General features: G+C 40.4%; 1 protein-coding gene across 1 annotated transcript; it reads left to right on the forward strand.

Moving 5' to 3' along the window:
• Positions 1–136,174: 136,174 nt before the first annotated feature.
• On the forward strand, positions 136,175–137,303 carry LOC124777027. The gene is made up of 2 exons (XM_047252287.1): positions 136,175–136,383; positions 136,847–137,303. Exons 1-2 carry the CDS (start codon positions 136,175–136,177, stop codon positions 137,301–137,303), a joined length of 666 nt encoding a protein of 221 aa, XP_047108243.1.
• Positions 137,304–144,179: the final 6,876 nt, after the last annotated feature.

A 144,179-nucleotide genomic window follows, 5' to 3' on the forward strand; every position in this document is an offset into this window, starting at 1 on the left:
GACCGCAGAGACCAGAGTGACACCTAAGTTGCTTTGCTCAACGCTCTCGCTAGAGTCGAGAACGGTGGGGTGAGCGTTGAGCGGGGCGAGTTCCGAGGGTGGGAGGAGCGGTGAACGGCCACCACTCACCCGCTCGCTCGGAGACAAATCGTCCGTTCTCTTGCGAGTAGGTTGTTGCAAGTAGTTCTTATGTTCTCCGCTAGGAGGGTCTCTGTCCTGTTGCTCGCATCAACTGCCCAGAGGGCAGGACGTGCAACTGAAACGATCGCTGACGGAGTGCGACGCTAAGTTAAGGTGCGCCAGACACTGCACGCGGCAGAGGAAGCACAGAGACGGCACGGCATGTGTGAAACACAAAATCCAATGGGGCACTGCACAATGCAGGCAGCCAAGGCAGAAGCAGGGTAGAGGCCGGCGCTGGCTGTGTTGTGTGGCGTGCAGTGTGCTCTGACCAGCAGAGACCCCACTGGTCTGCTCCCTCTCTCTCTCTCTCTCTCTCTCTCTCTCTCTCTCTCTCTCTCTCTCTCTCTCTCTCTCTCTCTCTCTCTGCTGTGGGAAACGTTTGGAGCTACCGTTCTTTTTTTCTGAATCACTGATTGTTCACTCCTTTGAAAGATTCAACTCTATGAATTAGTTCAGGAGCGGATCGCCCATCTCTAGTTACAGGGTGAGTGATGTGCAATATATGGTATATGGGCCTAGCCCTCTTAGCCTCTCCTCACCTGCCGTCTTCTCCCCCCCCCCCCCCCCCCCCCCCCCCCCCCCGCCCCCTTCATGTGGGCCCACCGATTTCGCTGAGTGAAAGACCACACTGGGGGCTCGGGGAGGTTACCAGCACCCCCCCCCCCCCCCCCCCCCCCTTGCATTATACCCTTTCTAGTTGGGGGCAGTCGAACAGAAAAGAGGGGAATTGGCCCTCTCGCCAACCCTGTTACCCCAGCGCCTATCCAGCCAACCCTCCCTGCTAAGGGTCCTGTATAAGGTGCAGCACACGAATGCCCTAAATGCGCCCACACCTTCACCACCAAGTCTGGCTTGTGAGTCCACCACTGCTGACAACACCAGGTGGCAACCAACACCGTCATCAACATGGACTGCAAACTCGTGAGGTGGATGTAGGAGGAGGCCCTCTCACTTGCTCTTCCAATGGAGGGACTGCTGGTTCTTCTTTGCCAACCAGGAGCTCCTCCATGTTTTTCCGACAGGACACTCGACACCATCAAGGGACAGAGAAGCAAGCCTGTACACCACCAGTGTGTGCAGGAGTTTCTGGCCATCCCACAGGAGAGGGACAAGGAGGGACCAGTGTCCAGCCCGGGGCCGGCGAGGTCGTTGCCGCCTGAGGCTGAGGGGACAGCACGACACCACTGGGGACACCACTGCCAGATGCCAGTGTTAATGCGGCCATCTGGGAGCACCTCGCAGGGCTTCGTGCATCCGCACAGCGCTTCTCGGCTCTGGACTGCATCATCAGTTTGGGGCCGGGGACACAGTCCGCCACCATCTTGGGCATGCTCCCGGATGACCTCACCACTATCTGCTCCAAGGAGAGGGAGCTTCACAGGTCCACACCACGCCTGCAACCTAAGTGGCAGCAACTGCCTCAGTGCCGGTGGAAGCAGCGCCGGTGGGAGTTCACACATACCCAGGAGGCCTTCCAGCTGTCCCGCACACATTATGTGTGGGGTCTCCTGGATGGCACCCTGCTGCAGGTGCCACCTGACATCCCCGGTCTGCACAACTTCTGGGCCGACCTCATTCAACAGCAGACGCCATCCACCACTGGAGCCATCAGTGACCGCCTGCTGTTGCTCTCACAGCCTGTAGACTTTGACTGCCTGTAGAGGCCGGTCACAGCAGAAGAAGTCGCCACTTCCCTGCCACCCAGGCACTCTGTGCTGGGCCCGGATGGCCTAACTCCTGCCAAGCTGCACCGCCTGCCATGCAATGTGGTGGTGAAGATCATGAACCTCCTCCTCCTTACGCGAGCACCTCCTCCTCACCTCCTCCACGTTCGGACCACCTTACTGACCAAAACGGCTGCACCAGCACCACCACTGACTTTTGTCCCCTCACCATCTACTTGGTGCTTGTGAGGACCTTCCATAAGGTTCTGGCCTCGTGCCTGATGTGTCTGTGTGCTGTGGGCGAAGGTCAGCAGACCTTCATCCCTTGCGATGTTGGAAAATATGTTCATCTTGGGCCAGGCTCTCGTTGACGAAGTTTGCTCCTGCCGTTCTGTCTTGACTGCGTCTCTCAACATGTCTAAGGCGTTCTACTCACTAGACCATGTTGCCCTATGCACCCTGCTAAAAGTGCATAGCCTCACGAGTGAATTTGCTGACTGTGAAAAGTTGCTCCTGGGGCAGCACGACGGTGATAATGGGTGGTGGCAGCGGCATGAGTGTGGTCGTGCAATTGTCAAGGGGACTCTCTCTTTCCCCTCCTTTTCAACATGGCAATCAATATAATTGTCAACACCTTGCCTTCCCACATAGAAGCCTGAATTTTAGGTCTCAGAGTCAATGCTGCAGCCTTCAGTAATGATGTCCTACTGTTCGCACCGACGAAGAGAGGCCTGCAGTCCCTCATCAATACAGCCACGGCAGCCATAGCACATCAACGTGCGAAAGTGTTTCACCCACACCTTAGTGGCCACCGGCCGCAAGAAGAAGGTGAAGGTGAATGACTCCATCGCCTTCACAGCCGGCAATGCCACCATGCCGGTCCTACATGTGGGTGAGACCTTCCGCTACCTGGGGCTGCAGTTCTCCTATTCTGGTCAATGCTTGTTTAATCCTTGCCGCCACCTGCAGGAGCAGTTGGACATCATCACTCAGGCTCCGCGGTGCAAGCAGCCATCAGGAGATGGTTCCGCCACCCGTCGGACACTCCCTTGGGCTAATTCCACTCTCCTGTAGCCCATGGGGGCCTTGGCATTCCATCAGCCCGATGGATGGGCCCTACCCTACAGCAGGCCCGACTCCTGATGCTGCAGAAGATGGTGCCAGCTGCGGATGATGTGGGCCTGCATGAGGTGCAGAGCGAGGTAGGGGGCTTGAGTGGCACTTTACGTGGGAACGTAATCTGCCTATAATGTCGGAGCAGGTCGGTGACATGTGAGTGGCCCGCCTACACGTCGCCTTCGACGATGTGGCCATCTCCGAGTCTGCCGCTGTCACAGGGAAGCACCAGAGGGTCGCTGGCACCAGTAGTCTCCTCTCTCGGCGTGACATCGTCAATGCCATCTTTGCCTGCATCAATGCCTTGCCCTCCAAGGCGCAGCGCAGTCGCCGGTGCATGGTCGACAACCAATGCCGCGTGGGCTGCAGAGCCATCAAGATCGCCAACCATGTAATTCAAGCTTGCGGACAAATGCACCAGTCCCACATGAAACTTCATGATGCCGTTGTGAAGTACCTTGAGCATGACTCGTGCAAAGGGGATTTGACGTCTTGATGGAGACCCACCTTCAAACACTGGAAGGTCTCCGCAAGCCTGACATCATTGCAGTCTAAGACGGCCAGGCCCACATAGTCGACACCCAGATAGTTAGCGACCACCTCCAGCTTGACTGGAGCCACCAGCCGAAGGCAGCGAAGTACAACACGCCGTCCATCAGGCGTGCCATCCTTGACCTGCGTCCCGGCGTCCAGAGTGTCACCTATTCATCGGCCACCTTGAATTGGAGGGGAACGTGGTCCCCACAGTCCGCGAGCGACCTCCTGAAGCTGAGCTTCAAGGTGCAGGAGTTCTCCATCACCTCGTCCAAGGTGCTGATGAAGTAGTGCACATCACTCAGAATTTTTGGGCGTATGATGGCACAGCGCCCAATGCCCAGGGCTGGCATTGGGTAGAGTGCTGCCTTCTCTCTCCCTGACTCCTGGGGTCTGTCACAGGAGCAATAACGTCTTTGTTCCACTTTCCTGTTCTTCTCGTATTTTGCAAATTTGTTATGTTTATGTTTATCTGTCTTTGTTATGTAATATATACATCTGAGGCATGTTGCCCAATGTAAGATCCCACTGTGGTGGGAGTAATGGTAAGGTACTATACACCTATGTACCAATTTCATTTCATGTATGTATTATTCCTCTGCAATAAAGAGGGCTTAAACACGGCTTACGTGTAGACTAACTCCCTGCCCACTACAACACAGACTGCTAAGTGCATGCACGAATCTGGCAGCTTGGATGCGCCAGAAAAAATTTTCCACGTGGCATCTGGCTACTTGTTGCTACTGCTGATACATCTACAGGTGCCCAAATGTGTCTGACAAAATTGCTCTCATCGAGCCACGGATTTGCCGAGCAAGACCGTACACGTTCAAACAGTGTTAGTTGGTTTAACCTCACCTTAAAGCAGATGCTGCTGATGTTCATGAGTATTTTGACTGTAGTGAGAATGGCTACAAACGCAGAAAAAGCAGTTCTGGCATTGCCTTTGGTTCTATGTTCAAAGAAGAAGAAAACATGTCTCTGGCATAGGCAATGGCTTAAAATGAGCAATTTACTCATGAAAGTCTAACCAATGGATATATTACTCTCAGAACCAGACGATTGCATCAACTTTTTAAAATGGACAGTGAAACTTTCTAAAACTTGTTATGGACCTCCTAAAAGGGCAAACTTGTCTGTCAAATTCGCTCTTATCTAGCCACAGATGTGTCAAAACAAGCCTGGACACGTACCAAGAATGCTTATCAATTCAAACTCACTTTTGAGGCCAACACTTTTCATGTATGCTATATTCCAGACTGTTAAATGATTCCTCAGTAGCCAGGAAACGTAATGTTACAACCAGCCTGCAACATAACAGCGCATTTACCGGTATTTTATTCGTGATCTAGACTGGTGTGATCACAACAATGGCTCTGGGCGCTATGGAACTTAACATCTGAAGTCATCAGTCCCCTAGAACTTAGAACTACTTAAACCTAAGTAACCTAAGGAGATGACACACATCCATGCCCAAGGCAGGATTCGAACCTGCGACCGTAGCGGTCGCGCGGTTCCAGACTGAAGCGGTATGATACTGGCTGGCGGTATGATCACAACACGTACAAACATAAGATTTAATTCTTACTTTCAAGAATGTGAGAGAGCCTCCCTCATGACAGTGTCACACTTGCTAATTCCATCTTCCATCATTGACAGTAGCTTCTCGAACCTGGCCATGTCCATCCTCACAAAGCTCCGAAATTCATGTGGATCTTCGAGTCTCAGTTCTTTGTCCCTTTGTTTCAGCCAGGGTCGAACTCAACAACGTCTGGCGGTTTGTTTTCGTCATTGTGCTCTAATCCAAAGATTTAATGTCACTGCCAGAGCAATAGTTCCACAAACAATTGTGTCCTCCATGTGCAAAATGTTGTATGAATATGTATACCTCTGAAATCGAGTGTAGTAATATAAAACTAAGTCTTGAGTCAAATAATTTGAATGAATGATGTTCCAATATGTCACATGGTCCCCCCTCATGTTCCACGCGGTAGAACGAATGACTTTACAAGAGATCAGAAGTTCTGTCTGTGTTTCACGCGTTATCACTGTCTACTGCACATGTGCGCCAGGCATATCCCGCGTGGATGGTGTAATAGCTCTATGTGAACCAGCCTGTAGTTACAGATATACACACTTGGGGCACTGGCGCATAGGTGTACAATTTACGCGCATCATGTAATAGGGGATTAAAGCGGATGGCTCCCGTGATCCAGTCCTCCCAATGGTGGACCCAACTTTGAATATAGAACACGTTTTTGGACATGATTGGTCCACCTGCGAGCCCTATCCCAGATGCGACGTGTGGTGGATCCGCCTCTGAACATCGGCCTGAATCTCTGAACATCGGTCTGAAAATACAGTGCGCGGCAGAACCACACTCGAACGCTAACTCGGATGAGGTATATTACAGATCTGCATCCGAACATCGCTCCATACATTGTCTATGATGGATACACCTTCAAACCCTATCCCGGGCGTGGCATATTGTGGATCTGCATGCCACCATAGCTCCGGATATAATGCGCGGTGGCATATTGTGGATCCGCATGCCACCATAGCTCCGGATATAATGCGCGGCGGATCGACACTCGAATGCTAACTCGGTTCTACTGCGGGTCCTGGGAGCCATCTGCGACACATACATATACACAGACATACAGAAAACAGAGCAAACGCTCTGCAAATGTGGAGGCGACTGGATGCAATCGACTACAGTGCTATACTATGCCTTCTGATCAGAAAAATAGCGCTTTTGTGCTAGGTGTTGGCAGCTGCGCTACATTTACAAGCAATTTAAGAGCATGGAACGAGAGATTATGTCATGATCGCATGGGTAGAACGGACATAAAATCGATATAATTGCGAAAAATGATGGGAGAGTACATATAAATTGAGGGAATATACACCAAAATGTGGGAAAATTGAGGAAGTACTTGCATGTCTTCTAGTTGGCGCAGAACAATTTGTACATGGGAACAAGTATGCGAAGCTAGAGGAATCCGAGAAAACGTCGACATGGAAGCGACGGGAACTGGGGAAACTGTAACTTATTTTCCCTCAAGGCAGCATTCCACTGTATGTCTATTGAGATAACAGTGATATATGCGAGTTGGCTACCATATTTGATACTTTTCAGGAAGACAGAGAACCATCTGCCTCTAAACTTACATGCATCTGCGTTAAAGGATAACAGAGAGTGGACGGGGTGATCGATTGAGATGGTAACAAGGTACGATTTAATGTCAGACTGATGGTGCACTATGAAGAGGGAGATGTTGTTGCAGGTCATTTGACCATTTTTTCCGCTGTTCTGTCAGGATGCATCAGTTGCTAGACATAGCCTGTGTCTGATTATACCTTGACATAGCCTGCATTTGATTCGTATACAACCATGTGTTCTGTATGTGATTTAGAGCACTGTCTACTTGAAATAGTTAACATCAAACCTCTCGGTCATCAGAGTACTTTCATCTCATATGTGATGAAACCTGGCCATCCAGTTTCGACCCATTCCTCTAAACGAACGAAGATTTATATTTATGCGATGTACTCGACCCCCCCCCCCCCCACCTTCACATCTTGGGTGCGAAATCGAGACTTCAGCTTCATAACTAAGATGATTATAAGTTAGCGAAAAGTGTTTGTGAGATACTGCAATCCCGTGTATACATCTGCTTGACAGATATGCTGTTTACAGAGTTAGTGGTGGCATGACTTGTAATTTCACGTCGGACACTGCTGCTATGCGTTTATCTGTATCCATGTAAGGGGTATTCTCTGTTACTAACGATCATTTCATATAGGACCGATGAGGGCATAGTATAATTTCTGAACCGTGATCGGATGTGAATAGTGGACGCAATGCATCTCTAGAAAACTATATTGTGTGCGTATCACACAGAGCCAATGTTTTAAGGAAGTAATTTTTTCATTTTACAGTTTGTTACCATCGTTTATCATAGAGAAATATGCAAGAAGGATGTATGTCATGCGCTGGAAATATATTTCTTACATTGGAATATTAACAGCGCTGCATTTCACACAAATGTTAAGTCGGAAACCCAAGCAATCTAACATTATAGTCTGTTTTAAGTGTAGAACCGTGTAGCCTTAGGAGTGCGTGTCCTAATGTTCTCTCTTACCAATACCCTCCTGGTCGTGATCCCAGATACTAGAACAATACTTTAAAATTGATAGCTTAATTGATTTACATAAAATGCTTAGAACTCCATCCATCTGCAGCTCCATCATCAGGGTGTATACGTGAACAAGGAAAAAAGTCCCAGTTTTTTCTCGGATTTCCTGGTTAAAAATACTCTTTCCCCAGGTGAAAATACACTTTTTCCATGTTAAGTGACAGTATACTTTTCCTAGGAACTGTAAAACGTATCAGTCCTCAGATTAGTTTTTGTTTTATACATAGTGGAAGAATTTCCCAGCACCTCAGAAAACAAAACTCAGGGGAAAAAAATATCTTTGATGTGCAGCAACGCGTATGCTGTATATTTTTGTATTACAAAAGTATAATTCCACCAAACACCTCATTTTACTTTTCGAAGCATTGTAATCGAGATTGTGATGTGCTTTTGTAAGCCAGTCATAGCTCATGTCACGTGATCTTGCCAGCCGATGACGGCGGATATTCAGAGCATAGGACACGTGATGTAGTCAACCAATTGCAATATCATTGTTCAGTAGCGCGAACACACAAATAGGGAAAGTTAATGGTTTAAATTAATTTACGTAGTGTTGTTACACAAAAAGCAAAGCTTTCACATATAATATTGGTCTCGAAGATTAATAAGCTGCAAGAGAACTAAGCTTTTACATATAATGTTGATCTTTTTTGCGTGTATTACATTTTAAGATACATTACACAAATGTGCCAGTAAAATTTTTAATAACGATATAAATGTCTGATTTTCTGGGGTCGAAATTCTTCTACACGGTCGTCCTCAAAGAAGTGATTTTTAAATTAGAGTCAACTGCTCTGTAATTTAAGAAATTCATCGTACATTCTCGCACATAGTTCATCTTGCGTAAAGGGAAATTTGCTTTGAATAACGCTTTTCAAACAACTATTTGCAATATTTTACCACGACCTGTTACAAACAGGTTCGTTTCATCAGTTGCTATAGAGCGCCAGGTAACAGGAGTCACTGCGCTTGTGCAGCTACGATGACGCAAGTCCGTATGTTCCTATGCATAAAAGATCTTACATTAAGTCACAAAAAAAACACATCAGACGCTACTCCAACAGCATCGGAATTTTGTGAACCATACTAAAATGCATAATTCGGCTTAAAGGGTACATTCGTATGTCCAGATTCGGATGTAAATTTTCTTGGAGTACCAGTACTGTATTATTTCATGTTTGGTTCTTTGTTATGGCATAATCCCATACGCGCTAGGCAATGAAAACGTGCACTTGAAATGCAGCAAACAGTTGAAACTAGCAAATAGTGGGGAATTAAACACTTCGTTTCAAATAAATTGACTGCCTCAGGGGAAAAGATTAATAAAAACCAAATTTCTTTAGCAGACCTACAAAAATAATTTCATTGTTCTGCAAGGCGATTAATGCTTGACTGTCAGAGAGATGGAAATAAAATAAAATCTGAAACTAATAACATATTTCAGCCTTCCGTAATTATGTGAATATATTTTAATTCACTTGATAGCTCCCGGCCACAGCAATCGGTTTTGTATTCATTTGACGTGAGAAATAAGTGGGATTCTTAGCCACATATGTAATAGCTCTCTGAAGCAGGGTATTTTCCCAGACAGACTGAAGTATGCCATTGTTAAACCACTGCATAAAAAAGGGGATACGTCTGATTTCAACAACTACCGCCCAATCTTTCTTCTGACTGCCTTATCCAAAATTCTTGAAAAAGTAATGTATTGTAGAGTAGCTTCACACCTTTGTAAAAATAAAGTTTTAACAAAATGTCAGTTTGGTTTCCAGAAGGGTTTTTCAACGAAAAATGCTATATATACTTTCACTAATGAAATATTAAATGCTCTGAGTAACCAGAAGTCACCCGTTGGGATTTTTTTTGATCTATCAAAGGCTTTTGATTGTGTAAATCATGGAATACTAGATAAGATCACGTACTGTGGTATGAATGGGACAGTGCTCAATGGTTTAAATCATATCTAACTGGAAGAGTGCAGAAAGTTGAAATAAACAGTTCACATAATATGCAAAAAACTGGTGATTCCTCAAACTGGGGAACAATCAAGAATGGGGTGCCGCAAGGTTCGGTCTTGGGTCCTCTGCTGTTCTTAATATATATTAATGATTGCCATCCTATATTCACAAAAATGCAAAACTGGTACTTTTTCCTGATGATACATGTATAGCTATTACACCCGACAGACAAGAATTAACTGGTGAAATTGTAAACGATGTTTTTCAGAAAATCACTAAGTGGTTTTCTGCAAATTGGCTCTCATTAAACTTTGACAAAACACAGTATATACAGTTCCACACAGTAAATGAAATGACTCCATTAATAAATAAAGACTTCAATCAGAAATAGGTAGCTAAGGTAGAATATTCAAAATTTCTAGGTGTATGCATTGATGAGGGGTTGAACTGGAAAAAACACACTGAGGATCTGCTGAAACGTTCGAGTTCAGCTACTTATGCTATTAGGGTCATTGCAAATTTTGGCGATATACATCTGAGTAAATTAGCTTACCACGCCTATTTTCATTCTCTGCTTTCGTATGGCATCATATTCTGGGGTAACTCATCATCAAGTAAAAGAGTGTTCATTGCACAAAAGCGTGTAATCAGAATAATTGCTGGAGCTCATCCAAGATCATCCTGCAGACACTTATTTAAAGAGCTAGAAATCTTCACTGTAGCCTCACACTATATATATATTCACTTATGAAATTTGTTATTAACAATCCGAACGAATTCAAAAGTAATAGCACTGTACATAGCTACAACACTAGGAGAAAGGATGATCTTCACTACTCAAGGTTAAATCTAACTTTGGTTCAGAAAGGGGTAAATTATGCTGCCACAAAAGTCTTTGGTCACTTACCTAATAGCATCGAAAGTCTGACAGATGGCCACATAGCATTTAAAAGGAAATTAAAAGAATTTCTTAATGACAACTCCTTCTACTCATTAGATGAATTTTTGGATATAGTAAGTGGGTAATTTCCCAACCCCCACAAAAAAATTATATATATTGAGTGTCATCTAATATTTTGTCTAATGTAATATCTTGTATAGACACCTTTTATTAACCTGACACGTTCCACATCATCATGAAGTGTCGTATTCATGATCTATGGAACAAGTACTAATCTAATCTAATCTAGCAATAAACGAAGAGGAAACAGCGAAATCATTAAACGTAAACAAGGGGCATGTGGAGACTACCCCACCACAATGCGGACTGCTCTTCGCCATCAGACCCACCCCAACGATATTTTCGAACCGGGGCAGCATTAGGTCTAGTTATATAAAAAAATCGCCTTTTCAAAAATATGTTCATTTTGTAGTGCATATCTTTCTGAAGAGTCTGGTACATAAAACATACATGTTCGAGGAAATTCAAGACATGTTACTTGGTCTTAAGCGTGCCAAAGTGCAGTGCCGCGCCTCTTCACACAGTATTCTTCTAACGCACGTCACTGTATTTCACTCTGTGGAATTCAAGCGTGCAATATTTTTTAATGGATGCCATCAAATTATGTTCAGGACAGTGAAAATTAACATGTCCTGTGGTTATTCTCCTGCTCCCAGTCGATCGGTTTGACATCCTGCCCCTCTTAAAAAAAAAAAAAACTCGCAATTACTGGATGGAATTATTTGTAAGTACTCTTCTGAAAATTTGCACTCTTTATTACCTGTTAGCTAATAACTTGTGTTTTCTGCGACATACAATTAAATATATGATACATAAAACGAGTAAACAAAAGAAACAAGCAAGTAGTATACATTCCTTCAATCCTTAATTCCTAGCATTTTTTCTCTCTAATCTTGCTACAGCTTTACATGGCGTGCTTTTCTTTCTGGGAAAGAATCTATTACCTCATCAAAGTTCGTCAAACGTTTTGCTGCATGAAGAAAACGAAATGTCGTTGTCTAATACTGAAAAAGCTGTTAACACAAATAGTACCCAGGCCTGGTGTGGTTCCTCGATCTGATTACATGTAATTTGTCACGGTCTGCTAGATAAAACGAAATAGGCCTGTCTAATACTGTAGCATTCGTAACACACACCAAATAAACGAGATTGTTTTGGTACAAATGGTCATTTGGCAACGTAATTCACTAAGTACGAATATCAAATGCCTATTAGGCCTACCAGAAGCAAAAAGCTTTATATTAGAAAATAGTTTCACATTTCATTCATACGTTCCAGATTCTCTAGCATGAAATCGATACGTAGTAGTACGAAATTTTTATGTAAATTTGGAATCGTCATATTCTTCTATAATTTGTGTGGTGGTCTCGTTTCCCTCATTCTAACAATCAATGTTGTCATCACTAATTCTGTAACTGTTCCTGTCAGTGTGAAAACTTTTTTTTTTAGTAACTTCACTAACCCTGTCTCAAAGACAGTTTTAGTTAACCCGCGACTATTCTCCAGTTACGCGTTATTACGTGTTCGTACAACGCGTTTTCCGCGCTACTCCCACAATAGAACTTAGGCGGCAGTTGGTCGGCAACTGTACAATTGGTCCTTAGTAGTGTAGCGGTCTGGCCAAAAATTTTCTGTCGTTCTCTTGGATACATCAAGAAGATGTGCGTCATCTTTCTTACCTGCTATTCCTGTTAGTCGTTCATTTCCATTCTGGTAGTCCGAATCTATGGATTTCGCTAGTAATTATAACAACATTTATCATTCGCAAACCCAGACAACCACATACACAAACAGCGATTGGCATTCACCCGTTCGGCTTTACCCCTCTCACCTCGTGTAGCCCTGTCACTTTTTCTCTGCAAGATAGTTTATTTATAGATGCGTCAGGGATTCCCCTGGCAGGGACGACACGTACACTATTCACGCATTCAAAAATCAACTTATGATTCATTCGGAAATCAACTTAGAATACGTTCAAAAACCAACAGGGACGCGTTTCAAAATCATATGAATAATCGATAAGCCAACGTGCACTGGGAGCTAGGCCGTTTTTTCCTCAAGATATGAACTTTGTGTCCCACCCTCCCCCAGAAATTGCTGCCCTGGGCAGATACCCCGGTTTTCTCTCGCCCCCTAGATCAGGGCCTGTTGCGCATGCGTGAATCTGGAAGCTTGCGTGCGCCAGTAAAATTTTTCTGGGTAGTATCTGGCTGCTTGCTACTACTGCTTATACAGCTAACAGCCACACTTCTGTAGGCTGAAGCGGGAGAAGGTACTACTCATACGCGACTCAACTGTGCATGCGCATGAGCCCGCTCGCAACTGCTCAAACGAATCTAATGTAAACAATGGTGATGTCATGTTCATTCGAGGCAATTTGTTGTTCTGAAGCGTTGAACAGTCTTCCTAAGGCCTCTGACACATTTTGCTGTTGTCAGACAGCTTGTATTAGCACTGTGTTTTGTTTTGTATATGGTGCATTTCCTTTGCAACTTAAGTTTTATTTTCGTTTGTTTTTTTCTCTCGTTCATGTTTTATTGCTGCAGTATTATTGTGCCGTAGCGGGATACAGTAATATCCTTTGTTAGAGTATTTGTTTTTACCAGTCAAGATTACGAAAATTTAGCTGAAATTAAAACAATGAAAAGTTCCCGGAATTCTAAAAAATTCCTGGGTTTTTTACGGTTTTCTTCCGGATGAAAAAATTCCCGGGTTTATCTCAGATCTCCCGGTTGACCCAGGTTGTATACACCCTGATCATGCATAAAAGTCACCCATTTCTTGTTCTTCTCAACAGTCTGCTATCTGTTACTATACACTGGTAAGGAGTGGTAACCTCCTCGACATGAGTACATCTGGAGAAATCTTGTGAATTTGGATGGACGAGGACTCGGCAGGCTCCATTCATTCACGAGACACGGAGTGTAGTGGTCTACTTCTGGTCGGCTACAGATTAAATCAGTAATGGTCTACAGGGCAGGTTGGTCAAGACGGTGCAAGGGGGTTTTTCAGTCTCTTAACTTTATCCTAAGACTGCAAGAATGCTCTGTGACTCCCATCCGCATAGACATAGATCATAAATTAAGCACTATGCTCGAGGTGCTCTCTACCAGTTTCCTTATGTTGTAATTGTCTTTTATTTAAAATCATCCAGTTTGAGAGGTGTGTTATGGTAGCCAGAGTAACAAAATGATTTACACTGTGCGATGTCTAGTTTTCTGAGAGAAGCAATGGATCAGAACGTGTTAATGTTAGTTTAAAACCTGACACAGACCTCAAAGTCGTGGCGGAGAAAACAAAATGTATGGCAGTGTACAAAGCGTGTTACAGCATAAAAAAAATGTTTCAAGCCATAACACAGGGTCACAGGGAGCATCTCTTGCTTATTACAGTATAGTTTGTGGGATACTGTTATCCCCCTACAGTACAGGCGATGTAACTTTACACTGGTCTGTGCAATGGATTATTACCTGTATATTTAATAGGATCATCACTTGTGCCCGATGCCTACAAGCGACAGTATTTGTTTTCGATATATGGGAGGAGAGAGATGCAGTAAAAATCTTATGGAGTTCTATATCAGATGAAGTTAGTAGAGCTTTTGTAGTTTGTAATTTTTCTGTGTTGGATGGTACAGAATAATGATGATAGCATGTAGGGGTGACAGACGTGAATGGGCCCTGAGTGACGCAGATATGCTTCGGACTGCAGTATCTGTATGTAGTAGCAAAATCCTCATCCTTCTCCCAGTTCCCGTACTGTCTCTTATACTATCTAGTGCTCCAGGAGCAGGCTTCGTTTGGTGCTGACCTTACATGTTGTACACTGTTGGTGGAGCTACGACAACTTGTTCACATTTCCACTGAATGGTCAAAACATGGTCCTGTCGCACTTACTCAGGTCACTCTGTTTCTACACAGGTTGCATAAGGTGGTGGATATAGCTCTCTCCAACTTCTGCTCAGTTCCAAGTTCAATTGGAATGATCACATGCGTAAAGCTGCAGAAATGGCAGCAGTTGCAAGAGGCATAGGGACTATCTGAAATTTTACTGTAGCAGATAGGTTCAGAGTGGCAGAAATATGATTCACTAGTGGCTGTAATCGTTAAAGGACTTCTCCATGGATACAACGCAGGTATGTGATTGAATGGAAAGACTTGATTCCAAATCATAGACATCATTTCTACCAGACAGCGTAGCACTAGAGATCTGAAAAGCTAGTATACATTTCTTACTACCTCAATCAGCACACCATCTACTGTTTGTGATCATTCTCAATCAACTATCATCTACAACCCTGTTGATACATCACCGAACCTCTGACGTGGCATCGAGACAGAATGCGTTACGAATACTGGAGAAATATCTAGCGGCGGCGTGAGGGAGTTGTAAATACCGGCTCCATACCACGTTCCTTAGTTGAATCAGTTTCTAAATTCGGTAATTTTATCACGAGCTTGCACCATCAGGGACATCTAACAGCAATGTTGGTCTGATAATATACACTCCAGGGATCACCGTCTATATTCAGTGTCGCGGTATTTGTCTGGAAAAATCACTTCATTTGGAGGTAATACCATACCTCGATTTATAAAGAAGGTATAGCTTTTAACATGGATACTTGCATGCACCCGTAAAACCAAGACCAATTATGATAGTAATATGGTCGTTGTGATCGTGTTTTTCTTAACATGAGGCGGTTTGTAAGATGATTACAGCTCTCTTTCTACGACACAGTGGTACTAATCCCAAGGAAAACGTATGAGACATGTCCTCCCATCGCTGATTTTCTCTCAGTATTATTTCATCATGCTTATAAAGGGCGTGTGTGTGTGTGTGTGTGTGTGTGTGTGTGTGTGTTCTGACATGTCCAGTAGTAAGGAATGTGTGGATATGACGTGGAATACTGTGACAGCAAAGGAAAGAGTATGTCAAGTCATAAGAATGGTACAGATATTTCTATTTCCAGAGCCACAGCCACCAGCAGGGTATATTTCCGATATTTAGTTCATTGTCAAATGTCGTCTAATTGGGACCACGATTGTAATATTTAACTGTAAGTACAGTGATAAAATACACTACTGGCCATCAAAATTGCTACACCACGAAGATGACGTGCTACAGACGCGAAATTTAACCGTCAGGAAGGAGATGCTGTGATATGCAAATGATTAGCTTTTCAGAGCATTTACACAAGGTTGGCGCCGGTGGCGACACCTACAACATGGTGACATGAGGAAAGTTTTCAACCGATTTCTCATACACAAACAGCAGTTGACCGGCGTTGCCTGGTGAAACTTTGTTGTGATGCCTCGTGTAAGGAGGAGAAAGGTGTACCATAACATTTCCGACTTTGATAAAGGTCAGATTGTAGCCTATCGCGATTGCAGTTTATCGTATCGCGACATTGCTGTTCGCGTTGGTCGAGATCCAATGACTGTTAGCAGAATACGGAATCGTTGGGTTTAGGAGGGTAATAGGGAACGCCGTGCTGGATCCCAACAGCTTCGTATCACTAGCAGTCGAGATGACAGGCATCTTATCCGCATGGCTGTAACGGATTGTGCAGCCACATCTCGATCAGTGAGTCAACAGATGGGGACGTTTGCAAGGCAACAATCATCTGCACGACCAGTTCGACGACATTTGCAGCAGCATGGACTATCAGCTCGGAGACCATGACTGCGGTTACCCTTCACGCTGCATCACACACAGGAGCACCTACGATGGTGTACTCAACAACGAACCTGGCTACACGAATGGGAAAACGTCATTTTTTTGGATGAATCCAGGTTTACAGCATCATGATGGTCGCATTCTTGTTTGGTGACATCACGGTGAACGCACATTAGAAGCGTGTATTCATCATCGCCGTACTGGCGTATCACCCGGCTTGATGGTATGGGGTGCCATTGGTTACGCATCTCAGTCACCTCTTGTTCGCTTTGATGGCACTTTGAACTGTGGACGTTACATTTCAGATGCGTTACGACCAGTGGCTCTGCCCTTCATTCGATTCATGCGAAACCCTACATTTCAGCGGGATAATGCACGACTGCATGTTGCAGGTCCTGTATGGGCCTTACTGGATACATAAAATGTTCGACTGCTGCCCTGGCCAGCACATTCTCTAGATCTCTCACTAACTGAAAATGTCTGGTCAATGGTGGCCGAGCAACTGGCTCGTCACAATACGCCAGTCACTACTCTTGATGAACTGTGGTATCGTGTTGAAGCTGCATGGGCAGCTGTACCTGTACATGCCATCCAAGCTCTGTTTGACTCAATGCCCAGGTGTATCAAGGCCGTTATTACGGCCAGAGATGGTTGTTCTGGGTACTGATTTCTCAGGACCTATGCACTCAATTTTCGTGTAAATGTAATCACATGTAAGTTCTAGTATACTATATTAGTCCAATCAATACCCGTTTATCATCTGCATTTCTTTTTGGTGTAGCTATTTTAATGGCCAGTAGTGTATATATGTGACTGGTTTCCCAGGATAATACTGTGTGTGCTTTGCATGCAGCACCGCTGACCTGTGGTGGGAATGATTCATGTCTCCGGCTAATGGTAGGAGCTGCCGAATGGAGAGGCATGTTGGGATGCAGGAATGTAGCTGACTTAACCGTGTTGTCCTCTAGATAGCCAAATAGCAAACTAATACTTAGTATGTGTTGGACAGCTTTCATGATCAAGTAGAAATTTGAGAAAATTCAATATGGGCATGTGTTTGCGCTGGACCATTATTTCCTCCCTTATAAATTGTCCGATTGACTGCTTCTTCACATCTCCCGTTTTTATTTAGTTGAGAGAACATCAATTGTGGTGTGCACATCTAGCAGGTGGAAGACATGTTTGCTTATTCTCTAGACATGAGAAACACCTTAGTTGACTTTGTAAATTATAAGAATGATTTGGAATATCACTTACATCAGTATTCGTGCGTGGAAATATCAGTTTCCTCTATTTTTTTTCGAGTTCTCAAATAAAGGTCTTTGCAGGCGGGGTACATTTCTAGTTACTGAGTGGTTTATAGCATGCTCCACCTCGCTATTCGCAGGCAGGGTAAGCTTCTAGTTAGTCAGTGGTTTACAGCACGTTCCACCATGCTAAAGTTTCAGGTTTCTAGAGAAATAATTTCGTCTGTATCTTCGGAATTATACTGTGCGAACGATACTACTGCTGTGCAAGCGATGTTGCTGTGTGCTTGATATCGATAAGTATTGCGTACATGGTATAACATTCTGACAAACCATGTGAAATTACATGTGTTCTTGTAATCCAAGAGTTTGGAGAGTGGTGTAGAAAGCAAGCAAGCAAGGAGGTCAGGGCCAGAAATGGTGACACCTTTGTGCCGAGGGGAACCGACCCAGCCTTTGTACAACAAACAGTCTTTGCAGTATATGTATGAGTGTCAAGCGAAAATGGCATGGTATTCTGGCAGACCATGTGACATTACATATGTTATCCCAGAGTCTGGAGATGGGTATGGAAAGCAAGCAAGCAAGCAGCTCGGGGCCAAAACAGTAACGCCTTTGTGCCAAGGGGAGTCGTCTCTAACTTTGAACAACAATTCTGAGAGTGACTTCGGTCTGCTGAGGGTGATCTGGTCACACGTCGGGAGTGGAAGATTGCCCAATCTTGCGAGTGCAGTGAGGAGTACACCTTGATATATGTAGGTATATGATATATGTAGGTATGTGCTTATGCTGTCTATCTTCATGGTGTATGTACAAGTGTCTGGCAGTCGATAGCTACATGCATGGTGCAAAAGTGGCGCTTTTGTATGGTGCAGGATATGATTTATATGTTGACTACATCGAACGCTACGTGGTGATATATGTCGGGTTGGAGATCAGTTTCCCACTCTAATATTCAAGATTCAACCCACAGTGACAGAGCGGTGTAACTGAGTGAGGGTCTTTCCGAATTTGACTATCTGTAGGCAAGTTTGCAGGGTTTAACTGTCAGTGCAATATCGTGATCTCTACAAAATAGTTATGCCGCTGAAAGTCTCCTCACATTCATTCACAAGATGTCCTTTGTGCCGGATCATAGGAGCCTCTACATAGTGGTAGGAACGTTTGTGATTCGGAAATGTTTGTTGAAAGCAGGACTTAATGATTACCAGGATGGGTAACATGTGATGGATGGGGTGCTACATTAGGAACATCAGGAGGAATGCATTTGGCGTTATTCTGAGCTACTTTTGTAAACAGGTTCTGTTAAGACAAGAATTTCCATGTGGACAAGCTGAGACATCATGAAAGCACTTACAAAAGCACCCGTTAACTATTTCGGCAACACTTTACAATTTCCGAGAGGTCAACTTGGCTCTTATTTACATAGCCATGTAACATCCATATAACACTGAGAACCTTTTATATGCGAATCCAATGGTGAGTCACTACGCTGACATTTCACTGGACAGGTAAACATCTGTGCACAGCTAGACGCAGCTTGCATCTCCTGTTAGGATCGCTAGCAACAATGCAGCCTGTGCTATTCTGGGAAGCATTAGAACAGATTTCTGTAGTGCGACCTGTGACATCAGTATCGACAGGTAGTGAGGTATCGCGCCAGCAACGGTAAACGCGTGTGCGGCCCAGATGTGTCTCACATATGGGACTAGCGTGAGCACACTGGCCGGGTTGCGTGCCTTGGAGGTCTGTAGGGGGCAGTTCGCTGATATGTCGTGGTTGATGATAGTTCGAGAGTGTTTTTTACGTGCAATGAGGTTTAAGTGTTGTGAGCATGTTTGCATAGCATTACACATGCATTATCATTTGACAATTTATGAGTTGTTTTCGTGTCTGTTGCATTATTTAGTGAACAGGTGTGCAGGAAGCGCAATACATGATTTCAGCAGTTGACAATTAGCAAGTGTGTTTGCAGAGCCTTTTACATGCATTATTTTGACTATTTATGAGATGACTGCATCTCTTCACATCAGTGTAATGTATTATTTTGGTGATTTACGAGTAGTTTGCAGGTCTGTAGACTATTTACTGCGACGTCAAGCATGATAGGGTGAGAGTTTAGTATCAGTGTAATAAATAAACTACATGAAATCTGTCCCTAAATAAATTGCATGCATTATTTTGAAAGTTTATAATTAGTGAGCGTGCCTGCACATCAGTGAACTGCATTATTTTGGTGATTTACGAGTATGCTGTGTACTTCGTTATATTGGTAATTTACAATTAGCAAGCATATTTGCAGAGCATTATACATGCATTATTTTGACAATTTGCGATTTCTTTTGCGTGTCTGTACATCAGTGTACTGCATTATTTCGGTGATTTACGAGGAGTTTGCACATCTGTAAGCTGTTTATTGTGACCCCAAGATGTCAGAGCGAGTGTTTTGTAATTGTGTAATAAATAAACTACGTGAAACCTGTCACTAAATGAATGGTGACAAAATAAATAAAGTACACTCCCTCCTCTTTCCAGTAGCCCAGTAGAAGCTGAGTCCTTTTCCGACATTCGCCCCCCCCCCCCCTCCCCAACTGCAATGGGACAATAGCACCCTCTGGTGGCAGTACTGAGTAACAGGTCATTGGATGGAGCTACTGTCTCAAATAAACACTGCATGCAAAATAAAGACTTACACCCATCCTATCCAGAACAGGCTGAGTCCTTTTCCCGCCAATTCCTAGGAAGAGGTGGAGTCGGGTGACTTAGGTTAGTGGAGGAAGCCCAAGGACCTATTTTCCCACCATTTTCTTAGGTTGGTGGAGGTAGCTATGGTGTGTTGCATTGTCCTACTGGAACTTGATCTTCCGGCCATTTTCTGGAGAAGGGCAGGGAGGGAGAGAGGGGAGGGGGTTAGGTTAGTGGAGGTAGCCCAATTGACCCATCTTCCGCCAAAATTTGAACTTCCCCCTTGATGTCATTGCGACGTTGTCATATGTATCGCCGCCATCTTGAATAAATTTGGAAACAGTGCTGGGTGGGTTGACATATTTGTTGCCCTGCTACATGTGATACCCCCTTCTGCGCATGCGCGAGTTATCACTACCTAGTGTGCATTCGCAGATTGACAGCAGTTTGGAACTGCTCTCTATTCTGGCGCGCAGAGAACGTGTCTACTAATTTTCTAGCTTCACCCATTCCATTCTACTGCTAGATGGCTGTCGCGCTACACCAGTACCGTTTGTGGCAGATCGTCATCTAATACCCGCTTAAGAGTCGCGAAACTCACTGCTGTAAAAGTTGTTACCTTTTTACATCTGGAGCTCCCTAGCGCTTCAAGTGGCGAGAAAGGAGAATGTCAGATGCATCGTAAGTACGTTTGTTTTGCACCCCTTTCCTATGTGATTTACGAAATATTTGAATTACTTATTTGACTCCAACAGTGAGTGTAATATCAGAAGACAGAGATGGTTCTAAAAATGATTCTAAAATAACGCCATTACGTCTAAAATTCATGAATCCAGTGACTAGCTACAACACATTCATGAGGAAACAATTGTGAAATTGGATAGAACTGTTGCTTACCACGTTGATATCAGATGAATATAAACACACAGATCCACACGTAAGAAGAACAGACAAGTACCTCTATGTGCAAAAGGGATCAACGCCACATTTGTCGTTCCATACGATTACTCTGTTTTAGTCATTGTCACCTGTTACCACAAGTACGACCTTCATCTTTATATTATTCTAAGTGGGGCAACCAACTGCCAAATAGTGGGCGTTTGTTAAATTTGCCATTAGAGACATTTCATCCAATGACATATTCACTAGTTTATCAGTAATGGAGAAATACTGCACCTTTTGCTTTAAATCATGGAATATATTGTCACTTATCCCACATTTTATTTATATGCCTTCCACATACCTCTGTTATGTACGCACTGATGAAAGGATGAAATATCTTGACAAAACCTGTATGCCTGAGTGCTGTGATATAATAAATTTAGAGCAAACAGCTTATTTTCGTCTTTTCATCTTTGCTGTCTGTACTTAAAATGACAGCCACTTTTGTTGCCCTGTAATAGCTTTGCACGGAGTCCAACGATCTGCACATACTGACACTTCACACGCTATTACAATAAACGAATAACTGCACTGAATCTAACCAATCTGTCGTCGAAGCTGGTCCGTGTTGGCGATTCAGATTAATCTATCACTGATATAGCTTTAGCGGATTTACGTACCGTATAGGCCCGCAAGGCACGGGCCTAGGGGCGGTGCCTTAAGGGGGGCGGCAGTTTTTGCTCTGTACTCCATTTCAACCTTTTACGTTTTAAAATAACTGCGTTTACAAACGACACAAAAATTTAATATTATTAAACAAATTTCTAGTTTCAACAAGCCTTGAGAACGAAATTCGGCAATACAAGCTTGGAAATATACATAGTTTACATGGTGAATGAATGGATATTTAACATTGGGTTTCTGTCTGGTATCATCTCCATGACTGTCCAAAATATTTTGAAGTAAGCTGTCAGGACGACGATCTACAATACAATGTTTCAAACTACTATTGCGAGAATGTTGTCTGCTTCTACTTAACCCTACCATATTTCCCCCGTGAAAATACCGGGACCCCTGAAAAGTTGTGATAAACTAATCGGCAGTTTCTTAAATACTGTAACATGTGTAGACCTCAGTATGTAAAACCTAAATTTCTTGTAGAAATTATGGGAAGTATCATGTCAACCCTCCATTACTGTAATTAATGTGGAAGCTCTATGGTCTTCAATATCTGAGCTTTGATTTAATGACACCCGTTTAACAAAACACGTTGATACTGGGAATGTTATACATTTTTAAACACGTTTATAAGAAAAGAAAATAAGACGACTATCTAATAATGTGTGAAATACACTTCACAATAGTTTAAAAATTTTATTATTTATTTACTTATTTACTTTTTTTGGCGGAAAAAGAAGAAGACACCAACTTTTGTTTGTCTCACTTATTGTGCAGCAGTCTGCATGATATCAAAGTTCCCACTCTGTGCAAATAGTACGTGGCATTGCAAATTTTATATTAAACTTCTTAACTCACCTTTTTTTCTTCGAGGAAAGGTTATTTTTATTTTATATTGTAACAAAAGGTGCATTTGCATGTAGACATAATAGCAGTGTTCACACAAATGACGACACACCACATCAACTGCCGACAAGACTTCGTAAGTTCGATGAGATTTCGTGATTGCAGCCGGATCATGCTGACTTCTTGCCACGATATTTCGGCAGGCAACCATCCAGCCATCGTCACTGTGACGGAAATTCACCTGAAGATGACTGAATGGTTGCCAGCCGAAATATCGTGGCAAGAAGTCAACATGATCCGTCTGTAATCCCGAAATCTCATCAAACATTTAATACGCCGCGAAAACTTCAAGAATCACAAGACTACTTAAACTCTGTAATCTGTCTTCTCTGCGCACAGAATCCGCTAAAATGTTATAAGAATAAGTAGAATAAGAGTCTATCCAGCACACCTCAATGCAAGAAATTGCAAAAATTATTCGCTTTATAAGTTCACTGACAACAGAGAAACAGGCGACAATGAAATTAAATTATTCTGCATTGTCATTCTTTCATCACACAGTTACCGGGTAATCCGAGTTGGTCAGTTCATTGCTCCATGTTTAAATTAAAAAGCTTTGTGCTCATGTGCGGTGTAGTACGATTGGAACTGGATAGTCTTTCTTTCTTTCTTTTTACAATTTTCTTTCTTTCTTTTGACTGTTGGTTGACAATTTTGTTAAGTGCCTTAACATGATTAACAGTGAAAACAGTAAACGTGCAAAATTAAGTAGGGAGGCATTTCGGAAATTATCGAAGGAAAGGCGAGAACGAGACGCCAATGTTCTAAAAACACTTCGCAGAGTAGATAAATTTTTCGCAAAAAATGTGGCTGCTTCTACTTCGAGTTAAAGTAGTACGGATAATATTTCTGACAATGCAGCTGTCGTAAAAGGCGTAAATACAGTGGAAACAAAAGTTAAAAACGAAGAAAAGCAAATTGTTCCTGATTTCGAGTTTCTCGAAAAACCGTCAAGTCAGACACTACATAAAGAAATAACCTCGTTAGTGATGATCTTGCACAATGGCGTGTCAATGAATCAACAATCGACATTCTCTTACAATGTGGCATTAATCAAAATTGTAAAGGTGATTTTTCTAATTCAAAAAGATCAATAGGCGATAAAACCAGTTATTTGAACAAAAATGTATTTACCGTAAACTTTTAAATGGTGAATCAACTTTGCGTGATTTTCTAGTATACTCCTGTAACACCGGTGCTGTTTTTTGTGCACCATATAAATTGTTCGGAGGTAAGGCCGCGATTGCTACTAATGGTATTGCAGGTTGGAAAATTATATCTAAAATTCTGAGTTATCACTCTTGACAAGAAAAAGGTCACTTGGAACAATAGATAACAATTTCGAGTCATATGTTGAGACGGAAAAAATGTACTGGCGCAGTGTGTTGAAAAGGGTGTTTGCAGTAGTGAAGAAGCCAACAAGTCGTGGATTTACCATACGTGGACATTTTGAAAGATTCCATTCATTACATAATGGTCAATTTATGATGTCTCTCGAACTTATAGCCGAGTTTGATCCTTTTCTCGCAGAGCACACTGAATGATATGGAAATCGAGGGCAGGGATATACAAGTTATCTTTCTTCAACAATCTGTGATGAAATAATAGAGCTTCTTTCGGAACGAATAAAAGGAATTATCATGTTGTTGTTGTTGTTGTTGTTGTTGTTGTTGTGGTCTTCAGTCCTGAGGCTGGTTTGAAGCAGCTCTCCATGCTACTCTATCCTGTGCAAGCTTCTTCATCTCCCAGTACCTACAGCAACCTACATCCTTCTGAATCTGCTTAGTGTATTCATCTCTTGGTCTCCCTCTATGATTTTTACCCTCCACGCTGCCCTCCAGTACTAAATTGATGATCCCTTAATGCCTCAGAACATGTCCTACCAACCGATCCCTTCTTCTAGTCTAGTTGTGCCACAAACTCCTCTCTAGTTCTATTCAATACCTCCTCATTAGTTATGTGATCTACCCATCTAATCTTCAGCATTCTTCTGTGGCGCCACATTTCGAAAGCTTCTATTCTCTTCTTGTCTAAACTATTTATCGTCCATGTTTCTTCCATACATGACTACACTCCATACAAGTAGTTTCAGAAAAGCTACATTTTATATCCTCTCAACTTCAACCATCATCAGTTATTTCCTCCCCAAATAGCAAAATTCTACTACTTGTAGTGTCTCATTTCCTAATCTAATTCCCTCAGCATCACCCGACTTAATTCGACTACATTCCATTATCCTCGTTTTGCTTTTGTTGATGTTCATTTTATATCCTCCTGTCCATTCCGTTCAACTGCTCTTCCAAGTCCTCTGCTGTTTCTGACAGAATTACAATGTCATCAGCGAACTTCAAAGTTATTATTTCTTCTCCGTGGATTGTAATACCTACTCCGAATTATCATAAGTGAAATAAAATAGGCCAAATATTTCTCTATAATAGTAGATTCTACTGTGGACACTTCATATATTGATCAATTATCTTTCATATTAAAATATGTGAACGAGAATGGTGAACCTATTGAACGTTTCCTTCTGTTTTTACCAAACCCGGGACACAAGTCCGAAAACTTAGCTGAGGCCGTGCTAAAAGTCCTGTCTACAAATTCCATTGATATTACTGAGTGTAGAGACCAGTCATATGACAAAGCAATATGTCAGGAACCTACACTGGTTTGCAGGCACTCATTACAGAACGAAATCCGTAAGCACATTCTTTGTATTTAGTCGGCACTAGTGTTCAAGCTGCTGTCAGGTAGCGAGTTCGGTTCTCAATATAGTGCAAAAGCTTTTATCAAAAACACGTTGGTCAGCAAGAGACGAAGCGTGTGTAAGTCTATATGAAAACTGGGAGTGCGTTTTCAATGACCTCACACCTATTGCCAATAATACGTTCGAGTTCGAAATGAGGCTTCAGCTTTATTGAATCACCTCAGCAGACTAGAAACAGTATACATGATAAGAATTTGGAAGGACATACTCCTGAGATTTAAAAGTGTAAATTTGAAATTGCAAAGTGTAAATATTCATACTAAAATAGTGCATGAATTATATGAATCACTTGTAGGATTTACTGCATCTATTCGCGGCATGTTCGACTATTATAAAAGTAAATCCAGGGAGATTATGACTGTTATAGTCTATGAATGCACGTATAAAAGATCACGAAAACGCAAACTTTATTATGACGAAGAAGCAGACTCTGAAGAAGTGTTTCTACCTGGAAGGGAAAAATATAGTGTCGAAACATTTCTCCCAGTACTCGACAACATGTACGCCAAAGCAGTGAGGAGAAAGGAAATCTATAGTACACTGTTGGACTCTCCTTCACAGCTTTCAGTGATCTTAAGAGCAGTTCACCTCACGATATTGCTGAACGTGTAGCAAAATTCCAAGCGTCATATGACACAGATTTAGAGCATTCCTTCCCAGTGAATGTGTACATTTCCCGGATCTTTTGAAATCATCTGAGATTAGTGATATATCAGTCGAAATGAGCAAATTTTTATGAAAAATGAGGTTACAGTCCGTGTTTCCGAATGTTGATATTGCTCTTAGAATATTTCTATGTATGGCACTTAGAAATTGTTCAGCATAGCGCTCGTTTTCGGCTCTTAAAAGACTGAACTCGTACCTACGTTCTACATTATCTGAGGAGGGATTGAACGTCTTGTCCATTCTTCACATCGAAGCCGACCTCAACTGATAACCGTCTGAACTATGAAGATATGATCAATGAGTTTTCTGTCACCAAAGCCAGACGCAAACTTCACTGACTGGTTAGTTTGTTTATTTATTCATATTAGTGTTAAAATTTAAGATTATAATGTGATTTTTATTACAACTTCGGGCACATACATTGGATTTACAAACTACGTATTACCTGTTTATTTGACAATTGCCAATGGCAGAACGCGGAACTAACCTTGTTTACGTGCAGACATCAGCGAAGGCGCCCGACGATACTAAACAATACCCGAATGACCCAAGCCGCTCGGCGCTGTACAATCAAGTCATACTGATACTGTGGTATATTACAACTGATGCGTATTCTTGGCGTCTGCTGAAATGTATAGCTATCGCGGAAATATACGTTATTGGAGTGTACGCTCACATGAAAATGTGTTAATAAATAATGTAGTTCGGTTCTATCAATAACTACGTAAAAGCTTTACTAATACCGTTAGAAAGAGCTATCGTGAGAACAGTAGCTGCAGTACAAAACTGTTCATCCCTTACATAGATTAAAGGTATTGTGTGAGCTTGTTATGCAGCACCTAGCTATACGGGACCTAATGCTTTACACGTTAACTATTACATTATAAATCAAATTCAATTTTTCCACACTAGTTTGTAAAATTATGTAATCTCTTATTTCGTTTCTTACACCATCCTATAGATTCACGTATTAATACCGAATGTGGTTTTTTTACACTATCAAGTTATTATATCGTAAAACGACAGTTTAATTTTAATTTTGAACGCATCTCTGTATAAGTACGCATTAATTTCTAATGTATGACACGCTGGCTTAAATTTTTAGATCGTAAGACAACTTTTTTATTTTCATTCTCAACGGTTTCATGTAAATGAACATATTAAATGTGAATGTGTAACAAAAATCCGTTGTCTCCTACACGCTCTGCTTAATTTTTTTGCTATAAAAGGAAAGTTGTTTTCCTTGTGTTCGTTTCTGTTGTCGTTCCACAAAAGAGTGTGTTAACACAATGCAGTTTTAAGTTTGTTATATCCGCTGCCGTACACCAAGTACAGTTCAGGAAGCATATTACATTTTGAGTGAACGCGACTAGACCGCTGACGCGGCCTTCTGAACAACGAATAGCCGAGTACAGAAACAGCTCACAGCGCACCCACCCAAAACGGCAATTGTGAAGTGATCGGGTAACAGTTATTATTCAAAACATGTTTTTTTTCTGGGGGGGGGGGGGCATATAATATGGTATGCCTAGAGGGGCAAAATTTTTAAATCCGCCACTTGGGATGTCAAATACTCCGGGTTCTCGCATTCCACACGAGTTTATTATTGTCTGCATTCATGAACTGGTTTTGCTCGAAGTGTAGCGATCAGAAATTAATGTTATTATAAAGGCAAATAGGTTTTTTTTTCATAAGATCTTCTCATTTGCTATTCACTAGCTATTTTATGCTACTAAAAGGAAAAATTAATCATTAATACACATGAAGTCTGCAAGTGAATCCTGACGATACAGTTTAGTAACATGATGGTATATACCTCTTAGGGTCCTTAGGAAACAAATAGACAGATGAGATGTCTACTGCTTGTTGTTGCTGCAATTTATCGCGCTACACACGCTCCCGTTTGTAAAAACCATCATACAAACCAAAATAAACAACTACTATTCGCTTTTGCTTTCACGATCGCGCCGAACTCAAAAAGTTTTACTTCATGGTCGCTTGGCACGCTGCTGGCGCAGTTGGCAACCAAATCGAGGTGAATAACCGAAGCTCACAGAGAGGTGAATAACCGAAGCTCACAGAGGGGCCGTTCATAGCCGCTCGCAAAACGTCGATAGCCGGAAGCCCAATACTGACGTCACCAAGCAAAAAGTAACGTGAAGCGGCGTCCACACCGCCACTGTAAATATTTTTCTGTTGGAAACATTAGGTTAGTTTAAGTAACTGCCAAACTGCTACTTTCAAGCGCTAAGTGGGTAGTGCGTATGCCTGTTTTCCGTGTTTGGTCTTCGCGCTGTTTAAACGCTTCTCGTCCCATTTCTGGTTAGATTCCCGCACGTAGTGGTGAAAACATCTGATTTACTTACCCTACTATTAACAATGACGTGTGAACGTGAAATAGCCGAAAGCGGTCTTGTAATGGTTTTAAACGATTGAAAAACGCGCCACAAACAAAACATGAGTCGCGTGAAGTGTAGCCTCCGCCTCTAACTCAGATAGTTATGCTCATGCGCGAATTTTGCAGCGCCAGATAAAATTGCTTGCTCCACTGCTTATACATATACATCAAACAGCTGCTCCACAGCTTATACATATACATCAAACAGCTACACTCCAAGTAGTCAAAGGCGCGCACGCACACTTCAAGGAGGAAGATGTCCTCATCTGGGAACGAAGTTCTAGCGTGCGAGGCGCTTCTCCTTCTGACATGATGGTTTGGGGAGAAAAATTCTTGGCTTTATTGTATTTGCTTGACTTTGTGCATTATATATATATATATATATATATATATATATATATATATATATATATATATATATATATAAGAGAAAGATCAAAGAATAGTAAGAGGGATAGTGAGAGAAGTAGAAGGCGAACGGCCTAAATGGCTGGCCGGTGGTTACAGAACTCCGCTACGTCTGGTGATGGCCTTGCGTGGTGTTCATTACTGAACTTGGCCCTGTAATTTCCCTAATTTTTGTCCGAGTTCTCCCCTGACAAATATGTCGTCGGGAAGCTTCTTCTTTCTCCTACCCGACCGGAGCTCTTCCCACACCCACGATTCTATGACGTCAACTAGGTTGTCCCATTGGAGGGCGTGAAAATAGGGTATGAGTTAATCGTAGCTAACTCCTTCTTCGTGATTGCTTCCATCAATATGGTACGCCATCTGTATGTGCGTAGGTCGAGCGGTTGATGGGGGAGGGGAGCTTAGGCTGGCCGGGTGGGGTGAAGGGGTATGGGTGATCTGAGTAGGGGTATGACCCGTTTTGCAGTGTCGAGGCAATGCACTTGAGGCCTTCCTGCACGTTGTCCACACTTGGGAATGGTAGCCACAGCTTCCTCCTCTTCGTTGGTTGCACAACTTGCGAGCAGTCAGGAGGCGCGGTGGCACCCTTACGTGCAGCTGCCTCCTCGTCGGTATCCATTGGCGCCGCCTCCCGCACTGCTGCGGGGGACGGGGCGTCGTTTGTCTGCGTGGCCGCATCGACCTCCACCAGTCGACTCACAGGGGGGGGGGGGGGGGCGGCGGCGGGAACCGGCGGTTGCTTCTTGATAGCTCGCAGCTCTTCGCGCAGCTGCTGGACCTGGCGATGCACAGCTGCGAACTCCTCCTTCAGTGCAGCCCTTTCGGCCGCAAAGGCGGCTTGGAAACCGGCCATAGCATGGTCGGTGGTGGCTTCTAGGCGGCGCGGTTCGCACCTCTCGCCGGAGCGGTGGGGGGGGGGGGGGGGGGGGGAGGCGGAGGGGCCGTCGTGGCGCTTGTCTCCGCCGCAGGGCGTGGTGCGGCGGGTTGGCGGCGACTCCCTGAGGTAGCCGAGTTGGCGGCGTGTGGCCCGCCGCAGTTCGCGCAGCTGCTGGCCACCCCACGAGGCTTCGTGCAACTGCGGGTGCCGTGAGCCGCCGCGCACTTCAAGCACGCGACGGCGTTCTTGCACTCGGGCGCAGTATGCCCCAGCAGCTGGCAATTGTAGCACTGCAGGCTCTTGCTGTTCTGCTGCGTGCGCTTGCGCTTTGGCTGCCGTTGGCGGCCGCCGTTGAACCCCATCGCATGGACGAGAGCTTCCAGTGCGGCGGCAATCTGCTTCCCTTTCCGTACAGCCATGGCGTTGCGTGCGCGGTGACGGTGACGAAGTGAGTCGCAGCGAGTCGAGCAGCGGAATGTCAAAGGCGAGAAGAAGCGCTGCTTATATGAGATTTCAGCTCCTGGCATGCGCCTCAAGCTGTCTGGCGGCTGCTTAAACGAACCTATGTTTCACATGTTCCCAATTTTTTTCTGTCCACACTGGCAGCAAATATTTCTCACTGTATTCGCTTCTTCTACAACGCTATTTGTTGTATTGTTTTAGCATTGTCTGCCACTTCATGTCTAGAGATGAGGAAACTGTAATATGTGCCGCTGCATTATTAATTCTCGAAGGTTCACACAAACAAAATAAAAGACGTCATCGCTGTTCATTCTTTTTCTTATTTATTTATTTACCGCGACTTGTGAGGTCGTAAGCATCTCTGTGTGTTTGGTAGTTTTACATAATAGGTTACGTTTATCAAAGGGTTTCGATACTATTTTGATGGAGAGTTTGTATGGTAGTTGGTAATGGTTGACAAAATCCGATTAGTTGTTTGAAATGTGGTGAGCTGAAACATACTATAGAAAAACTGGTGGGAAATATTTGCTACATATGGGAACTGAATATGGAAGATTGCTCTAGTTTCCGTAATTTCACTTGGATATAATCTAATAATTTTAAATTTCTGGCAAATATGATATCACTGTTCCTTAACAAAACGATTGAAATTTCAGGAACGCAATTACAACCAAACTTGCTGTTAGTCTTGGTTTTTTGTCAACGGGAGAGCGTTTATTCCACATTTCGAAGTAAGCTACGGCATACGACCTTATTTTCTTTTCACAGTCTTTGTCAGTGTTCTACCAAATGTAGCAGCAGTTCTCTGCAGAGTGTCTTGCGTTTTACTGCTGTTCATGTACTGCTTTCTTCGTATACTTACCAACGATTACAATAAGATCTGCAGCCTCGACCTCTGCATTTTTAAAAATTTATGAGAAAACATAACATCTAACGACTCTATACAACAGACCACACTTTGCGACGTACATACACACATTTGCGCCTTGAAGCGGTGACACGCGATAGCTAGCCTGGAACATTTGTTTCCTTTCACCCGTGTTGACACCGCTACTGTATGATGTTTCCATGTTTCGAAACATGTTTCCAAATGATGTCCACATCACTTAGCTGGAAAACTGTTTCAACCCAAGTGTGCACGCTTCTTTAAGTCTACTTTGCTTTTTTTTTCAAAGCATTATATCTTATGGGCCTTTAATATGGGGCAATAGCTCACACCTTCAGGACATTTTCGTACTTCAGAAGAAAGTAATTCGAATTAGAAAATTGATAAACTGGCCCACTGCAAACTACTGTTTATCAACTTAAAAATATTAACTTTTATAAACATGTATATTTACACTGCCCTACTGCATATAAAGAGCAACTTACCAGAATACCAGCGTAGAAAAGATGTACACTCTCATGGAACCAGAAATAGTAGCCATCTTGACATACCTTACTACAGAGTACAGATTATCCGAGTCACTGAACAGCTACGAAGTGGTGGGTATGAAGATGTTTAACAAACTGCCACTAGAATGGGTACAAGCTCCATTTAATTTATTTAAAGGCAAATTATTCAGTTGGTTAGCTGCAAATACTTGCTACTCACTTCAGGAACTTTATGACTGTAAAATATCATAGTGGTACCGGTTTGGAGAGTTCAGCATAATTTCTTTAACTGAGTAATTTATGAGGCAATGCTTTTCATATTATTTGATTTTAAATATTGTATTATATGGAAAACCAATAGTGACATATTGATCTTCAACCCATGTATATATGCTGTATAACTTGTATTTTACATAGACTTTGTCAATTGCTGTAATAGCTAAACGACAATAAAATTTCATTCAATTCATTCATTCATTCAACTAAAATGCCACTGGCTACAGAAGAAACACACACGCTCCCACTTCTTAAAAGATTGGGACACCTTTCACCATACTTCACAGTTTTCCGTTTAATTCATCATGATCATTAAATTTTGCTTTTCTCTGGGTGAACGCAAAGGAAAGATGTCTCAAAAACGTGTGTTTTGACATGTAATTTGTAGTCGTGGCATGTCAAAAAATATCTCTATTACCTAGTACACAGATGAAAATTTCAATTTTTTGACGAGTTTTTATTTGCTGTTTCTTAAGAAATGATGAAATTCATTACCATAAATTATTGTAAAACATTGTATTGTACATTTAATTTCCTTCACTTACATAGATTTTATACAATTTGTCAGGGAGGATTGCGATTTTTAATCATATATGCCAATTAGATATGTTATTGCTCATATTTTGGGGGTTTTAATGATTTCATCGACCCTGCATTTTCCACAATTTTGCTGTTTTTAAGTCTGGATCCCACGAAAACGTAAAAGAGGGGTTTCGCTATATGAACTTACATTTTAAAACAATTTATGTATTACAAAATGAATCATCAGTAAACTCCATTATTCTGGCACCAGATCCTTAAAATCACTCAGTTACTGTAAAGCAGCGAAATTTTTACACAGTAAATAAAATTTCTGCTGTGCCAGAACTCTGAGCAGACACATTACGTTACTTCTCCCTTAGTGACTGATTTTCTTCAACATACTAAGGAAATCTGTAAATGTGTTGTAAGAAATATTGAACAGATAAAAAATTTTCTCACCAAGCAGTGGCAAGAGAACACACGCATAAAAAAGTGTTTTACTTAGGCAAGCTTTCAGAGCCAGTGGCTCCTTCCACCATTTGATGAGTAGATATTTTATCTATCCAATTACATTATACTGTCAAAAATGGTTTATTTTCACTGTTGTAAGAAATATAAAAGTAAACTAATTTGACAAGTAGGGTCCTGTAATATATACTATATTTTTTACTGTCACTGATTATATACAGATCTTCATTACCAAAAAATTTAATTTTCTGCTGCTTCTGATCTGATTTGGGTTGAATTGCTTCTGCCTCTTTTGGGGTATTTGTCTCAAAATGTTTTTCATCGATTAGTATCCTTTTCTTTTTCCATGACTTTTGTGCCGTAATCATCTGCTTTTGATGACCACACTCCATATCCTGAACATACAAGGAGTATGCAGTATCCATTTCTAACACTTGAGTTAACGAGATTCTGTTAGGGCTGCATTCTCCATCTCATGCTATTGCATTACAGCATCACAAATTTGCTGACGTAACACAATTGATTCTTTTTTCATACTCTCAAATAGGCACTCTGCATTCACAGAGAAGCCCTCCTGTACATGTGCATTCATATGTGAGAGAGAGGCTATCATTTTTAATCATTTACATAACTTTTTCGTCGAGAAGCTATTAAAAACCAAACTTTCTCATTCTGCAAGATTTTTTACACTCTGTTAAAGACTTGGGAAAAAAAGAATCTACTATACAGGGTTCCTCAGAATGAAAAGTAGGGTATGAAAAGGACAAACTGACCAATCTACTTAAATACGCACTGAAAACAAAGAAACACATATGCCATTAAATATTACATACCCCTTTTACCTGGTTTTGAATATAACACCACACATATGGTCGCCATAACTCTCTGCACGTTACTCCAGGTGGCGAATGAAAGCTTACATCCACTTATTCAGCACATTCAATGGGGTCTCTTCCACAGGTTTCCTTTCCTATCCTTGAGTTCACCACAGTATGAGGATGTGTAGCAAACACTTCACTCTTCAAGTATCCCCACAAGAAGAAATATGGAAGAAGCCAGGAAGTGCAAGGATAAGTTTAATAGGGCAACTTTATCCAGTTTGTTTAGTTTCCATGCACTCTGCAGTTTGTATGGGTAGACCATGAGGTTACCATAGATGATTCAGAAAAGTGCTTGATGCTTGTCCTCCATTCACTCATAGGTCTGCTGCACCCTTCTTTGCCCTGGACTTTTCTTCTATGCACAAGAGGCACTCGGTATGTCTGCCAAGGCGTCTCATCCAAGATGAGTAGATGGCCTTGTCTGCGGCTATCAAGTGTAATGGCTGTAGTCGTTAGAAAGTTCTAGCTCGCACTGGCACCAATGACGCCTGTTGCATGGCTTCTGAGGCCATCCTCAGTTCTTACAGGCAGCTGGTAGAGGTGGTGAAAACTGCTGGCCTCGCGCACAGGGTGCAAGCAGAGCTTCCAAACTGCAGCATCTTTCCCAAAGTTGACCCAGGGTCCTTTGGTCTGGAGCCAAGTTGAGGGTCTCACCAAAGGCTTTGTCATCTCGGTGATGGTCTTGGCTGCAGATTACTGGACCTGTGTTATCATGTGGGGATTTGTAGGACTCCCCTTGATAGATCAGGGGTGCACTACACAAAGGAAGCAGCTGCTTGGGTAGTAGATTACTTGTGGAGTGCATATGGGGGTTTTTTAGACCAAGCCATAGTTTGAGGCACTCTCATGAACACTTGCCAGTCAATACACATTGAGAGAAACCAGACCATGTTTGGAGTAAAGACAGTATGACTGTAAAAATTTTATCAGTAAATTTTCAAAGTATTCACAACAAAGTTCCCCAGTTTACTGCTTACCAGAAAAGTTCTCAACCTCAAATTATTCTTGTGACTGAGAGCTGGCTAAAACCCAAAGTAAAAAGCTCTGAGATATTTAGTGAGTCTTGGAATGTTTATCAGAAAGACAGAGTTGACGTCATAGGAGGGGAAGTGTTCATTGCAATAGACAAAAATATTGTATCTATTGAGATTGTAACCGAGTGTGATAGTGACTTTATCTGGTCACAATAACACGTCTATGAGAAACCAAGTTAATTGTTGGATGTTTTTACCAATGACCCAACTTGGCTGTGACAGTTCTAGAGTCATTCAGGGAAAGTCTATGGTCAGTTGTTCATAAATACCCAGATCATTGCAGTACTAGCTGATGGTGACTTTATCCTACCGAATATAGACTGGGACATGTATGGATTCATTGCAGGGGATCCAGACAGACTTGTGAAGTACTTTCAAAAATGTTTTCCAAAAACTGTCTTGAGCACCCCACATGCATACAAACAGGCCAGACCTTTTTCATGGTGTCGGTATGGAGATGGGAGATCATGATGTCATCACAGCAACTATGGTTACGAAAGTTAATAAATCAGTCAAAAGGGCTAGGGGAGTGTTTCTGTAGGGACCGATGACCTTAGCAGTTAAGTCCCATAAGAGTTCACACACGTAGAAAGAGCAGATAAGCAGTTGTTAGCATCTCACTTAGGCAATGAATTGCAATCATTTAGTCCTAGAGTGATGGACATAGTGGAATTATGGACAAAGTTTAAACAGACTGTAAATCATGATGTGGACAAATAGGTGCCTAGTACGTGGATTAAGGATGGAAAAGATCCACCATGGTTTAACAACAAAATCTGAAAAATGCTGAGGAAGCAAAAGCTGTTGCACTTTTGGTTCAAAAGTGGACGTGCAGATGATGACAAAGATTAAGAGACATTTATGCATCTGTGAAAAGATTTATGTGCAAAGCATACAACAGCTACCACTGTCATACCTTTCCTAAAGATCTGGCGGAGAGCCCAAAAAATTTCTGGTCCTATGTAAAATCACTTAGTGGGTCTAAGGCTTCCATCCAATCACTCACTGATCAATCTCGTTTCACAGAAGAAGATAGCAAAAGGAAGGATGAAGTTTTAAATTCCACTTTTAAAAAACCATTCACGCAGGAGAATCGCACAAACAAACCATCATTTGACCATCACACAGAGCCCTGTATGGATGACATAGTAATAAGCATCCCTGATGTAGAGGAACAACTGAAAGAGTTGAAAGTAAATAAGTCACCAGGCCCGGATGGAATCCAAATTCAGTTTTACAGAGTACACTACACCACCCCACTGAGACTGTTAACAAAGATACGAGCATACGGAGTAGGCTCCCCGAAATGTGACTGGCTCGAAGACTTCTTAAGTAAAAGAACCCAGTATGTTGTTCTCAATAGCAAGTGTTCATCAGAGACCAGGCAACATCGGGTGTCCTGGAGAAGTGTTACAGGACGATTGCTAGCTATTTTCTATATACATAAATGATGTGGCGGACAGGGTGGCAGCATTCCGCAGTTGTTCGCTGATGATGCTGTGGTGTACAGAAGGTGTCGAAGATCAGTGATAGCCCTAGACAAAATTTCTACTTAAGAGTGATGAGTGGCAGCCAGCTCTAAATGTAGAAAAATGTAAGTTAATGCAGAGGAGTAGGAAAAACAAACCTGTAATGTTTGGATACAGCATTAGTAATGTCCTGCTTGATCCAACAACATAGTTTAAATATCTGTGCATAACGTTGCAAAGTGATATGAAATGGAATGAGCATATGAGGTTTGTGGTAGGGAATGCAAACTGTAGACTTTGGTTTATTGTGAGAATTTTAGGAAAGTTTGGTTCATCTATAAAGGAGACAGCATATTGGACACTAGTGTGACCTATTCTTGAGTACTACTTGTGTGTGTGGGATATGCACCAGGTCAGATTGAAAAAAGATAATGAAGCAATTCAGAGGCGAGCTGCTAGATTTGTTACAGGTAGGTTCGATCAGCATGCAAGTGTTACAGACACGCTTCAGGAAATCATGTTGGAATCCCTGGGGGGGAAGAAGACGTTCATTTTGATGAACAATACTGAGAAATTTTAGAGACCCGGCATTTGAAGCTGACTGCAGAACAATCCTACTGCCGCCAACACACATTATGCACAGGGATCCTAAAGATAAGATGAGACAAATGAGGGCACATATGGGAGCATATAGACAGTCATTTTTTCCTCGCTGTTATCTGTGAGTGGAACAGGAAAGGAAACGACTAGTAATGGCACAGCATACCCAAACACCGTGCAGTGGCTTGCAGAGTATGTATGCAGCTGTAGATGTTCTGAATTGCTACATCCTCTGTACAGTCATCTAATTATCTGGGACTTGATCATGTTATTCCAACTAAAATGGCAATGAAAGAGTCACTGAACTGTGATAGAAGACTCTCTATTTTTTAAATACACCTCAACGGTGAATGCTGAATGCTTTGAACTTCACAAGGCCATATTTACATACGGCACTCATTCCTCAATGCAGCACATGTGTACATATTTTGTGCATTTTACTACATGACTCACATCATGCTACTCATTCTGCTGCACCTTGTATATTATTGCTGCTTTCTTGTTCATAGAGTACTTTCTTTCTCAAAAGTGAGGGAATGTTGCACATATTTACAACACAGTAAGCTGTTCTCCAATGTAGAATCAGTATCCTGGATTCTCAAATGCCCCACTATTTCAGCATCTCAATCACTAAATAAAATCTATAGTTCTAATCTCAGACTTAAGTTATAGAACATTCAACAAATTAAAATTCATAAAATTATTTTGAATGTTAATTTGCTTACCTTATCAAAGCCTCTGTCATTCTATCTTCTATGTAAGTTCTTATCTTCACTTCTTCTGGTTTCTCAACTTCTTCGCATCGCAGAGGTATATGATTAAGTTCTTTACATTTTCTGTAAATGAGAAACATGACAGATTAGTATTGTTTATATCAGCAAGAAGTGATCAGCAATGAACTGTATCCGTGAATAATTATATCAAGTATGGTGATGACAGCCCAGTTAAGATTAGAACCTCTATTTACTCTTTGGAAAATGTTCAACAAAACTTAGAAGCCACAGGAGTGTATGTTTTTGTGTTTGTGCTGGTGTGTGTGAGTGGGTGTACTTTAGGCAAAATATGAGCTAGTGTTTGAAAGCTAGGGTGAATACTGTTTTCTGTTAAACGTTTCTGTGCTCTACTCATCCATCCACTACAGGAGAGTGGTTGCTCCATTCAGGAATTTCCATTACTGTTATATGTTTCATGATTCCATTAAGTATCAAAACTATTAATGAAAGCTGACACTAAGTGGGACATACCTTTTGGTAACTTCAAATTATCATCTTTATCTCAAAACAATGAATTTAATGATTTTAACAAAAGGAAGATTGCATACAGTAGAATTCATGTTACTGTAGTAAGAGTGTATCTTTAATTACATTCCAGATCTCTCACACGTTACATCATTCAATCAAATTCGAAGCTAGCCTTCGAAATCTTACATACCTAAAACCAATCTCAAAAAGGTTATCCTCTCTTTTACACAGTTCTTTCTATGTGCTGTGAAATTTGTGTCACATTTTCTTCTCATTACTGACAATGTCTTATTTGGAGGAGGTGTTTACTGCCACCATTATATGACTTACAGCTGCAGAGAGCACTGCCAACAGATCTGGCACTACTACACTACAGAATCATTGGATGATGATGATTATTATTATTATTTTGTGGTGTTCAGCAGCATTGTTATTAATGCCCTTACTGGATACTGGCACAGCTTCTCATGCTTTGAACAATATGTGTTCTTGCAAGGAAAATTATTATGACAGTTCCCAAGGACACATGGTAGTGATTTCCTTAAGAGTGTCCGACTATGTCAACACAAATCAGTGTAATCCATCTCCTTGAAGTGGTGAAAATAAGACACCACCACATAAATTGATGCCCTATCTGGTTACACTGGTGATAACATAAATTCATTTATGCAAATGTCTCCTTCATAGTACTCTTTAACATGTAATCAATAGATTTGATAAATCCATTATCCAAGATGGATAATGGGAGTAAATTATGTTGCAAATTTATAACTCAAGTGTAAGGAAAGTGGGCAGAAGTAAAAAGCACAGAATGTCACAAATAATAACAGTATATACATTTGTTGTTAATAAATAGTTTTTGCCTCTACAATAATGTTAGTTGAGGCAAGGGACTTTACATGTGCATATGCATACTGCAAGTAAGCATATGCTGTCTCACAGGGAGTACATAGTGTACCAATATCATTAATCTTCATATTTACTCCATGTATGAATACTGTAGGAGAATAACTAGATGCATATTTCAGCATTAGGCAAGCTTCTGCTAGTTTTACAATTCTGACCATTACCCAATAGATTACTTGGAAGAAGTAATCAATTATTTCCATCCTTTTTGGAGGCAAGTTCTCTGAACCCTAAGAATAAGTCTCATTATGCTGCCTGAGGTCTGTATCTCGAAGGCTGTGCCACATTAGGTCAGAGCATTTCTTGCAGAAAGTGAGGTCCTGGTTCAAGTCCCAGTCCATACACAGTTTAAATCTAGCAAAAGTTTCAAACCCACGCACACATTGCTGCTTAAGTGAAAAACTTCTTCACACAGCATGTTGATGCTTTGAGTCCATTCATAAGGCATGCTTGCCTACAAAATGGAATATTCAGCTGCAAACACCAATACAATTCACAGTTTAAATTTGCCATGAAAGGATTATTTCAGTGCAAACTCCACTGAAATGTGAAAGTTTAACGTTTACTCTAGAGCATATGCTTGTTGCATCAATTCCATTCTGTTCTGACAATCACCCTGCACCTTCACTGATAGGTGAACTCAAGAGTGGTCGTGCTAAAAACAGATTACTCCTTGAGCTTGTAGTTATCAGTCTGATGGAATCATGACATTATTCACTATATGAATACGACTGGTAGTACAAATTCAAACACCTGTCACATCTGAAGCATTCCAAACTCATGAGATGATGTGCAACACCATACTGTATTCATGCTGATCCATAGTAACTTTTCTCAACAATCACACTGGAGTTAATGCAAAACCTGGTGATTCCACTTTAAAAGTGCTCTTGATGCACACTTGTAAATATTTAATGGTTGCGAGTGTCTTTAGTGTCTGATCAGCAATAGTGTAATCAAATAATAATGGGTATTTCTATAAGTTATTACAACAGTCTGTTTATAAACTGCATTTTACTTGAGAACCGGTTTCAGTGTGACACTCACTAGTTGGATATTCTGACCTGATGTTTGATGTTCAGCTTCCCGCATACCGAATGTATTGTCTTGTTTCTTGGCATCTGCTGTTCCACAATGCACGTAAATACATCCTACCAAGCTACAGCCTCTAAGGTCATATATCATCAAGCTCCTTTCTTCCAGAAATACAATGCTGAGGTCATGGACAGTCAGCTGACAATGAGTCATGGCTCATGAATAAGTGTCTACACAACATAAACAATTGTATTTCACATGCCACCTCACAGTGTGTGGTCGAAGGTACGGTACATACCTACATCATCCCTCCTCCCTCTACATTTTGAAGTTTCAAATGGTACAGGGGAGCAACAGCAGCCAAGCTGAGAGGACGCGCAGCAGCAGCGCTTATGTCTTTGTTTTATTTTTTCATATGCTTCTGCAAAGAAGTGAACTGTATGTGTGTATTTTACTGTGTAGACTAGTGGTTAGAAAATTAATCATAGTTTTTATTTTAGCGTAAGTCTTGTGAACATTCTTGTGTAGGGCGGCTTCCTACTGTAAATTTTCCCATCGCCAGAAACTCCGTTATGCCACTAAGTTTTAATTTTGTGCTAGTAGACAGCACACAGTTTAGATCAGTGCTCGAGTTTGAATATTTATCTTGTGCAGTAACTTTTTGCCAAACAGGATTTCTAACAACAGATATCTGTAAATACATCAACTTCAGTAGAGAAATTTATTTCTGTTTAATAGCTTGCTGTCTCAGACTACAGTGAGACATCTGGACAGCAACTTTGAGTGTTACTTTATTCTCCTTTGGTATATTTTGTATATATTTCAAACTCAGTAGCGCCATTTGAGAACTTATATCTATTTTATACACAGTACAATATGGCTCCAAACTGTACTTGTTGTGAGTGGATACAAGGAGAGTTGGCTGCTGTCTGTAAACTGCTGGAAGCCATGATGGCTACCATCAACAAGCTTCTAGCCAATGCTCAAAACTGCAGTGACATTGGGGCGCCAGTGAAGAGACCTGTGACATCTTTGGTGCCACTGGAATCCCCTGGTGACCCGGACGTCTGCGGCTTCTGATACGCAACATCTGACCGGTCTATCTTCACTCCAGAGTGGGTGGCAGACAGTGGTGGCTTCACGTGTCACTGGGCGGAAGGTGAAAGAGGGAGCAGGCCGTGCGGCTGGCTCCCTACGTCTTAGCAACAGGTACGAGATGCTACCCAGTGTTGATGATTGAGCCAGCATGGGCTGCCTCACCTGTTGGGCCAGCAGTTGATTTTCCTGCCCTGTCCGGACAAGTACAGAGAGTGGGTATGCTAATCATTGAGAGCTCCAACGTTAGCCGGGTGGTGGAGCCCCTCAGGGAGATAGCAGGCAAGGCGGGAAAGAATTCCAATGTGCATTTGATACGTTTGCCCGTGAGGTCTCATCCATGATGTAGAGGAGGTCCTGTCGGTGGCTATCGAGCACACTGGGTGCAACGGGCTGCATGTAGGGGCACACGCCGGCACGAATGATGCCTGCCACTTGGGTTCTGAGGAAAGCCTCAGCTCCTTTCGGTAATTGGCTGATTTGGTGAAGGCAACTAGCAATGCATGTGGGGTGCAGGCTAAGCTGTCTATTTGTAGCATCGTACCCAGAGTTGATCATGGGGTTCCGGTTTGGAGCAGAGTGGAAGATCTGAACCAGAGGCTCAGACGACTCTGTGACAGTATCGGATGTGAATTTCTTGACCTCCACTATTGGGTGCAGAATTGTAGGGTTCCCCTTAATAGGTCAGGTGTGCACTACATGAAGGAAGCACTACTAGGGTAGCAGAGTATGAGTGGCGTGCACATGGGGCTTTTTTAGGTTAGAGAACCCCTCCATTGGGATCAATGATGATTTGCCTGATAAATCAGCCACAGTGACCTCAGAAACTCTTGGTCCTCCCAGATCAGGAATATAAAAGATTAATAAGATTCCAGAAGCGTCCCAGGAAAGGTCCCAGAATCGCTTACTGAAGTTTATAATGCACAGATAGTATTAGGAGCAGAAAGCTGGTTGAAACTGGATGTCAATGACAGTGAAATCCTAAGTTCAGGTTGGAATGTTTATCGTAAGGATAGGTTAGTTGCCAATGGTGGTGGCGTATTTACTGCAGTAAAAAATTCAATAAAATCTAGCGAGGTTATCACAGATTCTGCACATGAATTAATCTGGGTGGAATTGAGTACCAAAGAATGGTCAAGAATGGTGATTGGATGCTTTTATAGACCACCTGTGTCAGGACCTGTAGTCGTAGAGCACTTCAGACAGAACTTGCCAAATATTGTCAGTAATTTTCCTGATCATGCCGTTGTAATGTGGGGGTGACTTCAACTTGCCAAGAATAGATTGGGAGTGTTATGCCATAAAAACTGGCGCTAGAGACAGGGAATTGTGTGGCACTGTTCTGAATGTCTTGTCCGAAAATTATCTTGAGCAGACAGTCAGACAACCAACTCGTGAGGATGATGTCTTAAACCTCCAGACAACAAACAGACCTGAACTTATCGGATTAATTAACGTAGAGGAAGGTATCAGTGATTATAAGACTGTGACAGCATCTATGATGACAGGTCCTACAAGGAATGATAAGAAAGGTAGGAAGATTGTATTTGCTCAGGAAGGGTGACAGGATACAAATTTCAGAATACCTCAGCAATCAGCATCAAATGTTCGGTGATGAGGACGAACAAATGCAGAACAAATTTAAAAAATTCAAAGGTATCGTTCAATATGCCCTAGACAAATATGTTCCGAGCAAGGTTTTGAGGGATGGGAAAGATCCACCATGGTTTAATAGCCATGTTATAGAAGTGCAACAAAAACAAAGAGCACTTCATCTCATCTCAGATTCAAGAGAAGTAAAAACCTAGCTGACAAACAAAAGCTGAATGAAGCGAAAATGAGCGTAAGGAGAGCAGTGACAGAAGTGTTCAATGATTCTGAAAGTAAGACATTGTCAACTGACTTGGAAGCAATTTTGGTTGTATGTAAAATCAGTAAATGGGTAAAAATCATCTATTCATTCTCTCAGAGACCACGATTCTAGACTTTCTTGAAGGTATAACTCAACATATCAGTCTTAACAGAACTAAATCAACAGATGTAAAGGAACTAAATCAACAGATGTAAAGGTAATATCCAGAGTACCACAGGGAAGTGTGGTGGGACCATAGCTGTTTACAATACATGTAAATGATCTAGTAGAAAGCGTCAGATGCTCTTTTAAGGCTACTCGCAGATGATGTGCAGTTGTCTGCACCAAAGTAGCAACGCCAGAAGATAGTAAGAATTTGCAGAATGACCTGCAGAGATCTGATGAATGGTGCACTCTCTGGCAGTTGGTCCTGAACATAAATAAATGTAACATATTGGGCATACATAGGAAAAGAAATCCACTGCTGTACAGTTACACTATTGATGACAAACAGCTGGAGACAGAATCTGCCATAAAATATCTCAGTGTAACTATCCAGAGCGACCTTAAATGGAGTGACCATATAAAACAGATACTGGGAAAAGCAACACCAGACTCAGATTCATTGGAAGATTCTTAACAAAATGTAACTAATCCAAGAAAGAAGTGACTTAAAAGACACTTGTTCGCCAGATTCTGAGTATTGTTCATCTATCTGGGATCCCTGTGAGATAGGACTGATAGAGGAGATAGAGAAGATCCAACAAAGAGCGGTGCATATCATCAAGGCATTGTTTACCTGGAAAAAGAGTGTTACAGAGATGCTAAACAAACTCCACTGGCAGACATTATAAGAGAGACATTGTGTATCATGGAGAGATTTACAACTGAAATTTTGGGACAACACTTTTCATGAGGCGTCAGGCAACATATTACTTCCCCCCCACACACATCTCGTGTATTGACCATGAGAAGAAAATTCAAGAAATTAGAGCTAATACAGAGGCTTACCGACAATCATTCTCCCCACGCACTATTCGCGAGTGGAACTGGGTAGGTGATGTCAGATAGTGGTACCGAAAGTGCGCTCCACCATACACCATCAGGTGTCTTGCGGAGTATGATGTGAGAGGCTTATTGCAATAGAGGTACAAGTCCATTTTTGTTAATTTTGAGATACAGAGTCCTAAAGTTAAATGAGTGCTGATAAATCTGCAGTTGAGATACCAGAAATATTCAAGTATTTGGCTTGCTGATAGAGATGAACCTTTCTTTCTATTTGTTTTGATCATTAATTTCAGCAGCATTATAGGCAGAAAAGTGGAGGTCATGGAGCTGTACCACTGTTGAAATAAAATAAACTGAACATTGTATATAAACCTGTTAACTCTTTTATTGCAGATAATTTATATTACAGTTTTAATGTACACCTCCTTATTATATTCACATGTATAATTGAATTACACAGTCAGATATGGTTCAGGTCAATTAACTTCAGTAAAACTAAGGATTACAGTCTTCTCCTTCTTCATGTTTCAGTCTTCTGTTTGTAGAGCAAGGAAGTAACTATGTTTGACAGCTGGAATATAAGGGAGCAAATCAGGCATATCCTGCTTTTTCTTTTTCAGCACTTTTCTCACGTGTGGGTAAAGTTGTGAAACTGCAATAGTATCATATGCATGTGGTCTCTCTCTCTCCAATGTTTGGGAGCAAAGTTTAGGACGTGGAAGTCAATGTCATCATTCAGTGGTTCCTTGTGGAGTATTTTTTATGGCTTCTGCCTCTAAAAAGCATGCATTTTAATTTCAGCCAATTAAATTTAACATACTCGTCATTTTGCTTCCTTCTTATCACTGCATTTTGTAACTGTTTCAGTGCTAAAAAGTCAAAATGCTTCATTTCTGTGCATACAAGTTAATTTTTTCTTCTAGTTTTCCTAATTGTTTCAAAAATATCATCTGGGGAAAACAGAAACTCTTTCTTACTTAATTGTTTTTCTTTCTGGGCAGAATCCCTGTCATTTGACAGGTATGAGTGACCTTTAAATCAATAATGTCGACTTGAAATTGAGGAGATTATGTCACTTTCATAGTGTTAGGGCAATGTTTATGTTCCCATTTTGCACACCACACATGTCGCTGTACCCAAGTACCTGTTTTTGAGAAGTGACACACTTTTCAATATGTTTCAATAAACAGGTACCAGTTTCCTCTGAACCCCCTCATCCAGATGTTTCTTCCCAAAAATACATATGGTTTTTGCCGTCAGTTAAATTGTGTCATCCAAAATTATACACGTACATGTTTCTTTTGTAGTACAATATCGATGTTGTCAGTTTACGAAATGCAAGTGCTTTTTGCAAGTCAAAAGTGAAAACGAACATCTGGGAATCTGCCTCTTTACTACATGCTGTGTCTGTAGCCATTGCTGTTCTTGCACCTTCAGCCCTCCTAAGGTGGAGCTCCTTTTCAGTTTGAAGCTTTCTTTTTTCCTCTGCATTGGTAGCAGCATTCATTTCAAAGTTCAATTTGCCACAAAAAGACCAAGTGTCTTTATGTGGTGGTCGAATGACAGGTTGAAGTCCTTGTTAAAGATTTTTTGATAGTTGTGCTCCACCACAATTTCTTTATTCTGGGATATGCATTTATCTTTGTACAAATCGTACATTTTGGTCACACACAGCTCAGGATTTAAAAACCTTTTCTGGGGATTATCCTTCCTTGCATAATGGCTCTCTGAAACTGGAAAGCTTCTGACGTGTTCCTTTGCATCATTCATCAGACCTTCCAGTACAGAGAATCTGTTCTGTTTGCCCCTTCCATCAAGGTGAAGTGTACCTTCTTCCTTACTTTTTGTTAAAAGCCTAGAGAGTCGTCTATTAGAAATGTCAAAAGTATTCAAGAAAAACTTCTTGCATACTATTGCACAGTTTCCATTCACATGTATTCGATATTCATAAAATACAGCTGTTCTGAGAACCATCAATTGTATCACAGCCACTTGATGTGTTGTTGTGGTCTTCAGTCCAGAGCCTGGTTTGATGCAGCTCTCTATGCTACTCTATCCTGTGCAAGCTTCTTCATCTCCTAGTACCTACAGCAACCTACATTCCTCTGAATCTGTGTAGAGTCTGTCTACGATTTGTACCCTCCATGCTGCCCTCCAATACTAAATTGATGATCCCTTGATGCCTCAGAATATGTCCTACCAAACGATCCCTTTTTCTGGTCAAGTTGTGAAATAAATTTCTCTTCTCCCCAATTCTATTCAATACCCCCTCATTAGTTATGTGATCTACCCATCTAATCTTCAGCATTCTTCTGTAGCACCACATTTCGAAAGCTTCTATTCTCTTCTTGTCTAAACTACTTATCATCCATGTTTCTTCCATATATGGCTACACCACATACAAATACTTTCAGAAATGGCTTCCTGACACTTAAATCTATAATTGATGTTAACAAATTTCTCTTCTTCAGAAACACTTTCCTGGCCATTGCCAGTCTATATTATATACGTCTCTATTTCGACTATCATCAGTTATTTTGCTCCCCAAATAGCAAAACTCCTTTACTACTTTAAGTGTCTCATTTCCTAATCTAATTCCTGCAGAATTACCCAATTTAATTCGACTACATTCCATTATCCTAGTTCTGCTTTTGTTTATGTTCATCTTATATCCTCCTTTCAAGACATTGTCCATTCTGTTCAACTGCTCTTCCAAGTCCTTTGCTGTCTCTGATAGAATTACAATGTCATCGATGAACCTCAAAGTTTTTTTTTTTTTTTTTTTTTTTTCTTCTCTATGGATTTTAATTCCTACTCCAAATTTTTCTTTTGTTTCCTTGACTGCTTCCTGAATATACAGATTGTATAACATCGGGAATAGGCTACAACCCTGTCTCACTCCCTTCCCAACCACTGCTTCCCTTTCATACCCCTCAACTCTTATAACTGCCATCTCGTTTCTGTACAAATTGTAAATAGCCTTTCGCTCCCTGTATTTTACGCCTGCCACCTTCAGAATTTGAAAGAGAATATTCCAGTCAACATTATCAAAAGCTTTCTCTAACTCTACAAGTGCTAGAAATGTAGGTTTGCCTTTCCTTAATCTATTTTCTAAGATAAGTCGTAGGGTCAGTACTGCCTCACGTGTTCCAACATTTCCACGGAATCCAAACTTATCTTCCCCTAGGTTGGATTCTAGCAGTTTTTCCATTCATCTGTAAAGAATTCGTGTTAGTATTTTGCAGCCGCGGCTTATTAAACTGATAGTTCGGTAATTTTCACATCTGTCAACACCTGCTTTCTTTGGGATTGGAATTATTATATTCTTCTTGAAGTCTGAGGGTATTTCTCCTGTCTTATACATCTTGCTCACCAGATGGTAGAGGTTTTGTCAGGGCTGGCTCTCCCAAGGCAGTCAGTAGTTCTAATGGAATTTTGTCTACTCCCGGGGCCTTCTTTCAGCTTTAGTCTTTCAGTGCTCTGTCAAACTCTTCACACAGTAGCATATCTCCCATTTCATCTTCATCTACATTCTCTTCCATTTCCATAATATTGTCCTCAAGAACATCGCCCTTGTGTAGATCCTCTATATACTCCTTCCACCTTTCTGCTTTCCCTCCTTTGCTTAGAACTGGGTTTCCATCTGAGCTCTTGATATTGATGCAAGTGGTTCTCTTTTCTCCAATGGTCTCTTTAAGTTTCCTGTCAGCAGTATCTATCTTACCCCTAGTGATATATGCCTCTACAACCTTACATTTGTCCTCTAGCCATTCCATCCCTGTTTAGCCATTTTGTACTTCCTGTCGATCTCATTTTTGAGACGTTTGTATTCCTTTTTTTCCCCCCATGAACCATGGACCTTGCCGTTGGTGGGGAGGCTTGCGTGCCTCAGCGAGACAGATAGCCGTACCGTAGGTGCAACCACAACGGAGGGGTATCTGTTGAGAGGCCAGACAAACGTGTGGTTCCTGAAGAGGGGCAGCAGCCTTTTCAGTAGTTCCAAGGGCAACAGTCTGGAAGATTGACTGATCTGGCCTTGTAACAATAACCAAAACGGCCTTGCTGTGCTGGTACTGCGAACGGCTGAAAGCAAGGGGAAACTACAGCCGTAATTTTTCCCGAGGGCATGCAGCTTTACTGTATGATTACATGATGATGGCGTCCTCTTGGGTAAAATATTCCGGAGGTAAAATAGTCCCCCATTCGGATCTCCGGGCGGGGACTACTCAAGAGGATGTCGTTATCAGGAGAAAGAAAACTGGCGTTCTATGGATCGGAGCGTGGAATGTCAGATCCCTTAATCGGGCAGGTAGGTTAGAAAATTTAAAAAGGGAAATGGATAGGTTGAAGTTAGATATAGTGGGAATTAGTGAAGTTCGGTGGGAGGAGGAACAAGACTTCTGGTCAGGTGACTACAGGGTTATAAACACAAAATCAAATAGGGGTAATGCAGGAGTAGGTTTAATAATGAATAGGAAAATAGGAATGCGGGTAAGGTACTACAAACAGCATAGTGAACGCATTATTGTGGCCAAGATAGATACGAAGCCCATGCTTACTACAGTAGTACAAGTTTATATGCCAACTAGCTCTGCAGATGACGAAGAAATTGAAGAAATGTATGATGAAATAAAAGAAATTATTCAGATTGTGAAGGGAGACGAAAATTTAATAGTCATGGGTGACTGGAATTCGAGTGTAGGAAAAGGGAGAGAAGGAAACATAGTAGGTGAATATGGATTGGGGGACAGAAATGAAAGAGGAAGCCACCTGGTCGAATTTTGCACAGAGCACAACATAATCATAACTAACACTTGGTTTAAGAATCATGAAAGAAGGTTGTATACATGGAAGAACCCTGGAGATACTAAAAGGTTTCAGATAGAATATATAGTGGTAAGACAGAGATTTAGGAACCAGGTTTTAAATTGTAAGACATTTCCAGGGGCAGATGTGGACTCTGACCACAATCTATTGGTTATGACCTGTAGATTAAAACTGAAGAAACTGCAAAAAGGTGGGAATTTAAGGAGATGGGACCTGGATAAACTAAAAGAACCAGAGGTTGTACAGTGATTCAGGGAGAGCATACGGGAGCAATTGAGAGGAATGGGGGAAATAAATACAGTAGAAGAAGAATGGGTAGCTTTGAAGGATGAAGTAGTGAAGGCAGCAGAGGATCAAGTAGGTAAAAAGACGAGGGCTAGTAGAAATCCTTGGGTAACAGAAGAAATATTGAATTTAATTGATGAAAGGAGAAAATATAAAAATGCAGTAAGTGAAACAGGAAAACGGAATACAAACGTCTCAAAAATGAGATCGACAGGAAGTGCAAAATGGCTAAGCAGGGATGGCTAGAGGACAAATGTAAGGATGTAGAGGCCTATCTCACTAGGGGTAAGATAGATACCGCCTACAGGAAAATTAAAGAGACCTTTGGAGATAAGAGAACAACTTGTATGAATATCAAGAGCTCAGATGGAAACCCAGTTCTAAGCAAAGAAGGGAAAGCAGAAAGGTGGAAGGAGTATATAGAGGGTCTATACAAGGGCGATGTACTTGAGGACAATATTATGGAAATGGAAGAGGATGTAGGTGAAGATGAAATGGGAGATATGATACTGCGTGAAGAGTTTGACAGAGCACTGAAAGACCTGAGTCGAAACAAGGCCCCCGGAGTAGACAATATTCCATTGGAACTACTGACGGCCGTGGGAGAGCCAGTCCTGACAAAACTCTACCATCTGGTGAGCAAGATGTATGAAACAGGCGAAATACCCTCAGACTTCAAGAAGAATATAATAATTCCAATCCCAAAGAAAGCAGGTGTTGACAGATGTGAAAATTACCGAACTATCAGCTTAATAAGTCACAGCTGCAAAATACTAACACGAATTCTTTACAGACGAATGGAAAAACTAGTAGAAGCCAACCTTGGGGAAGATCAGTTTGGATTCCGTAGAAACACTGGAACACGTGAGGCAATACTGACCTTACGACTTATCTTAGAAGAAAGATTAAGGAAAGGCAAACCTACGTTTCTAGCATTTGTAGACTTAGAGAAAGCTTTTGACAATGTTGACTGGAATACTCTCTTTCAAATTCTAAAGGTGGCAGGGGTAAAATACAGGGAGCGAAAGGCTATTTACAATTTGTACAGAAACCAGATGGCAGTTATAAGAGTCGAGGGACATGAAAGGGAAGCAGCGGTTGGGAAGGGAGTAAGACAGGGTTGTAGCCTCTCCCCGATGTTGTTCAATCTGTATATTGAGCAAGCAGTAAAGGAAACAAAAGAAAAATTCGGAGTAGGTATTAAAATTCATGGAGAAGAAATAAAAACTTTGAGGTTCGCCGATGACATTGTAATTCTGTCAGAGACAGCAAAGGACTTGCAAGAGCAGTTGAATGGAATGGGCAGTGTCTTGAAAGGAGGATATAAGATGAACATCAACAAAAGCAAAACAAGGATAATGGAATAGAGTCTAATTAAGTCGGGTGATGCTGAGGGAATTAGATTAGGAAATGAGGCACTTAAAGTAGTAAAGGAGTTTTGCTATTTGGGGAGCAAAATAACTGATGATGGTCGAAGTAGAGAGGATATAAAATTTAGGCTGGCAATGGCAAGGAAAGCGTTTCTGAAGAAGAGAAATTTGTTAACATCCAGTATTGATTTAAGTGTCAGGAAGTCATTTCTGAAAGTATTCGTATGGAGTGTAGCCATGTATGGAAGTGAAACATGGACGATAAATAGTTTGGACAAGAAGAGAATAGAAGCTTTCGAAATGTGGTGCTACAGAAGAATGCTGAAGATTAGATGGGTAGATCACATAACTAATGAGGAAGTATTGAATAGGATTGGGGAGAAGAGAAGTTTGTGGCACAACTTGACCAGAAGAAGGGATCGGTTGATAGGACATGTTCTGAGGCATCAAGGGATCACCAATTTAGTATTGGAGGGCAGCGTGGAGGGTAAAAATCGTAGAGGGAGACCAAGAGATGAATACACTAAGCAGATTCAGAAGGATGTAGGTTGCAGTAGGTACTGGGAGATGAAAAAGCTTGCACAGGATAGAGTAGCATGGAGAGCTGCATCAAACCAGTCTCAGGACTGAAGACCACAACAACAACAACAACAACAACAGTATTCCTTTTTGCCTGCTTCATTTACTGCATTTTTGTATTTTCTCCTTTCATCAATTAAATTCAATATCTCTTCTGTTACCCAAGAATTTCTATTAGCTCTTGTCTTTTTACCTACTTGATCCTCTGCTGCCTTCACTAGTTCATCTCTCATAGCTACCCATTCTTCTTCTACTGTATTTCTTTCACCCATTCTTGTCAATGGTTCCCTAATGCTCTCCCTGACACACTCTACAAACTCTGGTTCTGTCAGTTTATCCAGGTCCCATCTTCTTAAATTCCCACCTTTTTGCAGTTTCTTCAGTTTTAATCTACAGTTCATAACCAATAGATTGTGGTCAGAGTCCACATCTGCCCCTGGAAATGTTTTACAATTTAAAACCTGGTTCCTAAATCTCTGTCTTACCATTATATAATCTATCTGAAACCTTCCAGTGTCTCCAGGCTTCTTCCTTGTATACAACTTTCTTTCATGATTCTTGAAAAGTGTTAGCTATGATTAAGTTACGCTCTGTGCAAAATTCTACCAGTTGGCTTCCTCTGTTATTCCTTACCCCCATTCCATATTCACCTACAACATTTCCTTCTCTTCGTTTTCCTACTATCGAATTCCAGTCACCCATTACACTTAAATTTTCGTCTCCCTTCACTATCTGAATAATTTCTTTTATCTCGTCATACATTTCATCAATCTCTTCGTCATCTGTGGAGCTAGTTAGCAATACAAACTACTTCTACTGTGGTAGACGTGGGCTTTGTATCTATCTTGGCCACAATAATGCAATAATGCGTTCACTATGCTGTTTGTAGTAGCTTACACGCATTCCTTTTTTTTTTATTCATTATTAAATGTACTCCTGTGTTACCCCTATTTGATTTTGTATCTATAACCCTGTATTCACCTGACCAAAAGCCTTCTTCCTCCTGCCACCACACTTCACTAATTCCCACTATATCTAACTTTAACGTATCCATTTCCCTTTTTAAATTTTTTAACCTGTCTGCCCAATTAAGGGATCTGACATTCCATGCTCTGGTCCATAGAATGCCAGTTTCCTTTCTCCTGATAACAACGTCCTCCTGAGTAGTCCCCGCCCAGAGATCCAAATGGGGGACTATTTTACCTCCAGAATATTTTACCCAAGAGGTCGCCATCATCATTTAACAATACAGTAAAGCTGCATGCCCTCGGGAAAAATTACAGCTGTAGTTTCCCCTTGCTTTCAGCTGTTCACAGTACCAGCACAACAAGGCCGTTTTGGTTAGTGTTACAAGGGCAGATCAGTCAATCATCCAGATTGTTGCCCCTGCAACTACTGAAAAGGCTGCTGCCCCTCTTCAGGAACCACATGTTTGTCTGGCCTCTCAACAAATACCACTCACTTGATAATTCTCGTGAATCCACCATCTTCACAAGAAATCGCAACACGCTACAATGCGCAAAAGCACATGGACCTGTACCACTACTGAAATTAATTCCTGCTTGCTTTCTCTAGTGCATCAGCGTAGAGGTGCACTCTGTTGGCAGCAGGATGAAGCTGGTGCTGTCTCACTATTCAAATAATTACAAATGCCTAGTGTGAGTATGTACATGAGGATAACCACTAATGAAATAAGCCTTTCATGTAAATGTAAATGTGGATGATAACTGTCGATAAGAATTTCTGTAATTTTACTGCCACCAAGGATCTGGCACCAAAAAGTTAAATGTAAACTGAACTGCATTGTACCACGCTTAAAAGCATCTAGTGCTCAAAAACAAGAGCTACATAAAGAAATGAAACATGATCAAAATCCTGAATTTCTTAACTATGTGAGACATTATAAAGTTGTATTTAAAAGTGCTGTTACAGCTGCCAAAAGAATGTCAAATGATAAGTTCATTTTAGAACATATGAATAAGTCTAATGCAGCATGGCCAGTTATTAAATCAGAGTTAGGTACAACAATTAACCACCGGGAAATTTTAAAAATCAAGCAAAACAGTGACACTATTTCAAACCCTGCTCAAATAGCTCAATGTTTTAATAAGCTTCTCTGAAATGTAATAAAATCTGATGCAAACATGACTACTTACTAAAACAGTGTGAATTTCTTTGGCCTGGACCAGAATAGTGACCCCCTTGTGTTATTTAGTAAAATCTCAGCCAAAGATGTGAAAAATGCTATTTTGTCCTTAAAAAACAACTACAGAGTGGGATCAAATACCCACCAAAGTAATTAAATTTGTATATGATATAATAGAACACACTTTGCCCTTAATAATCAGTCAGTCGTTTGAGCAAGCCAACTTTTCTGATGTCCTCAAGTATGCCAAGGTGCATATGTGGTTGAGGAAAAAAAAATCCCAGATTTTTCCCAGAATTCCTGGTTAAAAGTACCCTTCTTCCCGGGTGAAAATACACTATTTCCGTGTTAACTGAGAGCACACTTTTCCTCGGAACTGTAAAAGTTATCAGTCTTTTGAATGATTATGGTTTTATACACCAGTGTAGAATTTCCCAGCACTTTAGCAAAAGAAACTCAGGTAACAAAACACGTTTTGGGAAGATGTCTGACAGGCAGCAGCATGTACACTGTATTTTTGTATTACGAAAGTATAAATTCGAATTCCACCAAACACCACGTTACTTTCTGAAGCATTGAAATCGAGATTGCGATGCACTTTTTTAAGCTAGTGATAGCTCACGTCATGTGATTTGGCCAGCCGATAACAGCGGATATTCAGAACATAGGATACGTGTTGTAGTCAGGCAATAGCAATATCACTGTTGAGTAGCACAAACACACAAATTGGAAAAGTTAATATACGTAGTGTTGCCACAAGAAAAGAAAATCTTTCACATATAATGTTGCCCCTTTTTGCACGTGTTACACTTTACGATACATCACACAAAAGTGCCAGTAAAATTTTTAAGAACAACATAAATGTCAAATCATCTGGGCTCGAAATTATTCTAAATCATTGTACTCAAAGAGCTGATTTTTAAATGAGAGTCAAACACTCTGTGATTTAAGAAATTCATTGTACATCCTCACACAAAGTTCATCTTGCGTAAAAGGAAATTTACTTTGAAAGTAAGTGTTTTCAGCCCACCATTCGCAATATGGTCCCGCAACCTGTTAGAAACAGGTTCGTTTCAGCAGTTGGCAGAGAGCGCCAGATAACAAGCGTCACCGCGCTTGTGCAGCTACGCAGGAAGCCCGTATGTTCGTACGTGTAAAACATTAAAAGATTTTACATAATGCCATAAAAGAAACAAAACATTAGAGGATACTCCAAGAGCATGGGAATTTTGTGCACCATACTGAAATGCATAATTTGGCTGAAAGTGCTCATTCGTATGTCTAGATTCGAATGTAAATGTTCTTGGAGTACCAGTACTGTGTGTTATCTCATGTTTGGTTCTTAACTATGGCATAATGCCATACGTGCTAGAAGATGACAATGTGCACTTGAAATGCAGCAAACAGTTGAAACTGGCCAATAGTGTGGAATTAAATGCTCCGTTTCAAATAAATTGGCTGGCTCAGCGGAAAAGATTAATTAAAGCCAAATTTCTTTAGCAAATTGACAAAAATAACTTCATTGTTCTGCAAGGCGATTAATGCTTGCCGGCCGAAGTGGCCGTGTGGTTAAAGGCGCTGCAGTCTGGAACCGCAAGACCGCTACGGTCGCAGGTTCGAATCCTGCCTCGGGTATGGATGTTTTGATGTCCTTAGGTTAGTTAGGTTTAACTAGTTCTAAGTTCTAGGGTACTAATGACCTCAGCAGTTGAGTCCCATAGTGCTCAGAGCCATTTGAACAATTTTTTTTATTAATGCTTGACTGTCAGAAAGGGGACATAAAATTAATCTGAAACTAATAACGTAGTTTTAGCCTTCCATAATTATGTAAATGTATTTTAATTGACTTGATAGCTCCTGGCCACAGAAATCCGTTTTGTTTTCATTTGATGCGAGAGCAATAAATGAAAAGGAAACAGCAAACTCACTAAATGTAAACAAGGGTCACGTGAGAGTACCCACCTCCCCATTACAACTTAACACTGCTCTGTGGATCAGCCCCAGATCTACAGTATTTCCGAACCGGCGAAATACTAGATAGTGGCACCCCTACTCCCTAGATCGTTTGAGGTAGGCCGCCAAAAATTTTAAAAATCGACTTTTCAAAAATATGTCCATTTTGTAGCACACAGCTTTCTGAAGAGTCTGATATGTGAAACATATGTGTTTGAGGAAATGCTTCGTCTTAAATGTGTCAAAGTGCAGTGCCACATCTCTTCACACAGCATTCTTCTATCGCACATCACTGTATTTCACTCTGTGGAATTCAAGCATGTAACGTTTTCTAATGGGTGCCATCAAGATGTATTCAGGACAGTGGAAATTAAAATGTCCTGTGGTACCTCTCCTGCTCCCAGTCGGTGGGTTTGACAACCTGCCCCTGTTTAAAAAAACTCACAATCAATACTGGATGGGTTTATTTGTAACCGGGAGAACAGGAATTCTTCACAAAATTTGCACTCTTTATTGCCTGTTAGCTAATAACTTAATGTTTTGTGTGACATAAAATTAATTGCTGAATACATAAAACCAGTAAAGACAATAGACAAGCAAGTCAGTACTTATTTCTTCAATCTTTAAGTCCTAGCATTGCTTTTCTCACTAACCTTAGTACAGCTTTACATGGAGTGATTTCCTTTTGGGAAAGAATCCATTAGCTCATCAAAGTTCGTTAAAGGTTTTGCTACATGAAAAAACCAAATGTCATTGAAAACCAAATTTCATTGGCTAATACTGAAAACGCTATTAATACCTATGAATAGTACCCGAGACTGGTGTGCTTTCTCGATCTGATTACGTGTATTTTGTCACTATCTGCTAGATAACACGAAATAGGTCTGCCTAATGCTGCAGCAATTGTAACACACACAGCCACTGTTTTGGCACAAAAGGTCATTTTTATACCACTACAGAATATAATCATGAAGTACCAATATCAAATGCCTATTAGGCCTACTACAAGCAAAAAGTTTCATGTTAGAAAATAGTTTCACATTTCATTATACACTCTAGCTTCTGAAGCATGAGACTGAAAAGTAGTAGTACAAATTTTTTATATAAATTTGGAATTGTCATATTCTTCCATAATTTGTGTGATGTCCCTATTTCTTCTCCTTCCTCATACTAACAAACAATCTTGTCATCACTAATTCTCGAACTATTCCTGCCAGGGTTAAAATTTATTCTCCGGTTAACTTGATTAACTCTGCCACAATCACCGGTTTAGTTACCCCGCACTTATTCTCCAGTTAGGCGTTATTACGTGTTCATACAACGTGTTTTTCATTATACTCCCAGAATAGAACTTTAGCGGCTGCTAGCCGGAGACTGTACGACTGGCCCTTGCCAGTGTAGCGTTCTGGCAAAAAAAATTCTGCCAAAATTTCATTTTCTTGGTTACACCGAGAAGATAATACATAATCTGTCTTACTTGTTATTCAACAGGGATGAGTTCCAAAATCATATGAATTATCAACAGACCAACGTGCGCTGGGTGCTAGGCACTTTGTGAAACAAGGTCTTTCCTCCCCTCCCGCAACAGAAATTTCCGCCCGCGGCACATATCCCGCTTTGTCCCCTGACCCCTATATCCAGGCCTGTTGCATATGCGTGAATCTTTATGAACAATGAAATCATCATTTGAATAGTGTGACTGTTTAATATTATAGTTTTGTGTATAAGATTGTATACATATATAAAGATAATGTACTGTTGCATCATAAGATAAACAGTTTCATAATATTACTGTGGCCATCATTTGAATAGTGTAACTGTTTAATGTTATAGTATTGTGTATGATATTGTATACATATATAAAGATAATGTACTGTTACATAATAAGAAAAACAATTTACTAATATTACTACGTCCAATATCCACCTGTACTGGTAAAAAGTAGTGTTAGGGAATTATGTAATCATGTATATCATAAAGCTAAAATTGACGTTGTAGTGCCTCAAGAATTTCAGAGTAAATTCTAGAGACACTCGTATTTTCACCATCTTGAACCACGTTATTTTAGAGATAAGTGTGGTAAAGTAGAACTACATCTACTGCCCCACAATTATGTGTGTACAGGACAAATGTGTATCGGACAGACGATCACGAGCAAATAGTCGCCAAGTCCGCCAAAGAAGCTACACATCCCGCCCATGGAGTAAACTTGTCATACTCTGTGAGATATAAAATATTGTTGATGTAAACATTTGAAGGTTGTTGAAAGAAAAGAAGAGACTTTATTCATTCATTCTCTCATTTACTGCCGTAAAGTCTGGACAGTTGTCTTGTTAAACTTTAGAGAGATTTATAGACTGTATGTGTAGAAAGATGATTGTAATAGCTTCTGTCAGACCGGAAGGTGTCGAGCTTACGGGAAATGTTTAGTGTATGAAAATTGTTATGTGTTATGAAATATAGTGAGGTTGAATTCAAAGTATTCTCGTGTGTAACGAGTTCTTTAAAAGTATAGAAAATTCCTCCAGAGTAGCATCTATTCCTTGGAGAAGAAGCTGGGCAGAATATCACAGCCGACTATGCTGAAAGAAGATTGGCGAAGCAACTCCAAGTAAGTTCAACAGCCAAGGGGGAGTGTGAGTCTTGCACACCAGTACCACACTGCCACACTTAATCACCGGAAACTGCCAGAACATGTCTCCTGTATAGCATGATTGGATGATCTGTAAATGCATGTTATGAGATGAATAAAATACAAACACAAGGAAGTTACATGCAGGAAATAGTAATTGATTCTTCTAGAAATACACACACAGAAACAGTAACCCACACTGTGATACATAACGTCTGTTTTGTAACACCTGCCACTGGAACTTTACGAACATACCTATGACACACTTTTTCCTAATAAACACACCTCAGGCAAAATTCGTTGCTCTTGTTTGATTCTTGTCTATATCTTCAGTTAATCTTACCTGGTAAGTTATGCAAACCAACGTGCACTACTTGAGAACTGTTTGAGAAGGATACCTTAAGTTATCTCCTGCATTACTTGCTATTATTACAGTCAACGTCAATCAGGCAAAAACTTTTTTCCTCTAACAAATTTTCTACAGTGATTCCACTTTAAACTGCTCTGGTTCCATACACCTAGATATTTAATGGTTGTATCATTAGTGTTCCATCACCACAGTGCAATCAAACAATAATGGCTATTGTAATAACGCAGAGTCTCGCAGCAGTAACATTGAATAAAAAGTTTTGCACACCAAGTAGGCTAATTTACTGAGTTCACTAGCCTTCTTACTGCGTTGCTGTGACAAGAAAACTATTCCACAATTTGCTATGGTATCCCATCACATCACCGCCTCCAGGACAATGTTTTGTTATGCCAACTTTGCACTATTGTGAGAAAGGATACACAATAACACTCAGTGCCTGGATTCGAAAGGACGTGCTCTTATGACCTCGCATCTTAAATCTTGACACATCACCAAAACACACTATGAGTGAATGGAATCCTCACTTTCCACTGCCCAGAAATAATTAAGCCAAGTCACATTCTTTAGCCATGACCCCTCACCAAAAGTCCCACTGAAAACCACATCACTCTAGGCCCTTTTGCCTTGCTGTAGAATTTTATTCTCAAAACATTTGGAGCAAACTGTATCACAGTCTCTACATGTTTGTGCAAGACAAATTATATATAAATGAAGTGCTAACTTTGACTTCATAATGTAGCAGAGTTCTGCTGGTGAAGTATCACTCACCTGCAAGATTCCTTCATGCATTCTGGATTGAGACAGCAAAATACTTTATCTTCTTCTGGAGGAATGGAAGCAAAATCACAGAATGGGCATACTTCTAAGCCACAAATGGCTGCTGATTTAATCTCTTCCATTTGCTTCCTTTGTAACATTTTTGAAAAAACTGAAGGTATGAGAACACGCTGAAAAAAAAATTAATAAATTTGTGTGTGTCTTAGGTGAATGAAGTGCACCCTTCCTTTAGATATAGAATTACCACTGTATTCACTGAATGATGCAGTTAACACTATACACATTTTCATCTGTTGTGTTAGCCAAAACAAAATGGTGAACTGTATCCCCACTTTATCAATGAGCTGTGCCATTTTCTTTTGGCTCCTCGTAACAGTGTGCTACAGTACTGAGTCACAAGGATTTCAATGTGTGCTAGGGCAGCAGATGTGTATTCTGCATACAAACAAAAAAATTATTACATAACTTCAGTATTATGAAAAGGATGAAGTATCATTCACCAAACAGAGGAGATGCTGAGTTCACAAACAGGCACAGCAAAAAGGCTGCTATACATTTAACCTTCCAGCCAAAAGGCATTTTTTCTGAATTAGAAATCATACACACATTTGCCCAAACACAACTCATACAAACATGACTACTGCCTCCAGCTGCTGGGGCCAGACTGTGGACTGCAGCAGTACCTCATGGAAGAAACACTCTGGCAGGGGTGATGGAGTTAAGAAGCTGCAGGGATATGAGCCATTTCTGTGGGACTAAGGGTTCTTGAGGAAAGCTTCATTAGTGTTTTGGGTTAGTTTAGAGTCTGGATTCTGTATGGCATTGTTTGTTGGCTATGAGGGGTTGTGGGGGAGCTCTGGAGGCTCTCGTAAAGGTTGTGGATAGTGATAGTCCTAGGTGGGAGTAGGAGGTGAACAGGTTAGAGAGTTTTTTTGTAGTGGCACTGGGCATGCTGCTTTGGTTTCTGGAGGGCAAAAGTTTTGTGCTAGTCCTAGGTGGGAGTAGGAGGTGAACAGGTATGAGAGTTTTTTGTGGTGGCATTGTGCATACTGCTTTAGTTCCTGGAGGGCAAGAGTTTCAAGAGCAAGAGTTTATGGCTCCATAAAATATTTACTATTTCAAAAGGCCTTGGTCACCAAAAACGTTTGAGAACCATTGTACTAATATACATGTGATGTTGATGCCATTCTAAACATACACACAGTTCTCTGCTCTTTAGTGTCTGCAGTACACCATTTGATAATTGCTTTACAGCAAAAAATGTTGTTGTGAAAATAAAGACTCTCTACAGTCAACAACAAATATAATGTCTTTTAAAAGCTTCTTCTTTGTCTTTGTCTTTCAACAAATTACATCAAAGATGCCCAGCATAAGCGGCCTATTTCTTTTTAATAAATTGGCTGCTTGGTCTGGACACAAACACGAGCATGTGTGCACGCTCGCCCACACACACACACACACACACACACACACACACACACACACACACACACACGTGCGTGCGGAAGAGCCAAACAAACTGGTACACCTGCCACATGACATGGCATGGACTTGACTAATGTCTAAAGTAGTGCTGTAGGGTATCGACACCATAAATCCTGTAGGACAATCCGTAAGACTACGAGGAGGTGGAAATCTTTTCTTCTGAACAGCACATTGCAAGGCATCCCAGATATCCTCAATAATGTTTAAGTCTGGAGAGTCTGGTGGCCAGCGGATGTGTTTAAACTCAGAAGAGGGTTCCTGGAGCCACTCTGTAGCAATTTTGGACATTTAGGATATCGCATTGTCCTGCTGGAATTGCCCAAGTCCGTCAGAATGCACAATGGACATGAATGGATGCAGGTGATTAGACAGGATATTACGTATGTGACACCGGTCAGAGTCATATCTAGACATATCAGGGGTCCCATATCAGCTCAATTGCACACGTCCCACATTATTACAGGGCCTCTACCAGCTTGAACAGTCCCTTGCTGACATGCAAGGTCCATGGATTCATGAGGTTTTCTCCACATCCCTTCACATTCATCTGCTCAATACAATTTGTAATGAGACTCATCTGACCAGGCAACATGTTTCCATTCATCAACAGTCCAATGTTGGTGTTAATGGACCCTGGTGAGGCGTAAAGCTTTGTGTTGTGCAGTCATTAAGAATCATGAGTGGGCCTTTGGCTCCGAAAGCCCATATTGATGATGTTCTGTTGAATGGTTCGTACGCTGACACTTGTTGATGGCCCAGCATTGAAATCTGCAGCAAATTGTGAAAGGGTTGCACTTCTGCCACATTGAATGGTTCTCTTCGGTCATTGTTGGTCCCATTCTTGGAGGAACTTTTTCTGGCTGCAGCATTGCCGGGCATTTGATGTTTTACCAAGATTCCTGATATTCGCGGTACACTCATGAAATTGTCACATGGGAAAAATCCCCACTTCATCACTACTTTGGAGATGCTGTGTCCCATCGATCATGCTTAAATCTTGATAACCTGTCATTGTAGCAGCAGCAAGCAATCTAACAACTGGGCCAGACCGTTGTCTTATATAGGTGTTGCCGACTGCAGCACCATATCCTGCCTGTTTACATATCTCTGTACTTCAATATGCGTACTTTACATATATATAATGGTTGTATTTGACACATACTATTACCGTAGTAGTAAAGCCAAACACAAATGAACCAGAACATTGTGACCAGCTGCTTAATAACTTGTTGGTTTATCTCTAGAACACAATACTGCAGCAATTCTGCACGGCATGGATTCAAGAAGTCCTTCATACGTCTCCGCAGGTGTTTGGCAATAAGATGTCTACACACAGGTCATGCAGTTCCTATAAATTACAGGTCACTTAGTTTGAGAACATGGAGCTAGTGCCCGGTAGCATCTCAGATGTTTTACACTGGGTTTAGATCAGGCAAATTTGATGACACAGACATTACTGTGAGCTCAATATATGCTTCTCAGATTACTGTAGCATGATTCTGGTGTGTGACAAGGACAGTTATCCAGCTGGAAGATATCATCACTGTTGGAGAAGACATCAAGGGTAAATGGACGTAGATGGTCAACAGTATAATACTTGCTCACTACTTGCCTGCATTCATGGTGAGGTGCATATTTTGATTGCCATACACCTGAATGACAGCATATATGGACATTGCCATCATCCTGGCGTAACAAGGTACGCGATTCATCTGACCAGTCAACATTTCCAGTGATCCACAGGTACACTCTCTATAATCCTGTGTCCACAGCAATCATGAATGATAATGTCAATGGGTCAACATCGGAATGCAAAACAGACAGCTGCTGTAACTCCCATCTTCAACAATATGTGCTGAAACACTTATACCTGGATTGTACCCTGCCATCAGGACTGTCACAGACTGCAGTTTATCCTGCTTTACAGAGCAGGCAAGCCTCCAACCAATGCTTTCTGTGATGAGACATGGACTTCCACACCTTGTTCCATAACTCATGGTTTTAATGTCCTATAACCATTTTCCACATATGCTCATGACAGTAGCACATGAACAGGTGAACAGCTGTGCTGTTTCTGAGATGCTCATTCCTATCTGTTGTTTGTCAACATTGCTTATGCCATTGGATTTCGCCATTTGCAGCCTGCATCGTCGTTCTTTTTTAACTCATATCTACCACTCGTCTACTTCCTTTCCAACATCACACGCTGGCAATGCCACCAGGTGGCATTTAATCTCGTGCTGGGTGGAGGTAATAATGCTTTGGCTCGTTAGTGTACATTTTGATGAAATATTTCATCAAGCAAAATGCTGGACACTCTTCCTATAAACTGTACTGCCCTTTAGCTCAGTTATTGCAATAACCAAATCAGAGAATAAAAATAATTTATCATCAGTTGTGTGGTTTGTATATACATTCAGGGGACAGCAAAACACTGAGCTACACAGCTGCATGAAGATTACAGAAGGTACTGACAGTTTTCCACAAACCCCTGGAATTTGTTTCACTGTTACTTGTTAGGAATTGCTACTACTCATTATCACTACATCCATTAGTTTTTGGAACATTTATCTCTACATGCTTTTAGAGCTGAGCACTTTCAGAGCTGCAAACTCTCTGCCTTTCCACATACCCTGTACCATTACTAACAGGCTCCTTGTTGGTCACTGTGGATGTAATGTCCTTATATACCAACAACCCCCATGCCCATGACTTTTCCTTATACCTAACCCATAACCTTTTTCCTAACCTCCTTGCCAACCACATCCTGACCCAGAATTGTTCATTTTCAAGACTAAATCTGTAGTACTGCAATGGGTACTCGCATGGCACCATCCTGTGCTAACCGATTTATGAGCCATCTGGCTAAATCCTTCCTAGCCAGTCAACACATGAACCCCTTGTCTGGTTCAGATTCACTGATGACTTTTTCATGGTAAGGTCTCACAGCATGGGCAACCTTTGTTCTTTCCTCTATAACCTCAATGCCTACTCCCAAACTCGCTTCACCTGATCTCAACTCAATGAGCCACCTTCATATTGTTCCAGGTCAAAAGTCTTTTTCTTACAGCATTACCACCAACACAGTGGTAAGCAAGATTTGTCAAAATCTACCAATAACCTTACCAGAGCCTATTATGATAGTATTCTATCCAGCTCATCCATAACCAGATCTCCCATGTCATCTCCCCCTCCCGACGTTAGTAAACCTGTTGACCAGCCACAAATAAAGCACTCCTCTGGTAGCCCAATACCACTCTGGTCTTGAAAAGATCTACAACATCCTTCACCAATGCTTTGACTACCTCTATCATACCCTTAGATGAGGGGTACCCTATCCAAAAACTTAGTGACATCACTCAAAGTTGTGTTTTGCTGCCCACACAACCTACAGGACATCCTTATTCCAAGCCTGCTGTCAATCCTTCACCCCATGCATCATTCCTTTGTGGTCAAACCAGGTGCAAGACCTGTCCCATACACCCACCCATTCCCACCACAGTCCAGTCACAGGCATTTCCTACCCTATAGATGTCAGGGCCACATATGAATGCAGGCATGTTATATATCAGCTATGCTTCAGTTACTATGCAGCATTCTATGTGGGCATGACAAGTAACCACTGTCTGTTGGCATTAATGGCAAACTGCAAACTTCACCATCCCCTCTCCCTTTCTCTCTACCTCCCTGTCCCCCACCTCATCTCCACCTCCCCTCCCCCCCCCCCCCCCCCCCCCGGCCATTCTCTCTCTCTCTTATGTGCTCTATCCTCTGAAATTCTTTTTGTCTTGTTGTACAGCTGCTGAGTCATCTGTTGAAAGGTGTGGCTCACACTACCCTGCTATTCCCTCCTCACCTTGTGTGTCCTTTCCTAAACCTTTCCCACCTCCTTCTGCCCTGGCAACTGCTGTCAGTCTCACCCTGACTGAGGGTGTGTACATTTGGGTCTATGGTTGTGTGTCTGAATATGTGCATTTCAACTAAAGAAAGAGCTCAAAAGCTAGTGTAAATAGAATTTTCTGTTGCGTGATTGCCTCTCCTTCATTTTAGATAGCATTCCATCCAGTAATTAAAATTGTTGTTATATACTGAAGAAATCCTGAAATACACAAATCCAACCTAAACATCAATAAAGGGAAATGGAAAAAGAAAAAAAAGGAAGCAATTCTAGTCCATTATCAACTAAATTGACGGCTGTTTCCCTTAATGGAAGACAGGAATCCTCATACTGTAAACATGCTAAACAATCTCATCACCACCTCAAAGAATTTCAAGGAAAAAAATTAATGTGTCGCATTAATTATAAGGAAAATTATTACACTTTTACATAAGGGATAGGATTACCTCACTGTAATATTATTCAAGATGCATTTATAATTAATTACCTGCAACATCTTGAGACTGAATTCTGCTGTGCAATTACTTAAACATGTGAAGACAGTTTTTCCATCTCCAATTTGGTTTTCAGCATATCTGTAAACAAATTTCAACCATGAGAATTTCACAACAATATTTATTAGTTGTATTATTAGCTTACTGATGATTGTATTGCAGTTTTCATAACACGGTAACATAGCTATTAGTTATGGGTGAGATATGGAAAATTCAACCAGAACCTTGGGTCAGGGGAGACTTACCAGAGAGAATAAGAAATAAAGACGGAATTTTTCCATAACTCTACCCATTTTTCCTAAAGTTCACCAGCCCTTTTCCTTCATCTCTCCTGCTTCTCCTTCAGTTCTTCTGCCAGAAGAAGGAGCCATAGGTTCTGAAAGCTTGCACATTTTCTTAACTTTTATGCCTGTGAACTATCACTAGGTTCTGAAAGCTTGCACATTTTCTTAACTTTTATGCCTGTGAACTATCACTTGAGAAGTGAAGGATAGAGATATAGAGAACAAAACATGCTCAACAGAGGAAGACAGTGATGACGAGGCAATTGAGGAAACCATCATCATGCACACTGAGGCACAGAAATTTGTTTATCTATTATTTAAGACGACAGACAAAATTACTCTGATTACATCGATGTTTTGACACTCTGGAAAACAAGAATCATAATCATAAAAAAGAAGGATGACTACTTCCCAAAAGTGAATTGAAAACAAGTGATGGAGTGAGCTTTCAAATGTGACATGTAGCATTTTTTGTAAAAATTTTCCAGTAAAAATACATGTGCTTTGGATTATACACGTTTTTTGGTAATTTGGAATCTCCGGTCAACCTTGGTCTGATAATTGGAAGTGTGTCATACTTTAACATTATCAGATTATTAATTTCTGCTGAAAAATTTTAACCTTAATTATCTAGTGTAGATGAAAATACTCTGGTGATTTTGCATCAGCTGTTTTATTGCCAACATTCTGTAACCTGATAAGCTTGAAAGTAACATATTTCATATTTATATTTCTACTAATAGCAATTCTTGTTATGGTGGTGTTCATAACACCACTTTTCTTCTAGCTTAAGTATAATGTAGGTGAGCATGAAGTAATGAAAACAAATTTGAACATTTTGCGAACAGCTTAGTTGAAAGTCAAAATATTTCTAATGCCATTTGTATTGGTTCATTTGGATACCAGCATATCATTTGACAAACGAATGATCAAATAGTACATAATCCATCACTAACTACATGAAAGAATTAATTCACTGCCAGTTTTTATTCTTGAACCCAATCACAGTCATGAATATGGATGAGTACACATGTGACTGCAGCAGTTTTCTCTTGATCCTTCTTGACATATCATTAAATGTAATGAAGTGGAATCTGATCATTCTGTACAAAAACTAAAACTGGTAATGAATCAAAGCTTTCATGTGAGTTGTAACACATTCCTTTTTGTTTAACACTATACTCACTAGCTCAAGTCAGGCACTGCCAGCCTTGAAAAATATGAGTGACCATTGGTTCTAGATTTAACAGAATGAGGTCAGTGGGATGAGCCTAATTTGAAATTTGAATATTTGCTCAAGGCAAAAACATTCACTTCTAATTAGATAAATAAAAAAGCTACTGCGCTAGCGATCACTGAGGCGTATGCCAGTACACACAGTACCACACAAGATGTTCTGTAAAACCAAAAATGCTCCAAAAAGCTCCATGTTCCAATACTGTGGGTCACATAAGAAGATTAGGAATGAGATACTGATTACCTGAATGAGAAGAACATGCCCCACAGCCATCTCGAGAAGACTCTTACTGATACAGCGTTAAAGGAAGTCAGCACAGCACAAAAAGAATAGCTTTTCTTCATCTATATTTCAACAGGAGCTCAATAATAGGGAAGGGAGAACGAGACAACCAAAGGAAATCCACATTCCATAATAAAGTGCCTGGTGTGACCTTTCCTTAATACTTTCTGACAGGAAAGACAGCATTCTTCTCACCATAAACTGAAACTTACATATGTCAGATGAGCTCATTTCACTATGTCTGGACCCCCTTCAGCAGTACAGGCCCTGAGATAGAGCACCAGATTCACCCTTCTCTCTCACTGGGCTTGGGAGGGAGAACAACAGTCATAGGAGAGATAGATAATAAAAGGAGGGAGTAGATAAAGATCAACTTCCAGAAGAGATATCATTTGACAAGGAAGAGATGAAAAAGGAGAGACAAACAAATACAATAGTGAACAAAGAGAAATTATAGGGGGGATATGTTATGGGAGTAAGAGGAAACTGGGGAATGATAGAAAAAAATGTTTTGAGAGGATGTGAGTTTAGGTGCTTAAAGGGTGACAAAATGGAAGGAAAGTGATTGGTGAAGACAGAAAGGGCAAGAGGGAATGATGTAGAGAGGGAGGTGGAGGGGGAGAGAAAAGAGCATAGAGCAAGAGATGGGGAGGAGAAGAGCGATGTGGCATAGAGAGGAAGGTGGAGGGGAGAGCGAATGGTGTAGGCAGTGAGAAGCTGTGGTGAAAAAAAGATGGGATGCAGAAAGAAAGGGAAGAGTGTTGGTATAGAGTAATGGGAAAAAAATATGGCAAAAGAGGAAGGAGGGAGCTGCAGTGATAGTCGGAGAGAGTTACACAAAGACATACATATTTTATAACAGACTGTAATACAGTTCAGTCAGTACTTACTTCTGTAAGCAGGTTTTGCAGAATATATCACCTTCAGCACAGGTGACAACGTCCTCTGCTAAAACTTCATTATCGTAGCAACAACCACACTCCAGCAATTCATTATTTTCCTTAGCCTATGGAAGCCAAGACAACAATGAAAACGTGCTATTAAGATCTAAATCAAACAAATACAGAGCTTAAATTAAAGATTGTGAAGTCTAATGTTTATTCCAAAAAGCAGTACCAAATTCCAAAGCTACAAGCCCTTCTATTAAAATTTGTACTCTGTCTCATTCTTTAAATTCTTTTCCTACCTTTGCCTATGGTTAGATGTCTTACATGATCACTCCATATCAATTAGGATATTGATGTAGTATGCGTACAAGAGAGAACAATAGCATTTTGTCTTACCACAAGAAGAATAATACACTGATGAAAAAATCACAATACCAAAAAATAATGCAGAGTAATGAAATTTAAGGAATACTTTTTGTCTGGTGACATATTCAAGTGATTAACATTGCAAGATCATTAGTTAATATAAGTGCGAAATAAGCCATTTCAAATGTGAATGTTGGTACATTAATCACCAGTGTAACTGCCAGAATGTTGAATGCAAGCATTCAAATGTACACGCATGGTGTTGTACAGGAGCTGGATGTCAGTTTGTGGGATGTGAGTTTCATATCTGTTGCACTTGGTCAGTCAATACAGAGATGGTTAATGCTGTATGTGGATGGTGCTGAAGTTGTTGTCCGATGATGTCCCATGTGTGCTCAATTAGAGACACATCTGGTGATCGAACAGGCCAAGGCAACATGTCTACACTCTGTACAGCACTGTACACAGCAGTATGTGAATGAGCTTTATTCTGTTGGGAAACACCCCCTGGAATGCTGTTCATGAATGGCAGCACAACAGGTCAAATCACTAGACAAATGTACAGTTTTGCAGTCAGGGTGCATGGGATAACCACAAGAGTGGTTCTGCAGTCATAATTCCAGGTGTAGGACCAGTGTGTCTAAAATGCAGATAGGTTGGTTGCAGGCCCTCAACTGGCCTCTCCCAAACCAACATACGACTATCACTGGCACTGAGGCAGAATCAGCTTTCATACCTCCACACTGCCCTCCAATGAGCTCTCACTTGACACCACTGAAGCCACAAATGGTTGTGGTTTAGGATTAGTGGAATGCACACCACAGGGTGTCCGGTTTAGAGCTGTTCTTGAAGTAACAGATTTGTAAAAGTTCAATGTGTCACTGTGATGCCAAGTTCTGCTCAGATTGCTGCTGCAGATACAGCATGATGTGCCATGAGCCATACACCAAACAAATGGTCTTCCCTCTCTGTAGTGCCATGTGGAGCTCGGTCTTCTTGTGACCGTATATTTTCATGACCACCACCACCTGTAATCGTGTACAGTCTTTCTGCAATATTGCAGAAGGAACATCCAGCTTATATGACCTTGTTCAAACTCAGTGAGGCGTTGATAATGATGCGTTTGTCACCTTGAAGGCACTCTATACTAATATCAACTCACCACATCCAATCTCAAAAGTAATTATCACTTACAACTGTTACAGCACGTATTTAAAACAAGCCTGATTTGCATCCTCATAGTGGTGCTACTGGTCTACTCTTATGTGACTGGTGTGAAATTTGAATAGACATCATCTTTCAGATACAGAAATATGCGTACCAACTTTTATGTAGCATAACTCCTTCTTGGTGGTGATTTTTTTTCCATCAGCGTATATGAACCTAGTGAAATTTTTTGTGTTCATTTGAGGCATAAATACTTTTCTCTGTCATCCAGCTATTCTACGATATAGCCAATTTGGAATTCACTGTTTGCTTCACGTTCTTTCTTATTCATATTATGTCTGACATACATAAATGTTCATTTTACACCAACTGCACGTACATACTCACATATCAGTATTATCAGCACTGATTACTGAACATTTAATCACTATGAACAATAGATTTCATGGACTGAGTCAGATTTATCAATTATTGTATGGAATTTTTGAAACTAGTTTTCTTTACAAGTTAGAGCCCCATGTTCACATTGGGAAATCTGTATACAGTTCTTTGAACGTTAATTTACTGACCACAGGCTAAAAGCAGCATCTGTAAATCAACAGACAAAGTAGAATGTATCAAGAGTATCAAGAGTACTTTCTTACAAAGTGTGCACTGGTGAGTTACCTATATAGCCACAGTATTCTTATGCATTAACTGAATACATACAGGATTCTGCAAAAAATGTAAATATTGAGAAAGAGAGAGATATCTGATAGCATGTTTTTTAAGTTCCATAATTTGATGAATACCTAATATATTTTTACCACAAAAGTAATCATTAAACTTTCTGTAAAGATAACAATGAGTGAAATGTTTCTACATTTTTATCAGAATAAAACCTCAATTAACTGCCTATTCTATAGTATCGGCATGAACGGAGTGGGAGGGTGGAGAAGTCAGGGGTGGGTCAGTGTCTTCCATCCTACAATATGATATGTCCCATTCCCGTGTACAAGATCACACAAATGAAGTAAATGTAATAACAACCTTGTCAATACAGTGTACTGTGAAACCTTTACCTACCTTTCTAAGTGATTCGACTCTCTTCAGTTCCTTTTCATTAAGATAAGTTTCTATATCTTGTCTGTTTTCAATAAAAGCTACCTATAAGAAACAGAAAGTTCTATTATTCTCCATTTGTGAGGGATCTGATACTAAATACTAACTATTAAAATACTATGTGCAATTGTTTTAATCATGTTTGGATGTTGGTTCTCTTCTTTTTATGCTTGCTGAGAAAAAAAAAATGGAGGGACATTCTGCTTTGTGCAAGACAACATTTGTTTAGTTTTTCTTTATTGCATGTTAGCACAAAAAAATGTAGGATACATGAAAACTAAACAAATGGTGTCTTGCATAAGGTGGAATGTCTCTACAATTCAATTATTTTGCCTGAATTGAAAGTGCCAGTTATTGTGTGGCAACAATATCTTCAATTTGAGCAGTATGAAAACAAATGACAATAATATGATGTAAATTTTGCATAAATAATGATGACAGGATGATTCAGTGAGCTGCATTATTTGCAAGCTCTAGCCATCCATATGCTAATGGATATCAATGGAAAGGATTGCACAAATGATTACTACAAAATACGTTAATAATAAATAAAAACATTACAAGCAACATCTCATAATGCAAAACATATAACACCTGTCACAATAAACAACTGTTTCACAAAAATGTTAAGACTAAATAGGACTAATGGTATGAATCCTGCATTAGAGTAAAGTAATAAGGTTGGTAGAATAGCATATAAGGTATTTATTATTCAAGACAGTTCTGTTCCCAACTATATGCTTGACCCAGTAACAATTAAGCTATTAAGAAAAGGAGTTTTTGTCTAATTCTACAAAATATGGAGCTGATCATGTTTTTGTTGTGAGTGGGAGAGGGGGGGTGGGGGTGTATCAAAGATTTGAAGGTATCTTTGCTAGCACTTACTGAATGTACTGGGAGCAGCAATTTGTAAACTGCAGTTCATGTCAGTATCAGTGAAACCTGACACCTGGCTTCTGACGCCATCCTCTGTCTCTTTTGGTGGCTTGCCCAAGTGGTAAAGATGACTACCCTCACTACCATGCTGAGAGCAGAGCTCATGCTTTGTAGCATTGCCCCAGGAAATAACTGTGGTCTTTTCGTTTGGAGCCCCGTAAAAGCCTTCAAGCATAAGACCAGACTATATATGGTGACCCTGTGAGCACTTTTTATGTTAGAAAGTACCCCTGTTGGTATGATGGGCTGCATAAAGCACAGAGCTGCTACAGGGTCGATAGTATTTGTTGTGGATAGTTTCTAAGAAGGCTGACTGTGTCAAGCATATGGTTTGGAACAAGGTGGTCTTGAGTGAGATGTTGTCTTTCTGCAGCTCGAGAAAAGAAAATATACACTTACTACTACACTGTGGGTATGATTGCAGTAAGCTCCCAAATTACTCCTTTTATAAACAATAGTACTGAGCACATAGAACTTGGAACAGGAATGTTATGAAAATGAGAAATAAATAGTAATAAATTATTAAATTTCAAATGCAGTACATACCAGCAAGATTGGCTGGACACCAAGGGAAGTGGTGTGTTTGATGGCATAATAAACTAAAACACATCAAATGACAGAAACAAGAGAGTCGATGGCATGATAATCTGCATGAATTTACATCAAATGTGGCCCAAAATTGTTAGCCTGGTGCTTTTTCCAGCAACTCAAATCATTTATCTAAAATGGGGGTTGCTTTATAGAAAGATGAGAGAATATCACATGCATCTAAATACGTAACCATAGTATTGTAATGTGAAAGCTGCAGTTTGTTAGAATGGACTGGAAGACTTTCAGATTTGAGGAGAGTAAAGAGGATCTATAGAAAAAAATCAGAGCTACTGTAGGCTGAGTGTTCTGTAAATATGTTCTGTAGATTGTAATCAGAGATGGGAAACAACCAAAATAAAGATGACTCCATGGTGACAAAACAAAAGGAGAACATAGTTTCAACCATGATGTGAAAGCATTCAACAAATTCAAAAGCAAGTTCCTAACTTGCAGAGTTCTCAAACAATCTAAAGTAGTTTTCTCTCTTATTAAAAATCAGTCAATGGATCAAAGTCATGTGCTACTTGATTATGATAGCACCAAAATGAAAGATTACAAGCAGAAGGCACACCAGAATCTGTCTTTTGAAATTACTTTACGAGTAAGCTCACATTCTAATTCCTACTTTTGGGCACTGAATGGATGTAAAGTGACAGGTACTGAATCAAGTGAGGGCAAAATTAAAATCAAAGTCATTTAATAAAGGAAAGACCATCACACTTGATGGAGTACAATTAAATTCTACATTAAATATCTTCTCTCTTCTAGAATTTACCACAGGTCATTAGAAAAACAGTGTGCTCCACGTAAATGATTAAAATGAGCAGATCATTTATTTTTTCATGAGGTTTATAGAAAACATGTAAATTTCAGCTCATTTGCATTAAAGGAACAAACAAAGCATATCATCGTTTGAACTTCCATCAATAACGTGGTCAGCAGAGAAGGAGTACAAGCTTGCGTATTGGATAACACAATTATGGGGAAGGAAACCAACCTATTGGCATCCACATTTAATGAATTGGGGAAATCATGAAAAATCTAAATCTGTACAGCTGGACAAGGGTTTCAGCCCCTTCCCTTCCAATGTTGTCCAATCCTTTATTAAAAGGATGCTCACATAGTGAAGCAGACGTCTGTAGTGTACCTAAATTGGGATATATAAAAACATAGATGATGTGACTTACCAAACGAAAGTGCTGGCAGGTCGATAGACACACAAACAAACAAACACACACACACACACACACACACACACACACACACACACACACACACACACACACACACACACACACATATATATATATATCTAAAAAGAAAGATGATGAAACTTACCAAACAAAAGCGCTGGCAGGTCGATAGACACACAAACAAACACAAACATACACACAAAATTCTAGCTTTCGCAACCAATGGTTGCCTCGTCAGGAAAGAGGGAAGGAGAAGGAAAGACAAAAGGATATGGGTTTTAAGGGAGAGGGTAAGGAGTCATTCCAATCCCGGGAGCGGAAAGACTTACCTTAGGGGGAAAAAAGGACAGGTATACACTCGCACACACACACATATCCATCCACACATACACAGACACAAGCAGACATGTGTATGTGTGGATGGATATGTGTGTGTGTGCGAGTGTATACCTGTCCTTTTTTCCCCCTAAGGTAAGTCTTTCCGCTCCCGGGATTGGAATGACTCCTTACCCTCTCCCTTAAAACCCATATCCTTTTGTCTTTCCTTCTCCTTCCCTCTTTCCTGACGAGGCAACCATTGGTTGCGAAAGCTAGAATTTTGTGTGTATGTTTGGGCTACGCTACAGGTCAATTTATTTGTGAAAATACAATGTACAATCTCCTACAAATTTAACATATTCACAAGTACCTTTCCCTTTAATCCATATAAAAACAGTTTCATTAACAGATATCTTACGTCTATTACGTGTATACAAGGAAAAGGGTGAGGGTGACATATATGTTGATTTGCCAAAGTCTTTATTTGCATTTTCAGTAATATGATATGTTCGGTATGCTATGATGTCACGATCAACGAAGCTTTCCAGTCCAGATACATTGGGTACACCTGTTCCACCACGTACAACAGCGACTGTCAGCCATCCATTTCCGTGGGTAAAGGAATCATTGATGTCGATGCTGAAATTCAGTCTGCATACAGGCGCAGTCGTCGTGCAAGACAAACTATATATAAAACAATTGAAGACGTTGAAATGACCACATCCGCCGCCGACAAGAAAAAGAATACAATCAAATCTGTTGCTGCACACTCTCTACTGGACGGACCTGCAGTCTTTTGTGGATGCAGACTGAATTTCAGCATCGACATCAATGATTCCTTTACCCACGGAAATGGATGGCTGACAGTCGCTGTTGTACGTGGTGGAACAGGTGTACCCAATGTATCTGGACTGGAAAGCTTCGTTGATCGTGACATCATAGCATACCGAACATATCATATTACTGAAAATGCAAATAAAGACTTTGGCAAATCAACATATATGTCACCCTCACCCTTTTCCTTGTATACACGTATATATATATATATACCAAACAGGAAAGCGCTTGTAGATAGACACAATAAAAAAACACACAAACACACACACAAAATTTCAAGCTTTCGCAACCAACGGTTGCTTCGTGAGGAAAGAGGGAAGGAGAGGGAAAGACGAAAGGATGTGGGTTTTAAGGGAGAGGGTAAGGAGTCATTCCAATCCCGGGAGCAGAAAGACTTACCTTAGGGGGAAAAAAGGACAGGTAGCCTAAGGTAAGTCTTTCCGCTCCCGGGATTGGAATGACTCCTTACCCTCTCCCTTAAAACCCACACCCTTTCGTCTTTCCCTCTCCTTCCCTCTTTCCTGACGAAGCAACCGTTGGTTGCGAAAGCTTGAAATTTTGTGTGTGTGTTTGTGTGTTTTTTTATTGTGTCTATCTACCAGCACTTTCCCGTTTGGTAAGTCATGGAATCTTTGTTTTTAATATATTTTTCCCATGTGGAATGTTCAACACTTTTTCGCCTTTTTTCATACCAGATCTCCAGTTACTTTCTAGTTCACCCTTATCTCTCTCCAATTTTTTTCATCTTTCATTTTCATTTCAACCTCATGTTACACTTTCCACCTTCTAATACCATGTCACCCTCACAACACCCCCCACAACGACCCCATTAAGTTTTATTTACATTCCCTCCGCAAACATGCCTTCACCCTAGCCAGATTACGCTCGCATATTTTATTTTCTCAGGCTTGTCTGACATTTGGCATAACCCCCAAAGGCCTCACACTTAAAGTTCCCATCTCTGGCTGCAACCCTTCTTTCCATCAGTCCCTATACCAGTTCGAAACTGAACAATCCATTGCCCTCACCCACCTAATCCTTCACCTACACATCAACTCAGCCAACGAACACACCCGTCAACTCCTATCCTTTATAAAAGTCCTCAATCTTTCCTCTCCCACATCCACAACGGCTATTCAGAGCATCCTCCTACAGGCCAACCGCAAATTAGAACAACATGCCACCCTTCACCTCAAAAAACTATCCAATCTCCTGGTTTCCCACCTCCGGAAAGGCAACTCACTCACCCTTAAAAAATTTTCCAGCAAACCTCAACCACCTCTCATTGCACACAAACCCAGTCTCTCCCATCTACTCAGTCTCCCACTTCCAGCTCCACTCCCTCCAAAACCTCAAAATTCCAATCAACACAATCTGGCACCACAACACCCTAATTCAGTAGTTAACCTTTCCTCCAAACCTCTCTCCCAATCCGAAACCTCTGTCCTATCCAAAGGCCTCACCTTCAGCCCCACTCCCAGATTCAACCAAACAGCCCTCGTCAAAGATTTACTGTCCTACACTCGTACTCTCTGCTGGAAGTATCACTTTGCCACGAAGAAAAATGAGCCTAATCCTACCCCTAATGATACAACTCCCCAAGACACTATCAAAAATTGAACCCTGCCTGGAACAGTTCCGTCCTCCGTCACAGCGGGACCCACCTCCCCTTCCTCAAAATCACCCTCTCCAAACCTTCCAGGAATTTCTGACTTCCAGCCTTGCCTCTCAATCCTTCTTAAAAAACCTTAATCCTACTCCCAACATCACCACTGCTGAAGCCTAGGCTATCCATGATCTGAAGGCTGACCGGTCCATCGTCATTCTTCCGGCGGACAAGGGTTCCACGACTGTGGTACTTGATCGTCGGGAGTATGTGGCTGAGGGACTGTGTCAGCTTTCAGACAACACCACATACAAAGTTTGCCAAGGTAATCCCATTCCTGATGTCCAGGCAGAGCTTCAAGGAATCCTCAGAACCTTAGGCCCCCTACAAAACCTTTCACCTGACTCCATCAACCTCCTGACCCCACCGGCTCCCCGCACCCCTACCTTCTACCTTCTTCCTAAAATTCACAAACCCAATCATCCCAGCCGCCCCATTGTAGCTGGTTACCAAGCCCCCACAGAACGTATCTCTGCCTACGTAGATCAACACCTTCAACACATTACGTGCAGTCTCCCATCCTTCATCAAAGACACCAACCACTTTCTCGAACGCCTGGGATCCTTACCCAATCCGTTACCCCCAGAAACCATCCTTGTAACCATTGATGCCAATTCCTTATACACAAATATCCCGCACGTCCAGGGCCTCGCTGCGATGGAGCACTTCCTTTCACGCCGATCACCTGCCACCCTACCTAAAACCTCTTTCCTCATTACATTAGCCAGCTTCATCCTGACCCACAACTTCTTCACTTTCGAAGGCCAGACATACCAACAATTAAAGGGAACAGCCATGGGTACCAGGATGGCCCCTTCGTACGCCAACCTATTCATGGGTCGCTTAGAGGAAGCCTTCTTGGTTACCCAGGTCTGCCAACCAAAAGTTTGGTACAGATTTATTGATGACATCTTCATGATCTGAACTCACAGTGAAGAAGAACTCCAGAATTTCCTCTCCAACCTCAACTCCTTTGGTTCCATCAGATTCACCTGGTCCTACTCCAAATCCCAGGCCACTTCCCTTGATGTTGACCTCCACCTGTCCAATGGCCAGCTTCACACGTCTGTCCACATCAAACCCACCAACAAGCAACAGTACCTCCATTACGACAGCTGCCACCCATTCCACATCAAACGGTCCCTTCCCTACAGCCTAGGTCTTCGTGGCAAACGAATCTGCTCCAGTCCGGAATCCCTGAAGCATTACACCAACAACCTGACAACAGCTTTCGCATCCCGCAACTACCCTCCCGACCTGGTACAGAAGCAAATAACCAGAGCCACTTCCTCATCCTCTCAAACCCAGAACCTCCCACAGAAGAACCACAAAAGTGCCCCACTTGTGACAGGATACTTTCCGGTACTGGATCAGATTCTGAATGTGGCTCTCCAGCAGGGATACGACTTCCTCAAATCCTGCCCTGAAATGAGATCCATCCTTCATGAAATCCTCCCCACTCCACCAAGAGTGTCTTTCTGCCATCCACCTAACCTTCGTAAACTCTTAGTTCATCCCTATGAAATCCCCAAACCACCTTCCCTACCCTCTGGCTCCTACCCTTGTAACCGCCCCCAGTGTAAAACCTGTCACATGCACCCTCCCACCACCACCTACTCCAGTCCTGTAACCCGGAAGGTGTACACGATCAAAGGCAGAGCCATGTGTGAAAGCACCCATGTGATCTACCAACTGACCTGCCTACACTGTGACGCATTCTATGTGGGAATGACCAGCAACAAACTGTCCATTCGCATGAATGGACACAGGCAGACAGTGTTTGTTGGTAATGAGGATCACCCTGTGGCTAAACATGCCTTGGTGCATGGCCAGCACATCTTGGCACAGTGTTACACCGTCCGGGTTATCTGGATACTTCCCACTAACACCAACCTATCCGAACTCCGGAGATGGGAACTTGCTCTTCAATATATCCTCTCTTCCCGTTATCCACCAGGCCTCAATCTCCGCTAATTTCAAGTTGCCGCCACTCATACCTCACCTGTCATTCAACAACATCTTTGCCTCTGCACTTCTGCCTCGACTGACATCTCTGCCCAAACTCTTTGTCTTTAAATATGTCTGCTTGTGTCTGTATATGTGGGGATGGATATGTGTGTGTGTGCGAGTGTATACCCGTCCTTTTTTCCCCCTAAGGTAAGTCTTTCCGCTCCCGGGATTGGAATGACTCCTTACCCTCTCCCTTAAAACCCACATCCTTTCGTCTTTCCCTCTCCTTCCCTCTTTCCTGATGAGGCAACAGTTTGTTGCGAAAGCTTGAATTTTGTGTGTATGTATGTGTCTGTTTGTGTTTCTATCGACCTGCCAGCGCTTTCATATGGTAAGTCACATCATCTTACCAAACAAAAGCGTTGGCATGTTGGCATGTTGACAGACACACAAACCCATGAAATCCCCAAACCACCTTCCCTACCCTCTGGCTCCTACCCTTGTAACCACCCCCGGTGTAAAATCTGTCCCATGCACCCTCCCACCACCACCTACTCCAGTCCTGTAACCCGGAAGGTGTACACAAAGGCAGAGCCGCGTGTGAAAGCACCCACGTCATTTACCAACTGACCTGCCTACACTGTGAAGCTTTCTATGTGGGAATGACCAGAAACAAACTGTCCATTCGCATGAACGGACACAGGCAGACAGTGTTTGTTGGTAATGAGGATCACCCTGTGGCTAAACATGCCTTGGTGCACGGCCAGCACATCTTGGCACAGTGTTACACCGTCCGGGTTATCTGGATACTTCCCATTAACACCAACCCGAAGATGGGAACTTGCCCTTCAGTATATTTGTGTTTGTGTGTGTGTGTGTGTGTGTGTGTGTGTGTGTGTGTGTGTGTGTTTTTTTCGGCTCCCGGGATTGGAATGACTCCTCACCCTCTCCCTTAAAACCCACATCCTTTCGTCTTTCCCTCTCCTTCCCTCTTTCCTGATGAAGCAACTGTTGGTTGCGAAAGCTTGAATTTTGTGTGTGTGTTTGTGTGTCTATCATCATGCCAACACTTTCGTTTGGTAAGTTACATCATATTTGTTTTTAGATATATTTTTCCCACATGAAAGTTTCCCTCTATTGTATATATATGGTGCTACAAAAGGGTACGACCAAACTTTCAGGAAACATTCCTCACATACAAATAAAGAAAAGATGTTATGTGGACATGTATCCAGAAACGCTTAATTTCCATGTTAGAGCACATTTTAGTTTTGTCAGTATGTACTGTACTTCCTCAATTCACCACCAGTTGGCCCAATTGAAGGAAGGTAATGTTGACTTCGGTGCTTGTGTTGACATGCGACTCATTGCTCTACAGTACTAGCATCAAGCACATCAGTATGTAGCACCAACAGGTTAGTGTTCATCACGAACGCGGTTTTGCAGTCAGTGCAATGTTTACAAATGTGGAGTTGCAGATGCCCATTTGATGTATGGATTAGCATGGGGCAATAGCCGTGGCATGGTACATTTGTATCGAGACAGATTTCCAGAACGAAAGTGTCCCGACAGGAAGACGTTCAAAGCAATTGATCGGCTTCTTAGGGAGCATGAAACTTCCCAGCCTATGACTCGTGACTGGGGAAGACCTATAACGACGAGGACACCTGCAATGGACGAGGCAATTCTTCGTGCAGTTGAAGATAACCCTAACGTCAGCGTCAGAGAAGTTGCTGCTGTACAAGGTAACGTTGACCACATCACTGTATGGAGAGTGCTACGGGAGAACCAGCTGTTTCCGTAGCATGTACAGCGTGTGGAGGCACTATCAGCAGCTGATTGGCCTCCACGGGTACACTTCTGCGAACGGTTCACCCAACAATGTGTCAATCCTCATTTCAGTGCAAATGTTCTCTTTACGGATGAGGCTTCATTCCAACGTGATCAAATTGTAAATTTTCACAATCAACATGTGTGGGCTGATGAGAATCCGCACACAATTGTGCAATCACGTCATCAACACAGATTTTCTGTGAACATTTGGGCAGGCATTGTTGGTGATGTCTTGATTGGGCCCCATGTTCTTCCACCTACGCTCAATGGAGCATGTTATCATGATTTCATACGGGATACTCTACCTGTGCTGCTATAACATGTGCCTTTACAAGTATGACACAACATGTGGTTCATGCACGATGGAGCTCATGCACATTTCAGTTGAAGTGTTCATACGCTTCTCAACAACAGATTCGGTGACCGATGGATTGGTAGAGGCGGACCAATTCCATGGCCTCCATGCTCTCCTGACCTCAACCCTCTTGACTTTCATTTATGGGGGCATTTGAAAGCTCTTGTCTATGCAGCCCCAGTACCAAATGTAGAGACTCTTTGTGCTCGTATTGTGGATGGCTGTGATACAATACGCCATTCTCCAGGGCTGCATCAGCGAATCATGGATTCCATGCGACGGAGGGTGGATGCATGTATCCTCGCTAACGGAGGACATTTTGAACATTTCCTGTAACAAAGTGTTTGAAGTCACGCTGGTACGTTCTGTTGCTGTGTGTTTCCATTCCATGATTAATGTGATTTGAAGAGAAGTAATAAAATGAGCTCTAACATGGACAGTAAGCGTTTCCAGATGCATGTCCACATAACATATTTTCTTTCCTTGTGTGTGAGGAATGTTTCCTGAAAGTTTGGCCGTACCTTTTTGTAACACCCTGTATATATATGTCTGCCTACCTACCTCTACCCCATGATTTATATGAAGATAAATGTGTTATCTCACTAATTTCAATTTTTTAATGTTCATTTGTTAACTTTTTACTTCCCTTGTTTTGGACACCTCCATGGTAGGATGTTTTATGTATATGCTACATCTTTTTTGAAAAAAAGTATAAACTTCTGTCAAAAAGTATTCAATACTGTCTTTATTACAAGTTTGGAGTAGGGTTTTATTTAGTAGGAGGAAAATCATTTATCTATTAAGATTCCTACTAAAAAAATTTTATAGCACAAAGATGATTCCTTATCGATGTTACATGTGTCAGAAAATATTTATTTATCTAGTAGGAGGAAGGCCACAGAAGAAGATTCCTGAGCTGAGATTAAGAAGAGGCCAGGTAAAGTGATAACTTCTGTGGACGTTAATTTACAAGACATTAACAAGAATTAGTAGTGTTACAGCTGAATCTAATAACAGCAGCCATTTAATCTCCCATACTACCCACATAACTTCGGAGACTTACCATTATTTATACTAATTAAAAAAGAACTAAATAATGTCACTAGCACTTCAACTGGCTACCAGTGACAGGACACTACTGAATGAACATTTAAGTGAGTAAATAAAAGTGTTCTATCGATACATTGTAAATGTATGAATTGTACTTTATTTCTATGTTACATGTTTGAAACTACTGTGGATGAATGAGACGAGTGGCACAATTGAGGAAGTAAGAAAGCTACAGAGGAAAAATATCCAAATAATACACTGAAGATAAATTGCAAAAAATATGGAAACAACCATTTTTCAACAAAGGTAGGAACCATCTAATTATTAAGCTGGCATGATTATGCTTCATAGAGTCTGTATCAATATTAAGCCCAGACCTTAAAAACTGCGGAACTGTGTTTATTATTATTATTATTAGTAGTAGTAATGTTGTTCTTCTAAAAAATTGTTTCAATACTACATAGAACATAACACAGGCAACAATGAGTCACTATTTGGACACAGCGTAAATTTTACATAAAGAACATAACACAGGCAACGAGTCACTATTTGGACACAGTGTAAATTGTACATAAAGTTTTGAAAAGTCTCATAATATATTGAAAAGAAGATTACTGTTTTAATTGCCCAATTTTTTTTTAATTTGTCAATATGGAACCAGTAAGTAAAGCTGTTGTTCAGAATAGTAGAGGAAATTTAGGTGGTGAAAATGTTGCTGTGCATAGCCAGACGATGAATGGTAGTGAACCACAGAATGTCAGTTGTCAGCAGGAAATGAATTTTATTTAAACTCAACTGATATCGAGGACAAAAATGTAGTGATGGGTTATGTAACAGTATTTTCAGTATATGAAATCAACCCATAAAAAACTCCAGGGAGCAGTTTTTCCCAAGGTAATTGCAGACAACACACTAGTGTGGATTCCAATTTATTTGTTCGATATAATAATAATAATAATAATAATAATAATAATAATAATAATAATAATAATAATAACAATAATAATAATAATATTTATTGGTGCCTATTAACTTTACAGTCTTGGACATTGTTCTCTATGTTCATTTAGAACAATGATATCATGTCATATACGTAATTATACCTACCTCAAGTAGAAAATTATATACTCTTATACAAGCATTTACTACCAGTGATATACTGCAGTACATAAAAGTAGAACTATCTCTATTGCAGCTCAGAATTCTTTAAGTGAGTATAAACATCATTCAATTAACAACTGTTTCAAGTTGCCCTTAAAAAGAATGTCATGGAGTTCCTTTATATTAATTGGCAACTTACTATAGAATTGTCTATCAGTTTCAAATGGACTGTGATCTGTAGCTCTTATCAGTCATGTGTCCTCTGATAGTCACATCTGGTTGGCGTACTGTAATTATGGATGTGTCTGTTCATTACACTTATTTCATCATTTCCTTTTACAAACAAAGCTCTCTTTTGAAGCCTGACAATCTGATCCATATAGACTGTGGTTGCCCCACCCCAAATCAATCCTATACTGCAAATGTGAGTGGATTAAACCTAGTACACTTGTTTATGGATGGGGGGTGGGGTTATTATATTCACAAGGTGTTTTAATAAATAAACATTACTGGTAACATTTTTACAGATGCAGCTGATATGCTCTTTCCATGTGAGATATTCATCAATCAAGATGCCTAAAAACCTAAGTTCAATTGCAGAAAGTGATTCAATATGACATTATTATAATTTAACAAGAACTTTATTACTGCAGTCTTGTCTTTATTCAGAGTATGTTTATTCACTGTTAGATATTGTGTGATCATTTCAAAGTTCTCTTTATTGCTTTGGAATCCTAGCTTCTCAGTTCAGCCCTAGCTAATAAATGATGTATTATTAGTGTAGTCCACTAGTTTTCAATTTTGTGGCTGTATTATGTTGTTAATATATACAAGAAATTAGGATGGAACTCCACAGCTGAGAGTTTTGTAAGCTGATTTTACTGTTTGGATATTACCTTCATTGCTACAACTTAGTTTAGTTCACTGTATTCTATCTCACAGATACGAACTTAAGAATTTTAGTGTTATTCCTCGTATGCCGTAAGTTTCCAACTTCGGTTGCATGTACTGCATGATTCACAGAATCAAATGAGACAAATCCGGAAACGTCCCAATGACTTTGTTTCCTTTATCCAGAAGAAGGATTCCATTTGGTTTAGAATTATTCTTTCAAGCAGCTTGCCAAATGTTAAGGTCAATTAGATTGGCCTGTAATTATTTATGTCAGTGGTTGCACACTTTTTATACACTGGTCATATCTCAGTAATTTTTAAAAGCTCAGGAAAGGTCCCCTTAGCCAACTGAACTGTTCATTAAATGTGTTATTGGTTTTATTAATTAATTTTTTTGTTCTATAAGTAATGTAGATGATATGTCATCCCAGCCACTAGATGTTTTTATTTTGAGTTTTGATATTACTTCCATGAGCTCATATTCTGTTACACTCCTTAGGAAAAATGAATTACTCATTTTAACTGAGTTTATTTGTAATGTTGTTTCATCAATTACTCCTCTGCCATGCCTTCCTAAAATGTTTTATGAAAGCTTCACATACTTACTTTAATCTGTTCATCATAAGAATAAACCTCATTAAACATTACACTATGTATTCTATCAGTGACCCTTCTCTGAACAGTGCTCCCTTACGTCCATCCTGCTTCTTCAGGTATGTTGACGATACATTTTTAATCTGGCCACATGGCAATGAGGCACTGCAGCAGTTTGTTGATCATTTGAATGGTATACATTAGAACATAAGATTTACTGTGGAGGTGGTGCTGGTGGAGCAAAAATCAGATGTACGTCGCGGACATTCTGTGTACAGAAAACCGACGCATACAGATTTATATCTAAATGCGGGTAGTTTTCACCACCCAGCTCAGAAGGGAGCTATGCTGAACACCTTGGTACACAGAGCAAGGACTATTTCGGACAAGGATCATCTCGGCTCCGAGATTAACCATCTGACGATGGTATTCATAAAAAATGGATATTCCAATCGTGATATCAGATCTACTCTGGCGAAGAAACCAAGAAAGGACGCTGTTCGAACAGATCAAGAGGGCAAACACATCGCGCGGCTACCATCCTGTGGTGCAACGACCAGCAAGATCAGCAGAGTCCTGAGCTGGCAGGGAATCAGCCCAGTCTTCCGGCCACCCAGGAAGATTAAGGAAATGCTGCGACCCATGAAAGATAATCTTGGCCTGAGAGTACCGGGAATTTACAGCATTCCTTGTGAGTGTGGCAAAAGTTATGTGGGCCAGTCTGTAAGAACTGTCGCCGATTGCTGTGTGGAACATCAGCGTCACCTGAAATACAGGTATCTAGAAAAATCAGCGGTGGCTGAGCACAGTTTGTTAAATAAACATAAGATTTTATTCAATGAAACAAGACTACTCGCTCATGCTTCAAACTATTGGGACTATGTCATCAGGGAAGCAGTTGAAATTAGACTCTGTGAAAATAATTTCAACAGAGACTCCGGTTATGCACTCAGCAATGCATGGAAGCGCACAATTGATAAAGAAAGAGCGTAGAGGGAGACTTCTTACATTCCTCGCAGTTCTCCACCTGTTGCAATGGATGGCGCTGCTAGCAATGCTGGATAAAGCACGCAAACAAAATCTATGGACATAGAGGCCGCCACCTCAGTACGCGCCAGTTTCACCGTGACGTCATCCAGCCAATGAGAAGCCGTCCACTACTTATAAAAGCAGAAGCCTCACCGGTCCACGACAGTCAAGTTTTGCCCCTGACGAAGATGATGGAGGTAGTCATTGAAAGCTTGGGATTTTATCCAAATTTGACGCGGCAAGTAAACCGAGAACTTTTTATGCAAGAACATGTGTTATTTTGTGAAAAAAGTCTGATTGAACTTCTGACTAAATTCCTTTCTACAGATTATAATTATGTAATTGCACGTGCACACAATTTCAGAATGAATGAATACCAAACAGGTGATGAGCCTAGCTATGAATATGATTATTCAAGAAAAGATAATTTCAAGTAAATAAACTAAAATAATTAAAGGCATTGCTGATCAGCTTGTATCAAAAGCAGAGGGGAACTTTATTTTTTTAATATATTGTTGGCTAACCACCTCAATTTCACTTAGAAAAGTGTGGGAAAAGATCTTGTAGCATATGAGCCAAACAGCAGGAACTTTTCAGGTAACCCATAACCCTATGTATCTGTATTCTTAGGTCTTTATTACACTGGTGTTTCCTGGTGAGGAGGATGCCCCAATCACCACAATATGAGTCAAATAAGAGGGGTACCTAATTTGAAAACAAGATGTCAGAATATTCTGATAGCTTGGGTAAAAATAGTAAGATCAGAATTTCTCTGTATTGATTGTAGAGATTTTTATCATGCTGCCCATTTTCATGTCTGTTGTCACTGATGACAAATCTTCTGAGTCATTAGGCTCTGTCATATTTCTCTTCACTGCTTAACATTTTGATCTCTCTATTGCGACCTTCTTCAGGATTCCACTTGTGTCGCTGGATAGCTGAACACTGTCAAAACACAACATCACATTCACTTATAAGTGGAAATTTTCCCGTGCTTTTTTGGAGAAGTGGAGTTACTGTGTAGAAATCTGCCTCCTGTTGTTGGTGGACCGTATCATTGAATAAATACTGAAAGCAGATAGTAACACAGTGGGAGAATCAAAAATATTATTGCTGTTGTGCAGCCTCAGTTCTCTTCTGGTAGCTGCTTGCGTGCCTCACTGGCCATAGCTGGGTATTTTATTTCCTTAATAGCAAGCAGACATGCCGAAGTAGCTATTGAAGTTGTGCTCATTCTTCGATGTTTGGAATGCTTCACTGACTTTTCTTCTCTAATTACTACTTTCTGTAGCTAGCACATGTATGTTCCCAAAATCCATAACCTGGTCCCATTCTTCTTGTGACTCACTAAAGCTCATTTCATTTTTTGTCTTAAATGTGCTTGGCATTTTTGCTCTTTAACACATTAGAAAATATCTTATAAGTAAACATGACACTATCTTCAGCCAGCCAGGGGAAGATCCCAGCAGAGGGATTGAAATGTTGAGCAGTTGTGAAGTTTGAACAGGAATGAAGCCTAACACCTCAGAAGATTTTATCACTAACAGTATATATTGTTTTGATGAACATAAAACAATACGAGAATGAATATCCATAGGCAGAGCAAGCACATGGCAACATCCTGTATTACGTTGTTGCACATACTCTGAAATATAACAGCAGAGACTTGTGTAATTTGATTATCTCCTTGCTGCATCAGTGCTCATGACCTCCACATTGAGAACTGTCCCTTTATCAAATGCTTGGTCCTCACTATTGATCTGTTTTTAACTTACTCCAATTCTTTCTTTCCACTTCTGAGCCCTGTCTTTGGACACTTGTCCCTGACAACAATTTTGCCAGATTGGCATTTCTGCCTGCCTGTAGAAAAACAGGCAGCTTTGCCCACAGAGTCAGCATGTGCATGCCAAATGTTTCAGCAGAATCCTTTGCGTTAAGTGTAGAAAAATGAATAATAAAGATGTTAACACTCTCACCGCACCAAGAATGGAAAGTTGCACAGGTCACACCAATATTCAAGAAAGGTAATAGGAGTAATCTACTGAATTACAGGCCCATATAATTAATGTCGATATGCAGTGGGAGTTTGGAAGATATATTAAGTCCAAACATTATGAATTACCTCAATGAGAACAGTCTATTGACATATAGTCAAGACATATTTAGAAAACGTCATTGTTGTGAAACACAACTAGCTGTTTACTCACAGAAAGTGTTGAGTGCTACTGACAAGGGATTCCAAATTGATTCCACATTGCTAGATTTCCAGAAGGCTTCTGACACTGTACCTAACAAGTGGCTTATAACTAAATTTCATGCTTATGGAATATCATCTCAGTTATGCAAGAGGATTTGTGATTTCCTGTCAGACAGGTCAAAATTCATAGTCATCAAGTAAAACAGAAGACATTTCTTGCATTCTCCAAGGTAATGTTATAGGCCCTCTGCTGTTCTGATTTCTGGCATTCCCCAAGGTGGTGTTAAAAGGTCCTCTGCTTTTCCTTATATACATAAATGATTTACGACACAATTTGAGTGTCATCTTGATTTGTTTGATGATGATGATGCTGTTGTTTATTGTACAGTAAAGTCATCCTTACTGGAAGTAAGGAGTTTACGAAGTGCAAATATAGATATGGATCACTCCCTAGTTTGGGCACAGGTGAGTGCAAGAATATCTAACGCAGTGAAAGGAACTTGGCCCAGAACACAGAAATATAACATCACAGCTTTAGAATCAGAGGAAGCAAAGGAACGATACCAGGAGAGAATAATTCTGGCCCTTGAAACTGCTGGAGAATGCAACAACACTGAAGAGCAATGGGAAAATATTAAAAAAGACAGTGCATACGGCAGCAACTGAGCACCTTCAATACTGAAGGTGAAATAGTAACAGATGAAAAAAATGAAGCATACAGAAGGACATTACAACCACATTGTACCAGGAGGATAATGGAAGAATAAAGAAGAACGGAGAATTGAAAAAAGGACCCATCAAAGGAAAATGAGGGAGTGGGTGACAGCAAATATTGAAGAAATGGAACTTTTGAGAAGTGCAAGGGAATTTTATGGAGAGGTGTATAAGACACAGAAACCTTTCAGGGGCAGAACAAGTCTAATAAAATATGAGAATTACGAAATTATGAGTGAAGAGAAGGAGATATGAGAGAGGTGGTGTCGCTACTTTCATAAACTCCTTAATCCAAGACCAGTTGTTCCAAGGAACCCAACAGAAATACAGGAGAAAGAGGCTCCAGATAACAGTGTGGAACCTCCTAACTTAGAAGAGGTGAGAACTGCGATGAGGCAATTAAATAACGACGAGGCGGCAGAAGCAGACGGCATTCCAGCAGAAGTTTTCAAGCAAGGAGGGTCTGATCTAAGGAACCATAACTGATTTAATGAGCCATTCGCAGTTTCACCTTAATGCGGCTTGTACTGAGACATGCATGGCTTAATCTTTGAGACAAGCATATGACTACTGGCAGGATCAACTAGGGAGCTGTGTCAACTATAGCTGAGCAGCCGGCCGCCCAGGAGTGTGTCCCGGGGGCCCGCGCGAACACGCAAGCTTCCGTTCAATTATTCTGCAAACAGGAGGAGGCTGAGCTCCCCTGCACAATACACCTCGAAACCCTCTCAGGTCCCGGCGGCGTGCAGCGCCATCCTAAGTACTTCGTCGGGTTTGAGAGAGGTGCAATCGCCCAGAGTTAGGCGAGTAGACGCTTTAGGTGCGACCACCCGTGCTCCCAACTAAGCTTGCCGTTGCCAACAGAGGCCCGGGAGCGTGCTGTCGTGGCAGGAGGGTCTGAATTGGAAAGGAACATCCTGAAACTGGTTAATCTAATATGGGAAGAAGAGGAAATGCCTCAAACACGGAAAGAGGGAATTATATGCACCATATATAAGAAAAGAGGCCAGATGGAATGCAGTAGCTATAGAGGGATTATACTGCTTAATCTGGGATATAAAATCCCTCTCTAACATACTGTACAACTGACTCCTTCCAATAATACAGAGGGAAACGGGATCATATCAATGTGGAATTATTCCCAGTAACCCAACTACCGATGAGATGCTTACCCTAAGACAAATTCTGGAAAAAACAAAGGAATAAGGGGTCAGCACGTATAATCTTTTTATTGATTCTAAAGCAGCATATGATAGTATAGACAGAGAGCAACTATATCAAGCTCTAGGTGAATTGGGTATGCCAAAAAAACTGATAAGGTTAGTAAAAATGACAATGAGAGGAAAACAAGGTAGCATAAAAAATGGAGAGATGTTGTCAGTGCTTTGGAAATTAATAATTTGTAACTTTTAAATTTATTTGCGTGAAACATGTAATTACATGCATAGCAATTGGTAGTACAATACAACAGTATACAATCTAATTTTACTTTATAATTGGAACTTAAGAATGTAGTCCAAATTATTTGACATAATAATACTTAATATTTCAGTTTCTACGGTAGGCTATAGAAGCACTGCTCAATGAGCCACGATTTTAGATGTTTTTTGAATGTCTCTCCAATTATTACCTTCAGTTCATTTAGCAGTGCTTTGAAGTATTTTGCTCCATTAATATATGGACTGTCTGCAGTATTTTCAGTCTTCTGTGTATCATATGGTAATTTTGTACTTGTCTAGTACTGTGATCATGAATTTCTGCACTATGACAGGTATATTTCTTATCTTCTACAGTTAATACTATTGTTTAAAACATATACATTGAATAGATAGAAGTTTAAATTCTATAAACAATCCCTTACATGATGTTCTAGCATCTTTTTTGCCTAATATTCTCAAGGCTCTTTTCTGGAGTTTAAATACTTGATCTACATGAGTTTTGGAAGCCCCACCCCACAATGCAATACCATGTGCTAGAAGTGGATGTATTAAACCAAAATACATCATCTTCATTGTTTGGGTATTGACATATGGAGCTATTCTTCTTAACACATATAGGCTAGATGATAACCTTGCACATACTTTGTTAATTTGTTGTGTCCATAGTAGTTTGCTATCTATGCATATACCTAGGAATTCACACTCACTGCAGATTTTCCCTAAAATATTATTATCTTGAGAATAAATACAAGTTTGCAAATCACCAACATTGAAGGGGATTATATTTGTTTTTATGTAAGATGACTTTTATATTGTCATTTTCAAACTTTTCCTTTGCAATATCTATAATTTTTTTTCCCCTCTATGCTGAGATTAAGAATATCATTTCCCCAACAAAGGCTTGAAGTGTTATCTGCATACATGTAATGAAGGAATCATTTTTTACTATCTTTGGGAAGTCATTGACGTAAAATATACAAAGGAAGGGACCAATTAACGATCCCTGAGGCACACCAAATTTAATATTCCCGACAAATGTTTCTCCATTATTGTGTGAGATTGAGGTACACTGTCTTCCGTTTTTTAAATATGATGTGATGAGGTGCAATAGTTTTCCACTTATGCCATCTCTGGCTGGTTTTGACAGAAGTACCTTATGATCAACCCTATCAAAAGCCTTTGATAGGTTTAGGAAAACTCCAGCTACTTGCATGCCTTAATCAATTTTGTCAAGAGCTTTCATCATAAATTGAAGTGTTGCAGTCATGGTGCTACGGCCACTTCTGAAACAATGCTGAAAATCTCCCATGATGTTGTGCTTATTATAATGCTCTAACATACACTTCAGTTAAAACGAGTGGTCTGTAATTTTCTACTAGTTGTTTATCACCTTTTTTGTAGAGAGGTTTAACAATGGCTAATTTTAGTATGTCAGGGAATACTCCTTCTTTTAAGACACTATTTATTAGATGCACCAAAGGATATACTAGATTGTTTTTGCACTGTTTAAGTAAAAATGGGGAAATTTCATCCCAGCCAGCGGACTTTTTGTTTTTACATTCTCTGATGAGCTGCAAAATACCCTTGATTTCAAGTTCATGGAGTTGATTAGCTTCAGAATTGTCCTCAGCAAGACTTCCAACAGGCACTTTATTGTGGTACAAAAGTGTGTGTGTTTGAGGTTTACGGGCGCTAAACAGCAGGGTCATCAGTGCCCAAACGCATGTGGTACAAAAGTCAGATTCTCATTTAAAATGTTACTAATCTCTTGAGGATTGGTGACATCAATAATGTTATTAGATATGGTTGTCTCTCAGTTTGGCATTGTTGATAACAGAGATTTCTTCTGTATTCATAAATTTTCTTTGGTTTTATACAAGGACCTCCCTTTAGCACTAATAGTTGGCCTAGATGGTCAGAGATGTGACCGTTTACAACAGCAGCTGTGGCAATATTTTCACAATTAGTAATAACGTGGTCTATAGAGCTTATACTAGCTGGAGTGATTCTAGTGGGTATGTGTCCCAACAGATCTTTTGCGCCATAAGAATATATACAGTCTTTGAAGCATTTGCTTTCTTGAGAATCTTGTAACGTGTTGACATTAATGTCCCCTAATAATATAACATTTATATGTTCTTGCTTGAACATTAATTTACATAATACTATATCAAGGGAATTAAGAAATAATTAAATTTCCATTTGGTGATCCATACAATGCCAAGATAAAGTATACAACAGACAAGAATTTTAACTTAATTGCTACAATTTCACAGTGCAAATCAGTGGAATACTCTTTTACCCAAGCGATATTTTCGTAAGATTATACTAAGTTATTTGTTCTCGGGCAGAAAGCCACTCCTCTACCTTTATTGTTAGAATGACAGTAAAAATCAGTTAATGAATAATTTTGGATTTTAAACAGGTGTATGTTATCTTCAAATTTTTGGTGTTCACTGACAACTAGTATGTGGGGTGTAACATCTGAAAGATAGTGGTCGAAAACATCAATCTTATTACCTAATTCCTCAACATTATAACGAAGGAAAGAAATATTGCTTTCTTCAGGAACATTTTGTGCATGATCATCCCCTCTTATGCTTTTTAGTTTTCCTTAATATTTACAATGTTGCAAATATCAGTAATCATCTCAGTGAAGGTCTTGAAGCCTAACCTGTTTAAGTGAGTACCATCTTTCCCCAGACATTTGTTGCTTAAAAAAATAATGGAGTACAGCAAGGTGATGCACAGGAATTACTCCTATTCAATGCCATCTTGGAGAAGGTGATGACAGGAGAAAATAAATATATTGAATAGGGGAACAATTTTTCATAAATCTGTGCAGGTAATAGATTATGCTGATGACATCAACATAGTAGCAAGGACTCTGATGGCAATGGAAGAGATATTCATTGCACTTCAACAGGCCAGCAAGAATATAGGACTAAATATCAATGAGCAGAAAACAAAATACCTAGCTGCTTGGAAAGCACACAAAGAGAACATGCTGGCCAAAATAATGATGAGTAGTTATACCTTTGAAAGAGTTGATAATTTCAAGTACCTGGGTTCAATTGTAACCAACCTTAATGATACCTACTATGAAATAAAGCAGTGACTAATTGCAGCCAATAAAGCTTATTTTGCCTTAACAAAACTTCTATCTTCAAGGCTCCTGGCCAGAACCACAAAACTAACCATGAGACTATCTGATCAGACCAGTGCTTATATATGCCTCTGAAACATCGGCCCTGACAGCAAAGGATGCTGAATCACTGGATGCGTTCGAGGATACTCAGGAGAATCATTGGCCCAATTTGCAAAGGATAAGATGGAGGAGGAGGTACAACCATGAGTGAGTTGTATGCCGTCTACAAATATCAGCCTGTTAGAAGAATTGTGAAGTCACCTACACCGAGGTGGGCTGGACAAGTGGCATGGACGAATGATGCAGAAATACAAAAAAAAAGATTTTACAGGGAAAGCCAAGTGGACGGAGAGGAAATGGTTGACCGAAAACTAGATGGGAGGGCAGAGTCATATAAGACCTTTGGAGGATGGGCTACAGGGACTGGGGTAAATGGATGGAGATAGCTGAAGAGGCCAAGACTCATCATGCGTTGTAAAGCCACAGAAGAAAAAGTCGTCAGATTATCAAAAGCAATTGCAAAATGATTTAGAATAGATATCTGTTTGGTGCAAAAACTGGCAATGACCCTAAAAAATAAAAAGTGTGAGGTTGTTCAGATGAGTGCTAAAAGGAACACATGAAACTTTGTATACACAATAAATCAATCAAATCTAAAGGCCATAAATTCAACTAAATAAATAAGAATTACAATTACAAACAACTTAAAGTAAAATCAACACCTAGAAAATGTTGTGGGGAAAATGAACCAAAGACTGCATTTTACTGGCAGAACACTCAGAAGATGCAATGGACCTACTAAAGAAACTGCCTGTATTACACCTGTCTGTCCTCTTTTGCAGTACTGCTGCACAGTGTGGGATCCTACTCCTAATGGAATACATCGAGAAAGTTCAAAGAAGGGCAACACAATTTGTATTATCAAGAAATAGGGGAGAGAATGTCAAGGACATGATACAGGATTTTGGGTGGATATCGTTAAAACAAAGACATTTTGTCATTGCGGCAGAATCTTCTCATGAAAATTCAATCACCAACTTTCTCCTCCAAATGCGAAAATATTTTGTTGATGCTGACCTACATAGGGAGAAATGATCATAATAATAATATAAGGGGAACTAGAGCTTGCATGGAAAAGATATAGTTGTTTGTTTTTTCTGTGTGCTGTTCAAGAGTGGAATGAAAGAGAATTAGTGTGAAGGTGGCTTGATGAACCCTTTACCAGGCACTGAGTTGCAGAGTAGCTACTGAGCCTTCAACCTATCCAAAGGAAATAACAGTTGCTGATGAGAAATTTCTCACTGCCCTTTCTGGTGCTAAGCACTCAGTCAAAATACTCAACAAGCTGAGGTATAAGTGATATGTGACGTTACCCTCCAAAGCATCAGCAGATATGGGTCCACACATCCCAGGGTCCACACATCCCACTGAATCTGCAACTCAACAACACACATCCAGAGTTTTCCTCAAGATGCAGCAATGGATCAGAAACTACTTGGATCTGAAGCAATGAGGGTGGAACTTGACATTGCAAAATAGATTGCCAAGGTTGGCGTCCATGTAGGCAAGTAGCACTGCTCTACATGAAACTGTGCCAGCAATGTGCATGATCTTGCTCCAACATTGACAACAGTTTTGACACAGAAGCAAAGACCACCTGGGTGATCCCCTTGCAGTACTACCATCTGAAGCAGCCAAGTATTAATTCATGTAATATTTTGCAGTATTATGCATCTTTACTAATTAATTTTTTCTATCACAATATTAATCATTTATTTACAATTTTGTCAGCTGAAGAACAGTAACAGCTCACTGTTCATGCTAGATCTTCCACAGCCTGACACTTTAGCTGAACCATCCATTGCTCAATACCCTTCAGTCCTTCAGCTGGACATTCCAGCGCCCAAGAAATGTTGCCTGTGACACCAAGACCAGAATGGAGACAAGTAAAAAAAAACTGTACACATGACATCAATACAAGTATTCTTTCATACTTTCATAGTTCACTGCAGAGCATATCTGTCTTTTGTATCCAGATTATTTCTTTTCCATATGCAGAAGCTACTCAAAGTGATGACCCAATCCCGGGCTTGACATTCACGCATGGACACATACAGATTTCATATTCATCTTACTATTCAGTGTCACATACTTAATATGTTGTATAGTTTGTTATTGTTTTCGTCAAACATGCTTTCTCATCAATCCATTCAAAATAATCTCTTTTAAGCATAATATACCAAAAATATAGTGCCAATGAAAGGTAGACTTGTGGGAGGGGTCATTTGGCATTATAATGCAGAAAGCGTTTTTTGTGATTTTCACTTTTCTTCCCCATATTTATGAGAAATCTGAATGTTACTGACCTCTCTTTATGAAATTTAATGTACTTTAACATGGTGTATGGTTTTTTGTTGACAACATGTAAATTTTTTTAGTTATGAGGAGGTGGTGAGGTGCACCTTTTTGACACTCTCACAGAAGGACCAAAGGTATTGCTACTTTTCAGTGCACTCTAGTTCTGATACTGCTTGTCAGAAAATCAAACACATTAAGTGACACAGTTTTCTAAATGTAAGCGAAATACTGAAAATAAGTATGAAAATTTTGAGTTGTGTGTGTGTGTGTGTGTGTGAAGCCAATGTCCTACAAGGACAATTATCTGTTTTAGTCCTGCTCAACTGAAGTGTCAATGATAGTCATCATTTTTCTCTCTTTTTCTTTGGTTACTTCATCTCTGAGGACCGGTCATTTCTCAAGCATGATTAATACTTTACAATCAATTGAGGTCAGAGCTCACCCAAAAACATACAACTAATATGCCCAACAGATCAACTTCTACTGACAACTAGCAGCAAACTTGCCAGTTCTTGGACAAATAGTAGCATGAGAATATGGTGTACCATCCAACTGCAAGCTCTCTAGTGGGAATCTGGAGTTGTAACCAGCAGATTAACCAATAGTTCATCGTCACATCTCATGGACAAGTCCTCATTTGAAAAAACATATGACTCGACCCAATAAATCTAATGGGCATCCAGATGGAGAAAATTCTTGTCATGGACAAGCACCTGTTATGTTCATTGTCAATTTTTAATTCTTTGATTCAATTGATTCACTTTTACTTAGCCAATTTCTTCTGTCTTCATCTTTAATTATTAATCCACTCTGATTTCTTTTCGTCATTTATTTATTTTTTATTTTCCTTTTACCTTTCCCCCTAGTCTGTTCAAATTTTTCCCTTCCAAACTGTAATTCAATGATGGCCTTTTCCTTTCAGTTAATGGACTATGACTCAACTGTTACTATTGATTGTTCACTTTTTATTTTTCCATCTTGATCTTCTGACTAAGTTCTTGGCACAGTAATTTTCCGTATAGTAGTTTTGCACCTTTCATTTAAATGTTTCTTCAGCTTGTGTTGATGTCCCCTGAATGACAATCGTCTGGAGATACCACTAGTTTTTGCTTTATAGTACATAAGTAAGCACTCCATATTTAAGTATGAGGGATTTCAAGGTCACAGTCAATGTTGTAAGGAAAATAATATAGCTGATAACATCATTACATTCTCCCATTCTACTTCAACTTCTGAAAGTTTTGACCGTTCTGCTGGTGTCCATGGGTGGATGAAAACTCGGTTCTTCTCCTATAACATACCTTTTCAATTTTACATCAACATTTATGTTGGAATATAATGCACAACTGAAAAAGAAATGAAGAGAAGGAAGAGTGGATAGTACAAAAGATACTTTGAAGTGTGACACACTAATTAGTGAAAATTAATTCTTGCTGAATGTTGTTTTACTTAGAATCGAAAGTCATACATTCTTTTTTTTTTTTTAATCCATTCGCAGTCTTCAGTACATCATTTAAATAGAAAAATAGTTTCTTTTCAGTTCATGCCAGAGAAAAATAGTTTCTTTTTAGTTTACACCAGATTAGTCATGAAATTAGAAAGTTTTACTTGACAAATTATCAGAAATTGATGGGTATTAATAGCACAGAGATTACTGTCATGTGTACATACCTGACATAAAAACTATTTGTTGGATCTGGACGCACCTCAACACACTGAACTTTCACAGATGATGATCTTACTTACAGAGGATCCAAACATAATTCAAGCCTCAGCTCAAACCTGCCACTACCTTCCCCATCCTTTACACAGAATCTCTCCTACATACCCCTGTGGACTAGCAAGAGAAAGCCTAGGGCAAGGGACAGGTAATCCATAGTTTGATAGATGAATATGTCATCACCATTATGAAAGCAATGCCTAAGTAATGCTTAGGAGCACAAACAGTTAGCACCCTAAAGTGGAATGGCCACATGAAATCAGTTGTAAAAAAGCAGAGACAAGACTGAAATCAATTGGAACAATCCAAAGAAAATGTAATTATTCATCAAAGAAAGAAACAGCTTACAAAACACTCACATAATTGCTTCTCAAACACTGCTCTTCAGTCTGAGGCTCTTGGAACTGTTATCAAATAGGATTAATAAAGATTATACAAAGAATAATGCCACTTCTCTTCGAATGTTCATTTAGAAAATTAGGGCCAGGTGTTCTTCCTACACATCATTTGTCAATGAAACAAGAAAGGAGGGGGCTGGTGTTATTGATAGTAATACCCTAAACACACAAAAGTCAGCATATGGCTTGCAGAGTATAGATGCAGATGTTACAGAAATATTTTCCTGAATGACACTGTGAAAAATTAAGTCACTCCCAGCTAGCACTCAAGCTTATTTCAAGGTGGATATTGAGTTTAGGTTCAGTTGAAAATTCAAGATTGAAAAATCAACCTGTTACACAGCTTATTTCAAGGTGGATATTGAGTTTAGGTTCAGTTGAAAATTCAAGACTGAAAAATCAACCTGTTAGCTGTAAAAATTGAACTTGAATTAAAATAATTTTCCCAAGCTTGAAATAAACTGTAATTTCCCTGGAAGGCTGTACAGCAGATGCGCGCGCAGCATAGCTTCCACAGACGTCCACAGGAAGCGCCACAAGCGTTTATAAGCCTTGCAGTTGCACTGACTCTGCTAGGTTTACGGCCATTTTATTTTTGTGACATGCGTTAATGATTGTTGACTGTTGTGAAGTTTGTTTTATACTGGAAAATAGTTCAGAAAGTGTGTGGCGTCCCCTGCCTTACTGCTACACCAGGTCTGAAGAAGATGTATAGTGTATTACAGGTATGCTGGTGCATTTTTTCTCTAGTGGTATGTTAATATTACAAACGTTACATATTATTACGTAACGTAAAGAAATATCATATTCTTTTACGTAGAAAAATTGAACCTGGATGAAAGTGAAATGGATTACCAGCTAAGAAAACATATTACAAGTTGTTCAGCAAAAAGAGGTCATTTTAAACTAGCTCTCTAGTACGTGGCACCAATAAATTAAAACTTAATGTTATTTACCTTTTTAAAATCTCTCCTTTTTATATATATCGTGCTATTACATTTGTTTACTTGTAAATACTCGCGTGTGTCACACCATGAATGAATAATCGTGAAGTGTGAAAAGTTTCTTTGCTAATACAAATAGTAATGACATGGTGAACGGGAAAAGTGCATCAAGAACCAGTCACTACATAGGTGTCAGTCTTTTTTATTTACGTAGCTTTGACTGGTCTTCAATTGCTCTTAATTTTGTTGTTCCCTAGGTGAAATAATACTGCAAGTCCTACTGCTACTTCTTACTTTTAATGTTATTCGTAATGTGGCTGAAATCTAATAAAAGGCAATATTAAAATATGACAAGGAGAACATTTTTTGTTCTTTTACATTTCAGTTCCACTGATCTGGTAATTTCTTAAATTCGTTTCAATTTCATCTTTTATTTCATTTTGATTCAGTTTTACTCACTAAAATATAATTGTGGATAGAATAAAACGTCTACATTTTTCTAAACGGTAGTTTCCTTATAAGCTTACAGTATGAGGTGTATATGATTTCAAGTAATTGTTTCTTTATAATTCAGATTAAATGGCCCTGAAACTGTTAGAAATAGTGATGTGTGGCTTCTTCATGAAGTCATCGCAAAATTACCCAAATGTCATCTTTACTTTCAAAATTTCAAACAAAAAGTTATTTCAAATTACTTTAAAAACTCTTTGGAATGAAGTCACCAGAAGCAGCTGCTTACTCAGTGACGTTTATACTAGTTAACTTCAAACTCACTGACGTAGTAAGAATCATTATTTTGCTAATCTGGGGCATAAATTATATTTAGGTTGATCAGTTTCAACTTTTTACATTTTTTATGTTTAGGTATGGCTAACATTTTCTTTTACCTGTTACAGGATCATTATACCAGCAGAAGTCAGCGATATTTGATCCTGCTCTGGTCTGTGTGCTGAGGCTGGAGGGGCTTCAGAACAATTAAATTTTAAAATAAAACAATTTTAAACACTTTGAAAATAAAATTTTTTAAACATACATGTCTTGATAATTTTTTTCACACCATTTCCATTCTGATACTTATTTAATTAATTAGGTTAAATAAATTCAGATTAATAATTATGTAGCTTAAAACAAGCTGTAAATACCAGTCTGTATTCCACGTGTGTAGATACAGCTGGAGCCAAACTTGATAAGTCAAGCTTGAAATATAGCTTGAACTCTGCCAACTTTGATGTTTGTTTCAAGCTTGAATCCAACTAACAGACCTGAATATTCCAGCTTTGATCAAGCTTATATACTTGAACTTTACATCTGGAAACAAGTATGAAACCGGCTTACTGTGCTATCTGGGCTGGAATGCAGTGTTTTGACCATTCTGCTGGTGTTCATGGGTGGCTGAAAACTCAGTTCTTCTACAACATAGCTTTTCAATTTTACACTCGTATTTTTTATGAAGTAAAAATTGCAATTATGTATTAAAAAGACATAGAGAGAGAGAGGTTCCAGTACTATGACTTTCAGGGGGTGTTGTTTTAACTCTCTCTCTTTGAATACCCTCACAAATCAAACACTGCTGGAATATATGTGACAATTTGTGGGGAATTTCTGTTGCTGATCAATTCTAAGAGCCAATAAGAAAGTCCTGACACAGAATAACAAATACATATTACAAACCAGAAACTTGAAACCTCTATATTAAATTCATTAAAAAGTCATAAGCAGAGTTCCACATTAATGCATTCTCAGTATGATGAATAAAATGAAATAAAATCCAAGCTGAAGTTTTTTGCAAAGTCATCTCTCAATTAAGCAGGCAGAAAATTAGAATAAAATGGACCTAATGATCTAGATTGGCAAAGATAGCTTCAACTCTACGCTAATGAATCTCAACATCAGCACACAAATCCAATTATCTGGTTCTTCTACTCAAGGAGCTATATCTTTAGTTGTTGATTTCTACCTCTCAGATGACTATGTGCATATCAAACATATTAAACACCAACAACACTATTATTTTGACAGGTGTCACTCATTCTGCATTACAGATATCTCCTGATAGAACTCTTGTAGCCCTGGGTGGGAACTGAAGTTATCCAAACATGATAATAACCTTGCCAAAGCCTTTACAGTCTGACAAAATTCTATAAAATAGTCCAGTAACAGATTCTTCTGTGCCATTTGTACAACCAAACTCATCACTGTTGTAACTAGTCGGTGACCAGTATCTTTCTTATCACCTGCACCTTAAGAAAGTTTATACCACCTATCACCATAGCTTCAGTTACTTCTTGTTGTGCCTTGAGACAAGTGGTATCCTTTCCAAAATCATGCCCTACCATCCTAAGCAGTATTCTGTCACCCAACCAAACCTAGGCAACATTCTAGTCCATCTTCGTACCACTCATTGTCTCAATTATAACTGTGTACTTCATCCAACATGTGCACATAGTAATGTCGAAGTCACCAGCATTTCCCATTACATAAAAGGTAGTGCAAAATGTGTAGGCCGCCATGTTGCATACTAGCTGTGCTGCAACTACTATCCAGCATTCAAAGAAGGGATGTAACCTAACCAGCCAACCACCTGCACGAATGACCACTACCAAACTGTGGCAAACCATAAAGAGCACACAGTAAACCACAGCCCCAATGATTTCAGCAGTTTCTCCAGTAACTGAGCCATTTGCATCGCACCCACCAGCATATAATTTATTCTCCAACTCCCTCAAGCCAAAACTTTCACTAGTCCACTTTCCATTCCTTATCTTTACTCTTCCTTATCCTGTCATTTGCCACACTATTCCTTCCATGTCCAAATCTTCTACTCTCTTTTGCAATATCCCTTCCTCCCCCCCCCCCCCCTTTCTCTTTCTCTCTCTTGTTATGATAGTCACCTCTTGCAGCCAGTTTACAACTGTCACTGTGAGCCATCTCTCTTACCCTCTTCTGCCTCCTACTCACTTCATCTCCCTTGTCAAACAAATCTAACCCCTTTCCAGTCGCCAAGCACTAGTACCATTACATCTCACTCCTGTTAGCATGATGAATAGCCCACAAGCAGCAAGTGTTGCTGTGGCCACACATGAGTGGATTTTTTTTTTAATCTCTGTGTACTCATGTGTTATTTAAACCAGAAAAGGAGCAGTAACTCTAAAGCATCCAAATCCTGAAGTGTTATATGTGTCTATATGCTATGCATCAATTAGAAATGGGTGAGTTGCCTTTCCCCATTTTTTTATATATTTTTTCCATCCTGGAATATCCATCACCATAATATAAGAGTGGCAAAAGGTAAGGAAATAATTCAATCATACAAAATAATTCACATACACCAGAACATCCAAACTAAGATTATACGCACACAAATTTCAAAACCAAATGGAATTGTTAATACTAATATAGATCACTTACCTCCTGCATAAATGAAATATCCTTCACATCATTTTCACTGTATTGTATTTCTTGTTCACCATGCAGTGATTTTGTAAAATTTTGGCACTTATCTAACTCTGCACACGATTTAGTGAGACTGTATTCATTTTTCATCAAACATTTTTGCAAAACTGCTGTACATATTTCCTTATAATGGGATTTCAGATAATTTAAACTTAACTCAGAATTAATTTTGTCATTCTTTTTTTCTTCAAAAAAGTACTTAAAAGGATCAGGAAAAATTTCCAAAAACTCTTCAATTTTGAAATTTTTTAGGTATTTCTCTCTAATTTCCACTACTTTCATTTGTTCCTCATACTCTGCTAGTGTTGGGTACTTGCCACTTTCTAAAGTGTCATTAACAAATTTTTTCATTGCGTCTTCGTCATCTGCAATCCGTTCACAGGTCTCTCTTATATAAGTTGGATCAGCATTTGGAAATATAGCAAGCAGATTATAATAATTTTCTTCTGTTCTTCCAGAGAGTTCCTGGTTTGCAGCTAGCTCCACTTCCTGTTCACTGTTATCTGGAGTTATAGCAAGCAGGTCACAATAATTTTCTTCTATTCTTCCAGAAAGCTCCTGGTTTGCTACTAGCTCCACTTCCTGTTCACTGTTATCTGCAGCTTTTGGATAACCATTTACCAATAAACTTGATGTAGCATTACTTAACCAGTTGGCATCTTGTGAACATTTATCACACATGCTTTTCACAAAATCCTTTTGACCATCAGGAAAAATTTTCATTAGAGTATTGTAATATGCTTGTTTACTTTCACCGTCCACCTCATTAACATCAGTGTATACAACATTGCTGTCATCAAGTTGAGGAGGAGGGACAAGTAAATCATCATAGTTTGCAGTAGATGGTCCAGGCAGTGTTAAGTCAGCTTGAAGGATCCTGTCAAACATGTTCTTATGATTTCCATTTCCAACACAGCCTGGAACTGTAGGATCCGAAAAAGAAGTTGATGCTTCATCTGCTATGACACGTTTGTCACTTTCAGCAGGAAGAGAACCACTATATGCTGACACATCAACATCCACTGGTGTATCTCTAGTTGTCAGAGGCTTAGTCCCATTGTCTCCATTTGCATCACTCGTAACAGGAATTTCAGAAGGCTTTTTTGATGGTATCCCTGATGTAGATGGTTGATTATGCTCATCATCATAGTTTCTTTCCTTAGGTCTCTTAGATAATTCTTCAATGGCATCATCAGCAGTGGCACTGCCTTCCTTTACATGACCCAAAAACTTGAGCACAACTCTCTTTACCCTCTTTGGATCATCACAGAAAGTTTCAAGTGATGAGTATATCTCATCAATACTTCTCTGTGGAATGATTCTATGGATATGCAAGGCTTCTTCCATCAATTTTTCACTTGTATGCCCTTGCTGGAGCAAAATTGCTTCTGCCATTTTGTCAATTTCTGTAACAAAGCAAACAGAACAAAATATTTAGCTGCATAAAAATCATGCCTCACCCCCTCTTTATCTTTCATAGCTAATGAAGTTTGTCCCTTCGAAGCTTATGAAATTCATAACCTGGAACAAATGCTCTCTGGAAATTTAATTGTTAATGATAGCCATTTCAGCTGTATTATGACACATATTGTACTATGACCAGTTTTGTTGTTAGGATATCTTCAGGCTACCAAGTCACGGTGAAGTCATGATGTAAATGGCCTGGTTGTCGTATGCAATGTTAAAGACCAAGTTGAGAAACATTTATCACAAACATTTTGTTGATTGTCTTAAGGAGGTTTGGTGAGCAGGCGTGGCATACTACTTATAGTATAATGTATGCAGATTACTGTGCATGCCTGAATGCCGTACTTCCACCAGGCTGTTGGCAGAATGTTTGTGGTCATTGTTTCTCGATTTGGTCTGTAACAGTACATATGACAATCAGACAATTTATATGATGGCTTCAGCACAACTCAACATCCTGAATATGTTCTAAGAATTAAACTGTTGTAGCACAGTAATAGGGTATAATACACTTGAGGTGGTTTTCATTATTGTTAAAATTAGTGTTAGCTGTGGGGATCAACAAGATCAAGATTATATGCTACTGGAAAACTTATGAAAATTTGTTTCCTACAGCAGCAGTGTGGTTTAGTTTTTCTCATACCTCACTAAACTCAGTAAACCTGAAAATTCACTACCTAGTCTAGGAAAACATACTACATAACTCATTCAAGAAGATCTAACCTGGTCTCTGTTGACTGTTAAGCTACTGCACATTTGTTCCAGACTTCAGGTCCAGGTTCACTATTTAAATGAGGAAAGCATTTTGAATATTAACTATATTACGTTTTCATACCAAAAATTCAAAAATACCACCACCAAGACTGTACTCTACAACAAGTACACTTTTCTAACACATGGTTCTTCATACAAGTGTTAATGTTTATCAGTCGCTTTTAGTCCTCAGTTCACTCAAAATAACCATCTCTCTAAGAGTTACCATCTACAGTATATCAAACTATCTGTCTTGTGATCAAGGGTCCACAACTAAAATCAGTCCACTGACAGTCAACTGTTCATACAGCATTCAATGACTGGATTTGCTCAGCAAAATGTTACACAGTTTTTTACTTCTCAGTGCACTAGTGTGTCTAGAAGAAGACTCTACAATGCACCCACATGGTGTTACAGCTTGTCATAAGAAACAAAACTCACAGAAACATAATCCAAAAATGATACCAATGCTTTGTCCACTCTTAATACTGTCCTCTAACATGCTGCCCTCTTCTAAATGCATAACCGAACAGTTTATCAATATTTTTAGAGCAGCAGGAGGCACACCCTTCCCGTGTGTGTGTGTGTGTGTGTGTGTGTGTGTGTGTGTGTGTGTGGCGTTTATGGGTGCTCATATCCTCCCTCTATGAAAACTGCATACTGTTTCCTCTATCACATCACATATACAGTCTTCAGAACGCAGGACAGCAGTGTCCTTCAGTTTTTCTGTCTGCTTTAGCTAATCAGACTTAACTCATTGCAAGTTATTATCAGCTGTTCATTTAGATCATGTAATCTGCTGTGGATGGCATTGTGAGTTAACTGGTGAATATTACGAACAGTATTGATTAAATAATCTATTTCTGTTCGTAAGTTAATTTCATTTTGCATAATTCCACAACTTTGCACAAGCCATCAGCACACTTGTTTCTGTCTGGGCCAGCCCTCCATCACCTGGCTGAGATTTATGGGCTGTACTTGCTTTCACTATTCCAGGCTAATTTCTACCTCCATGCATATACTGGTCTGTGTCATATTCTTTTCCTCACATGCTGGGCCCTCTGCACTACCTGTTGGCACAGCTCACACTCTAGGCATTTGACTACTGAAAGTTAATAACCTCCTGTACCTAGAGACTAGTACTGTCACCATACTCTCCCAATGACATATGTTCACCTATTGAGTAACAACGCTGGAAGATCAACTCCCAAACCTGGGAAATTTGGATTCATGTATATGCATTTATAATGTTACTACATTGTTAGAGTGAACTATAAAGTGCCCTAGTGCTCAAGAGATTCAGAAAATAGCAGTTATAGCTGAGGGTATCATTTCAAATAGAATTTAATTACTGTTTTTGAAATTCCAAGCTGTTAAAGTTTATGATTCATTCTTAATGATCTGATCCACTATATTCAGTGCAAATCAAAGCTATTTCATCATTTGCCTTTGTAATACATTTTTAAAAATTGTAAACATACTTTGTAAGCATGGGGGTAGGGTGGGGGCTGGGCTGGGGGTGGGGGGAATTAGTGGACATCATACAAAGGCAGATGGAGGCTCCTGAGACCATAAGATGGGAGGCTGACCTTTCACCTCCAACAAGCGCCCCTACATCCCCAGTAACTGGCAAATGCCAATACGATGCTCAGGCCAATCAAATGATGGAAGTAGTAAAATAACACACTTGTATTAAAATAATACTGTGAAGCGTATAGCAATGGGAAATAAGTTGGTCCAGGTGGAAGAAAAAAAGTTATTAAAAGCAGCTTCTATGGTTGGAGATGACATCTGCTTTTCCATTGGCTCAAGGTAATCCCTACCAAAATTACATAGTTCTTAAGTTCTAAAGACACGATTTGATTCATCTTGACCACTTCCTGGACTAAAATAATATATTACAACAATATATAGGATGTCTCACCTAACTGTGCCACCTCAGATATCTCTGGAAACACAACAGATATTCAAAAAGGGTTTTCACCAGCATGAACGTACGACAGGGGTTTAGGAAACCGTATACTATGTGAAATTTTAAAACGTAAACAAATACTATTTTCAACACAAACTTGTGTACTTTTAAACAGACACCCCCTATTATTTAATATGCAATCAATAGCACAAAAAAATCACTAAAATAATAGCGTTGGTTGCATCGCAATACGTCAACTACTTCCCAAGAAATTGCGAAGTGAAGTTGACACTTGAAATAAATGAAGCGCAAAGATAGCGCACGCCCTGAGACTCCAGAGTGCACCTCACACTGCCTGTGTCAGAGCTCACACAATGGGAAGGTATGCACAATCCACAAAAATAAACAAGTAACACGTTCTATGCAAAGTTACATTTTTCAAATTGTAACTTTATGTTTATTCTAACGAAATGACAACTAGACCAACAGTTAGAGATAACACACTTGAATTCACTTTGCTAAACACATTTACTAGTGCCCTGTTGCCCACAGAAACTGTATTCTTGTGCATTACATCTAGTATAGAAAATACACCCACATCTTGACCAATGAAACTGTGTCACATCAACATATGTTCAAAGTGCCTTCCATTTGCTCAATACACGTTGCAGATGGGTAACGAGAGAGTGTTGCACAGATTGTAGAGTTTCTACAGATATTGCTGCACATGCTGCAGTAATACGATGTTGCATATCATCTAATGTAGTTGGGGGTTCTTGATACACTCTGTCCCAGAAAAAGAAGTCTAATGGCATCAAGTCAGGGGATCGTGCTGGCCATCGCACAGTACTTCCCTGCCCCATCCACCTATTTGGAAATGTTGCATCTAGAATGTCTCTGGCAACTTTTGCATTGTGTGCGGAACATTCATCATGTTGGAACAACATTCATAGACGAGTTTCCAATCCTAGATCCTCCATGAGGAGCGCTAGTGTGTGCTGAAGAAATGATGCATATTGCTGTCCATTCAATGTTCCATGGTAAAGTTAGGGATCTACAGTACAGTTAGCAATGATACCTCCCCAAACATTGACACTCCACTGTCATTGATGAGCAGCTTGGTGAATCCAGTGGGGATTTTTCACGGACCAGTAGTGCTTGTTCCGCAGATTCATATTACCACAATTTGTAAATGAAGCCTTGTCCGTAAACAACATATTGCTTAGGAATACTGGATTACCTTGCAACTGCTGAAGTTCAAAATGACAGAACGCAATGCAGGATTCAAAGTCATTCCCATACAGTTCTTGGCGCAGTGAGATACGGAACGGATGAAATCGATGCTGATGCAAGATTCTGCACACACTACTGTGGCTTATTCCTACACCTTGTGCAATTTCTCATACACCCACCTGAGGATTGTGTGCTACAGCAGCCAGAACAGCAATTTCGTTTCCATTACCAGACACTGGCATTGTACGTTGATGTTTTGTGGGAGCTCAGCTTCCTGCTTCCGTGAGTGTCTTGCAGATGTTGCCAATGGTTCGACATGATGGACACCGCCGATCTGGGTAGCATTCAGCAAACAGTGTCACAGTTGCGGTTGCATTTCTGTGACATTCATCAAAAATTAAAATAATATCTAGTTTTCCTTCAGTACAGAAGGCCGGCATATCGACTAGATGATGGCAAATGTAACAAGCCACAAGAAAACAGATTTTAATATGGCAGCGTAAGTGAATTACGTTACAGTATGAGAGCAGTTCAGCACACCAGGTTAGGAGACACTTGTACACTGAAGGCAGAGCATTCAATTGTGATATTGGTACGTTTACGGCAGGATACAGGTGCCAGTGTAGGCAACCCATGCTCTGAGCACAGTACTACATGCAAAGCATGACATCAGAAACTGTGATGCCATTGCTACCCTTTACAAGCCACATATTACAGAAGTTATGAGGTTTAGAAACATGAAACCAAGTGTGTTACCAGTAATTGTACCTCTAGTTATCATTTTGCAACAATAAACATTATGCGCAAGACATCCATTATTCCGATACCACATTATTTGACATATTATAAGAGATGGACCGATTCAAGTAAGGTACAGCTCAAGAAGGGGCTAAACTACCCCCATTAGTAGTGCCATCAATGCAATATGGGCCAATGATGTATTGTCATAGAATACCACACCATACATTTACACTCCACTGACGTAGTACGTCAATCACACACTTGAGTCTCAGGATGTGTGCTAACTGCGCACTTCATTTATTTCAAGTGTCAACTTCCCTTCGAAATTTCTTTGTATGTAATTGACATATTGCAATGCAACCAACGCCACCATTTTTGTGATTTTTCGTGCTACTGATTGCATACGAAATAACAGGGGGTGCCCATCTAAAAATACAAAAGTTTGTGTTGTAAATAGTATTTGTTTACGTTTTAAAATTTTGCATAGTATTTGGTTTCCTAAGCCCCTGCTGTACGTTCATGCCGGTGAAAACCGTTTTTGAATATATATTGTTGTTCCGAAGATATTTGAAGTGGCAGAGGTAGGTGAGACACCCTGTATATTACAATAGTATTTAAATAAATAAATGTTATGACCATCTGGTCACATTTAGATCATTCACAATAAATATAAATAAAGGATTGTCCATAAATAAATTAGCCAGCATTCTTGCACAAGTGCACTGACAATAAATGGAAAAAGATTGTCGTTAAATACTGTTTAGATAGTTATTTTGCCTGCTTGTCAGAAGTGTCTTTTGACACTCTTTCACAAGGTGGTGTTAGCTAACACATGCGAATGACCAATTCCTGAATCACCATGATTTTGTATTATTAATTGTAAATAATATTTAAATCAAGTTACTGGCCAAATAGTAAACCGTTCATTAAATAAATATACGGGTATTACTAAATTTGAAGTATTCATGCTGTATTCATTTGCTGTGTAGTTGTGGAGGATACAACAATCTAACAAACATTTGCATCATGAAATACATACAGATACGTACCTTTCAAATATGGTACGTGTAGTGCAATGCTATCATCTGAGATATTGTTTGCTGAAATCACATGAAGCATTTAAAAGTTGTTAATTCAGAGGTACATTGTGGAAGTGTTTATTCAGTGTGAAATAGTAACATCTCTAGCATTAAAGGTATTGAACATATTGTTGTGTCATTGGATGCATCTCATTTTTCTGAGACTGCAAATATATTCAGATTTTCTTTAATATTTGACTGTAAACTACTATGGATTCTCGTACAGTTACAAGAAGTCATCTTTCAGCTTGTGTGACACTCTGCCATTTTTGGTGCATTTCATGCACAAAGGCCTTGCAAATTACAGCCATCCAAATTCCCAGCTTTGGGATTTACCCATTTCCAGTGACACTGCTTGCCTTTGCACCTGGATTCGCTTGCCTAGCCATACACGCTGTTGCATATCTTGAGTGCTGAGCCTGCTAGTACAACTATTTCACCTGCTCTCACACTACTTCCATGCAGCCATATCGATCACCTACAAATGTAGAAGTAATGTTACACACCTAAACTTAATGTGTCACATTAGCTTGCTAACTTGGCACATTAAGTCATACTAAATTTGATGTGACATAGAATAGCTATTTGTGTGTTAGACAATACTGTAAGTATCTTTCTGGTGGTGTCATAACATCTATTGTAAGCATAAATTTACTAAATCTAGTGCAAACTGTTAAAATTACAGGATATTAATTAAGTGCCGTTATAAATATATTTAAAGTATCTTTTGAGTCAGCCTTATTTTTACAAAAGTCTTTAGTGCTTTTGCATTCATTTGACAGCACTTTTTTGCTTTGACCACACCATAGCACTTCACCTAACGTCGTCATCAGTGCTGAAGGACAATAGCCATCAAAATACGACTGTGGCGTAGTTATTGAGTTGTTTTGGGGAAGGAGACCAGATGTGGCATAGTTACAGATAATCATATGACTTCACAAATCCCTACAGATCAGGCACAGAACACCCTCCCAGTGGAATTGACACATTCACGAACAGGATATTAAGCAAAAACTGGTTTATATCATAAGCCAAATGCTAGATTCAGCACAACATTTCAAACACTCTGTTCATGTTCCTCATCAAAAACATATCTTTCGTGCTATGAAATTTGTTCGACACCTTAAATCAAGTAACATTTGATCATTTCCCTGTAATTTTACCCATATAATAAGAAAATTTAAAACTAATACTACCCTGTGCAGAAACTGTCCATTTAACTTTCATTTTTAACTCAGCAGATAGCTGGATCTTTAATTCAGCAAATGTTCACTCTTATCTGCACTAAAAAACCATTTATCCCCAGAATTATACATACATAATTATATTAAAAGACCAATCCAAAATAACATATTACAGAATTAATGCAATGAAATATAGGCCCAAAACATAGCTTACACTTGCACACACCACATTTTCTACACTAATGGACAATTACAATTTTAATGAGGCCAGATGACCTCCATGCACCATATTTTGTGTGAAAAAAATTACAAATAAAGTACATGTATCAAAGGAAAAACTATCCGAAATACTATAAGTAACACATTTAAATAGGCCCTTGCAATCTCCCCCCCCCCCTCCCCCCCGGATCTTATGTACAGTATTATTTATACATCCACTTATGTAAATAATGAGATTAATTGTGTTCTGCCAACCTCTGCACACCAAGGCTCATGTGGCCAAAGTTGACACTCTTGTACTACGTTGTGCCTCCACACATCTTACATATGTCTTAAATTCACTGAGTTTACCCTTTGCACCAAATAGCCCCCAAAATTATTATCAACTAAACATGAAAATTACACATTTATGCACACCTATATTTACACACACCCCCATGAACCATGGACCTTGCCGTTGGTGGGGAGGCTTGCGTGCCTCAATGATACAGATAGCTGTACCGTAGGTGCAACCACAACGGAGGGGTATCTGTTGAGAGGCCAGACAAACGTGTGGTTCCTGAAGAGGGGCAGCAGCCTTTTCAGTAGTTGCAGGGGCAACAGTCTGGATGATTGACTGACCTGGCCTTGTAACATTAACCAAAACGGCCTTGCTGTTGTGGTACTGCGAACGGCTGAAAGCAAGGGGAAACTACAGCCGTAATTTTTCCCGAGGGCATGCAACTTTACTGTGTGGTTAAATGATGATGGCGTCTTCTTGGGTAAAATATTCCGGAGGTAAAATAGTCCCCCAGTCGGATCTCCGGGCGGGGACTACTCCGGAGGACGTTGTTATCAGGAAAAAGAAGACTGGCGTTCTACGGATCAGAGCGTGGAATGTCAGATCCCTTAATCGGGCAGGTAGGTTAGAAAATTTAAAAAGGGAAATGGATAGGTTAAAGTTAGATATAGTGGGAATTAGTGAAGTTCGGTGGCAGGAGGAACAAGACTTCTGGTCAGGTGAATACAGGGTTATAAACACAAAATCAAATAGGGGTAATGCAGGAGTAGGTTTAATAATGAATAAAAAAATAGGAATGCGGGTAAGCTACTACAAACAGCATAGTGAACGAATTATTGTGGCCAAGATAGACACGAAACCCATGCCTACTACAGTAGTACAAGTTTATATGCCAACTAGCTCTGCAGATGACGAAGAAATTGAAGAAATGTATGATGAAATAAAAGAAATTATTCAGATAGTGAAGGGAGACGAAAATTTAATAGTCATGGGTGACTGGAATTCGAGTGTAGGAAAAGGGAGAGAAGGAAACGTAGTAGGTGAATATGGATTGGGGCTAAGAAATGAAAGAGGAAGCCACCTGGTAGAATTTTGCACAGAGCACAACTTAATCATAGCTAACACTTGGTTTAAAATCATGATAGAAGGTTACATACATGGAAGAACCCTGGAGATACTAAAAGGTATCAGATAGATTATATAATGGTAAGACAGAGATTTAGGAACCAGGTTTCAAATTGTAAGACATTTCCAGGGGCAGATGTGGACTCTGACCACAATCTATTGGTTATGACCTGTAGATTAAAACTGAAGAAACTGCAAAAAGGTGGGAATTTAAGGAGATGGGACCTGGATAAACTGAAAGAACCAGAGGTTGTACAGAGTTTCAGGGAGAGCATAAGGGAACAATTGACAGAAATGGGGGAAAGAAACACAGTAGAAGAAGAATGGGTAGCTTTGAGGGATGAAGTAGTGAAGGCAGCAGAGGACCAAGTAGGTAAAAAGACGAGGGCTAGTAGAAATCCTTGGGTAACAGAATAAATATTGAATTTAATTGATGAAAGGAGAAAATATAAAAATGCAGTAAATGAAGCAGGCTAAAAGGAGTACAAGCGTCTCAAAAATGAGATCGACAGGAAGTGCAAAATGGCCAAGCAGCGATGGCTAGAGGACAAATGTAAGGACGTAGAGGCTTATCTCACTAGGGGTAAGATAGATACTGCCTACAGGAAAATTAAAGAGACCTTTGGAGATAAGAGAACCACTTCTATGAACGTCAAGAGCTCAGATGGAAACCCAGCTCTAAGCAAAGAAGGGAAAGCAAAAAGGTGGAAGGAGTATATAGAGGGTCTATACAAGGGCGATGTACTTGAGGACAATATTATGGAGATGGAAGAGGATGTAGATGAAGATGAAATGGGAGATAAGATACTGCGTGAAGAGTTTGACAGAGCACTGAAAGACCTGAGTCGAAACAAGGCCCCGGGAGTAGACAACATTCCATTAGAACTACTGACAGCCTTGGGAGAGCCAGTCCTGACAAAAATCTACCATCTGGTGAGCAAGATGTACGAGACAGGCGAAATACCCTCAGACTTCAAGAAGAATATAATAATTCCAATCCCAAAGAAAGCAGGTGTTGACAGATGTGAAAATTACCGAACTGTCAGTTTAATAAGTCACGGCTGCAAAATACTAATGCGGATTCTTTACAGACGAATGGAAAAACTGGTAGAAGCTGACCTCGGGGAAGATCAGTTTGGTTTCTGTAGAAATGTTGGAACATGTGAGGCAATACTGACCTTACGACTTATCTTAGAAGAAAGATTAAGGAAAGGCAAACCTACGTTTCTAGCATTTGTAGACTTAGAGAAAGCTTTTGACAATGTTGACTGGAATACTCTCTTTCAAATTCTAAAGGTGGCAGGGGTAAAATACGGGAGCAAAAGGCTATTTACAATTTGTAGAGCAAAAGGCTATTTACAATTTGTACAGAAACCAGATGGCAGTTATAAGAGTCGAGGGGCGTGAAAGGGATGCAGAGGTTGGGAAGGGAGTGAGACAGGGTTGTAGCCTCTCCACGATGTTATTCAATCTGTATATTGAGCAAGCAGTAAAGGAAACAAAAGAAAAATTTGGAGTAGGTATTAAAATCCAGGGAGAAGAAATAAAAACTTTGAGGTTCGCCAATGACATTGTAATTCTATCAGAGACAGCAAAGGACTTGGAAGAGCAGTTGAATGGAATGGACAGTGTCTTGAAAGGAGGATATAAGATGAACATCAACAAAAGCAAAACAAGGATAATTGAATGTAGTCGAATTAAGTTGGGTGATGCTGAGGGAATTAGATTAGGAAATGAGACACTTAAAGTAGTAAAGGAGTTTTGCTATTTGGGGAGCAAAATAACTGATGATTGTTGAAGTAGAGAGGATATAAAATGTAGACTGGCAATGGTAAGGAAAGCGTTTCTGAAGAAGAGAAATTTGTTAACATCGAGTATAGATTTAAGTGTCAGGAAGTCTTTTCTGAAAGTGTTTGTGTGGAGTGTAGCCATGTATGGAAGTGAAACATGTACAATAAATAGTTCAGACAAGAAGAGAAAGTGATTCATGGTGTGGGTTCCTGTAGTCATGTCCTAGTTCATGAACCACGGGCAACGTATGAGTGGCCAGGTAAGTGGTCCCGACAGTCGAGATACCAGTTACTTTGGAATAAGGCTGGGCATCTCGGACATATTCTGAGTCGTGGTCACCTTTGTGCTCATACGGCAAAGACTACCAAACCCACCGGTTAGTCCCTCAGCTGTTAGGGGTAAAACTCAATGGGACTCGGGGCAAGTAAGGTTAGCAACCTGCTTCCCTGGTCCTTTAAATATGATGCTGGCAATAATCAGAGCAAAATGCCTCGGACCTTTGGAGGTGACGGAGTCCCAACTCTAACTGACAAACCAGGGACTCCTGATCTCAGAAAGGTACCAGTTAGTTGAATGTAGTCAATTACAGTTATTGGAAAAGGAATGGACAAGGTACAGGGACACAGTACTAGAAGTGGCTAAAGAATGTCTTGGAACAGTAGTGTGTAAAAGTAGGATTAAGCAAACAGCTTGGTAGAATGATACAGTCAAGGCAGCCTGTAAAAGGAAAAAGAAGGCGTATCAAAAATGGCTACATACCAGAACCCAGGTAGACAGAGAAAGTTATGTTGAAGAAAGAAACAAAGCCAAACAGATAACTGCAGCATCGAAGAAGAAATCGTGGGAAGACTTTGGAAACAGGTTGGAGACTATGGGTCAAGCTGCTGGAAAACCATTCTGGAGTGTAATTAGCAGTCTTCGAAAGCGAGGTAAGAAGGAAATGACAAGTATTTTGGATAGGTCAGGAAAACTGCTGGTGAATCCTGTGGATGCCTTGGGCAGTTGGAGGGAATATTTTGAAGAGTTGCTCAATGTAGGTGAAAATGCAATCAGTAATGTTTCAGATTTCGAGGTAGAATGGGATAGGAATGATGATGGAAATAGGATCACATTTGAGGAAGTGGAAAAAATGGTCAATAGATTGCAGTGCAATAAAGCGGCTGGGGTGGATGAAATTAAGTCAGAACTCATCAAATACAGTGGAATGTCAGGTCTTAAATGGCTACACAGGATAATTGAAATGGCCTGGGAGTCGGGACAGGTTCCATCAGACTGGACAAAAGCAGTAATCACACCAATCATTAAACATGGAAACAGAAAAAATTGTAACAACTACAGAGGTATCTCTTTAATCAGCGTTGGGGGTAAAATCTTCGCAGGTATTGTTGAAAGGAAAGTGCGAGTATTAGTTGAGGACCAATTGGATGAAAATCAGTGTGGGTTTAGGCCTCTTAGAGGTTGTCAGGACCAGATCTTTAGCTTACGGCAAATAATGGAGAAGTGTTATGAGTGTAACAGGGAACTGTATCTATGCTTTCTAGATCTAGAAAAGGCATATGACCGGGTTCCTAGGAGGGAGTTATTGTCTGTTCTACAAGATTATGGAATAGGAGGCAAACTTTTACAAGCAATTAAAGGTCTTTACATGGATAGTCAGGCAGCAGTTAGAGTTGACGGTAAATTGAGTTCATGGTTCAGAGTAGTTTCAGGGGTAAGACAAGGCTGCAACCTGTCTCCCCTGTTGTTCATATTATTTATGGATCATATGTTGAAAACAATAGACTGGCTGGGCGAGATTAAGATATGTGAACACAAAATAAGCAGTCTTGCATATGCGGATGACTTAGTTGTGATGGGAGATTCGATTGAAAGTTTGCAAAGTAATATTTCAGAGCTAGATCAGAAATGTAAGGACTATGGTATGAAGATTAGCATCTCCAAAACGAAAGTAATGTCAGTGGGAAAGAAGTATAAACGGATTGAGTGCCAAATAGGAGGAACAAAGTTAGAACAGGTGGACAGTTTCAAGTACTTAGGATGCATATTCTCACAGGATGGCAACATAGTGAAAGAACTGGAAGCGAGGTGTAGCAAAGCTAATGCAGTGAGCGCTCAGCTACGATCTACTCTCTTCTGCAAGAAGGAAGTCAGTACCAAGACTAAGTTATCTGTGCACCGTTCAATCTTTCGACCAACTTTGTTGTATGGGAGCGAAAGCTGGGTGGATTCAGGTTACCTTATCAACAAGGTTGAGGTTATGGATATGAAAGTAGCTAGGATGATTGCAGGTACTAGTAGATGGGAACAATGGCAGGAGGGTGTCCACAATGAGGAAATCAAAGAAAAACTGGGAATGAACTCTATAGATGTAGCAGTCAGGCCGAACAGGCTTAGATGGTGGGGTCATGTTACACGCATGGGAGAAGCAAGGTTACCCAAGAGACTCATGGATTCAGCAGTAGAGGGTAGGAGGAGTCGGGGCAGACCGAGGAGAAGGTACCTGGATTCGGTTAAGAATGATTTTGAAGTAATAGGTTTAACATCAGAAGAGGCACCAATGTTAGCACTGAATAGGGGATCATGGAGGAACTGTATAAGGGGGGCTATGCTCCAGACTGAACGCTGAAAGGCATAATCAGTCTTAAATGATGATGATGATGATGAAGAGAATGGAGGCTTTCGAAATGTGGTGCTACAGAAGAATGTTGAAGATTAGGTGGGTGGATCACATAACTAATGAGGAGGTATTGAATAGGATTGGGGAGAAGAGAAGTTTGTGGCACAACTTGACCAGAAGAAGGGATTGGTTGGTAGGACATGTTCTGAGGCATTAAGGGATCACAAATTTAGCGTTGGAGGATAGCGTGGAGGGTAAAAATCGTTGAGGGAGACCAAGAGATGAATACACTAAGCAGATTCAGAAGTATGTAGGTTGTAGTAGTTACTGGGAGATGAAGGAGCTTGCACAGGATAGATTAGCATGGAGAGCTGCATCAAACCAGTCTCAGGACTGAAGACCACAACAATAACAACATATTTACACACACCCCGATCTTCATTCACAGGACGAAACTTTGCCACTGTTGCCTATAATAGCATTTTTCTCGTCTGTGTGATTATCTTTTGAGTCTCACTTTCTCACAGTTTCTGAACAGCTCAAATTTGAGGCCTCTTTCGTCATTCATCAATGTAGTCTTATGTTTATAGACAATTGTGACTACTGCCAGACAGATAATTGTGATTACCGCCGGAACACCATTTTTATATTTGAGAAATGCCCATTTTCTTTCTTCATTAACATCAATCATTTCACTTACTAGCTGCACATATTTAATTTCACTCCTCTCTTAACATTACTTCCTCAAAACATCAGTCACAATATCGCTTCCTCTTTCTTCTGTATTTATGGTACACATCACATCATCAGACCAACACCCAATCTCTATATCCATCAAACAATTCATTAAACACTTCCTTTGCCTCAGTTTCATTTTTCCTCTCCTTAAGACCTCTTACCACTGTCCACTTTTCCTGTGCCCACCAGTGAGGTGGCAATGACTTCAAAATTTTCCCGTAACATTTCCGATCATTTATAGTCATTTTCTTCCTTGACGTACCATTCAGTGCTAAAATCTTCTCCTAAACAAGTGCTTTGCCCATTATCCACTTCTATATTCTCCTGATCCACCTCTAAATCCCCTGTAGGCTTTAAAGCACCCTCAAAATCCTTCATCTTATCATCCTCGTAAGCGTCAAATATACTGTTCCCTTCCTCAGAAGTAACAATATCAGTAGCTACAACTTACTCACAATTAGCCACACAACTTAAAACTTTATCTCCCTTACAAAAAACCTCGTTTATTTCCACTGATCACTAAAAACTGTATCACAATTAACTCCCTTAACACCCACCATAGCTCATAAGCTTCATTACTTAAAACGTTCATTACATCCATCAATACATAATACAAATCACGTTAAATAACTCCATCAACCTTCACTAAGACTTATTTCATTGCCACTATTGCATTGCTCCACCTTAGATCTAACAGTACACTTGAATTCTGCCAAACCTAGATCTAAACCTTTCTCCTTTAAATTTTCTCTAATCTCAGACTTCTCCGACACTTTGGATTCTGTCTAACACGTTAATTTCACATTCATGGTTCCACAGTCACTCATAATTCATGGTTTCCTCAAGAGCCATTGGCTCACTTCCATCAATAGAAGTAAACACACAAATTCCCTCCTCTGAGGTACCTAGCCCTTTACTTCCCTTCAATAATAAATCACCCACTTCCACCTATATACAAAAAGAATTCATCGCCAGCTGACAAGACTGCAGCTTCACTGCCTTCACAGATATCCTCACATATTTCTGTTAACACAAAATCATCTACTATATTACTTTCACCTACATTACTGTAATTGTTGACACTGACTAGTGCTTCAATAGAATTCGTCACATATTCCACCTCCAACAAAAATACTTTCATTTCCTCATTCACTTTCCTTTCACAAAATTTTCAGCCCCATATCCTCATTATCAAATCTCTCATCACATTTTGCCATATTTCTTGTGCTCTCTTAATGATTGCGCTGCTTAAAATTATTCCCCATCTCCAACATTTATACTTATTTGCCAAATTATTTTATATTCACAGAATTTTTAAAATAATATGTCTTTTCACAGCTGGTTTATTTCGCCACCTCCACGCCTGAGGTGCGGCAATTCCTGACCTTGTACTCTGGCGTTTCATTTCATAGAGCTCCTGGCCCTCATGTCTTTGTTCGGGTTTTTATTTTCACTGTGAGAATTCCCATTTCCATTTCCCCTTTGAAGATTATTATTACTATTGAGATGATAATTACTTTGGTGATTATTATAATTTCCATTCTGTTACCCATTTCCCTGTCTACTGTTCCCTTTAATTTGCAATGCCTGTTCAATTTTCTCAGTAAAATCTAAAAACTCATAAATGGAATCTTTTGGAATGTGGACAAGATCTCATTGTAAAAATTTCAGTAATTGTCTCTTGAGTGTTGTTATCTCCATCAACACTACCAGTGGATGATTTATGTGTGTCATCTCAGCTAGTTCACATACACAAAAATAATGTATTGACTCACTTCCATGTCTGAAACTTGGTCCATTTAGGAACTCATTCTGAATCCACATTTTTCTCACTTCATTCCATAATTAGTTTAGGAAACAAGTCTCAAACATTTCACAGGCAGTAAATGAAGCACTCAATAAATTTACCCATAACTGTGCATTGACCTCAAGTTCTCTTTTAGTGAACTTAATTTTTAACTCTTCTGACATTCCTCCCACAAAACTATCTCTACATCCAGCAATAAAATCAACTGGATGATATTTTCCATCATTTGCAAAACACCTTACCAATTTCTTGTCGGGGTTCTAGCTGAATCAAACTGTCATCTGAGCACAATATTTCAGCGGTCCACCTGGCCGCCATCATCAGGTGAGAAAAGCTATGCTGCTCTCGCCAATAACTGATTCCACTCGCAAATGACAGCACCTTTATACACATCGGAAGTGCTCCAAGGCAAACTGCTTATCATGCAATAGGTTTGGAAGGAACTGTAGCACAGCATATGGTAAGTATTATAATAACAGTTGCAATTCAAAAAGGATTAATTAAATTCATATCCCAAATACGCAAGTCCAATTGCAATAGGATCTAATGGTTATTGCTAGTGTAGTTGCCCTTCTAAACAGCATCCTATATGATCAAACCAGTTGCATTTTTACCTGTGATTACTCATGCTTTAGATATCTAGGCTATGCACGGCTCTATTTACAAAGAATTAGCTCAATGTAGTCACAAGGTCAAGCCATGCAAGCCTACTTTACTTTCTTTCACCCCCCCCCCCCCCCCCCCAGGGTAATTTACTGCCAACAGTAACCCGTAGCTGTGGTCCAGCAATCAAATAGTCTAAGCACTGGCTAGAATTGTTTAAGTTAATAAAATACACAGAAATACAACATAAAAGTTAAATGAATAATTTAATAACAGGGGTTCTATTCTAACGTATGTAATTGATGTAGAAGAAAAATAATTATGTTGGACAAGTTTATTCAAGAAATGAGAAGTGCTCTTATGACATTAAATTAAAATACAGACAAAAAATATCCTTTTCAGGTGCATTATCGAATTTTTACTCGAAATTGGAAGCAGATAAAGGTCCTCTTATTTTGTTGTGAACTTCATGGAACTGAATTCAGTTGGAGATGTCCACAGCTAGCATTTTTTCACGTTTTTGTCAATCCTAAATGTCTTATAACATTCTGATTACCCACATGACTAGTCACATATTTGATTTTGCAGGCACCATCCCCAGTCTGGTTACTTCAAAGCCGGCAGGACAGAGACCTTGTACTTTGTTACTTGTCGTGTGACATGATCTGATGCATAATAGGCATATGATCCATGCTTTTTACATTAAGTGATGTGTTTCATTCACTCTGCTGCTTAACTTCTGAGGTGATTGGCACACCATGATTCATTGCCAAGTAACGAAAACAGAATTCTTAAAATGACTAAAAGATCGCAGAAGGGGCTACACTACTGGCCATTAAAATTGGTACACCAAGAAGAAACGCAGATGATAAACGGGCATTCACTGGACAAATATATTATACTAAAACTGACGTGTATTACATTTTCACACAATTTGGGTGCATAGATCCTGAGAAATCAGTACCCAGAACAACCACCTGTGGCCGTAATAATGGCCTTGATACTCCTGGGAACTGAGTCAAACAGAGCTTGGATGGTGTGTACAGGTACAGCTGCCAATGGGGCTTCAACACGATACCACAGTTCATCAAGAGTAGTGACTGGCGTATTGTGATGAGCCAGTTGCTCGGCCACCATTGACCAGACGTTTTCAATTGGTGAGAGATCTGGAGAATGTGCTGGCCAGGGCAGCAGTCGAACATTTTCAGTATCCAGAAAGGCCTGTACAGGACCTGCAACATGCGCTCGTGCATTATCCTGCTAAAATGTAGGGTTTCGCAGGGATCAAATGAAGGGTAGAGCAACGGGTCGTAACACATCTGAAACGTAACGTCCACTGTTCAAAGTGCCGTCAATGTGAATAAGAGGTGACCGAGACGTGTAACCAATGGCACCCCATACCATCACGCTGAGTGATACGCCAGTATGGCGATGATGAATACACGCTTCCAATGTGAGTTCACCACGATGTCGCCAAACACGGCCGCGCCCATCATGATGCTGTAAACAGAACCTGGATTCATCCGAAAAATGACGTTTTGCCATTTGTGCACCCAGGTTCGTCACTGAGTACACCATCGCAGGCACTCCTGTCTGTGATGCAGCATCAAGGGTCTCCAAGCTGATAGTCCATGCTGCTGCAAATGTCGTCGAACTGTTCGTGCAGATGGTTGTTGTCTTGCAAATGTCCCCATCTGTTGACTCAGGGATCGAGACACGGCTGCACGATCCATTACAGCCATGCGGATAAGATGAGTGTCATCTCGACTGCTAGTGATACAAGGCGATTGGGATCCAGCACGGCGTTCCGTATTACCCTCCTGAACCCACCGATTACATTTTCTGCTAACAGTCATTGGATCTCGACCAACGCGAGCAGCAGTGTCGCGGTGCGATAAACCGCAATCGCGATAGGCTACAATCTGACCTTTATCAAAGTCGGAAACATGATGGTATGCATTCTCCTCCTTACACGAGGCATCACAACAATGTTTCGCCAGACAACGCTGGTCAACTGCTGTTTGTGTATGAGAAATCAGTTGGAAACTTTCCTCATGTCAGCACGTTGTAGGTGTCGCCACCAGTGCCAAGCTTGTGTGAATGCTCTGAAAAGCTAATCATTTGCATATCACAGCATTTTCTTCCAGTCGGTTAAATTTCGCCTCTGTAGCATGTCATCTTCGTGGTGTAGCAATTTTAATGGCCAGTAGTGTAATACCATTCTCTGACACACTTGTGTTTCTTTGGCAGCACATCAAATTACGGTCCCGATTAAACTGTTCGCGACAAACTATGCAAATATTTCTAAAATATTAGCAGTTTTAATTGTGTAGCCGCCATACACTCAACTTCCATAGACTTGCCTCTTAATGGGGACACTGCAAAGTGTATTGCCACCCTAGGCAAGAATTTTTTATTACCATCAGTTTCCCTGATATTCTTGTCCCCCCACCCTTTCAACCACCACCAAAATCCACGGCACAACAATGCAAATCTCCTATTATATTTATAATCATTAGACTAAGGTGACCAGATGTCATTTTCTGAGGACATTCCTCAGTTTTCATGCATTATCCTCAGTTCCTTTAAACCTGATTGAGGACAACAAATGTCCTCAATATCTTATTTTTAGTCCTCAGTTTTTGAAATTTCCCAAAATAACTGAAATAGGAAGAATATGCTGAATCTTTTAAAATAGAACTCAACTGAATATACCAGTGTAACCAAATTTGGCAGCAATTACTTATTTTATTTAATTGCAAGAAAACGGACTAATAAGGCATGGAACTATATTCTGGTGTGAAGGAATTTTTCCTTAAATTTAGAAGTTATGCTGGGTGGGAGACATGCTGATGCATCATACTAATTAACTTAATAATTGTAGTGCTATTTTGTTAACTGAAATATTTTTGGACTGAGAAATAAATCTCATCTTTTCCAGCATCCACTTTCTTGCACACTGTTTGCATTTGCTGTTGAAATTTCTACAACTTTTATTGGCCGCTCCAGTGGCGCAATGGTGTAAGCAATTGGTTTCTTATCATTCATCAGAGAAGGGTCCGGATTCGAATCCCAGTGAGGCATGGGTATTGTGTTTGTCTAGAAGCACTGGCTCTTTCCCTTCCCTGGAGTCAGTGGCCCTAAGTTAAGGACAGGCAGCTGCCCACTGAGTTGCTCACAGCTGCCCACTGAGTTGCTCACAGTGGACGTTAAATCCTAATTTTAAAAACTGTTAAGAACATTCTTCTATTAAACTGTGTTTATTTTCATCAACATAGGTAACCAGTTATTAATTAACTCTTCCGTATGCCTTTGAAAACAGTTTGGTGTTTTAATATTTCCCATTTTTTATTTTTTGTGGCCCCTAAAATTTTGCCACCCTAGGCGGCCACCTGGTCTTGCCATAATGATAGAAACGGTTCTGGCCTGTAATATTCTTTTTCTCAAATTTAAGCCTCTGTCTGGTGCATTTTTTGTCTACTGTCTCGTACACCTTCAGCTCTGTCAGCAACAGGAGCCGTGGAGCCGTAATTGGACTAGGTACTAGACAAAAGTCCTGAGTTCAAAGTTCATAATGACGGCCATGCATCTCTCTACAACTCACCAAATTATAGTTCCCACATAGTAAAGTCTGTTCAAAAGAAATTTTTAGAGGTGTGGGGCATGGAGCTTGATCCCTCTGCCCACCGGCTCATGGCACATGTGTTGCCAAGTGGTAAGGGGGCAGTGTCGGGGGGAGGGGGGGGGGGTGCTGTAATGCATTCATCATTTCATCATAAAAATAAATGATTCCATGTTTGCTGGAATCTTATTGGATTTCGTTTCACATGAAGCGGAAGCCTAACTGTCTCGAGAACAGTCATGTATCATAATAAGATATATTTTATGCTGTGCCTTACTTGTACACCAAAACAGCTATAGTGTGGAACAACAGCTTTACTGGCGCATTTAACTTGGACAGATGTAAAAAGAGATGACTAGACAAACAATGTAACTTCAAAATGTCATTTAATTGGTAAACAGAATGAAATATTATGTGAGAGAATTCCAGTAACTGCAGCATTGTCCTCAGAACTGATTGTGGCCCTGAGTCAAGTGGAAGGACTGAACCAGAGACTTTGAAGGTTCTGTGACAAGCTGATAGCTGTAGGAAACCCACAAGTATCAGTGTAAGGTCAAAGGAATGCCTCTCACAAGTGAGAGTACTAAAATCCTAATGACAAACTGGCAAAGCATTCGCAATGAAGTGGGAGGGTTTGAAGCACTCATGAAAAGCAGTGAAGCTCACATAATACTGGGTACAGAAAACTGGTTGAAACCTGAAATTAATAGGAGTGAGATTTTTGGAGAAAATTTAAGTGTGTATCGAAAGGATAGGTATATGGGAAATGGAGGTATTGTATTTGTCACAGTAGACAAGATGTTCAAATCCAGTGAGATAGAAATCGAAGCCGCATATGAGACCATTTGGGTAAGACTCCATATTAGTGGTGGATGGAAAATTATAATTGGATCCTTTTATCACCCACCAGACTCATCTCCTGACGTAACCAAAAACTTTAGAGAAAATGTCAGTTCATTTGTACATAAGTTCCCTAATCACACTGTAATCATTGGTGGAGACTTAAATCATCCAACAATTAATTGTGAAAACTACAGTTTTGTTAATGGTGGGCATGATAAGACATCCTCTGAAACTTTACTAAATGCCCTCTCAGAAAACTGCCTAGAATAAATAGTTAAGAGCCCCAATCACGATGAAAATATATTGGATCCAATAGCAAAATACAGACTGTCCTCTCTGAGAATGTCCACATCGAAGCTGGTATCAGTGAACATGACGTGATTGTGGCAAGAATGATTACTAAATTACAAAGGACAACTGAACCAAGCAGAAAGATATAAATGTTCAGTAAACTAGATCAAAAATCAGTAGTGTCATATCAATGACGAACATGAGAAATTTTCAGCACAGGCCAGAAGCACGTAGAGGACCTCTGGCTCAAGTTTAAAAGAATAGTTGACAATGCACTGGATAGATATGTACCCAGTGCAACAATTTATGATGGGAAGGAACCTCGAAGGTATACATCAACTGTAAGGAAACTTCTACAGGAACAGAGATTACTGCATAAAAGGTGTAAAACAAGGCGTAGGGCTATAGATGGAGGGATACTGAATGAAACCCATTTGGCAGTTAAGAGAGCAATGCGTTATGCCTTCAATGACTGTCGTAGCAGAATATTGTTAAGTGAACTTACACACAACCCAGTAAAATTCTAGTCGTATTTAAAGGCTGCTACTGGCACCGAGGTTAAGTGCCCAGTCCCTAGCGAATGAGACAGGAATTGAAATTGGTGGTAGCAGAGCAAATGTTCCTTTACATAGGAAAACCCAGGAGAACTCCCTCAATTTAATCCTCGTATCACTGAAATATGAATGAAATGAGTATTAGTGTCAGTGGTGTTGAGACAGCTGAAATCGTTAAAATTGAACAAAGCTCCAGGCCCCGATGGAATCCCTGTCAGATTCTATACTGAATTTGCAGCTGAATTAGCCCCTCTTCTAACTACAATCTAGCATAGATCCCTCAAATATAAAACCATATCCAGTTCTTGGGAAAAGCCACAGGTCACACCCGTCTACAGGAAGTGTAGTAGAAGTGCTCCACAAAATTATCCTTGACAGCAATCTGTTGTAGATTTTTATAACATATTCTGAGCTCAAATATAACGAGATATTCTGAACAGAATGTCCTCCTCAGTGTCAACCAGAATGGATTTCGAAAACATCAACCATGTGAAACCCAACTTGCACTTTTCTCACGACATACTGAAAGCTTTGGATCAGGGCAACCAGGTACATGCAGTATTTTGTGATTTCCAAAAAGCATTTGACTCAGTACCACACCAAAGTTTATTGTCAGAAGTATGATCATATGGCACATCAAGTGAAATTTTTGACTGCATTGAGGACTTTTTGGTAGGGAGGACACAGCATGTTATCTTGGATGGAGAGCGTTCATCAGATTTTGTAGTAACTTTGGGTGTGTCCCAGGGAAGTGTGTTGGGACTCTTGATGTTCATGCTGTAAATTAATGACATAGCAGACAATATTAATAGTAAAATCAGGCTTTTTACAGACGATGCAGTTATCTATAATTTAGTACTATCTGAAAGAAGCTGCATAAATTTTAGTCAGATCTTGATAAGATTTCAATGTGGTGCAGAGAATGGCAACTTCCTCTAAACGTTCAGAAATGTATAGTTTTGCACTTCACAAAATGAAGCCCTAGTATCCTATGACTATAATATCAATGAGTCACTGTTGGAATCGGCCAACTCATACAAACACCTGAGTGTAACACTTTGAGGGGATATGAAATGGAATGATCACAGGGGTTCAATGATGGGTCAGGCAGATGGTGGACCTAGGTTTATTGGTAGAATACTGGGGCCGTGCAAACAATCTACAAAGGAAATAGCTTACAACTCACTCGTGCAACTGGTTCTATAACACTGCTCATGTGTGTGGGGCCCATACCAGATAGGACTGACAGAGGATATAGAACATATACAGAGAAGAGCCGCATGAATGGTGACTAGCTTGTTTAGTCCATGGGTGTCACAGACAAACCAAAGGAAGTGAACTGGAAGACTCTTGAAGACAGACGTAAACTATCCTGAGAAAATCTACTAAGATTACTCTACGAACATACTACAACCCCCATATGTCACTCACATATGGATTGTGAGGGTAAGATTAGATAATTATTGCATGCACAGAGGCATTCAAACCATAATTCTTCCTGCGCTCCATATGTGAATGGAACAGGAAGAAACCCTTATAACTGGTACAGCAGGACATACTCTCTGCCATGCGCCTCACAGTGGTTTGCAAAGTAGAGATGTAGATGTAGATATGTGTAGATATAGATGTAATACACTTCTTAGATGACCAGACAGAAAACAGAACATCCTTAGCTAATAATAGGCTTACCATATCTTTTTCGACCCAACCCGGGACATATTACCATATTTTTTGGCCAAAACCAGGAGATATTCTTAAAATTACTTAAAAATCTTAACAGTCTACTGAAACAAACTTTATTTATTCAGTTGTATTTTTCATTAGACATAACAATAATTGTAACAATTTTGGAGTCAGCAGATGAAAATTTTGGGTCACATAACTTTTTAACCAGTTTAGATGTGCAGCCTGATGTTTTTGAAACTACGGCCATATCTAACAGTGTGATTTGAAATTCCAGTCTCTTCAGCAGCATGCTGCAGATCACTAATACTTGTCTTTTGCTTTAAACAATCCTCATGTGTTCAGTGAAGCAATAGCAATAACTGCACTTCTATGTTTGGCTCACTGTTTCTGTTATTACTCAACTTTAAAATTTTTTATTCCTTTTGCAGGTTAATATTAAACACATATTTCCCTTTGTCCATTTCTGAACGATAAGACAAAAAACAAACAGTGAAATAAAATGATCGAAACTGTGTAGACGTACCACTGTACACAAGGAAACATAAATGCATTGCCCCTGCAGTGGTTGTGTTGCCAAAGACAAAGAGAAAAGTTATGCGGAACCCATAGCCACGCCTCCGCACAGATGTCAGTGTTTGCTCCCAGATCAGCTGAGACAGGCATTGCTGTAAGAGAATGTTTAAAAAGTGTGATGTCAAACATATAGGTCTTAAAAAAAAAATCACCCATGCTGTTGTTGTGTTGCCAAAGACAAAGTGAAAAGTTGTGGCGGAAGCCATAGCCACACCTCCGCACTGACGTCAGTACCTGCTCTCAGATCGGCTGAGACAGGCACTTCCATAAGAGAATGTTTAAAAGTGCGTTGTCAAACATATAGGTCTAAAATTTTAAAAAATTTTAGTCAGTCATAAAATTAACAAACCCTGGACATTTTTGCAACCCCAAACAGCACTAAAAGTCCAGAACTGTCCAAGCTAATCCCAGATGTTTGGTAAGCCTAGCTAACATACTATTGTAATTAAAAACAAGAGGAATGATAATTCGTAACTTAGAACAGGAAAATTTTTCTGCATGGGCTAGGTGTGATGTAAAAGCATATTGTGGGCAATTCACTGTCTAATTAAATACTGAAGCCACTGAAGGTACACTGATCAGCCAGAACTTTATGACCATCGACCTACTATCGATATAAACCCATCCATTCAATAGCAGCATCACCTGGCGAGGAATGACTGTGACAGACACACCCATGGTGCATGTAGTATCTATGAGCGTGCTGTCCATATGTACAATGGGGAAAGGTGCGCCATCTGTCAGAGTTTGACCAAGGGCAGATTGTGAGCATCCGGAGGCCTGGCGCAAGCATTTCGGAAACTGCAAGACTTGTCGGGTGTTAGGAGTGCTGTGGTGAGTGTCTTCAACACGTGGCGAAACCAAGGTGAAAACACATCCAGACGTCGTGGGTTTGGCCTGCCAATCCTCATTACAGATGTCAAACATCATAAGCTGGGCAGACTGGTAAAACAGGACAGGCAACAAATTGTGGTGGAACATCAGACTTTAATGCTGGGCACAGTAAAAGTTCGTCTGAATGCACGGTGCACCGAACACTCCTAACAATGGGTCTCTGCACCTGACGACCCATGCATGTGCCAATGTTAACACCAGGATATCGGCAACTACGACTGAAATGAACACATGACCATCAGCAGTGGATGTTGGCACAGTGTCACAGCATTACATGGTCTGAGAAATTCAGATACCTTCTTCATCATGCCAATGGCAGGGCACGAATCTGTCATGTTCCAGGGGAACAGCTCCTTCACACCTGTACTGCAGGATAGTGACAAGCTGGCAGCAGCTCCATTCCCGTAGGCATCGGTCCAGTGGAGCTCGTGCAAGGCACCGTGATGCCCAAGGAGTATCATACACTGGCAGCAAACCATGCACACCCCTCCGCGACAATTATGTTTCCCGACAGCAGTGGCATTTTTCAGCAAGATAATGCGCCATATTACATGGCTAAAAATGTGATGGAGTGGTTCGAAGAACAGTGGTGAGTTCCAATTGATACGCTGGCCCTCCAACTCATCAGATCTGAACCCGATTGAACACATCTGGGATGTGACTAAGCATGGTGTCAATGCTCATCGCCCATCTCCTACCTTGAATTTTAGGAATTTGGTGACTTGTTTGTGCAGATGTGGTGCCAACTCCCTTCAACAACCTACCAAGCCCTCATTGCTTCCATGCCATGATGCGCCACCTTTGTTCTTTGTGCCAAAGGTGGACATACAGGCTATTAGGGAGGTGGTCACAATGTTCTGGCTGATCATTGTATTAATCAGTCATCCAGCAATCTCTGAACTCCTACATCTGAATCCGAGGAATTCATTTCAGTACTTCAACTGTCACTCACTACATTGATAATGAGGTGATTAACAATAGAATCCTTGGAGCCAGCCAAGTGCCACATTTTCTCCATTTCTTTTATAACATGCGCTTCTGTATCCCGCCAGTGTTTGGCATGGAAGTGTAACAAGGCTTCGTGCATTAGTCCAGTACGTCTGGCACCTTAAATGTCTTGTTATTTCTTGCAATAGATCCCTTGACGTGGATACAGATCAGTTCTGTTTGATTCAGATTGCAGCGGTATGGTAGCAACTGTAAAATGCAGCATTAGTATGGTGTGCTCGATGTGAAAATTATTGCATTCCATGTGCCTACAACACTACTACTTTGGCTTGAATGAGACCACATCTGTGGTATGTAACAATGGACACAATCCAAATAAAGGGTATCTGATTTTTTATTTTTGCCCTAAAAATTTAAATTGTTATATTTCCTTAATTTAAACTATCTTTATCAACAATCCATTATAAAAGATCGATAACTAAGAATTTAAACCTGCACTGAAAATTGGAATTTTTCTTGTGATGTACACACATCAAAAAAAGTTTTGTATCACCCCAGTTCCCAGAACTCCTGAACACAGATGTTGACTGTGGATACTGTATTACAGACACAGTCCCTTTGACTGCTCAGAGATGTCAATAAACCTGCCGAAAGATGTTAACAACCATGCATGAGCAGCGCCTGTTAGACGGACGGGGTCCAACAGCCGATCAGTTCCAATCATTCCACCAGGAAGGATGTACATGGCTCGTGTTGTCTGTAGTTCAACCATGCCTAGACAGTCAATACTGTGGTTCAATTGTGTCCGCATCCTTACTTTGTGCCAGGAGGGGCTCTTAACAAGGGAAGTGTCCAGGCATCTCGGAGTGAACCAAAGTGATGTTATTAGGGCATGGAGGAGATACAGAAAGACAGGAACTGTCGATGACATGCCTCACTCAGGCCGCCCAAGGGCTACTACTGCAATGGATGACTGCTACCTATGGATTATGGCTTAGAGGAACCCTGACAGCAACGCCACCATGTTGAATAATGCTTTTCGTGCAACTGTAGGACGTCGTGTTATGACTCAAACTGTGTGCAATAGGCTGCATGATGTGAAGCTTCGCTCCCAACGTCCATGGCGAGGTCCATCTTTGCAACCACAACACCATGCAGCGCGGTACAGGTGGGCCCAACAACATGTCGAATTGACCGCTCAGGATTGGCATCACATTCTCTTCACCAATGAGTGTTGCAATTGCCTTCAACCAGACAAGAGTCGGAGACATGATAGGAGACAACCTGTTCAGGCTGAATGCCTTAGACACACTGTCCAGCGAGTGCAGCAAGGTGGAGGTTCCCTGCTGTTTCGGGTTGGCATTATGTGGGGCCGACGTATGCCACTGGTGGTTATGGAAGGCGCTGTAATGGCTGCACGATACTTGAATACCCTCTTCCGACCAAAAGTGCAACCATGTCGGCAGCATATTGGCGAGGCATTCGTCTTCATGGACGACAATTCGCTCCCCTATTGTGTACATATTGTGAATGACTTCCTTGAGGATAATGATATCGCTCGGCTAGAGTGGCCAGCATGTTCTCCAGACATTAACCCCATCGAACATGCTTGGAATAGATTGAAAAGGGCTGTTTATGGACGATGTGACCCACCAACCACTCTGAGGGATCTACACCGAATCGCCATTGAGTGGGACAATCTGGACCAACAGTGCCTTGACGAACTTGTGGATAGTATGCCACGACAAATACAGGCATGCATCAATGCAAGAGGATGTGCTACTGTGTATTAGAGGTACCAGTGTGTACAGCAATCTGGACCACCACCTCTGAAGGTCTCACTGTATGGTGGTACAACATGCAATGTGTGGTTTCCATGAGCAATAAAAAGAGCGCAAAATGATGTTTAAAATGTTGATCTCTATTCCAGTTTTTTATACAGGTTCCGAAACTCTCGGACCGAGGTGATGCAAAACTTTTTCTGATGTGTGTGCAATTAGAAACAAAAAGATGTGCATTTTTCATGAAAGATGATTTGATATGTAGTAATTACCATATATTTAACGAATTTTTATATTTAAATGATTTAGGCATTCGAATTCAACGAAAAAACAAAAATTGGAGGCGAGATTCGAACCGGTAATACACTGAAAAACGCTTACAATCCTCAAAGTCTTTCCCTTCATTTTATTCGCCATTGTTTATATCATTTGGCCTGCGGTGTGCGGACGTTACAAGCAAGTCATTTGGGAAAACGCCTCACACATTACGTAGGTACTACAGTTTTTCGGGAAAATTCAAAGCTGATTTTCTCTGTAAACTTGTGAAAATCATTAAGAACAAGCCGTTTCTTGCCCTTTGTTAACAATGTTCCACGCACATGTTTCATTACGAAGTAGGAAACAGCGTCGTCAGCCGTTTTCACATCACTATAATAGTGTTTAGAGGGACTGCGACTATAAGCATTTTTTAAATAAAAATTATACAGGTATAGTTACCGTTTGACAGCTGGAGCGACAGTAGCACTCCAAGCGGCGAGAAAGGAGAGCGTCAGATGCGTCGTAAGCTTATATTGTTTCGCATCCCTTTCCTACCTGATATAGGTTGATTGGTTGTGGGATTAAAGGGACCAAACTGCTACGGTCATCAGTCCCCCTGATTTAGGAAATATTTGAATTTTCTTTCGCCTCCAAGGGTGTGTGTAATAACAGACGATATAGGTGTTTCTAAAAACGATTCTAAAATAAGAGCAAGTAGCGATAAAATCAGGACTCCAGTGGCAAGCTACAACACTTTAGTGAAGAAACCCTTTAGATGTTGGATAGAACTGCAGCTAGCTTACCACAATCAACGTCCCATTTGTCATTCCATAGGCGTACTGTGTTTTAGTAATTGTCGCCTGTAACCATAAGTACGACCTTCATCTTTATATCATTCAAAGTGGGAAAACCAACTGCCGAATAGTGGGAGTAATGTGTGTGTGTGTGTGTGTGTGTGTGTGTAAAACCCAAGTCCTCAAAACCAATAATATTGTTACAGTTACTGTCATATGTTAAATTTGCCATTCGAGACATTTGATCCAATGACATATTCACTAGTTTTATCAGTATCAGAGAAATGCTGTACCTTCTGCTATAAAAGGTGGAATATATTGGCACTTATACTACATTTTATTTGTATGCCTTCCATACCTCTGTAATATACGCACTGATGGAAACATAAAACATTCTGACAAAACCTGTAATACAACACATTTAGAGCAAACAGCTTATTTTCGTCTTTCCGTCTTGCAGCACGTTTCTCCTTCAATGGCATGCTAATCTGGATTAAATACAAGTCGAGAACATCTTTTTTTAAATATCGGGATCCTATAATCTTCAAAATTTGTTTGTCCTTCTGCACTTCATCCTTCTGAAACAGTTTCTGTTGCTGTCTGTACGTACTTAAAATGATAGGCACTTTTCTTGTCCCGTAATAGTTTTGCCCGAAGTCTAGCGATCCGCACATTTTGACATTTCATATGCTTTTGCAAGACACGAATAACTGCAATTAATTTAACCACTTCATCGTCAAAGTGGGTCTTTGTTGTCGATTCAGATGAATCTGGCACCGATGTATGGAGAGTTGAACTGACTGCTTCTGTGGCATAGGAGTGTTTCACAGGTTTAGACGGATTGTCGGATCTTTGCGGCAGTTTCTTCTTCATCGTCAGTTGAGGTGGCTTATTTGGTATGTCAAACAGTGTGGGTACTGCATTCCACACCGGATTATTATTGTCTGCATTCATGAACTGGTTTCGTTCGAAAAAGATAAACAGGGTCTTTACATATGTAGTTTGCAAGCGAATCCTGACGATACAGTTTAGTAACATGATGACAGATACCTCTCAGGGTTCCTAAGAAACCTTAAAAAAAAGACAGATGTGGTATCTTATTCTTGCTGTTACAGCAATTTATTGCGCTACAGACGCTTCCGTTTGTATTTAAAAAAAACACATTGTGCAAACCAAAATAAAAAAATTACTATTCGCTTTCGCGACCGCGCCGAACTCAAGTTTTACTTACTGACCGCTTGGCGCGCTCCACCCCAGTAGGCAACAACATCGAGGCGAAATGTCGCGACTGGTATGTTAGACTGTGGGCATAGTAAGATCAAGAAAAACGTTGTTGCCTGTTAATAAATTAAAATAACTCAAGTTCCATTTAGAGTAACATGGTAATAAGATATCTAAGACATACGGTTTTCTTCTAAAAGCGCGACAACACCCACTGTACATGTGACACTGCTGCTGGCCAATCATCGTGCTCGTGTTTACATCGTGTTTATGCTTAATGCGAATATAGTCGCACTACTGTGCTGGCAGGGGCATGTGTCAATTTATACCCAAGCGGCGTTGACAGTGCCATCTACTGACCGCCGTACCAGCTATCAACTGTTACGTATTGCATTCTGTATAAAATAGAGAAGACGGATAGGGGCATAATAAAAGCTTACAGGATTCCTGAAATGAAACTGATATTTTCACGTTGAACGCTGACGTTTGTTGCTACTAATCCCGTATCAGTTCTCATCAGGCCCGACGAGAAAGGGGGGGGGGGGGTGAAGGAGGCAAAAATCATCGGGCGCCCAAGTCTCTAAAGGGTACCCATCCCACAACAGGGTGCTAAGTTGGTAAATGTGTCGGAATGATATTGTAAAATAAATATCATATCTTATAATAAAATAAAGATTATCACATCGGCACGAACATAACCAACTAGCTCTTCGCTTAAACTTCAGTTCTTCTGCTTTAGGAGTCATACAGACTGATTGCATACAATTCTGTTTCGTGTTTAATCGTAAATGTACAATATTTTCCTAAGGGTTGGGTTGGGTTGGTGGGAAGGAGACCAGACAGCGAGGTCATCGGTCTCATCGGATTAGGGTAGGACGGGGAAGGAAGTTCAAAATAGTTCAAATGGTTCTGAGCACTATGCGACTTAACTTCTGAGGTCATCAGTCGCCTAGAACTTAGAACTAATTAAACCTAACTAACCTAAGGACATCACACACATCCATGCCCGAGGCAGGATTCGAACCTGCGCCTAGAACCGCACGGCCACTCTGGGGAAGGAAGTCGGCCGTGCCCTTCCAAAGAAATCATCCCGGCATTTGCCTGGAGCGATTTAGGGAAATCACGGTAAACCTGTATCAGGATGGCCGAACGCGGGATTGAACCGTCGTCCTCCCGAATATTATCCTAAGACATCGTGCACTAAAACTACATTGTGATGTAGTCGAATATGCTCTTTCTTTAAATGCTGCTGAAGATCCTACCGCCGGCCGGTGTGGCCGTGCGGTTCTAGGCGCTTCAGTCTGGAACCGCGTGACCGCTACGGTCGCAGGTTCGAATCCTGCCTCGGGCATGGATGTGTGTGATGTCCTTAGGTTAGTTAGGTTTAAGTAGTTCTAAGTTTTAGGGGACTGATGACCACAGATGTTAAGTCCCACAGTGCTCAGAGCCATTTGAACCATTTTTTTGAAGGTCCTACCAAGATATTTCCCCAACAAATGTACACGGCAACGGCTGTGAAACGTTGTTATAATTTGGTAGATTTGCCAACAACATTCAAAGAACTTCTGATTCCATCATAAGACGATTTTACACGAAAAACGAGTACACAGAAAATATTTTACATTCAAGAGTAAACACAAAATAAAATATTTACATTTGTGTATAGCTGTCCTGACAGAATGGTAAAGTGAAGAAATGAAATGACACGAAATAAGTGTAAGGATATGATGATGCTCGGTAGTAAAGAGGTAAAGTTCTTTTGTTCATCCGTAGAATAGACAACTTAGGTAGGAAAAACCAATTTACATAGGAACTTTCATGTGACAAGAGGACTTTTTCCTTGATCAAAGAGGCTTGGCCTTCAGAGTTTCAGCTCAGAAAATTTTAGACGCAAATAACGAAAATCTCTTCGGATTACTGGAGCTCTTGAGTCACTATGATCCAGTTCTTGCAAAACACATTAGCAAGATCGGCGACCGACAAGAAGCTGGAAAGCGTTTAGAAGTGCATGGGCTGCCAAGTGATACTCAGAATGAATTTACTTCCAGCTGTGCCCATCAATTCAGGAATGCCATCTTGGAACAGAGAGAAAATCAGAAAGATTATTTAGTTATTGTTGATGTAACTCCGCCGTCCGAGGTGGCCGAGCGGTTCTAGGCGCTACAGTCTGGAATCGCGCGACGGCTACGGTCACAGGTTCGAATCCTGCCTCGGGCATGGCTGTGTGTGACGTCCTTAAGTTAGTTAGGTTTAAGTAGGTCTAAGTTCTAGGGGACTGATGACCTTAGAAGTTAAGTCCCATAGCGCTCAGAGCCATTTTTGATGTAACTCCTGATTCATATTATATTGGACAAACAACATTCATTTTGAGTTATATTTACATAAAGAAGGCAAATGATGACTACAAATAAAATGAGATGTTTTAAAATTCGTAGACTGAAATCAGGAAACGAGAGTTCCTGTTCACATTCAATTCAATCAACAATTATGAAACACTCGGTTCCTATCAGTGAATGCCGCGGACAAGGGTATGATAACGGAATTAATATTAGTCTTATAAAGGAGCTCAGGCACATTTTCTACAGCGTAAATCCTCTTGCAAAATTTTCTCTGTGTGTATGTCATAGCCTTATGAGGAGTACATGAATCTGAGAGTTGTGATGAGCAGGTACGTCTTCGGAGTGATTCGCCTACCTTATAAAAATGGGAAATTCTAAAACAATGTTTGGAAGTTCTTTATATTCCATGTCAGATACTTGTTGGAGTGCTCGGGTTGACTGTAAAACCAATTACAGCTCACTTGGATGAGACTGCCAATGCTGGAGAAACTCCCAACAAGTTACATTTGTCAGCTGGAACACGTTCTGTGATATGGGTTGTTCTGAATTATGTGAGATCATTCAAATGCTCAATCGTGGCATCAGTTTAGCTAAAATTGTTGGTACCAACAACCAGAAGCAAATTACTAGAAGCTCGAAATAATGCTGCAGTTATCTTCGCGGAAATTGGGATGCAGTTGTCCCTGAACCAAAATTGTTGCCACTGCAATTAATACAGATCCTGAATTTACGGAGGTGCGCACTAAAAAGAGAAAAAGATTCTATGATGAAACCAGGAATGAAGTGACGGACGCGAATCTGGGAATCCTATTCACGATAAGTGTATTTTATGTCATTATTGACAATCTGTTCCTAACTTTAAAATCCGATATGAAACACTGAATATTTTAGATGAAACATTTGGCTTTTATGGAAATAATCAAAGATGACTGACGATCAGGTCGCTGAGTCATACAAATTACTTTTCAGTGAATACCATAATGATGTCACAACAGATTTAGAAGAAGAAATTAAATATTTTAAATCAATCCATACTTCAAACATTGAATATATTACCTTGGAATCATTAGAACTCTTGAATAAGATGCACGAGCTTAAAATTTTAACTTGTTTCTGACGTAAGCGTAGCATCTTTTATATTTTTCCAGTGACTGTGGCTGAAGCAGAAAGCTCATTCAGCACTCTGTCTCGTGTTAAAAGTTGTCTCAGATCAACTACGCATCAACAACGTCTCACAGATTTGGGAACCTCGGCAAATGAATATAACTTGGCGAGGCAGCTCGACTCTGATGCTGTGATTCAAACATTTCCTGAACGAAAGCCTTGCAAAGCGCCACTGATCTTGTTATATGCAAGTAGCTTATGATATAATAGCCATGCTCGACTCATGGCGGTTTACATGCGAGTGCGCTGTGTCTCTTTTCTGAAGTATGTGGGCACGCCAGGGAACATGTGCGGACATAACACCATATTGCAGCGTTACAATTAGAATAACATTTAGCCTTCTGTTTTAACTAGCCTTCTGTTTTAACCCTCGCATTACCAAGCGGGGTATTCTGACTATCCCAGGTTGATTTTTTTCCCTATAATAATGTTATCTGAAGGGCCACATGACTGTGGTTTCATGACTTTGTACTAAAATGATTGACATTGAATTCACACTCACGACTGTCTAATTTTTTTGGCTTTATCATTGTTATTCAAGTGATTTATTGATTGTTAGATTGTGAGACTACCCCGCTTTGTCTGAAACATCTTCTTTTCTTATTTCTAGAAAAAGATTTTGGGAAATATATTTGTCATTAATCTTCTTTGTTGAGTTTTGCCATAGATCCAGTGTTTGTTATTGTTGCTGGTTACTACTGTTGAGTTGAATTTGACGTTCACTGTTGAGCTGACATTACACGAGTCAGTACTTCATCTGCAAGTAAGGATGTCCAAAGGACTTTCTAGCGAAGAGATCATGGAAATTCTATACAATTATGATGTCAGTGACGATGAAAATGAATGGGACATTGATAATGAACTGAATGAATATATGGAACCTCTTCACAAAGACCACATCATAGCATCAGATGAAGCTGATGATGAAATACCAGTAGACACTACACATTCACGTGAACAAGTAGAAGAAGAAGAAGAGTATGATGATGATGATGATGAAGACGAAGGCACTGGAGATTTGTTTGTTTCTAGAAGTGGACTACAATTTTCTAGTGAACCACCAAAAGGTGGGCGCCGTCAACGTCGCAACATTTTGAACGTAACATCTGGCCCAGTGAATGATGGAAAAACAGTCAAAACAATAACAGAGTCATTTTATTATTTATCTCACCGGAAATCGTGGGCATCATTGTAGAAGAACCGAACAGGGAAGCCAAACGAGTAATTTCTTTGTGGAATGCAGCTCATTCTCCGAACAAAACGACATGGAGAGATATAAATGCAACTGAAGTGTACCCTGTATTAGCAATTCTAGTAGGACATCACACAAGTGCTTCCGATCTGTGGAGAGGTAATGTTGCCTTTCGGCAACCATTCTTTTCTGCTGCAATGTCAGGAAACCGATTTTTGTCTATACTGAATTCTTGCTATTTGACAACAGAGACACAAGAGCACAGAGAATTGAAGAAACTAAGTACAAACTACAAGCCGTCAGGGTAGTGTTCGACAAATTTCAATCTAACTTGTGCAAGAACTTCTATCCTTATGAATACGTGACTACTGATGAACGATTAGCAATGTCCCGAGGAAAGTGCCCTTTTAGGGTTTATATGAAGAGTAAGCCTGGCAAGTATGGAATTAAAATTTGGATTTGTGCTGAAGTGAAGACATCTTACTTATTACGGACCCAAATTTACACAGGAATGGTGGACAATACTCGGGAAGTGAATCAAGAACAGAGAGTTATTTTGGATCTGATGGAACCATTTCTGAATAACGGTCATGGTGTAACAACTGATAATTTTTTGACCAGTTTTCCATTGGCTGCTGAACTACTAAAACGAAACACGACACTGGTTGGTACCTTGCGTTCCAATAAGAAAGATATTCCGAAGTAATTCTTGTCAAACAGAAAGAGAGAAGTTCACTCTTCAATGTTTGGTTTCACAAATGACTTGACCCTAGTTTCCTATGTTCCAAAGAAGGGGAAGGCAGTGATACTACTCTCTACTCAGCATAATGAGAGACAAGTGAATGGTGAAGAAAGTGAACACAAACCTGAAATCATACTGCATTACAACAAAACCAAAGGTGCTGTCGATAATGGGGATAAAATGACAATACAGTTGTGTTAGAGGAACGAGGCAGTGGCCACTAAGAATCTTCATAGAAATGATAGATATTGCAGCACTGAATGCATATATTCTGTACACTCAAAGATTTCCTGATTGGCAGAAGAATAACCCAAGCCGACATAACTCTTCATGACTGAACTGCCATTTGGACTCAGCAAAGGCAACATGGAAGAAACAGACAAAAATATCAACGGTCTTCATAAAGATGTACAAGATGCACTGAAAGCTTGTGGTATTGCAATTCCTACAGCAGTGATCCAGACCCAACGTTCCAAGTTACCAACGCCACAACGATGTCAAGATTGCAAGAGAAACGAAGATCGGAAAACAAGATTCTGTTGTGTAACGTGCACGAAACCTGCTTGTAATATATACGGAGAAGGAACTGTTACTGTGAAGTGCATGCAGTGCAAAAGTGTACTTGACTGAAAAGTTGAAAAAAGTCTTGTGTTATTTTACTGCAGTGACTGTTGAAGTACATATATTATTAACTTTCTGTTCGTTGAGTACTGAATTTAGCGAAAGATATAAAAATTTTTTGTACTTTGTATCTCTGATCTGATTAAATACTTCTAATAACCTGTTTATCAATACTAAATAAACCCATTCAATGGAAATAACGAAATCTGAGAACAAATATTACAATAAAACACAAAACTCTTTTGGGGTAGTCCAAATACCCCGCTTGGTAAAATAGAGGTGTGAAAAAGCTTGGTAACTGGAGGGTTAAAGTGAAATGAAAGTAAATTAAACGTATTTAAAAACTAAAATTAAATGTAGCATACACACATTTTACAACTCATTTTTTGTAGCATCTGAAGCCGATCTTGTATTTTTGCGTGTCGTATCAGTTTTCTCCCTTGCCATTATCCCACTGCCACTGCCTCCTTTTGTCTCTCTTTGCACTGCCACTGTCTTCACCATACTTAAGACAGCTAAAATCAGGGGGAAGGGAGAGGGGCCGGGTGTTCAACTATTTTTTTTGCCTACACCCAAATGTTAAAAATTTCGGTCCAAAATGCACCCTCCCCTATACCTACGTGTCAAAGTTCACCGGTCTGAGTGGTTCCATATCCCCCAAGCCTGTATTTGGTCTCCACTCACATCCCTTTTTCGTTTCCACTGCCTCCTTTCTCACTCCGTTTCCACAGTCTCCTCTCTCACTCCTTCTATCCCCAGGCAACTCCCTCTCTCTTTTATTGCCACTGTGTCTCACTCAACATCAATACCTCCTCTCTCTTTGGCTGCCATCTCTTTCTCTTGCATTGACGTACTGTCTCCTCTCTCTTTCTCTTCCACTAGCACTGTCTCCTCTCTCTTCCATCATCACAGTCTCTCTACTATTCTCTTTCAGCATAAAAAAGCGTTAATGTGTTCTCATGCCAAAATTTTTGGTAAACAAGGTGGAATGAGAATTTAGGCAGCCGGTTCCCCACCTTTTGGTCAGAATCTTTTCGGGAGGAACATATTTGCCTTTTCGTGCTCTGATACTATCATTTTTCCTCTGGTTCCCTTCATTTTCCTGCTACAGCTGCATATGCAGCTTATATAACATATATCCTAGAGGCCAGTGCAGTTTTGACAGTTTATTTTTATATTTCGGTACATCTATACACTCTGACACATGTAAATGAGAAATAAGTACATATAATATACGGTTAACAGAAAATAGTTTGCTTTACGTTTCCTCTCGATAGCTCATCGACTGCAATTCATAGAAAATGCCATCCTTACAGTTTGTGTCATAAAAGAGTAAAAATGTTATGAGAAATATTTTGCTGTATTGGCAGTCTTTTCAGTTTTACATAATTTTTGGCAGTCATTTTAAGTTCTTTTGAGGCACAGCAAGATCCTTTCTAGCCCATTTTTTGTTACTGCAGTACCACTTGTAAGTTGCTCTAACCAGTTTTTATCCCTTTCTTATTTTTTTCTGATTGAGCCCACTTTTAACATGAAAATATAAATGACGGATTATTTACTTATTTATTACGGAAAGGATGTGACGACAAGTGGTAATGGTGGAACATATAACACAAAAACTACGTCGTGCAGTACAAAACCACAATGGACTGCGTACCTCTTTGTGGTATTTTGGGCATCCAGAATGGAATTTTCAGTCTGCAGCTATGTGTACGCTGATATGATACTTCCTGGAACATCTGTGTGTCAGACCAAAACTCGAACTCAGGACGTTTGCCTTTCACAGGCAAGTGCTCCACCGACTGAGCTACCTAAACATGACTCAAGACCCGTCCTCTCGGCCTTACTTCCGCCAGTACCCCGTCTCTTCCCTTCGAAACTTCACAGAAAATCTCCTGTGAAACGTGCATGACTAGCACTTCTGGAAGAAAGGATATTGCGAAGATATGGCTTAACCACAGTAATTGGGGGACTGAAATTTTCACCCCCCACTGGAGCGTGCGCTGATATGAAACTTCCTGACTGATTAATTCTGTGTGCCGAACCAAGACCCAAACGCGGGACCTCTGCCTTTTGCAGGCAAGTGCTCTACCGACTGAGCTACCCAAGCCCGACTTGTGACCCGTCCAAGCCATGTCTCCGAGGTATCCTTTCTTCCAGGAGTGCTAGTCTTGTAAGTTTCACGAGAGAGCTTCTGTGCAATTTGGAAGGTAGGAGACAAGATACTGGTGGAACTAAATAATGAATAATGCTTGGGTAGCTAAATCAGTAGAACATTTGCCAGCAAAAGACAAAAGTCTCAAGTTCGTGTCTCGGTCTGGAAAACAGATTTAATCTGCCAAGAAGTTTCATAGCATCACACACTCCGCTGCATAATGAAAATTTCATTCTGTAAACGTCCCTCATGCTGTGGCTAAGCCATGTCAGTGCAATATCCTTTCTTTCAGAGTGCTTGTGTTGCAACTGTCACAGGAGAGCTTCTGTGAAGTTTGGAAGGTAGGAGAAGGGGTAGAGTCTACGCATAATACTGTGGCCGTTAGGTGGGCAGTCAGCAGAGCATGCGTGGACTCGTCTCATTGGCTGAGAAGGAGGGTGGGGCAACTATTTCTGTTCTCTTGTTCGCAACATTCACTGTCATTATAATTGTCCTGTCCACCGCCGGTAGCTGAGCGGTCAGCGAGACAGAATGTCAATCCTAGGGGCCCGGGTTCGATTCCTGGCTGGGTCGGAGATTTTCTCCCCTCAGTGACTGGGCGTTGTGTTGCCCTAAGCATCATCATTTCAGCCCCATCGACGCGCAAGCCGACGAAGTGGCGTCAAATCGAAAGAATTGCAACCGGCGAACTGTCTACCCGACGGGAGGCCCTAGTCACATGACATTTACGTTTTTTTTATTATTGTCCTTGCTCCAATCATAAAGTACTATCGGTTGCCCTACTCCAACGAGTGGAAAGTGCCCGTGACTAACCAGGAACTGTTTCGTCACTCATTAGTAAATGTGCGACATAATACAACCCGGCACAATAACCGCTTCGCAAAGGCGACGTACGCTAGACAAGATGTCGGCCCTGTGTTTAAACGGTGTTTTGCGTGGCAAGTGTAGCTTTTGGCAAGTGGTTCCTGCTCTCGCAAGTAGTGGAAGTGTCAATTATCCAAGTGCGCGTTTTCTCGAAGAGACAGTAAGTGAAAACATGGCAGGGCGAGTGACTTAAACACTCGAAAACATCCGGAAGTCGAAAACATTTTGAATAATCATTTTTTAAATGTTGTAGAGAAAATAGGATCTAAATGTTCATTAGTAGAAGCAAGGCAGTTAATGGAAGAGGCCTTACCCACACCATTTGATACAATTGAAATTCCACCCACCTCTCCTTCTGAAATTAGGAAGATAATAAATTCTCTCAAGAATAAAAGCTCACATGGAATTGATGGCATTTCCAGCAGGATAATAAAAGCTTGTTCCCAAGAAATAAGTGGGATTCTTAGCCACATATGTAACAGCTCTCTGAAGCAGGGTATTTTTCCAGATAGACTGAAGTATGCCATTGTTAAACCACTGCATAAAAAGGGAGATACATCTGATGTTAACAACTACCGCCCAATCTCTCTTCTGACTGCCTTATCCAAAATTCTTGAAAAAGTAATGTATTGTAGAGTAGCTTCACACCATTGTAAAAATAAAGTTTCAACAAAATGTCAGTTTGGTTTCCAGATGGGTTTTTCAACGGAAAATGCTATACATACTTTCACTAATGAAATATTAAATGCTCTGAGTAACCGGAAGTCACCAGTTGGGATTTTTTGTGATCTATCAAAGGTTTTTGATTGTGTAAATCATGGAATACTTCCAGATAAGCTCGAGTACTGCGGTATGAATGGGACAGTGCTCAAATGGTTTAAATCACACCTAACTGGAAGAGTGCAGAAAGTTGAATAAGCAGTTCACATAATATGCAAAAAAACTGGTGATTTCTTAAACTGGGGAACAATCAAGAATGGGGTGCCGCGAGGTTCGGTCTTCGGTCCTCTGCTGTTCTTAATATATATTAATGACTTGTCATTCTATATTCACGAAGATGCAAAGCTGGTACTTTTTGCCAATGATACAAGTATAGCTATCACACCCAACAGACAAGAATTAACTGGTGAAATTGTAAACGATGTTTTTCAAAATATCATTAAGTGGTTCTCTGCAAATGGGCTCTCATTAAACTTTGACAAACACAGTATATACAGTTCCACACAGTAAATGGAATGACACTATTAATAAAAATTGACTTCGATCAGAAAGCGGTAGCTAAGATAGAATATTCTAAATTTATAGGTGTATGCACTGATGAGGGGTTGAACTGGAAAAAACACACTGAAGATCTGCTGAAACATTTGAGTTCAGCTACTTATGCTATTAGGGTCATTGCAAATTTTGGCGATATACATCTGAGTAAATTAGCTTACCACGCCTATTTTCATTCTCTTGCTTTCGTATGGCATCATATTCTGGGGTAACTCATCATTGAGTAAAAGAGTGTTGATTGCACAAAAGCGTGTAATCAGAGTAATTGCTGGAGCTCATACAAGATCATCCTGCAGACACATATTTAAAGAGCTAGAGATCTTCACTGTAGCCTCACAATGTATATACGAGGGCCGTTCAGAAAGTAACCTCCGGTTGATTTAAAAAAATACACCAAGTTAAATAAAAATATTTTAATATATACATCTTACAACTACATCTTTGCACTATTTTTCTACACAGTCTCCATAGCGATTGAGGCACTTATCGTATCTCTTCACAAGCTTTGAAATTCCTTCTGCATAAAAATCACCCGCTTGTGCCTGCAGCCAGCCTGTGACCGCATCTTTGAGCTCTTCGTCTTCATCAAACCGCTGTGACCCGAGCCATTTCTTCAAATGCATGAAGAGGTGATAATCACTTGGCGCCAGGTCTGGGCTGTAAGGTGGATGGTTGATAACGTCCCACTTGAAGGACTCAAGAAGGGCCGTTGTTCTGCGAGCAGAGTGAGGACGGGCGTTATCGTGCAAAAAAACGATACCGGAAGTCAGCATACCACGGCGTTTGTTCTGTATAGCCTGTCGTAACTTTTTTATTGTTTCACAGTACACGTCTTGATTAATGGTCGTACCACGTTCCATGAATTCAACCAACAACACCCCTTTGGCATCCCAAAACACCGTTGCCATCAGTTTTCTGGCAGAAAAATCTTGCGAGGCTTTTCTTGGTTTGGTAGGCGAATTTGAATGTGCCCACATCTTTGATTGTTCTTTTGTCTCATGGTTCACATACTTAATCCAGGTTTCGTCACCGGTCACGATTCTGTTTAACAATGGTTCTCCTTCGTCCTCATAACGTGACAGAAAGTCTAATGCAGAGGCCATTCTTTGAGTTTCGTAGTGGTCGGTAAGAATTTTGGGCATCCATCGTGCACAGAACTTACGGTAACCCAATCTTGCTGTCACTATCTCGTACAAGAGAGTCTTAGAAATCTGTGGAAAACAGGTAGACAACTCCGACATTGAGAAACGTCGATTTTCACGAACTTTTGCATCAACTGTCTGAACGAGTTCGTCAGTCACCAATGATGGTCTACCACTCCTCTCTTCATCATGAACGTTTTCTCGTCCACTTTTAAATAAACGTACCCATTCACAGACAACTCCTTCACTCATAACTCTTGGTCCGTACACGGCACAAAGCTCACGATGAATAGCTGCTGCAGAATATCCTTTGGCTGTAAAAAACCTTATGACAGCACGCACTTCACATTTGGCGGGGTTTTCTATTGCAGCACACATTTCAAACTGACACAAAAACTAAACTAGCGCAGATACGACGTTCACTCGACCACGGCTTGATGCCGACTGACCTGTTGAGTGCGTGAACGCACAGATGGCGTCGCTACTCCCCCCACAACCCGCACTGTGACCAATCGGAGGTTACTTTCTGAACCGCCCTCGTATATTCACTTATGAAATTTGTTATTAACAATCCGAACGAATTCAAAAGTAATAGCAGTGTACATGGCTACAACACTAGGAGAAAGAATGATCTTCACTACTCAAGGTTAAATCTAATTTTGGCTCAGAAGGGGGTAAATTACGCTGCCACATAAGTCTTTGCTCACTTACCTAATAACATCAAAAGTCTGACAGATAGCCATATAGCATTTAAAAGGAAGTAAGAATTTCTTAATGGCAATT

This window comes from Schistocerca piceifrons, chromosome 1, assembly GCF_021461385.2.
Source record: "Schistocerca piceifrons isolate TAMUIC-IGC-003096 chromosome 1, iqSchPice1.1, whole genome shotgun sequence".
NCBI lineage: Eukaryota > Metazoa > Arthropoda > Insecta > Orthoptera > Acrididae > Schistocerca > Schistocerca piceifrons.

Bases quoted from the DNA above. Each gene is read 5' to 3' on its own strand.
- LOC124777027 (XM_047252287.1), top strand. From the start codon at position 136,175: ATGTCCAAAGGACTTTCTAGCGAAGAGATCATGGAAATTCTATACAAT. The intron at 136,384-136,846 runs GTATGATGATGA...ATTTGACAACAG, and splicing joins CAAGTAGAAGAAGAAGAAGA to AGACACAAGAGCACAGAGAA.